Source organism: Salarias fasciatus, chromosome 12, assembly GCF_902148845.1.
Source record: "Salarias fasciatus chromosome 12, fSalaFa1.1, whole genome shotgun sequence".
NCBI classification, from domain to species: domain Eukaryota; kingdom Metazoa; phylum Chordata; class Actinopteri; order Blenniiformes; family Blenniidae; genus Salarias; species Salarias fasciatus.
In genome coordinates, this window is record NC_043756.1 from 28,064,541 (window position 1) to 28,203,907 (window position 139,367).

Below are 139,367 nucleotides of genomic sequence, written 5' to 3' on the forward strand. Positions count from 1 at the left end.
CTATTGAGGCACTCTGGATGTCTTCAAAGTACTTTAGAGTGACAATGCTTACGTATATTGCAATATACTAGAAAATATAAATACTAAATCTCACATATGAGTAATATACTGCCTAATATATTACATGACATTGTTTATACTGCAGTATATTTTAGTTTCTTAAGGGTAGCAGGCTGATCTTTGAGAAAAATGAGACTTTATTAGGATAAAGGGAGGCAGCACAACTTGGACATGTAATGTACAGAATATAACAAAAGTATTTATTCAGGTAGAAAGCTGACATGCCAGCAAAGCGCTGTGGCAGTGAAGCACTGTCGAATCGGGGAGACTTCTTTAGTCCGACACCGGCAGGTTGTGTCCTGCCACTACCAAAATCTGACTCAAACCTGTCCTTAAAAACTGTGCTGCTATGAAGTAGAGTTGCAAGCTTTGACACTTTGAAATGACTTGAGAAAGGCACTTCACCTGTTAATCCATCACTTATTACTGACTGAAGTCTGTGGGCGAATCGGGACGGCCGTTGCCTTGATCCTTGGGGAAAGTCCTCATCCAGTGGTTCACCAGCTGTGTCCCTCTCATCCTCACTTTCATCTGAGTATTCTGCCAGCACCACTTTAAAAGCACTTTTCATGTTAAAAGCATTATCTACGATAATAAATTCTATCTTATCATTTATATTGCATTCTTCTACTATTTTGTCAAAGGTAGTTAAAATGTTTTATTCCGTCTGACGACCTCTGAAACTTTTGCGGTCAACGAGGAAGGATTTTAGAGTGTATTTATTAGCTGTGGCGCTACACCTGTGTGGAGTCTGACCAGCTGTCAGCAGTTAATGAGATGGATTTCTGGTCTGCCAACCTGGACTTGATACACTTGTTGACTCTGGTCAGTAGCTGAGGTTTGACGATTGATAGGGGCAGGCAGCAGCCAGTGACAAGGTCGTGGAGGAAAGCATGGTTGATGACGGCTTGCCTTGATGAAGAAATACTGTACAAGTGAAGTTGTGGTGTGTTCTGTTGAAAGGAATCAATAATTGCCAGTGAACATATACTGTCATGTCCTCCGCCTCAGCCATCACATAGGAGCAGCACTGCTCTGTTTCTCCTCCTTCCCCCTCCCTTTCTGTTCCTCAGGTGGGCGTGTGTCTTGGTGTGTGTGGGCAGGAGCGGCTGGGCCAGTGCAATCAGCTGATGAGCCTCACCTGTGGCAGAGTGGCCTGATCACCTACACCTGGTCTTCCCCCTATTTAACCTGGCGGGTGGTGCCACTCGATGCCGGACTGTCTTTTCGCCACAGTTAGTCGCTGTCCAGAGAACACATTCAGCTCCTGGGTTTTTGATGCCTTTTTGCACTTTGCTAACTCCACTCTCCCCTTCTCCAGTCTCAGCCAGCCTCTCCAGACCGCTTCCAAGACCCACCCTGACCGCCCACCGCTCTGCTCGACGCCTTGTGGGGACCTTCCTCCCCTCTGCTGCTCCACTGCAAACTCTGAAGCTCTTCAGTTGGATTACTCCTGTTGGAGTGGAACTGCTACTCTCAAGATCTGTCAATAAACGTCATCCTAACCTGCCTCTGCTTGCTTTCCCGCACTTGAGCCTCAGATCCGTGCCCCGTAACATATACGTCATTGGCTTGTCCGGTATTCCTGCAGCCTGGAGAATGACATTCAGTATAATGGGATCAAACAATAGGCAAGGAATTACCGTAAATCCTCTAATAATGACCTGTATTCCATTAAAAGCCCGTCTCCTTTAATGACCGGGTGCATCTCTGAAGAAAGCTCATAAAAGTCACCTCCCAATATAAGCCTGTTTTTTTTTTTTTTCTCTCTGTGAAGCACTAAGGCACTGTACTGACAGTAGTCTGTGCTACAGCGCCATTCCTCCTGGTATGGCGATTGTGTGTATTACATGCATCCGGTAAAAATGGCGGAGGGACAGAAAACATTTAAAGTTAGGGTAGACGATGTTGTCCAAAAGCATTTTTTCTCATACTGAGTGAAATGCTCCTTGCCCCCTGGGAGAAGTCAATACATTATGTGTACGGAAAAAAGTGCGGAAAAAATTGACCACTGTAGCGGCCACAGGAGTTTAAAAACTCCGACCAATCGTATCGCGCGGACCGCTCTTAAGAAACCAATGCATCCTTCTCCAGACATCTACAATGCCCTGAGAGCGGACCAGCTGCTTCAAGACGTGCTTAGAGGCTGGATGAGGCTCTGCATGGCTGCGATCTAAACTCAAGTCTTCTGTGCTGTTAAAATCTCGACCCACAAACTAATAGTCCTCCAACCCTCACCCATTTACCACCTTGATTAACTTCTGCACCAGCTGCTGGGGTTGCTTTGATAGCAGCCTTCAGCTCATCTGCGCTGTTGGGACTGCACTGATGTCTCTCACCTTCCTCTTGACAGTGACCCATGGATTCTCTTTGGGGTTCAGGTCAGGCCAGTTTGCTGGCCAGTCAAGCACAGTAACACCACAGTCATTAAACCAGCTTTTGGTACATTTGGCAGTGTGGGCAGGTGCCAAGTTCTGCTGGAAAATGAAATTAGGTAAACACTTTACTTGAAGAACCCCTGTATAACACAGTATAAGTACATTGTAAAGCATTATAATGCCATTATACATCAGGATCTAACCCTAACCCTATGCTGTATCGTGGGTTATAAAGCATTGTGATCATTTATGAGTGTTTATAACGACTTATAATGTATATAAATACAGGGTGCTTCAAGTAAAGTGTTACCGAAATTAGCATTTCCACAAAGATTCTCAGCAGAAGAAAGCACTGAGTGCTCAAAAACTTCATTGAAGATGCAGCGTTGACTGTGGACTTCATAAAACACAATGGACCGACACCAGCAGATGACAGCCCAAATCATCACAGACTGCAGAAACTTCACATTGGATGAGCAACTATGATTCTGACCATCTCAACTCTTCCTCCAGACTCTGGCAACTTGATTTCCCAAATGTTATGCAAAATGCATCAATCAGAAAAAAGGACTTTGGACCACTGAGCACCAGTCCAGTTCTTATTATTCTCCAAGTAAGACACTCCTGACATTATCTCTTGTTCAGGACATAAGCAATGACATTTGTAACTCATGTCTACGATTCATCTGTGCATTGTGGCTCTTGATGCACTGTATTTTCTGAAGTTGACTCCAGACTCACTGAACTTGTGAAGCTTGAATGGATTTTGCTTGATGATGCTTGATCCTCTCAAGGCTGCTGTCATCTTTTTTGCTGGCGCACCTTTTCTTTCCACAATTTTTCCTTGCCAACTCAACTTTCTATGAACATGCTTGGTTACGGGACTTTTTGTGGCTTACCCTACTTGTAGAGGATGTCAACAACTGTCTTTTAGACTTGGTAAATGGACTACACACGTACACATAGCACTGCACTGACAGAGCCCACTGCTTTACACTGCATTATCACCCATTCACACACACATTCACTTGCAATTTAGGGTTCAGTGTCCTGCCCAAAGACACTTCAACATGTAGACAGGGGGAGACAGGAATCAAACTAACAACATACAGATTGTGAGACGCCTGCTCTCCCCACTGAACCACAGCCATCCCCATGACTGTGTAGCTTACCGCTGCTATTGAGGCGGATCGAATCCGCATCTCCAATTCTCTCGGAAAAGTTCGGGATAACAGAGGGATTTGGAGGAGACCAGGGAACCGAGCAGTTGAGCAAGGCGTGGGGGCCGGGGTTCAGATGAGACTGATACCAAAGTGGACAGCACAGGGGGCATTGAGGGGAGTCTTCGACTGAGAAGCAGCAGACAGTGCAGCAAGATTAGAATGCAATAGTGATAAGTGTGTTTTTAATAATGTGACTTTGATGAAGTAAGTTTGATTATGGTGTTGAAGACATTCATCATGTTGAATGTAACAAAAAATTCATCCTAAAAGTTAGGGAAATTGGGAAACATGCATACGTGGCCAGAATAGAGGAAGTGTATTGAAAAAAAAATAGGTGAAACTTACTGAAAATGATTGCAACACAGCCGGAGTGTGGGTGGTAGCCTAGGTAAAAGCAGAACATCAGCAGCCAAGTTGGCCTGACTAGCAGGGTAAAAATGCACGTACACCAGTGGAAATCAGAGCACAGAGTTAAGAAATATTTAACCAGTCATGACAGTTTTATGAGATGTAGAGAAATTATGATAACCATGTAGGGATAGAACTTTGTGGGGTTTTCTGGGGATATGCGGATTAGGTGTATAAAAAGAAGGGCTGAAACTGCTATTAGTTGGTATTCTGGTGGATTTCATAGTGAGAGGAGGCACAGTTACCCAGGTGGATTGCTGGACTGCACTTTTTGTATGATTACAGCCAGAAAGTGGACACTTGTGATTCAAAACTCTTCTCTGCAAAGCTCTGCAGATCTAATTTTGACTTTTGATCACATTCTCCGGACATGTACAACTGAAGATTTTCACCAAAAACTCTGAAGATTCAACAGACTATGGACAGTGGCCATGTATGTCAATCATCCCTTATTTGTCCATTAGTTAATTAAAATTTGTATAATTTGGTCAGTTAGCATCCCTCCTGCAGTTTTGATTGGTTTGATTTTTCTTCTTTGATTTTCTTGAACATTTTCTTCCTTTTCTTGGCCTGTCTTTTCATTTTCTTATTACAGTCTATCTTTTTCATTGTATTTTTGTCTCCAATTAATTTGGCAATTTTTATCTTTCAGTTAAAATTAATTTTATCTCCTGAATGGCTTGTCTGGATCCTAAAACAACTGGTTTTACAATTGGAAATTTCACTTCATTTTTTTTCCTTTTGTGATAATTTTTTCTACTCATGTCTGCTGTGTAGGCGGCAATCGCCTCCCTCTCTTAGCTTATTGCACCGACCTTGTTGCACCCCACACTTCTGGCGGGTGATGTTCTTAAGGGGGCAGAAGGCAGAGGGGGCCACCGTGCGACCGCTCTCTCCTGGATGTAGGCACTGTTTGTGCATTTTTTTTCTTCCGGCTTGTTGGTAACTAGCCTGGCCATTTAGCTACACGGATCGTGTTAGCTTTGGCTGCTGCTGATAGAGGCGCCATTCATGCGATCTTCTTCTGGCTTATTGGTACAGACCCGACCATGGGGTGGCACGGTTTGGTCCAGCTAGCTATTGCTGGTAAGATCACATTTGTGCTCTCCCCCCAGCTTATTGAAGCCAACTATGGCTGTTAGCTTTAGCGGCTGTTGGCGAAGGCAGCATTGCTGTTTCTTTCTTCAGGCTTATTGACACGGTTAACGTTGCTTGTGGCCTTGGCTTGTATGGACCTCATCCGCACACTCCTCCCCGAAATCATTGGTGCAAATCCAGTCTGTTAACGATACAACTAGTGCTGCGTCGTAGCCATTGCTGGTGACTACACCAATGTGGTCTTCCCCGGACTGTGGGTGCCGACTGTGCCTGTTGTCATACGGTTGGTGTTACCTTTAGCCGTCAGTGGTTGGAGGCCACATTGGTGCCCCTTCCTCCGGCTATTGGCACCAATCCGGTCTGGTGAATAACACTGTCGGTGTCAAAGTGGGACCCAGTGACCGGGGAAGGCTGCACTGCGCCTTGGCTTATTGGTGTCGGTCGCCATTAGCAGCAAGACTACTCTTGGTCTGCAGCCTTTGCAGGTGAAGGTCATGCTGTTGCTGGTGGCCACCTTTTCTGGCCAGCTCGGGCATAGTTTCCCATGCTGCGCAGGCTCTCTCGCAGTGAACCATGGGCCACGCCGAGCACCTTTTTATATGTTGTAAAGCAAGGAGGGTGCCAGTCCCCATCCAGTGGGTGTGGTCCTGGGCACTGCAGTGGCTCCTCGGTGAGGGTGATCTCTGGAATTCCTCATGACTATGCTGGGAGACATCAGTCAGTGATTTCAGTGCTGCCTTCTGGCTGTCAGTAGGGATGAAATAGAATGAAAGATACAAATGTAAAAATGAATCCCGGATGACCGCCAGAAAGTTTCGTCACTCAGAATCAAAAGAGAAGTTTCTGCAGGAACTGAACCTGGGATGAACTTAATACCTTTCTAGGGTCACCCAGGGGTCACAGGTGACACTGTTGGTATGCATACTCAAACTGCACAAGGGAACATTCAGTGCTTTCAGCATCTTCTTCTGGCGGTACATAACTTAGATACATAACTCTCAGTGTATCTCACATTCCAGATGTTTTAGTAGTGATCAGTAACAATTTCCTGTGTTGAGTATTCATTCATTCATTCATTCATTATGATAAGCTGTTCTTTTACTGTTGCTCTCTTACTGCAGATTCCCTGTGGGACAAGAAGCACATACATTGTTATATTACTGTTTAGTATTACAATTTATTTTGTATTTTTGCCTGTTTCCGAGTCACTGGTGGGGGTGATGAGCACGTATTGGTGGGTGAACAATCCAACGCTTGGTGGATTTTGCCTCACAATTATAGGAAGAGCCAACGCGGTATTACGGCCGCAGTGCCGCTGTGTCTGCTGCTCTTTCTACGGAAAGAGCAGCAGACACAGGCCCAACTTTCTCTGGCTTTTGCAGAGCTTGCAATCATCAAACTGGGTACACCTGAGAGGAGCACCAGCCTATTCAAACCAAGTTTCTGAGATTGTAATAATGTTAAAATGACATTTAAACTGGCCTTAAAAGAGTTATCTGTTTTCACAGTTGGTGTTAAGACTTCTGCTGTTGTGGTGAATTATTGATATACTGTTCAATGTCTTGATGGTGTTATTGATGATCCAGAGTATAATAGTTAGTTTTCTTTTATATGAGAAAAGAAGTTGCTATCTGGGTCAGCATCATTTCCTTTGGTGTGTGGATGGCATTCAGTGAATTGAAATGTTTGAAGCTGTAGATCATTATGTCTTACAAAATTATTTTGTTCAGTGATTTTAACTGGTGTCTCAGATGCCCTGAGAAGTGGAGAGTGTTTTCATACCTGATATATTAGGGAACTTTATTTTGGTGTGCTGCTGCAAGGATGAATAATGAGCTTGTCATGTCTGAGGTTGCAATGTCTTGTTTTGCTCTGGCCGCTCTGAGTTCAGGCATCAGTTCTTTCCTCCTCCTCCTCTCCCACCACATCTGTGAAATCCTCATTTATGAAGATTTTGGAACCTTTTCATCTCAATGGCATTTTGCAGAATAACACCTTTGTCCTATACCTAAAAAAAATTGCTACCATGGGTCTGGATCTGTGGCCTCCAGCCTTCCCTGTGGCCTCTCTCCATTTCAATGTCCTGCAGTAACTGAAGGTTTTCGGTTACAACCTTTTTAATTTTTTCTTTTGACTCTGCCCAGGTCTCACTTGCCGACTCCACTATCCCATCAAAGACCAAGTGGTTTCTCCTGGACTGGAGCTCCAGACAGTCCGCTTTTTCCGTTGCAATCATCAGACTGTTACACATAACATCTGATTGTATTGATTTGCTGAATTCAGAATGTTTGGAATAATGCCACAACAGCAAAAAGCCAACACAGAGCAGCAAAGGCAGCTCTGCACACAAACTTGATTTCAGCGATAACAGATGGGCTTTGTTGTGGAAATGTATCCCAGATTGATGATCTTCACAACCATAATTGCTTACTTCCCAATAATAACATCTAAAAATGTGAAGAAGAAAACCGCCTCTGTCTTTTGGTGCAATCCATTTGTAGATTCTTGCCTTGTTTGTTGTTCCATTAGAATGTTGAAATTTTATTGTCCAAAGTGTCAAAGAAAGATTTACTCAACAAAACAGGGAAGTGCTGAAAAAATATCAAACACTTGAGGAAGACAACCTCCTCACGAAGTTTATTAATTAATATTAAAGTTGACCAGTGATTAAAATCCCCTCCCACAGAGCTATAGAATGAGGACGCTGCTTGGTTTAGTCATTTATCAGGATTTGACTCATTTGCTAATTGAGTTTTGATCCAGAAACCCTGCTGCATTCGTCAAGAATGTGAAAAATTGCTGGGAATGAACCGACTGGAGGGACAGTATTTTCTGATGGCCTATTTGCTGATTTGTGACAACACAGACAATGATGCACAAAGCAGTATTTCATTTCTGTTTCATTAAACTCTCCCATATCGAGGATGGGCTTTATTAAGAAGAGACAGAGCCTGTTAATAAATAAGTGCATTGATGGGATCTGGTATTAATCAGAGGGAAAATATCTTATCTTATCTTATCTAACAGTTTGGCTGCCTGGGATTGGATGGAACTGCGCTGTAACCCCAGTGAACTGGATCCAGCAGCTGTTTGGTCCTGCTCCAGCCACCTCTGAGGCATTCCAGCTATTCAAGGTTAGCTAAATGGCTAGCTTTGTTTTGTTTGCACAGTGTTACCAGCTGTGACTTGACTCTGTCTACGGCCTGATGAGTGTCTCAACGTCACCGCTTCACTTCACTTCCAACTCTGTCAATCTGCAAGCAAGGTACCGACAGACTTGACAAACAAAACTCCAGTCAAGCGAAGCAAAGACGTGTGCAGTGAGAAAAGAGGGTTGCAGAACAAAGAATTTAATATCTAATCGACTTTTAATTATAGGTAGTCGTGACACTGACTGAACATTTAGGAATGTGCGGGAGTGCAAATGTGTGAGAGGAATCATGAGGAAAATAAGGAGGCTGTGTTTCAGCAGAGAATCTATTCTGTTTAATCCATCAGTTATGCTGGCGACACTGGCAAGTCTCACTGCCACTAAGGAAAATTGCATAAGACATCAATGATGTAAAAGCAGCGCGAGTCAAAAAATAAGCTTGAGGAAAAAAGAAGTAATTTGCCAAACAATTCCAGAAAGGGCTGGAACCACATGTTTAGAGTCAATTCTCACAGGATGCAGAGATAATCAAATGTAACACTGTCAAAGAAAGTATCGAAAGTTGATACGAGCGCATTGGGTCCAACACGACATGGCCGGACTCATAAATGATCCCAGATACAGCCCGACGAATACTACATGACCAGAGAGTTTCGTTCTTAGCAATAACACGTGGCTATCTGTGAGTTTCACCACAAGATGAATCGAGATAAAGACCTGCGAAAGCACTGATCCAAAATAGGAAAGCACTGCGTCAGTGGGAGAAACAGAGGGGTGGGCTGCTTTGTGCAGTGGCCAACAGTTATTCCAATGAATGTTGGTTTCAGATGCCGCCATAGTGCTGCGTCAGCGCTGCTGAATGTCTACAGTGACACCGCCCTGTGTGTGGATGCAGGGACTCCTGCTGTGCTGGTGCCGCTGGACCCTGCAGTCCGAGTGTCTGGCCTGGAGCAGAGTCCGTGGCACCGTCCTCAATGGTCCAGGTCTCACGTGGCAAATAGGAGCGTCTCTGCAATGATTGGTGACCTCTGCTGTTGCTGTGTTTCCCTCCCTCGAGGGGTGCCACAGGGTTCTATCCTCGGCCCTGTTCCATTTCCTTTGGATAAACAATTAGAAAAAAAACACAAACTGTCTTCTCAATTTTATGCTGATGATTTGGTTTCTTTGCCAATAAGACCAACTGAAAAAAACTGCACTGACTAAATTGTTGGATGAAGTTAATGATGTAGAGTCTCTGCCATGGAACTTTTTGCACTTAACGACAGCAAAACGGAATGAATTCTTTGGCATGCTACCTATGTCCAAAGTTTTTCCAGGCAACTCTGGTACTCTGGCCCCCGTTTTTAAATGTTCTATTATTGAACAAGCTTTTTTTTAGCTCCACCTCCTGCCCAAAGTGACGAGGTTTCTCAGTTGGCAGGATCTGAAAAAGGCAATTCCAGCTTTTATTGACTGAACTACAGTAATGCTCTCCACGTTGCTCTCATCCAGCGAGTAGAAAACACTGCTGCCTGATTGTTTTGTTAACAGGCATGCCCAGACGTGAACACAACACCCCATTTTAGAGCAGGGGTGTCAAACGCATCGCAGTTCAGGGGCTGCATACAGCTCAGTTTAGTCCGGAGTGTAAAATTGTGCCATGATAACCTTTAATTAGAAAACTTTCACATTTTTCTTTGAGGTGCATGGTATGTAGTGAAAATGTCTATATTTTTAAACAAACATTTAAGCAGACATTGTGCAGAAATTCAGACCAGATCTCAAGAGGAGGCATCGACACAGTCCCAACTTTTCCTTCACGGCAGAAGCGAAGCAGAAAACTCACCAGTCATGGTGACCCTGAGGAAAATGAGACTGCTTGCTGCTCTTCACGGTTCGATCCGAGGAATTTCACTGGCTTTAATTTCTGACCGCAGACGTTTCCATTCCCCAAAAGATGTAAAACATTCTCGGATGAATTCTTTCCACTGAGTTTTTATTAAATCAATTGTTTTCGTTCATTCAGCAGGGAACAGGCAACAACATAATCAGATAAAAACCATAATAATACCAATAATAATAACTTACACAATGAGGTAAAACAGACGCACAAAAACTGCAGTGAAAAACATTTTCAAGGGGAAAACAAAAATCTTAAATTTGTGAAATGAGCACAAATAAAAGCCTGTTGACAAATAATTGCATGACAGAAAAAAAAAAATCCTGGAAATTACTTGAAGATTTATTGCAAAAGTAGCTGAAGTTTTCTTCTTCACTTTTCTTTAACTGGCCTGAACATGCAGGCTTCCTTATTGCTGCGAGTGGGGATGATTCAAACGTTCTGACCAGATAATCAGGCACCATTCCATTTTTTTCTTGCGACAGGTGTATAAAATGTGCTCACTTCACAAACTCAACACATGCATGCACACACACACACACACACACTGGAGGTGAGAGCGAGCACGATAGTCTTTCTTCGTACAGACGTGATCTGATCTCACACGGACAGGCTGCTGCACCGTAAACAAACACACGGACAGAAAGACAAACAGGTCCAGCAGGACAAGCTGCTGGCCGGAGCTCATGCAGCACAGAGACTGAGGACACGTCTCCAACGGGGGGGGGTGGTTAAACCACGCGGTCAGTGGTGGGGGCAACGCATGCCGGCTGCTGTGAAAGGTCTGTGCGCGGCGTGTGAACAGCACATTCTCTGGTGTGAAGCAGATACTCTTAAGGCAGGTCGGGACGGGGCGGTCTGGAGTGTTAAAAAAGCAGTGCGGTGTTCAATTCAAACATTCACTTCAATGAGCTGTGTTAAGGCAGAATTTACCACAAAGATGGAAATCCATCCAAGATTATTTGCTTCTTTTGAAAATCCTCCTCTTGCGTATGCGAATGCATATATACATACTTTTTGAGGTGCGAAAAAGGAAATTAACAATTTGTGCAAATTTTAGCACACAAATCATTTCATCAGCTTTTGATTTCACTTCTCCACTCTCCATAAACTGTGGGACTGAAATGGTAGCAGAAGGATTTGAGTGTGTGTGAGTGTGGGATGACATTTAAGAGTGTGTAAACCAGGGGTGTCAAACACATTCAGCTCAATTTCCTCTCCAGAGGGGAAATCCTGTAAAACAGAGCTGTAATAACCTTTAACCTGAAACTTTTTCTTTGTTGTGATGAAAATGTCGACATTCCAAAACCAATTCCCAAAATGACTACAACCGCAACTTAAAGCCAATTCCAATAAAACCTCCTGGTGCAAAATACAGTTAAAACGTCAATAAACCTCCTCCTATAGCTGTTGCATTATGGGTGTTTTTACAAACTCACCCTGACAGCATTGCAGAAAGGTAGCCATAGCTTTCATGCTCTGTAAAATCAAATAAGTTCAATCAATTTTTGTAAGGAAACGAGTTCCCACGTTTTTTTTTTTTAAAGTTTAGTAAACTTACCAGGATGAGTTATGATAACTTTAAAATGATTACATCCAGGATAACTAATAGCATAAGCTCACACAAACTGAAATGAATGCTCTGTGGTAACTTCACGTTTAGTTTTCCCTGCAGAAACTGAATGATGGGAACGCCATTTAAGATTATCTAGTAGGCCGGTTTGGTCCACGGGCCACAGGTTTGACACCCCCGATGTACGCCGATTTTTCTGTGGGTAGGCAAACGTGTGCCTGTGTGATATCTTCTGAATGTGCGTGCTTAAATACGCATGGCATGTTTACAGACGGCAAGTCTGCGTTGCACATTTCAACAACATCAGACACATCACACATGCGCGCGTTGTGAGCTGAAGCCAAGGCTTGTTCACTTTTTATCTAATGTTTCAAGCTTGGGACCAAAAAAAAAGAAAAACGTGATCATGTTCATACAGTTCAGAAACTTAGTGGCTTTGGTGTTTTGTTTTTTTTCCCTCCCATTAATGATTACGTCAACGTTAGCTTTCGCTTCTTCTTCGGGGACATGAAGTCACCAGGTCGAAGGACACGTGAGTGTGTGTCTGTTGTGTCAGCACAGCTGCCTTGAAAATGTCTTCATTTGGAAACACATCCACACACTTCTTAATTCTTATTTCAGTTCTCTTTAAATAACCGCATTTCAGTGTTGAGCCGATGAACAAAGGGTTAAAAAGACACAAAAGACACTTAGACATAAGAAGAAATCAAGGAAGTCCTTGTGACTGAGGCAGGACAGCGTACCTTTGGGATGCACGGCAATAAATACAACAAAAACGTCAAAATAAAATGAGAGGAATGTCAGTCGTCCGTCTGGAGGGAGTTTCCTGGGCTTACTGTAACGTTTCCAGTTCAGCTGCTGTCAGCGCAGCGTGAAGATACACATCAGAGAAGCACTACCTAGGGTGTGTGTGTGTGTTACTGAAGTTTAGTGTCATACGTGCAAAATTAAAGCAAAAATTCTTCAGTAATGGCAGCTCAGACACACACACACACACACACACACACACACACACACACACGTACGTTTCGTTTGCGTGTGTGTTTAGTCTAGCTGAGGAGCTCCAGGTATGTGACAGGCACTTTTCCTTTCTGGTTTCCTCGCTCTCCAATCAGCCAGTCCGAGTCCATTCCCGGCACCGTGTAAACCGTGATGAGCTGCAAGACAAGAGACAAACGGGCTCCAGTCAGCCAGAGGACTGTCCCCACGGGCAGACGGACAACTTCACGTGATGCTGCGATTCATTTCACGCTGGAATTTTACACTTAACAAGAGTTCAGGATCTCCAGGGAAGAAAAAAGGTTGAAGCATCCAGTAATCAAAACATCACACGGCAGAATGAAAAACAAGAACGAGTCCAGTACAGTTTATTGTTAAATTGTATTGTTTTGCTTTTCTTCACCTCCAGCAGTCAATACAAGAGATCAGCATTAAAAATTCAAAAATTTATTTGTACTTGGAGAAAGGAGTGGAGAGAAGAAATAAACTCCTGTTTGAGGCTACATTTCATTCACAAGAATACTGTAACTCCGTACACACAGGCAATACTTGCTGTGTTACTAAGGACCATAAGTAATCTGATTAAATGCTCTCATGTAAACAATTTACTCCGATCAGGGGCCTGTTAAGGGCCCCGATTAGATATGGAGATTACACTTGGATGTCTTGTGTAGCAATATGATTTTCTGGAGGAGAACGGAGAATATTCAGCTTTTCTGTTATGTTTAAAAGATTTAATAATGAGGCACGTATGTGTTTTTTTGTTTCATTAAAGAAAGATAAGAATAATATTGTTTCATTAGTTGTGGTTAAAAAGCCAGTTTAAATATGAAGAAGTTGCTAATTTTGTTTGAGGCCTATTTAAGGGTGTAATGTTTGACGCTGCGGGAGATCCGACAGGAAGTGCGACGCTCCGTGAGAACTGGGTGGAGTGGGCGTTTCGGCAGCGTCTCAGGGAGCACTCGGAAGTGTGCAGGACCGCGACAGGCTAGCGTGAGCCGATGTTCCGACGGAAAACCATGCATTGCGGAATTCGCATACACCGTATGTTGGTTTGACCGCTATGCCTGACGGATCTGACACCGGGGCAGCCTCGTTAAGCCAGGGCGGGGCTGAGGGACGCGCTGCTGACTGATTGCCTGGACTCACCTGCGTAAGAGATCGCAAAGAAGAGGGATCCCCTGCACACCGTGGCTTCAATCCGAACGGGAGGAGGTTCTCCTAATCCACTGGTAGGATTACACAATCCACACAATCACTGGGTAAGAGCTCCAACGCGCGCCATTGAATAGTAACTCGCAAGCTTGCGTCAATTAACCCGCAGAGTGCACTGTAATAAAACTCCAGAACTGAACTTAGTGAACTTGATTAATATTTTGTTTGGATCTTTCTATTTTGTGTTTATCTGAATATTGCTTCAATACAAAGAATTATCTGCACTGCATAGTGGCATGGTTTTCATTTCATATTGACTCCTGGACATTTTTTTTTTAAGTTATTTTGCATTGAAATGTCTCTTTTGTCTAGCATTTATGTTGGGAAGGAAGTAACGCTCACTTCCCTATAGCGAGCCGGCTAGTAAAAGGGTTACACTTGGTTATCCTGGATGAACAAATCCGTGAACGAAAGTAGGATATGGCAACGCGAGATTTGTTTTGTCCTAAGTTACCACCCTGCTCCAGAGCAGGCTAAGTTCCAGGATTGATTCAATCTCCTCCCTTCCTTCAGTCAGAAGTCCCACAGATGGAAAACAATATTTGAATCCATGCGCTCTCATCCCAGATTGGTCTTCTGTGCAACCAAGTAAGCCTGAACCCTCTGGTTCTGGATTGGATGAGCCTGGATCAGTCATTGTTCCTGGATGTCTGAATCCTCCTTTTGTGCAACAGGCCCCTGGTCTGCAGAGGTTAGAGGGAGAGCAGTGACCCAGTGAAGACTTATCCACACTTCTACCAATGAGTCTTCTTTTAACTTACATGCTTTGAAAGATCTGCTGTCAACATTTTGGTGCAGGGGTCATTGAGTGCATACCTCAGGACTGATCGCTTCTTCCAGCTGCCATTAAAAAGATTCTCAAGTTCCTCCTCCTCTTACGGAAATCCTGTTGCTGTGGCTGTTGTAACATGTGTGTTATTGTGTGACACAGTTCTCAGTAAGACCACCACCCTTAATTACTGGGCATTTTCCCAGAGATGAAAGCTTCTGGAAACTCCTCTGACTCACTGACCCACAGGTTTTATGTCAACAACAGCTTCGATATTGCTCCCGACCGCAAAGATGAGTGATCCAATCTTTCACAAAGATGATCCCCTCTTTTGTGAATTTTAAATTTTAAATATAGCAGACTGAAAATGTCACAAAATGTTTTTGTAAAAAAAAAAAAAAAAACAATAATAATAATAATAATAAGACTGAAGGATTTCTTTCTTGCTTGCTGCATAATCTCCATATTTCTAGTTAGGATTGTAAACAACTCAACTAAAACTGAAGCTTGATCATGTGCTAGTTAAACCTCCTGTTGTCATCAGATCTGAATCATTCTGACGCCAGGCTTTCTTCGAAGTTTCTGCCTAAAAATAACAGGGATGATTCCTCAGACCGGTATTTCTAGGGATGGACTCATTTCAGTGTGTGTGAGAGCGGTTGGTTCAGTACTGTGTGTGAGAATGTTTCAGTTGTAAGTGTGTGATGTTTTTACTATAATGTGTGCAAATGTTTAGTTTAGTGTGTGTGTGTGTGTGTGTGTGTGTGTGTGTGTGTGTGTGTGTGGGGTAATCCTAAATAATGTCCCTGTCAGCCCCTCATAGTATTAGCACAGCCTTTGCGTCAACGTGCGACACATACAGATTGTTTTTTTTTTTTTTGGACATTTCTATGTATTTTGCACCAGAAAAAAATTGAAAAAAATTGTTTAAATTGAGTTGAGAATAAAGTTGAGATTGTAGTCATTTTCGTCTGCAGTTGTTCGGACATTTTCATCACATATACTGTGTCAGGAAAAGCTTCAAAATTGAAATTTCCAGGTTATTATGGCATACTTTCCCAGCTCGGCCAACTGTCAAAATGAAACTGGGCTAAAATGTGAACTTCTGCTAAAATAAAAATGAGTTTGACACTTCTGCTGTAAAATATTCTGTCAGAAGATTTACAAACTCTGTCATGTTCTCGGGTCGTCCATCTCAACCTGCATCCACAATTTCGTGGATATATCAGGAACACATCATCACACTGACGGTCTTAACTTGTTGTGACTGAGTTTTGGCATATTTTGATGTCTGGGAGATATTTTGTGAGAGCTCGCACCATGCCATCATTTCCTCATTTCCACCTAAAACTTCAGAGGAGAATGAATCATTTCCAGTATGTCCAGTAACAACTCTATCAGATTAACAGTGCGTACGTGTCGGAAGAAAAGCTAACCGCACTGCGGAAAAGGATAGAGAGGGGTTAAAGTGTTGATTCCTGAGCCTGGAGAGCCACTCTTCAGTGTCAGATGTCAGAACGAAGGAGACGGTGAAAGCACGCCTCAGTTCACTTCTTTCTCACACGTCGGTCCCTAAAAAAACCTCTGATACCAAAGGAACTAGAAATATTCTTATCTCAAATTTTCCCCAATATATTTAATTATCCGGTGATCCAGATGCCTTCCCACTCTGACACTGTCATTTTGTTTGTGCATCGACCTGCAAAGCTCTTCACAGGCTCTGCTGTTCAAGCTCTGGTGAGACACGTGTCTGAAATCTAAAGTGGAGACATCGGGCATAGCAACGATCCAAAAGATTTAAGTGTCAAGTGGTTATATAACTTTTCTTGTATCGTGCAGATTTTTACACAGAGCGAATAAAGCTCCCAATGAACACAACATACCAGCTGCTGTGGACATCTGTGTTTTCAAAAAAAAAAAACCCTCTCAGGCAGCAGGGGAGAATAGGCTACACCCTGGGATTCCTCTGTTGGCTACATTCTGGAAAGAAATCCTTCATTGTTTCTTTGGAAGAACATTTTATGACTTTTTAACTAGATTTAAAATTTCTAGTTCTTAGTACACACCACCCAGTTACAGAAATCACAGGTTCATTTCACAAAGAGGAAATCATCTCTATTTTAAGGAGGAGCAATATCGAGGCTTGTTGTTGACAAAAAACCTGTGAGTCAGAGGAGTTTCCAGAAGCATCCATCTTTGGGAAAATGCTTAGTAACCAAGACAGAACTGTGTCACACAATAACACACGTTACCACAACAACTACAGCAACAGGACTCCCCTAAGAGGAGGAGGAGCTTTAATATCTTATTGATGGCAGCTGGAAGAAGCGATCAGTCCTGAGGAAGACACACCTCGAGGTGGAAACCTCTTCATTTGATTTTCTGGTGAAATTGAAAAGTCAAAGAAAAATCCCTTTTGTCCCGACCCCATTCATCCCACAACCTCCGAACGAAAGTCACGACCGGCCGAAAAACACTAAAAATGGAGACTCATAGTCCAGAAAATAGAGCAACGATCGGTAGTATAACGCACTTGTTCTGTTTCGACAGTTATGGAAACAAGTGTTCCATATTCCAAGCTTGACCGAATAACTTTGTTTCCGTTGCCGTGATATATTTCTCATCATGAATATTAAACCAACAAAAGAAGGTGGAGAATGAAAGCCTGTTTGAAATGAGTTGCTTTATAATCCAAACTTCAACTGATCATTGCATCAGCTACCCCATTGTTCTTTTCCATTTGTTTTACTCAGCTGTATCCTGTATGTGGGCTGTAAGAAGAGAAGAAGAAGAGCTGCACCATCAGCAGAACAGCTGAGCACATCGGAAATGATGGAGAGGCCTCACCTCGTCTGCCAGCAGCGAGAGCTCGCTGGAGTCGGCAGCGTCGTAATCGTAGAGGACTTTGGCCTTGCGGGTTCCGGTAGCCGGAGCTTGAACTTCCTCGATCTTCAGCGTGTCGGCCTCGGTGGGGCTGCCGGCCCCTTCTGAGGCCGAGGCCGTGGACACGGCGGCGTTGGCGGCGTTCAGAGTGAAGGCATTGGGAAACCTGCGGGACGCGAGATAAACACGATGGTAACAACTTCCATACATGACACAGCAGCACATGTGTTCAAAGCATGTCAAACGTGATTTTGGGGGGGAGACACACAGTTCAGGCGAGGATATAAAACAGAAAGCATAACTACAGACCCCATAAAGGGTTAATATTCTGTTCTCTGCAAGTAAAAACACTGTAAGGTAATTCAAGGCATGGCAGGGAATGTGGATTTACTTGATACTCTGCCACTGAATTTAAGGTGGAAACATCATTTCTACTTAGTATCTGAAATCACCACAAGCTGCAAAGTTACACTGAGCGAGAATATGAATTGACAAAGCAACAAGGCAACACACTCAAGTGTTCACAAGTAGAAAGGAGGTTGTTGCCTCAGTAATTTCAGGTCTGTTCTCATCAAATTCATGCTTCAGTTTTTTTCTGACCACCTCAGTCTCACCCTGTTCCTGAAGACGGACAGAAACCTTCCACAGCACACAGCAAGGGGGGAATTAAACACACTTCTGATACTCACACATCCTCATCAGAACTGACAGCATGAAGCAATGGAAATCATTCGTCATGATTCGGACCACACAAATGCCACTTTCAAAATAAAACATCGCAGCTTTAAGATTGAACTGAATAAATGACATATCTAAGCCCTGTGCAGTAACGCTCTGCCAATTCAAAATGACAGAATATTCAGTCTCACAAAACAATGATCAGAAGCACAAAAGTGAAGGAAAATAGATGAGAGTTTGTGTGAGAATATGGACCAGGACCGGGACCGGGACCGGGACCGGGACCGGGACTGGGACCGGGACCAGGAGAATATGGACTGGGAGTCATGAAACTCTGGAGGAAGCCTTGTTCCTACTGTTCATCTACTGAACATGTGCAGAAGAAGTGTTTACTGGAGCGCAGCAGCAGCATGTTCGCTGTCTTCAAGGAGACGGAGCCCGAGCATTTTCAAAAAGTTGCACAGTCTTGTAAACACTCCCCCAAAACACAAGGAGAGTTCTCCGTTTTCCTGCACACCGTCTGCAGGCTGATAGTTAATCGCAGCTTTTTTGTTGTTGCTTTCTGGTGATCTGGATCATGACTCTTTCAACGTCATTCTATTTAGTTAAAAGCACTATTTAAGAACTTTTAATTATCTTTCTTTTACAATCTGCGTCTAGCTTCAAGGTATTGAACTGAACTGACTGTGTAAGGCTAGAGAGGCACGTCTCACTCATATCTGTACGCCCGAGGTTAAGTTTGCTTAAAGCAGAACTATGCAAGATTTGCTTTAGCGCTCCCCCTACTGGTCTCCTGCAAAAGCTCACTGTTGTAAAGCCCCCCCCCCCCCCCCCCCCCCCCCCGCGCCGCCGCCCCTGCGTGCAAAGAGCGTCCCACCCCCGTTTCCTTTTTTTCCGCTCGTTAGACAAAGTTTTTTTTTTTCTGTCGTTTTGGTTCTGCCATCCATGAGAACCTAAGGGTTTACGCGCTTTTGTTAAATCTTCTGCAGCGGCAGTTCTTCGCGCTGCCCGGGAACTTCCTCTGGTTGCTCCCTCTGTCGTAGACATGCCTGCCTCGCACGCTCAAACACAACAAAAAAACAAACACACTTCAGCTCAGTGCAGCGAACTCACTCGCGCTCATTTCTACGAATCAACGTGACATGTCTTTGTTTACCCCCACAGAGATTGTGAAACACATTTATTGAGGTAAAAATGTTGCAAAGTTCTGCTTTAAACGCCTCGAGGAGCGACATGGAGCCAATCCAAACACAGTAACCCTCCTCATGGAGTATCTAATCTGAAAAGTTAATGAAGCCAAACCAAACGGATGGTTTCTTCATTGTTTCACACCACATGACTTTCGCAGAGAAGAAAGGCTTTGCACACACACTCGATGCAGCGTCAGCTTGTGCAATGCTGAGTGACAACATTATCATTCATCAGTGTTGTCGGCGCTCTGCCAACGCACTCTTTCCAGATGTTTCCATGTGAATCAGGTGCGAGGAAGGAACACTGAGTGCCTGATTATTGTTGTGAAATAAGCAACTCAATCATGTTTCAAGATGAAACTTCGGTTGTCGGTGATGATATGATCAGTCGCAGTTAATTCATTATTTTTTTGACACTGATCCAGGTAGGTCTGGACAGCTCTTAAACTGCCTTTTGTGTTTACCGTTGTCTAATGTTGCCATTTTTTGACGGTAGTGGGGGAAATGAGGCTGAATGACTTGAGTTGAATGATGTGGCACCCTCTTTTTCTCACTTTTTATGAAGGGTTAGGTGCTTCGAGGAGGCCGTGTTACATCTGCTGCTGTAAAAACAAACTGAAAGCTCACCTTGACAGCTCCTTCTGTAGTTCCTGCATGTGGTGATGACAGTGCTTGTAAAAAGCCGCTTGTGCCTCCACAAACTCGTGCAGGCAGCGGAGGTGGTTCACCTGCAGAAAAAAAAGTGACAGCAACGATCAAGGAAGGGCATGGTGATTCTGTTAAGATGCCTGCAAATAAAATAAATCTAGTGCCAGCACGATGGAGTGATGTTGTGAACTATCAAACGTTTGATCCAGAGTGTTTCACAGGATCGCTTGGTGAATGAACAGCTCATTGGTGCAGAGGTGACCCCGGGGAGTGGCGTACATGTGTACTGCTGATGCCCTCCAGAAGCAGTCGTGTGACCTCTGCCTGCCGATCGAACTCCGTTTGGGCCACTCGGAGCTCGTGTTCAGCCTGCAAACAAACAGACAGTTTTACACACACCACCACACGACTCCCCTCAGATTCCAAGACAATTAAAATCTGGATTACTTAATATAAAAGGTGGAATAGAGGGTGACTGCCCTCATTCTGACTCTCAGGCTCAGTTTACATGAGAAGGACCCAAGTGAAAACGCATCGTATCTTGAGTTTTTGTTTTAAAAAAAGTTTCATGTTGAAATGTGAATGAGTTACTAATTTTGTAATAGCAATCACTTACTCAGTGTTCACAGGTTAAAAACAGCAGAGCGTTTTTTTAATCACACCCGGTTCCCAATTCTGATCAAAACACTGATGATCAGCTGACTGATGAATCATCATGTTGTCTCGATTGCTCCAACTAACACATCGATTGGGTAAAATACTTTTCTGCACTCAGAAAGTCACTTGAGGCGTGAAGCACCAATGAAGTAGTTGGTCTAAACCACTGTGCCGCGCCACACTAGTGCACCGTCACAGTGCGCCGTGTGACGTCAGATTTTTTCCAATTTCCCCTGATTGATCTAAAAACATTTTTGAAAGGCCTTAAAACACAGTAAATGAAACACATTATGGGAAAAAGAAAATCCCACTAGCTTAATGCTAACTGCTATGGGAAAACCCATTGACATGCTATCAGTTAGCACAAATACTAATAAGGAATAACAGGTATATATTTTTCTAATTCAGTAAAACAAAAATTAAACTTTGAATACTTTAAATTCAAACAGGGAGTAGCTACAGAAACTCAAGAGGCTCAAAACGCAAACGGAGAATTCCATCTTGGGCTTTTAAAATTTTGGGTTGGTGATGTGCCCTGTGATTCTTCCAATGAAAAAAATGTACCCTGGATCAAAAAAGGTTAAAAACACTGGTCTAAACTACTAACACGCAAACGGCTGTTCGAAAGGGAAGCTAACCAACAAATGAGGGTCGCTAATGCTAATCACAGCTACCGAGGATGCGGGCGAATGCTAAAGTTACTTACAGGGGAAGATGCCAGGAGGGCTGAGTTAGTTCAGAATCAACCAGTAAACAGGAGTTTAGTGAAATTAAATTAAGACAAAATGTTAAACTGACAGTTTTCCCATAAGGTGGGAACACACCGCATTTGCATAATTGAACGTATGTATTTTATTCAAACGCTTAAGTATATTTTAGATGATAACAGTATCAGTGTGTGCTGGTAAAACATCAATAAATACTCATTAGAAATATGCTGACACACACACACAACATATCACACAATAAAAAAAACTGATTTCACACAGTCTGATATACAAAAAGAGAAGAGAAAGAGGAAAGAAGAAGAGAAAGAAGCACACCATAATATGACACAACAAAAGCTCAAATAAAGGTCACAACTTTGAGGTACTTACTTTTTCCACTTCCTCAGTCCAGAGCTGCCAGAAAAAAAGAAAGAAAAAAAAAAGTTGACGTTAAAAAAAGAACAGTATAGCAGTCAGAATGAATGACATTAAGGCTCATTGGGATTATCAGCATGGAATAACAAGGTAAATGGAGGGGAAAATGCAAGTAGAACATCTGTTACTCATAAGTAAAAACACCTCATTTATTTCTTAAACGTAACAAACCTAATCAACTTTTCAAATTTTCATCAAATTTTAAACATTGAACAACATTTTAATGTAATCAGCTTGTTTTTTGTAATTGTGATTCAATAAAATTTCAGTGAGATGGGAAGAAAAAAATAAGAAATATGTATATTTTTTTCTAACAAATATTTGGGATTCAAATTGAGTGGTGCACATATGCAGCATTTCAGAAAAGTTAAGTTTTCCACTGTTTCAATGGACCCAGAGAATTTTCAAAAAGCTGTATTTTCAGCGGCTTCGAGCAATGTGGTCACAGACTGTTGTGAACCAGACCGGAGAGATAAAAACAGACCCTGACGTGTGTTGAATGAGGCAGCGAGCTGTCATGAGATGGTGTCAAACTAACCAGGAAAGCAGGTCGAGTGTGAGCTCACAGTGACTCAACCACACCAATTGATTCATCGGCTGCAAATTACACGGAATTACAGCTCTCTCCTTCAAGTACTTAATGTTTCACATCAATTCTGATAAGAGCCATACCAAATGTCCATGCTCAATCCAACAACATACAAAAAGAAAAACTATGTACGTGTACACACCGAAAAAATAGACTCTCGCACCCTTGCACCCAATTATGCTTGCTCTGAAATAGGAAAAGTGCTAAATACTATGACAATAAGATCATGATCAGATGTACTTTGACTGGTTGATGGAAAAACAATTGTCTGCTAAAGAGGTAATGACCATTAACCCCCGGCTGATTTCTGAAAATATGGACAGCATAAAAAAAAAACCCTGAATAAATCGACATTCAGCAAGTTTGTGTGCACAATCATGGCCATAAATATATGACAAAAACCATTTCAGAAATCAATAAGGATACTGTCTTTAAAGACTTATCTACGGGCCAGATTACGTCTTATTCTGTCTTATCATTATGTGAAATAAATGATGTTTGTCAAAGCCACATGTTGCTTTAAAAACAGAGCTACGCCCAAAGACAGCCAGCGAGGCAGAGCGCCCATTCCTACAACCTCCGTCTAGATATCCAGGCCATTCAGGAACTTAAATACAAAATATGCAAAATGCTAAGGGCTCCGGGACAGATGGGTTCCCAGTGGAATTTTTTAAGGCATTCTGCAATCAAATACAGTATTGTTTATCTTGAACCTCTGCATCTCTGCAGAGCTCTGCGTCTGTTAAACGGTGCTCCTCGTTATACACTGAAATGAAGACACGGCTACCATCTATCTGCCAGTGCTGAAAGGATATAAGATTAGGATATAAAATCATAGGTTTGAAGAGTGAATGTTATCCGTTCAGTACTCTCAAAATCAGTTATCCCCTTTATACTGAGTTCTTATGATCGCCAGGTCTTACAAATCTCTATTTCCTCCCCTACTGTCTGAGATTGAGGCTGATTACGGTCTCTGAGGAACAGGCTGTGTTTAAATGTTGTTCCAAAACCAGGTTGGCTCAAGTTTCTCCTAACACAGTCGGATTATGAGAAACATGCTCTGATTAACCCTGTAACCTCACTCACATGTTTTTATCAATAATAATACATTTTATTTCAAAGCATCTTTCTTCTGCCCGACTCCTGTGAATTTCTTATGGTCTTACTTTGACATCATGTCGAAGACACTTTCACAGCCAAATGGCATTCCTTCATGTAAGGACATCTTTGGGTTTCCTGAAAAACAAACTGGCTTGTTGTCTGTGCCGTTGCAGGTTTTGGAATTCACTTCTTTGACAGCAAGACGCCATCGCCTCCGGGGTCAAGTCTCCAAATGCTCTATCTAATGCACTACTGGTACAAATGTGATTCCATGTAAGTGCCATTATACATTTTTAAATTTAACAATAAAAAAATACATGAAGCACAACGAAAAAATTAACAGTGCATTAATAATATGCAAATACTCAGTATCATATTACTATGACCTTGTTGGCAGGTATTATGTTTCTGGTTTCTAGTTTATTGAAGGACTGCCCTCTGTTCAATGTGATTTCTGGTTACTCTCAGCAGTCTGGTATGTTGATGAACCTGAATTGGCGGCTATGGTCCGACACACCTGCAGTCAAACATTGACTACGTCGATTCCAGAGACTGCGGCGGCTCAGCAGATACCAGGTTGCATCATTAAGGGCTGAGGAAACTGGGACAGGTTTTCTGGCACTGAGCCTTCACGCATGTCAAGGCTCTCTGTACACGCTGCAGGATTTTTTTCAATCTTCCTCGATCCAGAGACCACACACTAGAAGACAACAGACCACACAAGATCTTCCTCTCCTGATCTTCTAGTGCGTGGTGTCGCGATGGAGTTCAACACACACTAGAAGATTCTTCATCAGAGAATCGGCTCCTCACTCTTCCAAATCTTGCGTAGTCCAACGTGACTTTGTGCGTTTCCCTTCATTCCCATGTTCATCATATTATCATATATCCTATGTTCAGCTCCACTATTAATAATTCCGGGAGTTCATTCCCTCAGGTCATTCATTCATATCGGCATCCCTCCTTCAATACACAGCCCCCCCCCCCCCGCCCACGCACGGAGCACCCTGTCAGAAAATTTAAATAGTACAGTACCGAAGAGGGAAACATAGTTTGAGGTAATTTAAATATCTTAAATTATTCTTTTTGTCCCCAGATTTAAACGTTTACACCAGAATACACGTTTAGCTTTGATGAGGAAAAGTTTCATTGTACGTCTGCTCTGTCCGCTCTGACGCAGTCCTCGGAAAGTTTTTTTTTCCCCCCCATTCTTCTGTGGTGGTTAGTAATGGAGATGAATTAAAACATTGGGATATCTGACAGTTCTTGTAGGACTGGCAGAGATGCAGATGAATCAGATCGGGCTTTGGGTCTGAATGGAGGAAATACGGTTCATCCAGGAGCGATACAGTTATTGAGGATTGACCTCTCACTTTCTGCACTGCTGGGTTTAGGAGCTCTGACTTTTCAGTTTCACTGTCATATAGTGAATATATTCCACAGACATATATTCATGTATCCAGCACTGACAGCTGGGAGGGGATTTTTTTTTTTTTTTTTTTTTTTTAAGCAGCGGCATCAACACCTTGGTGAGGCGGAGCTGTTCAGCCAATCAGGGAGCTTTATTCCAAGGGTGTGATCAGGTCGGCTCGGAGCTGATCGGCTTCTCTCGGAGTGCACCACACACCACAGGATTTGCGATTGGAAATATTAAACATGTTCATTATCTACGATCTCCCCTTCCGACGCCTCCTGAGCGGCTCTGACCGGAAAAAATCTCTCTGAACACACCGCACACGTCAGGAAGATCGGACCGGAACTCATTTGCATACTCCCGACAATCGCACCTTTGCCGGCTTCGATCGGCAGGAGGAGATCGATGCAAAACTCTGCCCGATCATCCTGTAGTGAGTACCAGCCTTGAGTTAGAAGACATTAAAGCTCGTGTCCGGAGTTTTGAAAGAGAGAGGTTTTTTTAATCTAACGTCTCGAGGTTCCGCCCTCCCTCTGCTTTCATGAGCGACCAAGCCACGCCCCTTTAATTGCGCACGCTATTATCTGTGGGGTGAAAATGAGAGCCTCCGAGTTCTACAACATCCTACATGTTTAGCTGTTTACGGTGGATGTTCAGCAGACAGTGGATATATCCGAGGTAAGCGCGGCGGCTGCTGCGTAGCTAACTCACCTCTGCCTGGGCGAGTGCACGTGCTCTCTGGCTGTGTGCACACTTGAGTGACAGAATGACAAGGCGGAAGCTCGAAATCTATTGGCTGAAGCTGACCGGCGCTTTTTTGGATAACACGGGGGTCTATGAGACGAAGGCGGGGCTCATGAATAAATTTTTATATTGCTTTATGCTAATATTATATCGTAGTGTCGAACCAGACTGACACATTTAAGCTCTGTTGAAAAATGATACACACTTTGGAAACGAACGGAAACTCCGGACACGAGCTTTAATATCATTGGTCATGTGGTTATCACAATACAAGATAGTTTACAAGGTATTTACCATGTGAGGAGTTCTTCCCTCCGGCTATGTCAACCCCAAGCCAGGTTTTTCAAACGTCTTTAAAGTGACGTTTCAAGTGAGAATGGAAAAACTTCTGAAGCATTTTGGGGCTTTCTACTCAACAACAGCACTTGGTGCCACTGAAAACACAGCGTTTCAAATACGGCTCCCAAAGCGGAACTTTTCGACGCTCTGACTCCGTGTAAATGTCAAACTTTCCCGAAATGAAAATGCCAGTTAAAAAAAAAGACAGTCCTCACTTGAAGCGTCATGTAAACGGTCTCAAACTCTTTGCAGTTAGGTAATAATGGCACATCAGAAGTCAATTCAGTCTGTTTCAATGAAAAAAAAGAGTCACTAATGTAATAATTGGTCTATTATTGTGAGAAGATTTTTCCAAAAGTGAAATGAGTTACTACTGAAGTTAGGTTTTCAAAAGATGTCCTACAGTTGCAGCAATTACAGTAGATGCTCTCTTCAACAATATTGTCAACTGTGGTTTTTGTCCTGTTCTGTCCTGCACTGGGCTATTTTAAAACAGTTTACTCACAAGTGGGCCAGCCAGATAAACAGTATCATGATAATCTATAAATCTGCAAAGGTATCCCAGGTAAACGCTCAGAAACACATGAAGTCATGGTGGCTGATTTTATCTTCTTACCGCAGAGGCGCTGGCAGACAGCACGTAGTTTCGGGGTCTGGTGTCCTGAAAATCCGGAGCCGCCTGCAGGAACAGAAACTCTCTTCACCGTTTGAGCTGTTGTGTGTTTAACATGGAGGAATCACACAGGAAGAGCAAACAAAACAAAAAAAACACAGCATATAGACACACAGTAGGATAGATTTCCCTCTACTCTTCTTTAGTTTCTTTTCCAAATAATTTCTACATTAATATGCTGAGGTTGTGCTATTTAATCTGTGTTAAACATACTTTATCATCCTGCTGAACCACTGTGTGAGTCACTTTTTATGACCGAAATATACTTTCACCCTGTTTTGACCCATCTGGTTTAATGTGCAAATGTTTTATGGATTGACCTGCTGTTGATAACAGGCATGAAGAGGATTATCAATCGGGGAAGACTCTGACAACCTGATCTGAAATTTAGTAGGATCAGAGTGATTCGGATCCACTCAGGTGTTCAAAGAAGACATTAACAATCCGCATGATTTTTAGATCCGTGTTAACAGGGCCACACTGATCTTTAGACATGTGTGTTGTGGGTGGGATCACTTCCTCAGGTGATGATGAAAGGAATGTGTGTGTCTGTATTGCGTGTGGGTGTGTGCACACTTTCACATGGTATGCCTGAACTGGAAGAAAGTGACGTAACTCAGCAGGATGTTAACAACCGTAAAAAAAAGTCCGCCTCCACTCATCTGACTAATCCGCCAGAGAGGTGACGCTCACGCTGCTTTATTGACATTAATATTATTATTACTATTATTTGGTTTAGAAGTTTGAGAAGGCCGCCTAGCCGCGTTTCGTCATGCAGGCGAGCTAATATTTGCATGATGAAACTCTTGTGCTCCGCAGCCAATCAAAAGCAGAAGATCTCCAGTTTCATTCATTCTTTCATTCATTCCAAGGCCGTGATGAAATGTGGAAGTAGAATCTGAACCTGACCTGCACTCTGAGAGACGACACAGTGTAAAAACGCACACTTTTGAGTTTGGAGGCGAAACACAGTTCAAAAACCTGAAATTTTTACCAATTTTAATTAATGACGTTTAGCCTAACAGATATTTTCAGGGTGTGAAACTTTCTTATGGATTATTAATCAGATTTAAAAATAAATAAACAATCAGGACATGAAATCATTGCCTAAAAGCATTTTTTTTTTTAAATGTAGTTTTGCAGGTTTGAGCTTTTATTATAGCATGAAACCAACAATTTAAACTCATTTTACTTCAGGGGTCACATGCAACACAATTTAATTTTAAAAGAATACTCCGAAGATTTTGGACCCACGCCCTATCCCTATCATTTACAAAGTGAGATAAGCTCATAAATACCTTTCTTCTGTCCGTTCATCCAGTGCCTGGCTAACAGCTGTTAGCATTGTAGTTAGCTTAGCTCAACTACGGCAGTTGACAAGGAGACAGAGCCAGACTGAGAAAGTGGACATAATCCTCCTTCCAGCGGTCCAGGGGACGGCGTATTAGCACGCAAAGTAAATCCGAATGGTTATAAAACATTTTAAAAGACGTGTTTTCTTTTCAATCCCTTAAAATAGTGTTTTTATACACACAGACCTGCACAAGCATAGTGCGCTGCGGAAGGATATACCAGGCGCACAGCGGCTGAGTCTATGCTTCTATTGCTGTGCTCCGGTATATCCTTCCGCGGAGCACTGCGCATGCGCAGGTTTGTGTGGATCAAAACGTTATTTTAACGGATTGAAAAGATAACACGTCTTTTAAAATGCTTTATAACCATTCGGATTTACTTCACGTGCTAATACGCCGTCCCCTGGACCACTGGAAGGAGTATTTTGTCCACTTTCTCAGTCTGGCTCTGCCTCCTCTTCACCTGCCGTAGTTGAGCTAAGCTAACTACGATGCTAAAAGCTGGGAGCCTGCGGCTGGACAAACGGACACAACAAAGGTATTTATGAGCTTATCTAACTCTGTAAATGATAGGGATAGGGCGTGGGTCCAAAATCTTCGGAGTATTCCTTTAAGTGGGCTGGACAGATAAATAATATTTAAAATCGATAAATTAGGCCACGTTTAGACAAGATTTCAAAGGGAAACGCATCTTCTTTTTTTATTTTTCAATTTAAAAAAAACTTAAGCATTTTACTGAAATGTTTTGAAAACATTCTTTAGCATGTTGGGCCTCTAGTGGGCGCTGTTGGCTGTTTTGTACTGAAACCACACACATGCCTGCAGAGAACAATACTATACACAATAATGAGAAAACACAGACATTCGCATGGACAGTTGGCCATGTTGGATTGTTATTACAGTGACAGTTAACTCTAAAAGTCCAGGAGAGTATGGACTGAGACCAGGACCAGGAGAGTATGGACTGGGAGTCTTGACACTCTGGAGGTTGTTATTGTCCATCTACTGAGCATGTGCAGCAGATCTATTGGCTCCGGCTGGGTTGCACATAGGAAGTAGCAGCGTCTCCTCCGTCTACAAGGAGAAAGGACCTGGGCGTTTCCAGAAAGTTGTGTTTTTAGTGCCTCTGAGCACCGCTGTGGCGTAAATGGACCCCCGAGATGCTGTGAAAGCTTTGTGATTTCATTTGAAAGCGTTGCGCAAACCTGGCCTAAATCTCAGCCTTTCTTTTAGAGCGATAAAGTATTAATATATCATCAGGAAGTTCACACTTCATGAACTATCTCAGGTCACCAGGTTCTTTACACCTTGCAGACCACAGTGGATTTTCATTACACTGTTGACATTTTCATTAAACATTTGGCCAAGTGGCAGAAACTCAAAAATAAAGCAGGTAAGTTCATATCATGATCACAGTAACTTGTCAAACTCTTGAAATTATCCTGATCAGCTGAACTGATTCACCTCATAATCCAGACTGAGGTGTGAAGGGTAATCAAAACCAACCAACTGCCAATAAATCAGGACTTTAAAGGGTGGGTCTGCATGAGTTCACTGTGTTATTGTGAATCACCGAGTAACCTTTTGACATGTGGGTTGTGGGCGTGGTCACTTCCTCAGGTGATGATGAAAGGGGTGTGTGTGCGTGTACACTTTCACACGAGGTGTGTCTGAACTCATAAAGGAAGTGATATAACTCGGCGGCATGTAAACAACCGCTGAGAAAAACTGTCCGCCTCCACTCATCTGAGTAATCCACCGGAGAAGTGATGCTCACGCTGCTTAACTGTCATTAGGATTACTATCAATAGGCCCGGCGGCCACGCCTCGCCGTGCACATGCAGACATGCAGGCATATGTCTCATTCAGCTCAAATGTGGAATCACAACTTAAATTTTTCTTTCTACTGTTCTGCAGCCAAGCAAAAAACAGTTCCAGAGTAAAGGAGAAGCTCTCCAGTTTCATTCATTCATTCATTCCAAGGCCGTGATGTAATGCAGAAGCAGGAATCTGCTCCGGGTGTGCATTCTGAACGGCATGACACTGTATGTAAAACTATAAACTTCTCATCGAGTACAAATCCGTGAAATTTAGAGTTTTAACGTGACAAATATTTCCAGGGCATGAATCTTGAACAGCTCTTATAGCTTTACATTTGAATTTAAAAAACAATCAGGACAGGAAAACACTGCCTTAAAGTGACTCAGTCTGACAACAGTAAAGAGAATCTGGGCTGGGAGTAACTCAGCGAAAATATATTATTTTAAAGGAAGCGATTTCAATTTGAATTTGTGAAATTTCTTTTTCTTCTTTATTTAGTATGAAACCATTTTTTTTTCCAATTGAAATACTAATCTTTTAAAATTCATATTTCATTAAGTTAAACTGTTGATTTTCACAAAATATTAAGAAAACTAAACATTCTAACCATAAAACTAGATATTAACAGTTAACAAGATTTATGCTGGGGAAAAAAGCGATTTAATGAACATGTGTCAAAAAAAAACTTGGCAGAATTACAAACTCTGTGTTGTGGCGCCCCCTGCTGGTCAAACAACATTCCAATTGAAATTGAAACGTTTCTTGGGGAAAAGACCAAAATTGCTTTTTAAAAGCCGTTTATTGCATGTGAGTAAGATCTTTTTCTCTTTCCCTGATCTTTAACCCCAGCATACATCATTGATGATTTGCGTATTTGCAATTGTTTTTTGTTTTTTTTGCACGTCATTACTACAAAACAAACCTCAAAGTCGTTCCGCCAGGGTGAGTTAATAAAAACATGCATAATGCAAGGAATTGCACCAGAAGGTTTTAACAAAATTGGCTTTATTTTGAGATTGGAGTCATGTTTGGTTGTAATTTTTGGCTTTATAGTCATTTTTAATCAGGAATACACTGCACCACACCAAAGAAAACTTTGGTCTGTAAATTTAAATGTGACTGCGGCACTATTTCACCGGTCCAGCCGGCATGCGCAGTACCGGGGTTTTCAGATTACTTGTGTTGTCCGGTTTCCGCAGATATGGAGTCAAAGTGTTATTGAAAAGTTGCTCTTTTCAAAAACAATCAGAATAACTATTGCAACAACACATCATCAGTAGGGTAAAACTAACCTGTCTCACGATGGTCTAATCTTTAAGACGGAGCGCCGTAATTGGCTGCCTGGGCGTCTTTAAAACCCAAGCAATTTCGTTGTAACTTGTAACTTCAGCAACTTGTTGCGATGAAAATAAGGACTATTCTGATTCTTTCGAAAATACCATTTCCTCGGAGACCAAGTAAGAATTTTCAAAATGTTGTATTTTTTTTTTCCAAAAACACCATAAAAGTTCTCCATTTTCACTTGACGATGTTGTTGAGTTGTTGAGCCTCAAATGAGTCTGTTTTTATTAGATATTAAAATGAAAGCACATGAAGGAATTGTTTTTCTGAATTACTTCAATGCGCTTTATGAATTAAAAGTATTTGTGAACAAAACAATGACTGAATATATCTGACTCCATTTTAAGTCTGCTGTATATTGGAATATGTATTAAAGTACTGGAGATGATCGGTTTGGACAAAGAGATTTATCAAAGCAAGAGAAGCTCTGAACATTGTCCTTTTTTTAAAAAGAAATCTTATAAACTCACCTTTATCATTGTTCAGTTTTTTGATTCAATAAAATTATGAAATAATATAAACGAATAAATGAATGAGATGGTTAAAACTGAGATCATACTGATGCTAAACTCACTTATGTTGAGGAGATAAGTGTCAGAGTAAAGTAGATTAAAGTCAATATGCTGCCGAAGTTCCTGTCAAACTGTAAGAATCAAGCTTTTTCCACACAGGTGAAAGTCATTGTTTTCTGCTCACTGCTTTGCCAGACTGAATCATTTCCTCATTATGAGCGGCTTTCCTGAGAAATTCACGAAATCGAGGTGAGTGACGCAGAAAAGAAGGACCTGCAGTGTGTGTGAGGATGAAAGTCTGGAAGGATACTCACTTCGCCATCGCACTGCAAAGGTTCAGACATACACACACAATTAGTCATGTTTCTTTTTAGCTGAAGTTAATCAGAACGGGATGGAATGGTCAGACGTGTGGGCAGAAATGGGGGGCGGAGGTGGATCCGGAGGTAGGGCCACTCACCGCAGCTTTGGCCTCGGCCGCCTTCGCCTTCTTCACGCGAGCTTTACAGGCGTCCAGGTCCAGACGCAGATTCTCGAGCAGGCGCCGCTCTTTCTGCACGTAGACACAGAAATCGATGAGGACGACTCCTCGGATGTGACTCAGACTGTTGTGAATTTATCAGCCGACACTGTGGTCAGCTGTCCCCTCATTCCTAATCTCTGTCCATGACGGGAAACACGCTGAACCACATGAGTGTCCGGGAAAAATGTCCTCCCGAAACCAATGGGGTCAGAAGAACACAGGACTTTAGTCTCAGTTACTTCTGCTCTCACACCTTAACAATGTAAACGGTTAACGGCGAGCTGCTTGGTCTACAGTCTGTGGCGCACACACAGCAGTGTGTGGACAGATGCTACGCATTGCTCTGTCTGGACTGTATCCTGGAAGGATACTGAAGCTGAATGCAGCTGTAACCTGGTTTGGATTTTAGTTCATGTTATCCAAAATGTACATTAAATAATTTAAAAATGTAGTTAAAAGTGTATGGGTTGAAAGAGTTAAAATTTATTGATGTGATGAAGTGATGAAGTTAATTTGTTTAAAAAAAAAAAAATAAGAGCAAGAGAGATGATTTTGGTTATTGTTTTCAATGAAAAATGTCATTTAAAATGTTCATGTGTTTGTGTAAAAATATATTTAAAACTGTTTGTAAAAATGACCACTGAATGTCCATGATTATGTTTTGTTTTTATTATTTTATTGATTAATTTAACGAGTTGAGAGGTGAGATGGGTGGAGTCAGGAAGTGAAACAGGAAGAGAAGGGCGAGGAGGACACGAGGCGAGGACGGGCCTGGAGATGCGTGGCCGTGGAAGGGGAAGAAAAGTCGGTAAAACACCGAACTTGTGAGCTTTCTGTAGATGTCCGCCGAGAAACAACAAGTTACTCGCACACGGATGTTTATGGTGAATAAGACTGGTTGTTCCTGAGTCGGGAGGACCGTGTGAAGACTCTTCGTGCTGGCAGCTACGGGCCAGTCAGAATGAGGGGCTCGGCGCGACTGGTTGGACTCATGGAGGTTCGCCTGCTCGGCGGATCGTTAAGTGTGTTGTCCTGCCTTTCCAGCTGTGAACCGTGAGTCTACGGGCGACGAGGACTGCCATTAGCTTCTGCACACAGTATCACACCGAGGACGTTCCTCCCTCGTTGTTTTTGGAGCCGCGCTGCAGCGTGGAAGGCCGCCATCTTGACTGTAAATCGATCTTTTTTCTTTTTTTCTGCATCGCGCTGAAGCGCAATCCAGCCGTGTTTTTTTTTTCTCTCGGCTGCAACGAACTCAAGTTTTTTTCTTCAGGCCTGCAACGTGAGTTAATTTACTGGGTACCCACATTTCAGAGTGGTTGGTTTTGATTTCAATATAAAGGACAGTAGATTTATTTTTTTCTTTGATTTGGAAACTGAAAGTGATTTCTTTGTGTGGTCATTGAACTCTGTTTGGTTGGAGTGATTCCTTCAGGGAAAAAACTGAGAAAAGAGACATTTAAGTGTTTGAAAACATTTAATTTGGGGCTGATTGTATTTTGTTTGACTTTTATTTTTCTAATGCTTTTCATTATTTGAGTAAATAGTTGAAAGTTCAACCATTGTGTGGTGATTGTGTGTGAAAAGGTGTTATTTGGCTGTACATTCATAATTTGGGGAAATTTAAGTGTATCTGAAAGAGTATTAATTAACCATAGGATACAAGAAGATTCATTATTTTAAAGAACTCGGGAGCGCACTCCACTATCAGGTCAGATCACCTAGGGGGCGCTACACAGCGTTGACATACAGGCGGTGTGGAAGCGATTTACAGCAACGTATAATGTCGGCGTATCATTAGCATACGGGGTATGAATCAGGCTTAATAAATACCGACAAGGAGCTAAAGTTTACTTGACACGCTGCCAGGTAAATGTGGTCTCTGAAAAGTCCAGTAGTCACTCGGGCACCTTGAGACACACACACACACACACACACTCTCACTGTGTGTCAGACTTACAGAAATGGTCCTCCAGTCTCCTTCCAGAAAGTTCCTGAGGGGGGCGAGGAAGCTGATGGCCGACGTCTGGAGGAACTCCCTCTCTGCCGCCCCCAACCTGCTCTCACACTCACCCACGATCATCAGCGTGTTTCCTGCGGGAAGGAGCAGGGGTCGTGCCGTGAGTCAGGGTGAGTCGATCACCAGCACATCTGGTGAATCAGGCGTGCAAAACACTGAGGCACGTAGGCCCGTGACACACAAGGCTCAAAACATAGGGGGCCCAGAGTGGCAACAAAAACAGCAGTGGGTGTAGAGGGTCAGTAGTGGGTGTAGATCCATGCAGACTGAATCGAATCATTTTCAAAACCGAGCCGTTTTCTAACAGTTGTATCTTCAGTGGCTTCAAGCAGCAGCGTTCTGTAAACTGACCCTGAAAACCCAGTGAAAGTTTCCCACTTTCACTGGAAAACACTGTGAAGGGAAGGCGCAAACTGCCCTGCTGCAGTCAGATCATTAAGCTCCCTTAAACCTATTAGATTCTGGGAAATGCAGTGTTTTTGATGTTTGACGTGTTCACTGGGAGAAACATCCAGATATCATCTGTAGAACAACAGTATGTTTTACTGTACTGAAAAATGTGTGTTTTCAACTACTTCATACACTTTTATGCTTTTTTTCCTTTTTTTTTAAGTCACAACCCAGAACAGAGTCTTTATAGTCATTGTCCTAAAACAGTGAAGTTGTGTGCAAAAGAAAAAAGACATAATAAAGACATAAATACATAGAATTGATTGGAATAAATACTACATAAAGACGAGCACTAAACCAGAAAAGAGGTGATTTTCTATAAAAAGATAAACACAAAGCACATCTGATAAAAGCATGTGCTCCAGCAGAAATCCAGTGTGGGTTTGGCAACTGACTGTAGAATGAGTCCAAGGAAGCGTAGGGTAAATCACTGCATGCTGGATAGAGACAGTCCTGGGACATGTGTTGTTCCTCATTCTTCCCGTTTTGGCTCTTATTGTCCGGCAGCGCCTCCCTGAGGCTAACAGCTGGAAGGAGGGATGTGCTGGCTGGCAGGAGAGATTCAGGACGCTGCAGGCTTCAACGTGGCGGCGGGACCCGTGGAGCTCCTCCACGGGCCAGCAGATGATCTTCTGAGCGCCGCTGACCTCTGGAGGGGGGGATGTCATTCCCGGCACGATGACGAAGGCCCAGTTCAGATATGCTGTGCTCTTTATTAAAAGGAGTGAACACACTATGAGAGCTCATGCTTTGGCCCAAACACTGCTGAATAAAGATGTGCAAGACTTTTGGAAAGAAGTTCAGGAAATGAAGACTCGTAAAATATCTCTTCCCTCCAACATTGAAGGAGTTATTGGATCTCAGCTTTGGAAAAACCATTACAGCCATTTATGCAGCCGTGTTAAAAGTAAAGAGTTTAATATGAAAAGTGTTATCCGTGACAGCGTGGCGGTGAGCGTGGAGGAGGGAACTGCTGCAATAAAGAAACTGTCTTTGAATAAACGTTGTGGCCCAGATAAGATCACAGCAGGAACATCTGTCAGTTTCTGTGCTGCTTGGCCGATGCTTCACTGGAATGTTGACGCAATGCTGCCTGTCCTGCTGGCACCTGTAATTAAAGTTAAAACAGGGAAACTGTCCAGCACTGACAACTAGAGGCCTATGGCTTTTACAAATGTTCCATCAAAAGGGACGGAAATGATTCTTGTAGACAGATTCCAGCCGCGTGCCGACACCACTGATGAACAGTTTGGTTTCACAAGTCATCATGAGACTGACGTGTATCTAAGCTCTGAAACGGACTGGGAGTTCAGAAGGCAGAACTCTGTGCTCGTTTTTTTGTGTTCACTGTTTTCTTTTCTTTCCTTTATTCTCTGTTGTTCTTTTATGTGGACCTAAGAGTCTGATCGATTGATTGATTAATTGATTGATAAACCGTGGTAAAATTTCCCACGGTTAGTATTATAGTTTCAAATGTCAATTATCATTAAAACCATGTTTGATTGCTGCACTTAAAATAACTGGAGTGCAATAATACTGCAAGCACGCATGCTCGGTTTACGATGCTCCTGAAAACATGGCGGACCACTCCTGCCCGGTACAGTTCATTTTTATTTATGAAAAGGTTCACTCGTTTACTGAAAAAGAGGCTGACAGACAGAAACTGCAATGATTAAAACTGCAACAGTTTCTGTAAAGTCTGCTCAGTAAAGTTGTCAAACTGCATTTTTGAGCTGGGTATTGATGTGAGGTCAGAGCTGCTGATGCTGAGCAGTTGATTCAGGGCAGGATCGATGCTCACAGAGGAAATAGGATATTTCTGTCTGAGAGGAGCGAGAGAGAGCAAACACACACAAAGGATTTCAATTCCAATACATTTCTTTCATTAAACTGAGTGAAAAAGAAACCTCCACTGGGAGTATAAGTCTGTGGATGCTTTTCAACTAAAAAGACGACAAACAGGTAAAATGTTATGTTTTCGGACCCTTTTTTTAAGTAACTGGAATTTTAAAAAGACTCTTTTTGTTTCTTTCTACTTTTGATTTGATTGATTTGTTTTGGAATTCAGGTTAAACACCAATAGGGCAAGGGGGCTGTGGGATGTTGACTTTTAATTTCTTTTCAGCTGTTCTCTCTGTGTGAATGATCCATTTGTCCCAGTTTCTTGTAAACATGCATCTTCTATTTTCTTCTGGCATGTTGAGTTCCTCCATAATGAAACCCTGCTCTTTCACCGACACCTAGGCTGCCTCCGTCTTGAGCCACTTCTTTGTGATGGCCTCCTCGCTGCAGGCATCGGTCCTCTGTTTCAACAGTCCCTTTCAAGCCTCCCAGCAGGCCTGGGGTGTCTCATGGCATTTAAGAGAAACGATGTATAAAAGAATGTCATCTTTAGTTCGTTTTTTTTTTTTTCAATCAGCTGTGGATCATGGACGCTGCGTCACTTTGACGCCACTGCATCCGTCACGGTAAAGCGTTCTCATTCTGAGCAGTGGAGAGAAGACGGCGGGTGTCACTCACCGTACGGCGTCCCGGCTCCCAGCTCCTTCCCCGCGTCCTGCATGTACTGACCCAGCAGCTCCCCGTTGGTCGCCCTGGACGGAGCCTTCATGTCCAGCTTCTCGTACAGGAACTCCTCGATTCTGGCGCCTGCAGAGACGACCACAGGCCCTTCGCTGATCCACTCCATTTTCAACACGAGAGAGCAGATCTGGCTACCCGCTGACGGTTCCAGTGAAAACGCATCATTTCAGAAATGTTTTGCGTGCACACGGCAACGTTTGGAAACAATGTCCGTGTGCTCGGAAACGGGGGACATGATGCAGTTTTCAAGTAGAGCCACTACTTAATGATGTTTTTGTCGTCTGTTACTGTGCTGGTCATACCGGTTTTGTTCTATTGTGTCTAAACACGAATTGAGTTTTGCCACAAAGGTTAAGTTCATTTGCCTCCAGCATTACAGGGACCTGCGATGTGACTATCGTGCACGCGAACACTGCGATGGCGATGCTCAAACGCTATGCTGTGCAGCTCTACTACACACACACACACACATACACACACACGCAGAGAACAACACGCTCTGTCACTGTGCGACGGGCTTATCCTGCAGACAGCGCTGTGCAAGTAATGGATCCGATTGAATGGAAAATGTTGTTGTCCATCTACTGAGCATGTGCAACAGGACTCCCGACTCCGGCCGTGGTGCTCGGAAGCAGCGGCAGCGTTTCCATCGTCTACACGCAGATGGAGCCGAGGCATTTTCAGAAAGTTACATTTTCCTGTTTCCGAGTCATCAGAGCATTTTCGGAAAAGCTGCATTTCCAAAGGTTCCGAGCACCGTTGTCATGGAAACAGAGCCCCAAAAACAAAGAAGCTAGCGACGTCTCGGTGACATGAACCGAAGTCTAACGTGAGACTCGTCGTGACTCAAGCAGGTGATCAGAACCACAGCAAACACACACGTTTGGAACGATTCTTCAGGACCACATTAACCTGTGTCACTGAATTGTTTCGAGATCTACAATCATTTAAATAAAAATATATTCATTTTTGCAAACTGATGATAACTGAATTATCAGGACTGTGTTTGAGTGTTTCATTTCTGTCTTCTGTAAAACCAGGTCAATACATTGTTAAGGATGAAGCATTAATCTACAAAACATCCCGACTGTCCCAGGACACTAATGCTAAACATTTTAACAGCATGTTCTCCGTATGAACTCTAGAATTTAACCAGAACATCAGAGGCTTTTACACACCAAGCCCAGAGTAACACAGGCCTTCATTCATATTAGTCCAGTCAGTCAATAACTCACATAATGTCGCAGATGTGAAGACATTTTAACACAGCTTTAAAACCACGAGCTCAACTGAAGCTGACTGCTCAACGATGGCGTTTCACACTGTCACTGACTTCACCTCATGTTATGCAACTCGCTCTTTTCTCCTCAAGCAATATAAACCAAGACAGCCCGAATAAAAACACCATCCAACTTGAACGCTGATTAAATGGAAACAGTTCATCCTGATGAATTAGAAAAACTTAAAGCGACACTAAGGAAGTTTTCAACCTTAATAAAACATTTTAATATCTTTTGTGATGATACATCGACTTACCACAAGTTGAATGACCCCTCTGTCACGGCCTGAGGGCGTCAGTATTGCTTTCACTTGGACTGAGCAGCTGTGAGGAGGGTGGTAGGAACCCTGCACACTAAAAACTCCAAATGTGCGGACTGCTTCACGGCATGCGTCACATCATGATATAACATTGTTTAGCCACCATTAGATTCATTACCTCGTCGCTATCCGTCCTTCACACAGCCACTGGAAACAAATGAAGGCGAGTTCAGTCCGACAGCACGCCACCGGGAGCAGCATTTTACGACGCCACGCGCTAGTCCTCATTGGAACTGTAGTATTCCTTCAGGCAAAACACTACCGCTTTTGTCCACCGGCGCCGCCAAAATCAACGAAAACTGAAAGTTCCTTAGTGTCGCTTTAAATGAAATGAAATGTTTTCCACAAGTACACTTTACTGAGAGGATGTGTTTCATAAATACACTGAATTAGAAAAAGATCAGTACATTCTTTTTTTGGGAGGGCAAATTTGAGTTATTTTATTCCTTTTAGACTCAAAACAGACTGGATATTTTGCTGAAAACACCATACTGATGCTAAAATGAAGTGAAAGCTTTACAATCACATCTGGTGTAGCTTACACTTGTGGAAAACTCAGTGTGAGGTAGAAGTCTACAGGAAAACGTCACAGCAACACACCTCAACATGAAGCTGGAGGACAAACAGGTTAACCATGACGAGGCGATGAGGGTGAACTGCGTGTAGATGGTAATGACGTGAGGCTGAAATCTTATTTTCACTGTTAATCTCATCTGAGATTTTCCACACATGTTCAGTCTCACTCAGAATTCTTTTAGGAGATATTATTTTTAACGTCTGTTTAAATCCATAGATCATAAAAAAGCCAGACTTGTCTGCTTTTTAGAACCATCTCTGGTTTTTCAACACACCACCAGGGTATGAGAGGATTTCCTCATCAAGAAAGAGCAGGATGGGGAGGAGTAAAAAATCACTTAGTGAGACAAACCATGTGCAGCGCGGGGGTGTAGACTCTCAGATGAGTCCAACTTTGGTTAGAGCGAGAGATCGTCCTTCTACACTTTGGAAAAAAACAAGTCTCAGCATTTAGATTTGAATTGAAAAAGAACTCAGCGGCAATCATGAGACACGGGGCACTGTCTCACCAAACTGACCCAGCCGGGGTGGAATCTGGCACGAATAAATCTACTTTAAAGCCTCTTTTGCTCTCAGTGCCAGCAGAGCAATGTGCTGATTTGATCTCTGCGAGGAAAACTCAAAGGTAATGGAAAGGTTCCCGCAGCAGGGGCTGCAGAGGAGGGACGACACAGGATACTCACCAGTGTGGTCAACTGTGGCATGGAGAATCAAAAAGTACAAGTTAGAGGCCCCTAATGGTGCACAAGTCATCCTGTATACAGAGGAGTGTGAGTGGTGGGCGTCCAGTATCAGGATCAGTCTAAACTATTCCCACATCAGCTACAGGAAGCTCAACACAGGATCTGCTCTTTTGAATGATACAACTATCACTGTTGAAACCTTTTACATCTCGAAATAGTTACCCTTTGTGTGCAAATGATGCCCAAGATTTATAAAGTTGTATACATTTACAAATAATTTCATGATATTACAGTCAAACTGGTTTGGATATTTTTCTAAAAATTAAAAAAATGCAGCCAAGAGAATGATATAAAAATGGGTCTGATTTTATCTCTGTCATTAAGAAGTCCCTAATGGGCACATATGTCATTCTATAACATGATAAACCTGTAAATATCATATACAAATGCCTTTATCTGCTCTGCACCAATATACTGGTTCCGATATGCAGCATACAGTCTGAATATGAAGAACATAAAAACCACATCCGAGCGTTTTCTTGAGATTATGTGAAATAAAGTTGAAGATTTTCTCCAGAAAATGAACGATATCTTCATATTAGGCTTCTTATCACTGACTTCCTGTGATGAGACGATACGGCTTTGTACTCTAATCTTCTGTAAAAGGCCTTTTTAAGTGTGTAAATGTTGCAACATTCTAAAATAAAGTGCACGGGAGTCATAGTTTATGTTTAGCTGGTATAGGAGTCGAAAGTGTCGGAGTATAACTACTTATTTTCAAAATCAAACCACATTACAACTATAAAACATTATGAAATCAGAGAAACTGTGGAGTGTGTACATTTCTAAGCTAAAATTGTGTATCATATTTGACGTAAATTACAACTGAATTGTGAAGTAAGCGTTTTCTGATGACAGTGTGAGTGTGTGTGCGCCTCCTCCCTGTCATCTCCGGATTACTGAGCTCACGTCTTACTTGGGTTGGGCTGCAGCAGGACTTCAGTCTGTCTGAAGATTTTCTCCGTCCACAGCTTGGTGCAGTCTGCACGGCTCATCAGGTTCTCGAAGTGAGCGTCCAGCTCCGTCTTCTCCGCCTGGCCCAGCTTCTCCTCTGTGAACTGAGAGGCGTCACACACTCAACGGCAGATACATGGCTCTGAGAATATCATGTTCACACGTCAGAAAGGCCAAACCGAATTCATATGGAACACAATCAGGTTAGAAACCATCTCAGCTCACTGTGGTTAATCCTCAATCCACATGTCGGAAAGAAGAGGTTACAAACTGCTCAGTTTCAAATAGAACAACACAACAACTTTATTTTGAGGTCAAGCAGTATGTTCAGTCAATTGTTTATGGGATGCGACTTTTTCTAAACAGCTCTCAAGGTGGAACTTTTCAGAAATGCTCTATCTTCATGCAAACACAGGAAAGTGTAACTTTTTTAAAACACCCGGACTCCGAATTCATGTAGACGCCAGAAACTGCTCATGTGCACCGCGGCCACAGAAAATAATTCTGCACAATTAGCAAGGTTTTCCTCCAGAGTGTCATGATTCCCAGTCCAGATTCTCCTGGTCCTGTCACCATAACAACAATCTCACTTGGTGTTCTGTCCATATGAATGTCCGTGTTCTCTCATTGTTATTATCACGGGTTGTTCTGTGTGTGTGTGTGTGTGTGTGTGTGTGTGTGTGTGTGTGTGTGTGTGTGTGTGTGTGTGTGTGTGTGTGTGTGTGTGTGTGGCTCCATTACAAAAACAAAGAACAATAAATGGACATTGTTTCCAGAATGTTGCCATGTTACGGTTAAACTTTTCTAAAACAAAAAATTGAAAAATGATGAGTTTTCACTTGAAATGTTGTGTAAACGGGGCCTTCACTAGAATGTGGGTTGGTTGTAACTGATAACTTATGACTAGATTCTAGCATATACACAGATACATGTGCATATAAATGGTCTTATAATTATGATGGATGAGTTTGGGCGAGCCGGAGGAGATGGGACGGTGCGGAGGACGGGGATGAGGGGATGCATGACTTGAAAATGTTATTTTGAGCATTAGCATTTTGTGTGTTTTTCACTCTAATTGCAGGGAAGTTGTGTATTTAAAGAAACATGTGACCCAGGCTTATAGAATGTCTTTTTTTTTTTTTTGAAGAAATATTTAGAAAGGCTTAGAATGAATAAAGATGCAGAATGTACAAAATTAAAGAAATTATGCTATTTATCCTAATGGGAAACCTTGTCAAGGTCAAGTTTATTGTCATATACACATCAGAAAATGTGTTTCTCCCACACAAAGTATTTCTTTCTCTGTTGTCCACAGAGAATATCAACGTTAAAATATCAGATAAAGAAAGCATGTAAAAGAAAACCAATGCAATTTTAACAAACTGTACACCAAATATAAACAGAGAAATAAGTCATTTAAAAACGGAACATCATGGAATATTCGGAAACATCATGGAATACCGAAAGTAATGACAAGTTTTATAAACAGACGGTTGCTCTGGATGAATGCAGTGTTGTTTTAAAATCACTGTAATCAGTGTGAGAGCTGCTTGTGGCTCTTATATGGATAAAGAACACTTTACTTGAAAATAGATTTAACAACAATAATAATAGAGGGCGGAGGTGAGGTCATGACGTCACGAGGGGGTCGTGCGCCCCGCGTGACCACTTGTCGTCCTCCGCACCGTCCCATCTCCTCCGGCTCGCCCAAACTCATCCAAATCCACACATATTTCCACACATTTGAGCTTTTTATGGAGTAAAACACAAACTGAGCGCTGCATGAGCCCCGCTGTGGAGAACATCTGTCTTCGCTGTCAGGATGGAGGAAGCGGAGCCGCAGCCACCGCTCCCCCCCCGGGCGCCTACCTGCACGGCCCGGGTGAAGAACAGCCCCGCTCCGGAGGCCAGCTTCTTCACGTTGAAGTCCATGGTGGCGGCTCTCGGTGTGCGTGGCGGCCGGTTCGCGGTGACACTTCGCCGGAGGACGCAACGACGACGGTGGCCCGGTGCGGCTGTCACGCCAGGAGTCACGTGACTGCGTCCAGGGCCAAGCGTGCTGACGTCAGACGCGTCATCGCTGCAGAGACACGAGCCTCGGTTCCTGATGACTTTCTATTGAGCTTTTTTTTTGCTATTATTTATTTAGTTTGTTTACAATTAATTTTATTTTTAGCCTCATGAAATAAAGTAATAAACACATTTTTTCATGCTTTATATGTTTAATTTTATGTTTGCTACTCTTGTGGCACAAACAAAAAGATGATTTTAACTATGAGTGTGAACACAAGCTAGTGCAAGATGACATTTTGTCTTTGTTTACTTTCGTGTACATGAATGGTTCAACACTCCTCAAAGCATTACAATGATTTGGGTCACATTTATTAATCCATTGAGCTCTGTGTGTAGACTGTTGTGGTAACACACATTTAAAACTGCAAGGTTAACAGGGGATTATTGTCAATGATCCCCAAGCCCCTCATAAAAATGTTAAACCTTTGTATTACAACAATGATCATGACCAAATACATAGACAATGTATGAAGGGGGATTTCACACGTAAGTAGCTCTGTATGTCTTTTCCAGGATGTTAGATGTCTCATTATAATTGTACTATGGCTCATTTTGTCACATCCGCACTTTTTTACCATTTCTGTTTTCTTCACATTTTATTGAAATTACTTTGTCACTCTTAAATTAGGTTTAGTCATAGTCACTGTTGATCTCAATTTGAAGATATTCTGCACAGATTTTTTTATCATAATATGTTATTGTCCCTTAGGGTATTTTTACTACCTAGATGGGTCATTTTTGAATGTTCCTGCAGTCAAAGGAAAGATTTGTACAGCACATTTCAGCAGTAATGCAGTTCAAACTGCATAATTTGAACAATCACGTACATTTGGAAAGAGAAAAAGCAATGAAAAGGGTGAATATAAAGAGAGATTGCAACAAAGTAATTCAAATAAAAAAAACAGTAAACAGGCAATTTAAAGAATTGAAAAGTAAGTGTTGAACATAGTTAGACATAGCGTAACAATAACTCCTCTCAAAGTGCAGTTTTCAATTTTCCTCTGTTAATATTGTTCTTTGCTCGTTCAAAAATCTTTTTTCAGTATAAATGTGTCAAATGTCAATAAAACTAAATTGCACCGAAGGAATCAACTTTTTTTTTTATTACACCTTCATAATTTTCACATCAGCACAATTTTCACATTGCACAAACATGCAAAGACAAAATGATAGAGATTCATCAGAAACAATGACTATTTAATGTGAACGTACGTTCATTGTGGTATTTCTGCTCAATATAAACCGAAAATGTTGTATTTTCTGGGCTTATTGCTTGTCAAAACGAAATGTTTGATTTGTTAATCAGACTAGAACCCACAAAAACGATTCATTGACAGTAATGTAAACAAACCCTTTATTCCTATTGTTTCACTTGGTTCCTGAACGCACCATTTCCACGCCACATGGTGACGTAATCACGCACGCAGTCTCCAGTCAGTGCTGGCACATGTGAGTTTTATTGATCATGCATTGTTTCGCGGATGTTTGGAGTTTAATGAAACTTTACTTGACTTTGACACTTTATCATTTAATTTTGAGCGTCTGCGGACCTCTTGCAAGGACTAACTTGTAATATTATAGCGCTACGGAAGTTAATTATAGCCTACTAGCTAACATCCTGACAATATTTTGCTAGCTGCTGTTTGTTTACATAATCTGAAGTTTGCTTGTCATGATTTAGAATAATCCGCTTGTTTTCACGACGCAGTTCCAGTTCGGTCACGTTATGCGGAGCAGGCAGCGGCCATGGCTTGGAAGTCGCGGACCCGCAGTCTACAGGTGTTCGACACGGAGCTGAGTGCGGATACGGTGGAGTGGTGTCCTGTTTCATCCGACCACGACGTGCTGGCCTGCGGCACCTATCAGCTGCACAAAGGGGTGAGCTTTCAGTGTAGTGTTGACTTCACCCATCTCCCATCCCCACAATCCTCTGTGGAGCTGCAGCATGCAGGCATCATCTGCGTCTCATGGAAAACTGTCTGGTTGCTCTGTTGCTTTTCAGTCTTTGATTTTGCAGCCATCTGTGCAAGTTTGCATTAAATTGATTACTTTTCTGGTCAGAATCTAATCACTTTGCATGCATTAATTTGTTTTCTGTGTCTACTGTGGTTGTTTTACAACTAATATCCAACTTTTTATTGTTTATACAACTGTTACTAGCTACTGTTTGCCTTAATGTCTTTCTTTGCAATTCATCTGAAGGGATTGTGTTTTATTTTGTTCGGATTGAGTCATTTCTGATCAGTTCATGCCACTTTGTATCTATGCTGCGTTTGTTTTGCAGTTGTTTTCTTCCTAATAATGCTCTTTAGAACATGATTTTATGATTGTTGGGTTAGTTTTATGCTGTAATGTGTTCTTTAGTTTATGCCTCGTCTTTCTTGCTTTACAACTCTGCAGACTGTCTTACATTTCTGTAATTTTTGTATCTATTTGTGATACTTTTATAAGTTCTGATGCTTTTTTTTTTTTCAAGCACAATCTGCTTATTTGCATGCTTTTGTTGTCTTTGTTCCTTTAGGTTCTATGTAAGAGTCTCATTGTAAATATTTTTGGTGTTTTGGAATTTCTTTGTTGTTCTGTTTCATTTTGTTCTTTATTTTGGAATATCTTTGTGATTTTTTTTCTCAGTCTGCCAGTATTATTATTAGTAGTAGTCTTATTTTCACCTATTTGCAATTTTTTGTTTGAGTTTGTAACTGTCATTGATCGATACGATATTTTACGATTTTTTTTGTGACTTTGTTTGCAAAAATGTTGAGGCTCATGTTTTTCTTCTCATCGTGCTTCAGGTGGGGGAGGATGACGCCACCCCGAGCCGGACTGGCCGTTTGTACCTTTTTGAATTCCGTCGGGAGGGTCCGATGATCCCTCCGCTGACTGAGCTGCAGCGCATCGACACAGCGGCTATTTTGGACTTGAAATGGTGAGAAATCCGCTTTGTAGCTATGGTTACTTGGACCACGAGTGATGTGATTACACAGCACCGCAGAATCAGAGGAATAAAAAGATGTTTGCATCCCTCTCCTTCTGCTGGGTGTCGTTCAGGTGTCACGTCCCCGTGTCCGAGAGGCCCGTGCTAGGAATGGCTGCTGCTACAGGGGAGCTGCAGCTGTTCACGCTGTCTGGAAGTCAGGTGAGAAATGAGGGATCAGAGGAATCGCAGTGGATGGAGGAGTGAATCCGCAACTTATTGTTTAAAACATAAAGTCACACAGTCAAAAGAAGAATGAAATCATCAGAACTCACCCTGTGTGCCGGTTGCCTGAAGGAAACACCTCATGAGTGTGTGTCTCCAGTAGGACGGCGGCCGCAGCCTGCAGCCTCTGAGCAGTTTGGAGGTGGGAGCTGAGCGGCTGGCTCTGTCTCTGGACTGGTCCACTGGGAGGCTGGACAGGTAGGATCTGCTGCCAGGTGTCGGTCTGGACCCAGTGTGAGGGTGTAAACCTGTGTGTGTGTGTGTGTGTGTGTGTGTGTGTGTTTAAGCAGCAGTGACATCCGGGTGGTCTGCAGTGACTCGGCGGGATGCGTCAGCGTGCTCTCTCTGGCCGAAGGAGCCCTGACGGCTCTGTCACAGTGGAAAGCTCACGACTTCGAGGCCTGGATCTCAGCCTTCTCCTATTGGGACACACAGCTGCTTTACTCTGGTAACAACTCCCAGTGAAACACACACACACACACACACACACACACACTGATTCACACACCGCATCACACTACTGTGTGTGTACATGCAGACGTCGTGACTGCATGTCTGTGTGATTGCATGCATATGTTACTGTCGTACATGTATGCAGTCCCTGAGAAAAGTCTTGTCGCTTATCCACTGTGGTGCCGTCTGCACCATCCTGCTGCAAAATCTGACCCCTTTGATGGTTGGAAATCTCGAAGGGAGCCATGTAATATGGATCTCACTTTTGTCAGGGACTGTATGCATGATTATGCGCACGTGTTACTATGTGCATGCATGTGTGCACATTGCTGTCTGTATGCACGTATGCTCATGTTGTTGAGAGTGTTTGTACACGCCTGCACACAGGTGCACGTTTTACTGTGTGTGTGCTTGTGTTTTTATGTGTGTGTGTGTCCTCTCAGGTGGTGATGACTGCAAACTGAAGGGTTGGGATCTCAGAGTCGGTCCTTCCAGTCCGACGTTCACCAGTAAAAGGTAAAGCTGATGTGTGTGTGTGTGTTGGGTGTTTGTGTGTTGTTGTTTCTGAAGCTCCCTCCCCTGTGAAGGCACTCGATGGGCGTCTGCAGCGTCCACAGCTCGCCTCACCGGGAGCACATCGTGGCCACCGGCAGGTGAGTGGACGCTCCTCCTCTTCCTCCTCCTCCTCCTCCTCCTCCTCCTCCGGTCTGCTTCCCGGTTTCAGCCCGTTGACCGGTCGGTTTGCTCCGTCCGCAGCTACGACGAGCAGGTGCTGCTGTGGGACGGCCGGAGCATGAAGCGGCCGCTCAGCGAGACGCCGCTGGGCGGCGGCGTGTGGAGGCTGAAGTGGCATCCCACCAATCAACACCTGCTGCTGGCGGCGTGCATGCACAACGACTTCCACGTGCTGCACTGCCAGCAGGCTCTGGGTGGGCTGCTCGTTTTTGTCTTATTGCTCTGTGAGGCGACAGCTGCTCCCCGTGATGGAGGTAAACTCTGAATTCTCCTCCTCAGAGGGCGGTGAGGGAGCGTGCCCCGTCGTGGCCTCCTACATCCTCCACAACTCGCTGGCGTACGGCGCCGACTGGTCCCGGCTGTCCCTGGAGGACCCGGCCCCCCGCTCCCCTCCCCCGGCCGCCGCCGCAGCAGAGGAACCTTTGGCTGAGAGCGTGGGACACTTGAGGATACAGTACGAGTCTCCCACCGCCAGCTTCGACACCTCCCTGGAGGACGACGCCGGGCGCTACATCCCCGAAGTGGCGGCGGCGGCGCCACCTCCCCCCGCCGCCGGACCCCCCCTACACCCGGACACGGACGCCGCCTCCGTGTCTTGTCTGCTGGCGAGCTGCTCCTTCTACGACCACATGCTGCACGTGTGGCGCTGGGACTGGACGCCAGAGGAGGCGGAGCCGTGCTGAGGAGGGGGCGGTCCTTCGACCTTCAGCTTCTAGCGCCTCTGTTCCTCTTGGGGCAATAAAATCTAAATCTTTTTATAAAATATGAAGCTGGCGACATTTTTTAAAACCCAAAAATTTCATTTTTGTCAACAGTCTGGGACAAAACGCCTGTAGCTGACTGAAAATCCTATTTCAGCTGTAATTTGGGCATTCTGTTTTCACACATTAGAAATAATAAATCAATCATTTTATAATGATTGGTTGTGATTTTTTTTTACGGCGGTGTGTTCTGTTTGTTTTTTTGGAAAGGGGCATCGAACACATTTCAGTTCAGGAGCCACAAACAGCACAACTCCCATCTTTGTGTCCAGTAAAATAATTCATAGCTCCCCCTGACAGCACGGCTTTGAGGCTAATGCTAGTTCACTAGCCTTTATGGCTTCACCAATATCTCAGCTCAGGTCTCAGTGTTTTTGTGTCCACTACACTAAAGATATGTAATAAAAAATGTTCTCTTTAAAATATTTAGTTTTATTGGTGGGTTGGCCAGATTGGGCCCATGGGCCAGATGTTTGACACCCCTGGTGAAGGCGTTTTCCATATGGATGGGATTTATCTGAGAACGTTGGCTTCATGGGAGAAATTCAGGCATCACCGCGCTCACCATTACTAGAAGCTGCAGTTCGCTTCATTACCATCTAAAATGATTTCTCAGTCTATGCCGGATGTGCCCTCTCTGAACAATTGGCTGATTTGGGACTTATTTTATATCTCCTTATTGTGGGCCCTATCATTACCTTCTAAACACAACAGATGTGTTCATGTGTGATTAACTCAATAACACACGGCTGTTCAGCAACAATCACATCCACCAGGTTTTATTATCTCAGCTGATAAAAATAACAACACAGTCTTTTATTCTCTTCACTTTCTGTAGCTTTCCAATAATCCGTGAGTCCGTGCACGTGCGTCTCTATCGCACAAAGTTCTTGGGGTAGAGTTTGAAGAGCTTCCCCTCCTGCGTGGGCTCGAAGCCGTACTTTTCCAGACTGTCCTTGCTGAACTTTCCCTCCTCGAAGTCTTTCCTGATCTGAGGCGCCACCACTTCCTCGAACAGGCTCTGCGCGGTGAGCGGGGGCTCGGTTCCCTCCGTGCAGCGGTACGACACGTAGGGCTTGAGTTTGAATCCCTCCAGCGGCGGCACCACGAACTCGGGGATCATGGCCCTGATGGACAGGAACTTGCGGCTGGAGAGCCGCAGGCCGGTGGGCTTGGCTCCGCGCCCTTTGTAGTGAGTCTTTGATCCGCGCTTGCTGGTGAACTCCGACATTCGGTCGGCGCCCCGCACCAGACCCCTCAGCAGCCTGGATAACACGCCCATGCTGCCACGGTCAAGGGATACAGAGAGGAGCAAGGACACAAGTTAAAACAACAACAAAATTCCTCCTCTTTTGATTCAAATCTTGCAGTTTCAGTGACCTCATGTTAGCGTTGTGTTCATTTAAAGCCACTGTGTGTATCTGTGCAATCAATTTGCATCGATTTACATTCACTCTGTTTCATTTAAGATATTTTACATTTATTTCTGTGTACCTTGACAGCTTTCTTTGGATGGTTTTCCATCTGAATTTGTCTGGCTTCACATTTAATTCTACTGAACCATTTAATTTTCTTCAGTCATATTGTGATCATTTGACACCGCATTAAAGTTGTTTTAAACGATTTCTGCCCATTCAGTAAGGTTGTTTTGGGCTATGTACATTTGAAATTTTTGTCATATTCTAAAACCGTCCCACACTCTAAAACTATTACATTGGCAATCTGGTGATTTTTTTATATTCGAGTGTAAGTCTGCTGCAGGTTGTATGTTTGACAATCTGGACTGAATATTTTGTTGTGTCTTTCTTGTATATCTGTATATGTGGAGAGTTTGGGATTATTTTAATTTAGAATATTCTTACAAATTTGGTGATTTACTGTCATTAAAGTAAGTTTAAATACATGCATCGTCAATTTGAGACTTAATTATGGTTCTTGCTGTCTGGATTTGTGAAATCCTCTTTAATATGTGGCTTTTAAATGAGATTCTTAACCTCTCTGCAGTCACATTTTGATCAAGCTCATTTGAATTTATGTTGCTTTACATCTAACATCTTATTGTTTCAGGACGAATTTAGTCTGATCTCTTTGCATTTCTTTATAATCGTGGTGTTTTCCTCAACTATGTTTGCACTGAGTCCTGTTTAATGTGTCTTTGAGTTTCCTTCATTTGTACTGTGAAGGGTTTTACTGTGGACCATTCTTCTGTATGTGTGCTTTTTCTTTAGACTTTACACGAGGACCTGCTGTAACATCAGCTCGACCAGGAATCCGCTAAACTTTAATTAAATGTTTGACTCTATGAAAGGAGAGACTTTAATCAATGCTCTGTCATAAACTGGTTGGAGCTGGTTAGCTTTCCAGCTAGCCACGTTTCGCTTAGCATCGTCTGACAAGCAGCTATTTCCGGCTTTACGCTCAAATGCTTCAAGTGTTTTCGAGTTTTGTTAAGATTCAATCATCTGTATGATTATAATAAGCTGGAACTAATGCAAAATAATATACTTTTTGACATAAATTCGTCTCCACTCACCTTGAACTGTTTGGTCCGCTGCACGTAACGTGGCTCGCGCTTCAGTAACGTGCTCTCCTATTGGCTGGAATCGAGCAAAGCGTCAGCCAATGAGAAGGCAGGACTGACTGAGCGTCAAATTACGTAATTTTCACGGAAATGGGTCAAACTTCACTTTCAAAATAAAACATCGTTATTTCGTGTTCTTTTCTTGTTATTTCTTGTAATTTTGTGTTTATGGAGTTGAATTTTCTCATATATGATAATTTTCACACTATGAGTTGGAATTAGTCTTTTACTCTTTGCTTTTCATCTTCGTGCTGGAGTTTTGTGAGTTTTGTGGTAGTTGCTTGGAGTTTACTAACATTTTGTGGTCGTTTTATGCCATTTATCAGTATGAATATGCCTTTTGTGGCAGATTAATCCTTCTTTTTGGTCGCTTTCCAAGCATCATTCGTCTTTTTGGCACCACTTTCTGCTACACATTAAAGCCTCTGCATCTTTTTGTGTAGATGGATTTTAATGTGATGTGTGTTCCCGGAACCTCAAATCTGGCCCACGCACTTGTTGTTACACCGTTCTAACATGTTCACACGCGCACACGCACTCACATGCACAGAAAACTTTGTTTGGAGTAAGGCAGGAGTGTGTAAAGTGTGTGCAGAGTCTAACTGCTTTTCTGTTGTCGGGCTTCAGTCTGCAGTGTCTCGTGCGTTTTGTGTGTGTGCACTGTGTGTGTTTGCAGACTACTTTCACTCTGCACTTTGGACTGCGTGTGTCCTCTTGTTTTTGTTGTCTTGAGGGATTCGCTCCAACTTTAACTCGTCTGGACTGAAGCTGCAGGTGAATATTGATTATTTTATCCTCACTTCCTCCTCAGTCCTGTTAAATGTGTAATTTTATTTGTGAATTTGTTCTTATTTGATCTCTTTTGTGTTACTGCTCTCATTTATAAAGGGGAATAACTTGCAGACTTTACAACTCCGCTGTTGATTTAACACTGAACTCTGAAAAAGAAATCTCTCTCTGAATGAAGTTTGGCACAAAAAAGCAGAATAAATCTCAACAAGCGTCAGAAACGACCTTTGAGGCTCATTTTACAGACAAAGTGTGAACATTTCCCCTGGAATGGCTTGAATTGTGTACTTCTGCTCAGTTGTGTGTCTGTTTTTAGAGGACTCGTGTGCGCGTGTCCGTGTCCGGTTACAAACACTGACCCCATGAGGGGCAGGTGATCTTTACCCCACTTTGCTAACTGCCCCCTTCCCTCTGTTTCTGCCCCGGGACCCTGTGAAAGGCACCGGGCCCGAGCTTTAAAACCCCTCCGGGCGGTAAATATCGTGATTAACGGACAATAAACTGGTGTTACGCGTTAATAGCGACCACCGCGAATCGCGTGCCCTACGCGGGAGCGCGCATGGCCTGTTAAGCTGCACCGCTGCTAAAAGATTGGTTTTAACTCACAGTGGCTTGAATTTATTCTAGAAATGCTTGACTCTATTTATTGTTTGGAGTTATTGAAATGCAGGTCAAATGCTGATAAATCATCTACCTCAGGGGGGTCAAACATAAGGCCCGGGGGCCAACAGGGGCTCAGATGTGGCCGGCCAAGCTGTGGATTTATTCAGCCGTATAATAACTTATTATTAATACACACCAAAGTGGATTAGATGGTGTGAACTGCAGACAGTCAATCCATAACATGCGTGTAAACATGGCATATTGTGAAATAAAAACAAACAAATGCTCTTTGTCTGTAAATAACAGGAACCAGTATTTTTAAGTTAAGTTTTAATCCATGTTTTCAAGACTATTGTTGTCAGAGAAATACATTGCAAGGTTTTTTCCTCCGTTCATTAGTACCAGTACCTCCTGGATATTGTAGAAAATATGTTTTGATTTACAGGCACTCCAGCTGTTAGCTTGAGGAAGATGCTCTGTAAAATCTGTTGTTGTGTTTATTTGTTTGATGTTGCAGACATGGAGGAGGATGAGGAGGAGAGCTGCAGCGTTTACCCGGTAAGGTTCGAGTTGTGGCGTTGTGATGACGGCGGACTGCTTCAGCACCTCCAGCTGGATCAGTCGGGACGGGAGACGTTTGCTCTCTGATTGTTTCACGCCGTCGTCTGTGTTTCAGACGGTCGTCCATCTGGGCAGTGAGCTGCGAGCTCAGATGCAGCGTTTCGTGGAGGAACGAACAGAAGCTAATCTGGTAACTGAAGAACCGCTTTCAAGTCTAAACATCAGGATGTTATTCTTAAAACATACTCAGAAAGGGTTGGGACTCCATGAATGATTGTAAATGCACTGGAGAGTCTGATGGACGTGGTTTAAAGCCGTTTCCTGAACCCCTCTGACGTGCAGGGTTGGATTAATGTTCAATGCTTTAACTCTGAATAAAAAAACATGATCTTTTTTGGTTTGTGCAGTGGACGGCCGTGCTGATCGTAGCCGGGGTGGCTGTTTCTGTCGTCGGCGTTTTCGTCTTTTTCCTATACAGAAGATACAAAGTGTCCAGTGAGTGTCCTTCAGCGCTGCTTCAGAGCACATTTCAGTCAACTTATTGTTTCTCTCTGTAAAAGTATGTATCATGAAATCTTGGGCTCAATAAGTAATTTGTACGCGTGGACAGTTTCTTACTTTGAGTTATTGAGGCTTTTTTTCTTTTTTTAATGAAACTTGTAAGTAAGATGACTGTGATTGGACAGCTCAGTGTCTCACAGTGTTTGTGGTGGTTTGCAGAGGAGGAGGCCGGCGGCCCCCACTACCGCTTCAGGAAGAGGGACAAAGTGATGTTCTACGGCCGCAAGATCATGAGGAAGGTGATCTGACTGGCTGTGCTGGGTGATTGCGGTAATCGAACAGAAGCTAAGCACTGCTCACTCCTCTCTCCCAGCATGCCTCTGGGTCAGGGCTTTTATTCTTAGATGAGTTTTAATTGTCCAGATGAAAGGAGGCACTGGAATAACAATGGATTGGTGCTGTCTCCCGCCTTTCTTTCTCCTGAAACAAACGGAGCTGCTTCCTCCCGTCAGGTTTCCACCTTGTCCTCCGGCCCTCCCAACAACTCAAACTCGGCGTCCCGGCAGAGGGTGAGGAAGAGGACCAAAGTCCTGTCCATCGCTCGCAAGTGAGCACGTCTCTGATCCGGCGGTCGGAAATAAATCAGGCTGAGTAATCTGCCTTCAGGGGTCCGCCCTGCGGACCCTTATCTCAGCAGATAAGCTGTTATCAGCGGGCAGGTTTGCAGCTTCAGTGGTATTCCTGTGTGTGTGTGTGTGTGTGTGTGTGTGTGTGTGTGTGTGTGTGTGTGTGTTAGGATCCTGCGTATCCGGAGGGAGCCCCCCACCCTGCAGCCCAAAGAGCCCCCGCCCTGCCTGCTGGAGGCCGACCTGACGGAGTTCGACGTGCAGAACTCGCACCTGCCGTCCGAGGTGCTGTACATGCTGAAGAACGTCAGGTCAGCAGCTCCAAGCAAAGTCCACAGCCGGAACACAAACTTTATCGATCCATCGCTCAGACACTGTCTGGATCACTCCAAGCTCACGTTTGTTGTTGGAATCCAGACAAGTCGTCTTATCTGCCTGCTGGTTTTTTTTTTCTCTTTTCTTTTTACTGCTTTTCATTTCAATTGATTGACTGTAGAGTGTTTGTATTGAAGCCAGGATGGTGTGTGTCCCGTGGTCCTGCAGGGTGCTGGGCCACTTCGAGAAGCCCCTCTTCCTGGAGCTGTGCCGTCACATGGTGGTCATCCAGCTGCACCAGGGGGAGGCGCTCTTCCGACCCGGAGACACCGACGACAGCATCTACGTGGTCCAGGACGGCCGGCTGGAGCTGTGCATCCGCGAGAGCGTGAGGCCCCGTCGACACCGCCACGCTTTCAGTGGACACGAGAACTCTCCCTGTGCTTTGGGTGTCAGCTGTGCTCGGAGCAACTTTTTGAAGAAGGAGGGGATTTTTAGAAAGGAAATTAGGGAGGAAAATTGCTTAAATGACAAAAAAATAAGGAAAGAAACATGTAAAACTGCTTTAAAAGAGCCAACACTGTTTAAACTGCAAAAATGTTCAAATAAATGCTGAAAATAAGGAGTGAAACAGCAAAAATCGGATAAAAGAAAAAACATAACAGGTCAATTTTAACTGAAACTTCATTTATGCAACATAAGATCTTTGCAACATCTGTCTTTTCCACTGTGTGTGTGTGTGTGTGTGTGTGTGTGTGTGTGTGTGTGTGTGTGTGTGTGTGTGTGTCCTCCCTGCAGGACGGGACGGACGCCGTGGTGAAGGAGGTGCTGACGGGAGACAGCGTCCACAGTCTGCTCAGCATCCTGGACAACATCACCGTACGTCTGCAGCCTGAAGGACTCTTACTGGGATTTGCTGTTTAAAGATGAACAAAAAAGGCTGAAATGTCTTGTGGGAAATGTGGAGGAACAGCTCTACAAGAGCCGATCACATCCATTTGCAAAGACATTTCTCATAGTTTATCGTTTCCATCACCTCTCTGTCTTTAATAAAGATCTTTCTCCATATTTCAGGGTTATACGGCTCCCTATAAGACCGTGTCTGCGAGGGCGGCGGCGCCGTCCACCGTCCTGCGTCTTCCAGCAGCAGCCTTTGAGTCCGTCTTTGAAAAATATCCAGAGACTCTGATCCGAGTCATCCAGGTAACGTCCAGGGAGAACTGGAGAGCATCTCACTGGTCATCCAGTTCATCGTCACTCACATCTAACAAGGAACAGAAAATATATCAATATGTCAACTTTTATTTTAAATGAGCAAATATGAACATTTTATTTCATTTGAATTCAATTAGATATGTTTTGTCATGTTTTTTTAAATGTTAGAAAATTTCAATACATCATTTTGATAAATAGTTCTAATTTTTTTTACATTATTTAGTTTTATATTTGGGAATTTTGAAATAATAAAAACAGAGTTTCATGTATTTTTCTTGGGTGGTTGTCATTGCTGCTTTTTCTTGTCACGACACTTTGTTTTAATGGTGCCTTCTATAAAGATAAATCATTACTATTGTTTAAATTCCTCCCTGTGCTGCAGATCATAATGGTGCGTTTGCAGAGAGTCACCTTCCTCGCCCTGCACAACTACCTGGGCCTCACCACTGAGCTCTTCAACCCGGTACTGTGCATGTTTACACTGTAAATATTGACTTTTTTTAGAGATGCAACTCAGCTCAACTCAACTTTATTTATAAAGCACTTTAAAAAACTACAGAAGCTGTGACACAGTGCTGGGCGTAGATATAAAAACCTTAAAGCATTAAAACAATAAAAATACAATACAGACAATAAAACAGAAGCAATAAAAACAGGAGCAGAGTCTCAAACTATGTTAGAAGCCAAAGGTGTAAAAATGGATGTTAAGATGAGTTTTAAAAATGTGCAGTGAGCGCCGGTCTGCTGCAGAGTGTCAGCTCCTGCCACAGCGTTCAGAGCCGTCTGGACCTCCGTCTGGACCGCCGTCTGGACCACGGTTCTGTTTAGTCCAGCTATCAGTGCAACACAGTGCCGAACAACAAATATGCAGTGAACACGAAGTCCTATTCAGGGTCCACCTACTGTCCACTTTCACCTCCAGGTGGCTGAACTGGTGGAATAATGCCAGAATAACCTTCAAATTTCAACTCTAAAGTTTTTCTTTCATGACACAAGTGATGAAATTGTCAACAATTCCCATAGAAAATGACTACAATCTCAACATGAAGCCAATTTTAATGAAACCTTCTGCTGTAAAACACACAGAGATGTCAAAAAACAAAGTAACTTCTATGGCTGTTGCATTCGACATGTTTTTAAAAATTCAACCAGACAGTGTGACTTTGAGGCTGGTTCGATAGCAACCAGGTCGCTGTCTGTCATGGCAGCATCGCCGATATCAGGTGTTGGGCAAGTTACTTTTAAAAACAATTAGCTAATAGTTTCTTCTTCAAAAAAGGTAACCCAGTTAGTAACTGAGTTATATTTTAAAAGTAACTAATTACTAGACAAAGTTAAGATTGCATTACTTATAAAAAATGTTCAATATGAAAGAAATATGAAGGAATTTGGATCCTCTCTTATTGGGACTTTAAGATGCATGCTCAGTTATTTATTATAAAACTGAATATATTAATGAAATAAATAAACACTTGACAGAATAAATTACAAACAGGATTAATTAATTTAAATAATTCAAATGTTGCTGTGTGATAATGTGAGACAAGACACCAATCAAATTTCATTGGTAGCTGTAGACAGCATCTCTACATTTGTAAAAGGATAATAAAACACTACAGATGTATGTTAATAGATGTGTGTACTTCCATTTAAAAGGTGCCTCTGAACCATCAGGGCTCTATGGCTGTACCTCTGTCATGTCATGTGATGCACTTTGCACCAATACGGTTCCTTCTTTCTGCATGATTTTGTCATTTAGAACTTTCCTGATGGGGAGTTGGCAACAATGTATCAGTTTCTATGACATCACCATCTAATCTGACCTAGATATGCAAATGAGCAGCTATGCAAATTAGATGACATCAGTTAGGATTATTGTTTATTAGTTTTTTTTTTTACAAAACATCTATTGACATATATTGACATAATGACATTGACAAAGATGTATGTCAGTAGTTGTCTGTACTTCCATTTAAAAGCTGCCTTTGAATAATCAGATCTTCTTGATCTCTTTTAAACGGAAACATGTCACACTCCAGCCGCCTTTCAGATTTGTTTATGGTTCCTGATGATCTTATTTTCCTACATAACCCATATAAATAAACCTGTTAAACTGCTGGAACACCTGGACCCTTTTAAGACTTCACAGTCCCTCACCTGTCGCAGGTAGACTATTCAAGGAAATGCATTAAATCAGGGTGAAATGGTGTCTTTTCAATGGTTTGGATTGATCGGAGTACCTCACAGTGATGCGTTCGTGTGTCGCAGGAGAGTCAGGCCATCTCGTTGGTGTCCCTGGCGAACGTCCTGGGTGAGACTCACCCTCATAAAAACCTCCGCCGGCAGCAGTCGCACTCGGATGAACCGGGCTCTGAGAAATCAGACACAGGTCAGAAATCCTCCTTTCTGTAGACTTTCACCGTGATGCCTTTACTGTCCTGATGTTTTTCTCACCCATGATCATCTTCTTCTTCCCGGGATGTTGCAGCAGAAAAGTCCAGCCCGTCCGAGATGTCCTCCATGAAATGCAAGAAGTCTCGCTCGCTGTCCAACCCCATGGCTGTTACAAGTAAACACACCCGTGATGCAGTTCTTACACACTGTGGCCGCAGTTAAAGGTTTAACACACTCCTTTATGCTGTTATTGTTCATGATGGGATTAAAAGTGATTTTCTCTCAGGTGAAATGTCGCTGGACCTGAACAGAGTTTACGAACGAGCTCGAGTTTCCAAAGAAGAGGCGGCGCCTCCGAGTCCCGTGAAGGTCTCCACTGACAGATCCTCTCGAGCGTCTTGTTGAAGAGCGACTGAACTTTGTCCTCATGCAGACATCTGTCTGTCCTCAGTCCATCCTGAAGAAGACGGTGACCATGCAGCACGCCCCGTCCGCCGTTTACCACTACAGCGAGACCGGAGCTCAGAACGTCCATTACAACAAGGTCAACGCCATTTTCGAGGCCGCTAAAAAGGATTTGCTGCAGATCATCCAGATAGAGGTATCCCACAATGCAACACCCCTCCTGCGCTCTCAGTGGGGATACAGGCGGTCGTGAAGACAGTTGTTCTTTGTCCAGAATCCCAGCCTTCTGGAGGGGAGGGTGACTCTTCGTCAGGTCAAAGCCGGGACGGTCGTGGCTCATCAGGGAGATCAGGTCGGTTCGGGGGGGTCAAGAGGTCAACAGTGAAACCTGAACTGAGTCTTCGTACACCACAAAAGTGAATGCCCTGACGGTCTTGGTTTAACCGGCAGGACACGCACGTGGAGTTTGTCATCTCGGGTTTGCTGCACGTCTACCAGCGAATGATCGACCGCGAGGAGGAGAGCCTGCTGTTCGTGGCCCACCCCGGCGAGATGGTGGGTCACCTGGCCGTCCTGACGGGGGAGCCGCTCATCTTCACCGTGCGGGCGCAGAGAGACTGCACCTTCCTCTCCATCTCCAAGGCCCACTTCTACGAGTAGGACGGCGCCGGCGGCACGCCCCCCTCCGGGAGGCTCTCTCCTCCCCGCTGACTCCGGTCCTCCGTTCGCCCTGCAGGATGATGCGGGAGGAGCCGCGCGTGGTCCTGAACGTGGCGCACACCGTGGTCAGGAGGGTCTCGCCTTTCGTCCGACAGATCGACTTCGCTCTGGACTGGATGGCCGTGGAGGCCGGACGGGCCGTTTACAGGTAATCCCGCCAAAACCGCCGCGTAATTGATCAATCAGTGTGAATGAGTCATGAAGAAACATGCTCATAGCTGACGTGACGTTAGGCTCACATCCAGGTTATAGAGCATCTTCCTCGATGTCAATAAACTTCTCTTCTGTTTGTTTTGCGTTTTCAGGCAGGGCGACAAGTCGGACAGCACGTTCATCGTCCTCAGCGGCCGGCTGCGCTCCGTCATCGCGAAAGATGACGGGAAGAAGGAGCTGGTGGGGGAGTACGGTCGGGGGGATCTGATCGGCGTGGTGAGTCTCCGCGGCGCGGCGAGTCCGCCCGGCGCCACGCCAGCACGTCCCGACGGAGACTCTCTCCCTCCGGGCAGGTGGAAGCTCTGACGCACATGAACCGGGCCACCACCGTGCACGCCGTACGAGACTCCGAGCTGGCCAAACTGCCTGAAGGAGCGCTCAACTCCATCAAGAGGCGCTACCCGCAGGTGGTCACCCGCCTCATCCACCTGCTGGGCCAGAAGATCCTGGGCAACATGCAGCAGGTCAGCGGGCCGCTGGCAGGTAAACACGCTTCAGTCGCTCTCAGAGAGTTGAAACACGATGGGGGGGGAGGGCGTAGTGATAACTGGAGCGGTGCTCCTCCCTCCAGACCGAGGCCTGGGTCTGCACACGCCCAGCAGTAAGTGGGATTCTGGGAATCCGGCGTCCAACCTCTCCACCGTGGCCATCCTGCCCGTGTCCGACGACGTGCCGCTGACGGCCTTCACTCTGGAGCTGCAGCACGCCCTGAGCGGCATCGGTACACACACACACACACACACACACACACACACACACACACACACCCTGGTGTCACCTCCTGAACTCCTCATTGGTTGGATTTCTTTACCAAAACTTTCCATTGTCGAAACATGTTTTGTTTTTAGGCCCGCCTCTCCTCCTGACCAGTGACATCATCAAACAGCGCCTGGGCTCTGCGGCTCTGGACAGGTATGAAAACACAGCCGGGGTGTCAAACAAAAGGCCCGTGGGCCAAAACCAGGCCACTAGAGGCTCCGATCCGGCCTAAATTTACGTTTTGTCCTCGAATTTGCCAGAGTTGAATTTGTTGTGTCTTCTGCATTCGTCAGTATACGTCCATGGCTGGCCTTCTCTCTCACAGTGTCCACGAGTACCGTCTGTCCAGCTGGCTGGGCCAGCAGGAGGACATCCACCGGATCGTCCTGTACCAGTCGGACCCCAGCCTCACGCCGTGGACGCAGCGCTGCATCCGTCAGGCCGACTGCATCATCATCGTGGGCGTGGGCGAGCAGGAGCCCGCGGTGGGCGAGGTCGGTGAGGACACACCCCGGCGGGGCGCTGAACACCGGCCGGTCCCGCGTCCAGCTAACGGCCCCGCCCCCTGCAGCTGGAGCGCATGCTGGAGGGCAGCTCGGTCCGGGCCCAGAAGCAGCTGGTGCTGCTGCACCGGGAGGACGGCCCCCCGCCCAGAGGGACCGCCGAGTGGCTCAACATGCGGACCTGGATCTCCAGACACCACCACCTGTCCTGCCCCCGCAGAGTCTTCTCCAGGAGGAGTTTACCCAAGCTGGTGCGTCAGAGGAGGCCGAGAGCGGGTCCGTCCACCGGGTCCAGAGAGGGCTTCACGCCCAGTGTGTGTGTGGTGTGTGTGTTTACAGAGGGAGCTGTACCAGCGTGTGTTTGAAAAGTGTCCGGACCGCCACTCGGATTTCTCCCGGCTGGCCAGGATCCTGACAGGAAACAGCATCGCTCTGGTGCTGGGAGGAGGCGGAGCCAGGTAGAGCCGGGAACTTCAACACACAGTTAGGAACCAACACAGACAAGACACAGTGTGTGAGAACGTTCCTCTTCATCCTCATAAAGCTCAAGTTTCCTTCCTGGACGCCGAACTATGCATTGATTTTAGTGGCTATATGAAGCAGGGGCATCAAATATCTGACATGTGGACAAAACTGATCAAACAGATATCAATCCTGGCTTCGTGATATCGTAAAGACCTAAAATAAGAAAGAAAATAGACATTCACAAAATAACAAGCAGCTCCCTCTGCTGCGTCGATATTAAACCAGAGTTAATGTACTGCATAGAAACGCTGAGGTGCTGTTAGTAGGAACACTGTTTACACTCGAGTGCAGCTGCAATCTATCGTAATGTCAACATGCAGAATGCGAAATGAGCAGAAGGCCGGCTGAACTCCACACGTCAGCACATTCAGCCAATCAGACGGAGCCTGAGGTCACAAAGCAGGTGAAGAAACGTAACAGGCCCAGAGCAGCGCTGGAGTCTCCTTTGATGACAAACTGCCACCAGAGGTCGCTGTTTGAACTGAGGGCAAAACCTTAAACCTGAGAGGAGAGATTAATCCTTTGCTGTAAAAATTTTCTGTGACGTTTGATCAGCCAGCTGGGTGCTTTGGGGGCCGTGGTGAGCTCTGCGTCTGATCCTCCCTCTGTCCAGGGGCTGCTCTCAGGTGGGCATCCTGCGGGCGCTGAACGAGGCGGGGATCCCCGTCGACCTGGTGGGCGGCACCTCCATCGGCTCCTTCATGGGGGCGCTGTACGCCGAGGAGAAGAGCAACAGCCGCATGAGGGTCCGGGCTCGAGAGTGGGCCATGGTGGGTGGAGGCGGCGGCGGCGGCTCCGGGCCAAACGCTCTTCTTCTCTCTAAACGCTCCAAACTGTCCTCCAGGACATGACCTCCTTCTTCAAGAAGATCCTGGACCTGACCTACCCCGTCACCTCCATGTTCTCCGGCGCCTCCTTCAACTCCACCATCAGCTCCGTCTTCAAGGACCGGCAGATCGAGGTGCGTTCAGGGCCATCGGGAAAACAGCCTCTCTGCAGCGGGATGGAAATAAGCTGCATTCCATGACAGTTTCTAGATACTTTACTTAAACATGTTGGGTTAAAAGATTCACTGAAAACATAACAGTGTTTATTTACTGTGTGTTCATTCTAGGGTGTTTATTATCTGGTCTAATAATGTTTTGTTTGTTTGTTTCAGGACTTGTGGCTGCCCTACTTCAACATTACCACAGACATCACGGCGTTCTCCATGAGGGTTCACACGTACGGTGCGTCTTGATCAGTGTCTTTCTTCCTTTCTGATCCAGACTCACCTTCAGTGGGAACAGTGAACGACCTGTTCCCCCTCAGGCTTCACACCTGAAAGCAGGTTTTGCTTCATTGGTGTTTCCTCCCAGAATGTAGGGAGCTGATCCCTCTTGGATTGTTTCTTTCTCGTTGGTGTTTTGGTTTTGTCTTTTGCGCTGCTCTGAGCCAGTACCTCCCAGTGTTCACGTCTTCTGGGATGAACTCCTCAGGCTCGCTGTGGCGCTACGTCCGGGCCAGCATGTCTCTGTCCGGCTACCTGCCGCCGCTCTGTGACCCCAAAGACGGACATTTACTGATGGACGGCGGATACATCAACAACCTGCCAGGTGAGGAAGGAAAACACCGGTCACTGACCGGAAGCGGCTGGAGTCATGATACGTTTCCTCCCCAGCGGACGTGGCTCGCTCCATGGGCGCCAAAGTCGTGATCGCCATCGACGTCGGAAGCCGGGATGAGACCAATCTGACCAACTATGGAGACCATCTGAACGGCTGGTGGCTGCTGTGGAAGAGGCTCAATCCCCTGGCGGAGAAAGTGAAGGTGCTCCCAGTTCAGGGCGGTGGGGAGACGCCTCCCGGCGGCAGTGTGTGACAGAAACCCGTCCTGGGCGGTGTGTGAAGCTCTGCATCTCGGCCCCCCCCCCCCCCCCCCAGGTCCTGAACATGGCCGAGATCCAGAACCGGCTGGCCTACGTGTGCTGCGTGCGCCAGCTGGAGCTGGTCCGGGACAGCGAGTACTGCGAGTACATCCGGCCGCCCATCGACCGCTACGGCACGCTGGAGTTCGGCAAGTTCGACGAGATCGCTGTGAGACCTCCCCCCTCCCCCGCCGCCGCCGCCCCGCTGTGCCCCGGCTCTGATCTGTGTGTGAGTTTGATGAGTGTGTGGCTGTCCGGGCTGCAGGAGGTGGGATACCAGCACGGGAAGACGCTGTTCGACGTGTGGCAGCGCAGCGGCGTGGTGGACAGCATGCTGAAGGACCGCCACCAGGAGGAGTTCCACAAGACCAGGGCCGGCCACGTGAGTGCCCCCCCCCCCCACCCCCACTGCACAATCAGCTTTAAAACGGACAGTAGTTGGCGCTGTTGTGGGGAGAGGTGGGGTCACAGAGACGCCTCCTCCTCCCCCTCCTCCCCCTCCTCCTCCCATCCATCTGTTGGTCTTTCAGGTGGTCACGTGTCCGAACGCCTCCTTCACCGACCTGGCCGAGATCGTGTCGAGAATCGAACCGGTCAAGACGGCGCTAGTGGACGGTCAGTTCTCCCCTCATCGGTCAGACTGGAAAACTGGAATGTATAGAACAGCTGCAAGAACCCGAACCTGAGCTTTTAATCAGGAAGAACATCTCCCCCCCCCCCCCAGACGGCCTCTCCGATGAGTACCAGACGGATTACGACGAGGAGGCGGTGGAGAGCGCGCTGTCGGATTTCGAAGCCTTCACGCAGGGCAGCGAGCACACGGAGGGCGAGGAGACGGCGGACACGGCGGAAACGGTGTGTAGTTTATTCACGACCCAACATTGCCCCCCACCCCCCCCCCACCCCACGCAAAAAAAAAGGTTCTGAAGGCTCTGTTTCCATGACAACAGTGCTTGGAGTCACTGAAAACACATTTCCCTTCAGACTCACTGCCGTTGTGATCGAGGAGCTGATGAACAGCAGTTTAAAACACCAGACTCCATTAATAACAGGTTCATTTAGGACACAGGAGCGACTGGTCTGTCTGTCTGCACAGCCGGTCCGGTTGTTTTACTGCCTGACTCTCCCTACGCTGAATATTCACAACGTCACCACGTGAATCAATCAATCAAACTTTATTTATAGAGCACTTTTCACATTAAAAATCAACTCAAAGTGCATTACAGTAATATAAACAAAAAATCAATATATATAAAAATATCGTGTATAACTACACCCTCTTCGTAATCACACAGTCACTCACACACAGATGTACTCACATACAAACACTCAAATTCCCACATTCGTCACTTATTTAGGAGACACGGCAGGGCACTGAGCGTCATGGGAAACGCCGCCAGCGGGGCCGTCCACCCCGGGATGAGTCCGTTTCAGGTGGTAACACATCAGAAACTCGGCTAAAACTCTCTCTTTCCTTTAAAGAAGTGTGGCTTTTACCAAAAATAGAATCTTGAGGTGGTAAGAGTTTCACTTCCTGACAGATGTCCAACAGAAGCAGAAGTGGCTCAGAAAATATTCAAAACCTGGCATTAACTTTCAGTTATCCTGATCTTTAATGAACTCTCCTTTTTTTTATAAGGTTGAATTAAAAAACAAACATGTTTACCTTCTCTTCTCCTTTCAGTAAGTCCCTCATGCAGTTTCACCCAAAAGAAAAACAAGCTGATGGAAGCAAACAGAAAGTTATTTTTATCTTTTCTTGATGAACTATCGTGAAGTTTTTGTGTCAGAAAATGAGCAGACATAAAGGTGAAACGTCGTGTCTTTGGGCATTTCTCCGGACAGGATGAAGACGTCCGCGGCCGGCCGAGGAGGCGTTCCGTTGACCTCTGACCCCCGGCTCAGCGTGCTACGATCAGATACCTCAGCAGGACGATTCAGACTGCCTTCATCTCCTCGCTGTGTTTGACGTACAGACGCACAGGAGAGGATTTCAAAGCCCTACTTGAGTATTTATTTAGCTTCTCTTCTCTTCTAAAAACTGTCTCCTGCCTTGTTTCAACCTGCCAAGATTCAGAGTTACAGTGACGGGATCGAAGTGCCAGAAAGAATCACACTGGTTTTCATTTCAGGAAACTTGGCTGTGTAACCGGGGGTCAAAGGTTAGCTCCACACCTTTATTTTTTTATATTACAAAAAGGTCAAGTGTAATAAAATATTGTTCATTTTTCCATTGTCATTATGATTATAATGGATCATGCTGGGAAAAAGAACCCCCCCCCCCAACCTCACCTCTCCACCCTGAAGCTCACTGACGCCCCCCAGTGGAGGCCTGCCTCTTATTTTGAAAAGCCCTGCCGCAGATGTTGTGTTTCTCTTTCCTGCCTCACTGGAAACTCTCTGCGGCTTTGCTGGTATTTTGCGCCTCGTTCTGGGAACTTTCAACACTTCATCTCCTCTGGTTTCTGCCTGATCTGCTCTTTATCATATCGTATCAATGAGACGAGCCTTTAATTTGTAAGATTTCCCTCTTTGTATTGAACTCCATCTAAACTGATCTAGTTCTTCGTCGTGCCGCTGAGGTGTTTTTGCAGAGCCGCATGCTCGCCCTGTTTCACACAAACTCAGAAGGAAACTAACTCACATTCTGGGAAATTGGATGTTTCCTCATCCCGAGGTGAGGTTTAGAATATACTGAAGCGTTTGGAAGTGTCGAACACACTGTTCATATTTAATGCCGTCACCTTTGACTTGAATAAATTCATGACTGATCCTTTAATGACGCTTCTAGACCGCTTTTTTATTTTATTTTTACAATGCTTTTCTGTTCTGAAAAGCTTCTGTCATCACAAAGTGAAAGCTCTACGTAGAAATACTGGTTTGAATGAGGCTGAACGGCTTGTTTTCTGTGCACACGTGAGGATGTAGCAGATAAAAAAAAAAAAAAACAGAACCAACTGTCACTAATAATATTGCACTTTTTTCAGCTTTGTTCTCTTCGGGGAACGTAGGTGAGGTTTGAAGGTACTGGAATTACACTGACGGTATTTTTACTGCTGTCAAACGTCAAAATGAGTCACCTGTGATCTAAACAGTGTGTGGAGGTCAACACACCTGCTTCCTGTTGATTTCTCTGACCACTCTTCTGTCAGTTCTGAGATATTTATAATCGACCATAAAGCGCTAAACTCTCTCTGTGCTTCCGTCTCAAACTATCGGAAGACGAAGGGAAAGTTATTTTACAAGCTGAAATATTTCAAAACCTTTCTGCTTCTTTTTTCTTTTTAATCATTTTATCTTCTGAATATTAGAAATTAAAACTACAGCATTTTGAAATAAGAGGATTTCATTTTTTGGAGCAGGAGGCCATAATGATTAGAATGTGAACTCTTTCCATTTGAGCTGCAGAGAAAACTGACTGAAAGGGAAAACAGTTGTAGTGTTGGTTAAGTATGATTTGTTTTCAGAGGACAGTCACCACGACCTGTGAATTCCTTTGTGTGTTTTCATTTCTTTGACATGTCTTTGATATCAAACCCTGGAGTGATGTGGGAATCATTTATTCGAGCCGTTAATGAATCGATGAGAAGCTGCACGAAACCGAAACTGTTGATTTCTGTGCTTAAAATAAAAAGGCGAAACTCAAAACCTCCGTGTGTATTTTGACTCTGAGGTTTTATTTCTGGTTTGAGACTTGTTGAGCTCCTCGCCGCTTCACAGGAGACAATTTAAATTTGCAAAATGAACATAAGAGGAGGTTTCATGATAGTCCTTCCATCTTATTTTAATGTTTTTAACGTCTCTTGTCACTTTGCAACAAAATGAACTGAAAGCAGAGACGAGCCAGCGTTTCTCTCACTGAACTGTGTGTGTGTGTGTGTGTGTGTGTTTGTGTGTGGCAGCTGTGATCCACCCACAGAGGGCGTGGCTCAGTTTCACTCAGAGGTTAAAGGTCTCATCTGGTTCAAGGAGACGATCAAACCTGATGAACACAACTTTACAGCCAGGATTATTTCCACTGCTGCTACAGTGAATCAAACAACAGACTTTGTTATAGTTCCCTTAACCTGAGCGTCTTCCTCCTCTAACATCCAGATTACAGAGCGTCTTCCTCCTCTAACATCCAGATTACAGAGCGTCTTCCTCCTCTAACATCCAGATTACAGAGTGTCTTCCTCCTCTAACATCCAGAGCATCTGAACTCAGCTGAACTGAGTTAAGCTGTCAGCTCAGCAGCGTTAGAGGACTCGGCTCTCAGCTCCTCACTGAACGGTGTCGTGAAGTAACTTTCCATTAGATTTGATGAGACTACATTAGATTAGAATGGCTGCTCCTCTGTGACTCGGAGCTGCTCGTCACAGCTCGGCAGCTTCAGTTCCTGGACGTCTCGTCTAAATTTAAGCAGTGTGTGTCACAGACGTGTGCCTTCGCTCCCCGGCTGCTGAATCCCCCCACCCCCAACCTCGCTGAAGTGTCAAAAGAGGAAGTGTGCAGGGCCTCTGCAGCCCCGCCAAGCCTCCTCATCACGCTCAGCACCACGAGAAGGGGAAGTGTGATGAGCTGAGAGCTTCACTGAACACCAGCCTCCAAACGCAGCGCCGCAGCGGATCTCTAACTGTCAGCCGTCAGGTAAGAGCCAGGACTTTGACAAGCTTTTAAAAGACTGAGGAAGATCGATCTCATCGACACTGTACACAAATAGGATCAATCGATCACTCCAGGAACCAGAAAAGGTTTAAAAAAGAAAATTAACTCAAACAGGAAGTCTCAAATATGTCAAGCAACTAGAGAGTTCAGCAATCATCCAAAACCTTTAAATGATTAGAGGATTAAAAAATGTAAAGGTGTAAGAAAATGTGCTTTGATGAATAATCCGGAATAGATAATAATGTCTATAATCTACAGATACCTGAAAAATTAAAACGTACTTAAAAAAAAAAAAATCATATACATTTTAAAATACAGATAAAGAGAAAAGAGAATATTCAAGTATAATTACTAAATATCCTTTAAGTGTTGATGATCATCTCAAAAATAATCATGAAGAAGAAATATGGTCAATTAAGTATGCTGAAAACTGAAAAAAATATGAACTTTTAAGACTTTTTTGCTGTAATAACAATCTATCAAATATAGGTTATTTAAGAAAATATTTACAGAAATCCATCAGATGTGATCAAACATAGAATTTGATTAAAAGCAGAAAAACATTCAAGGAACTCTGAGGGATTGCTAAACTATAAAACATACCTGTAACCTTAACAAATATACAACGAGACATATAAAGACATATAAAATATATAAAGTCAGACATTACCTATAATCCATAATAAATAGAAAAGTTGTCACAAAATATAATAGATTTAAATATATTTTTGATATGATACAGAAATATGTATGAAATGAAATTACTTCAAGCATCTGCTTTAAATAATCCTTCTGACACCCAAAAGAATGGATGATTTTGAAAATATTCTTAAAAATATAGAAAATAATTGAAGAAAACATCAACAGCAGATCATCTTTCAAATAGATAAAACAAATGAATTCATGATCAAGTACATTCAAATTTAATTTTGATTTTGCAAGTAAAATGGATGCCTTGAATTTCTTATCTGGTGACTTTTTAAAAGATTACAATGAGATTTTATTTGTACAGAAAGCAAGCTGTAGTGTGTACACGGTGGAAATCTTCAATGAAATCAATGAAACGTCAGAATTCTACCAAATGTGTTCAGTACATGTTTCCTTCTTTTCGTCAACTGAAAAGAAAGTCAGGAAGTGAGCCGTGGCCTTTTTTCCCCTTCTGGTAAACAGAAGCAGCAGAACCGGTGAACTGCAGTAGCCCGGCTGAGTGGCGCCGCCCTTCTGGTCACACGGGGTCAAACACAACTCATGGGTGTTTGTTTGTTTGTTTCAGGCCTGGTCTGAAGAGCAGCAGCAGCAGCAGCAGCAGCAACATGGCTCAAGGCTGCCTCAAGTGTCTCAAGTACACCATGTGTGTCGCCAACTTCCTCTGTTTTGTACGTATGGCCACAGCTCCCTGTGTGTGTGTGTGTGTGTGTGTGTGTGTGTGTGTGTGTGTGTGTGTGTGTGTGTGTGTGTGTTTTTGTTTCATCCCATCTGTGCTGTTTCTGTTCTCTATTGTATTTACTGTATATATTCTATATCTGTTCAATCTATTGGTGAACTGGTCTGGTCCAGTGTTCCAGTGTTTTCAACTCAAGTCTTCTTTTCTCATCTTTTTCCTCGTGTTCTTTTCTAATCCATTCACTTCTGTTCCACTGTTTCTCTGATATTCTACCTACTCTGATCTAATCTACTCCATCTTTATATGCTCTTCTGGACTCGACCATTTTGTTCCCATCTACCCTCTTCTGTTGTAGTCTACTTTGTTCTTGATTACACTAGTCTAGTTTATTCTTTTCTACTTTACATTAGTCTGCTTCTTTTCTTTAGTCCATTCTATTGTTTTTACATATTGTTCTTATTGTGCAGTCCACTGAATTCTATTCTAGTCTTCTAGTTTCCTCCAGTCCATTCTAGTGATGCACCAGTATCGATACTAATATCGAGTTACAGGACCGATAATGCACGGAGGACTCGTGCTTGAAGGTACCCAAGAGAGAACGTGCGACGTCCAGTTAGGAGATTCTCTCATACTGAGATGATTATTAAAAGAAAAGTGCCCAGGTCTTCCAGAAATATTTGATTTTCCTGAGCATTTGATTGACTTCCTCTAGTTTCAGAGGGAACGTAGTGTCTCTTGTCCACCTGGTCAATCTGGGAGCAGATGGGTTCTCCCAGCAGAGTGGAATAATCCTCCCGTCAATCAAAGCACTACAGGAATGGACCTCACGGGCCTGGCTAGTAATAAATCTGACAGAGCTAGGTGATGGGCACGCATGATCTGAACCTGAATTAAACCACTGGCCTGTCCCAGGCAGTTTATGAAGGAGCTCAGGGAAAACTGACTGTAGGATTGGAACAGAGTTCGCCGGACGTCTCACTGGGTCCAGTGGCCTCATTCTGGTGTTCGACGTGAGAAATGCTGAGTTGCTGCCGGGAGCGGCTGCTCATTGTCCCCTGGTGTCTTCCCTCCCGGCAGATCTGTGGCGTGGCCGTGCTCGGCTTCGGCATCTTCATCACCGTCAAGTTCAAGATGACCGCCCTCATGCCCAACGTGTCCGTCTTCACCATCGCCAACATGCTGCTCATCAGCGGCATCGTCATCACCTGCGTGGCCTTCCTGGGCTTCCTGGGAGCTCTGAAGGAGAACCGCTGCCTCCTGCTCACGGTAAAGCAGAACAGACGCTCACCCCCACCGCTGGGGTCCGGGACCCCTCCGAAGAGAGGCGTTCAGGGACACCTCAGAGTCTTAGGCGTTTTGGTGACCATGACACAGATACTCCAGTTATGCAAGTGAAGTTATTTAAAGAAAAAAGAAAAGCTTCAAGTTTTGATTCAAGTGACGAAATAGAAGTCAGCTGGAATAAACAAAAGTAGTTCTTACTCTGAAAGATAAGAGTCTCACTATTTTTTATATTGGAAAAGTATTTCCTGGATGTTAAAACCGCTAAGGCAGACTCTCAAAACAGCTGGAAAAACCAAGGGAAAACGAGTCAAGGACCTTTTATTCACTGACCAACCCGTTTCTCTCTACAAGTTAGCTCAATGGTGTGTTGATTTGCTGCTTTTAAATCGCGGGCACAGTAAAGATGAGACCTGTTCCGTTGATGTGTCCAGTTTTTCCTGCTGCTCTTCCTCCTGATGCTGGTGGAGCTGGCGGCTGCCTGTCTGCTGCTGGTGCGGGAGAAAGAGGTGACGACCATCGGAACTCTCATTTCAGGGATTCTCTCAGTTCGCTGGTAGGAACAGTGATTTGTATTTATGTTAGCAAGAAAAGACAGAGCTGGAACGGAAACAGTGGGTCCAAATCCCCGAGTCATCAAGGTATTGATCTGAGATCTTTCCATAGGGTAAACCACATCCCACATGAAGTTAGCTCCTTCAGTCAAGCTCAGAACGACATTAGCTTCCAGCCAGCTCATCCTATGATTAAAATCTCTGCTAAAACTGTACCGACTGACTAAAGTAACCTTCCCGTCTTCCCCGCAGATCACCGACCAGGCGGAGAAAGACCTTGTAAATGGTTTGTTGAAAGCCAAGACGTCGAGTTTCAACAACACAGAGCTGATGAGCGACTGGGACTTGGTCCAGGGAATGGTGAGACCATCGGTTTTGGGGGTCGCGGGGTCAGATTGGATGGATGGACGGACGATCAGTCCACTGACGCTACGCTCCCTGCTTTCAGTTGGACTGCTGCGGAGTCAAGAACGTGTCCGACTGGGGGAGCCAGGTGCCCAAATCCTGCTGCAAGGACCAGTGCAACACGTCCCAGCCTGTCTACAGGGAGAAGGTACGTGGAGCATGTGTCATCCAGGTCAAAGGTCACCATTGCATGGCAATATTTTCCTCACATTGACCTGCTCGTAGGGCTGTTGGAGCAGCCTGAAGGACTGGTTCAATGAAAACTTTCTGACCATTGGAATTTCCATCATCATCATCTGTGTTATCGAGGTGAGCCTGTTCGTCTGTTCCTGGTTTAATTCCCTTTTAGCTGCTCCTCATTCCTTCACAGGAGCCATTCTGGTGAGGTTGATGGGTAAACGTTCGTCCTCCGGTGTGTCCGCAGGTGTTGGGGATGTGCTTCTCCATGACGCTCTTCTGCCACATCAGCAGATCCGGACTTGGCTACAAACTCTGAAGACGTCATTCTGAAGATATTGAACATTTCTGTCCTTACCCGAGAAATCACACGATCAGAGGAAACCAGTTTCAACCCTTAACCCCGGTCTGCATGTTCTTCCTGTGGCTATTTCCAAAACCGTGATTGAGGCCGTCGATGGCTTCCAACTTCAAGTATTTGTTCTTCAGTTCAAATCAGCACAATAGGGAGGTAGCCATGTTCCGTTTCCCCCGTTTCCACGGAGATTGAGCCTTTCTAAAAAATTGCGTTTTCAGTGGCTCCTAGCCGTTTTCGTGTAAACGGACACTCAAAATGTGTGGAAGAAAAGCACTGCGCTGTGTGAAGACATGAAACATGAACATTCATTTGTGATTTATTTCTGTTTGTAAACTCTGTAAGTTATCTCATTTTCTGTCACTTTTGCTGTAAAAAAAAAAAAAAAAGAACTTTGTTTTTAGTCTTTACTTTGACAATAATATTGATTATTCCATCAATAAAGTGTGACTTAGTGTTGACGGTCTAAATTCTGAAGGCGTCAGATGATCCACTTCCTGTCTCTGTTCTGTGGTGGAGCTTTTAAAAATACCCACTTCCTCTTAAGACGCCCTTCAAACACTCACTTCCCCTAAAAATTCAGTTTGACACACGTAAAAAGCGAGCCGGGGCGGATTCAAAGCAGACAAGGCAAGCCAATACACTTTAACACAGACAAATTTATTTAAAGAATAACTCCTGCATCAATATTTTAAGACAAAACAACCTAAAAAAATACTAAGATTTCCTTAAAACTTTAAAATAATTTTGTTCTTTTTGAAACCGTCACACAAAAAATAGAAACAAGTACAATTTTTTTTTCGTAATTAAAAAACAAAATGTAACTGTACACAGCAGAATATACCATTTATTGCAAACTGAACACCCCTGACACCTCAGAAACTAGAGACACAAGTATTGCAATTCACCTACAGATATGAAAAGAGGAAACACATGACCTACTCTGATACAGCTCTCTCTCTCTCTCTTCTTCTTCCCATTTTCAGCCCTCTGGCGCCCCCGAGAGGCTCCCCAGTGAGCCTGCGTGAGGGATTTTATTTTATTTCTTACAGTGCGGCACTTGTTTGATAGGTGAGATAATCTTCAGTGAACGAGAGAGGAAAAAAATAAACAGAAAGCGTGAGAAGTGCTTTCTGATTGAGAAGTTTCTGAAGAATAGAGACGCAGAAAACAGAATTAACAGTTTAAACTGCAGACTTCAGATGAAAGATGGACAACACCGCCGACACACGAAGCCAAAATGTCTACAATCACATCAAGTTAACAGGAACACTAAAAACTAAAGATCAAGGTTATAAAGGCAGTTTTTTCGGGCAATTCGAAACCAAACCAGTTAATTTGATGGGAATTTTAATTATAATTACTTACAATGTATCATATATTGAAAAATATGCTTTGTTATATGTTTTTTTTTTTGGGGGGGGGGTGGGGGGGGGGGGGGGGGGGGGGGGTTGAATTTTCACAGAAAAATGGAAAACAAATGAATCACAGTATCTTCTAAAAGGCTGAGCTGCAGCCTGAAAAGATAAAACATGAATGAGAAAATCTTCATTCTCTCATCTTGTAAAAGTCAAACTGGGAGAGAACAAAAATGAAAAGAAAATGTTTTTCTTGGCTTTGAACAATAAAACCCCTCCTGATTCAGTAATTTAGCTTAATTTCATTTTAGCGATTCAACGTCGTTCCCTGAAGCTACACTGTGAGCGACACACGGCTAAGCTGAAGATGGCTGCGATCCGAGATATTTTGGCTTCAATGTGACACATCTGAAGAGAACAGAGACGCTTCGTCCATCTTCATACCAACAGTCTGCGTTTAAACACACTTTCAGTTTATCGCCAACAGATTCGGTTGTAGTGAACTGCTGTGAACAAGGTTTGTTGACGAGTTGGTGCTCACAGATTCCTCCAGAGTTTGAGAGAAGAAGCTGCTGGTGGGGCGCAGACAGTACCGTGCTGATAGAAACATTGGCGTTGGATGAGGAGAGAGCGTCACGCCGGGCGAGAAGGGACCCAGACGTTCTGGGGAACCGCGTGAAGAGCCGCGGTCGCAGACCAGAGCGTCCGCCGAAGACATCAAATAAATAAACGAAAGACGGAAAGTCAAGTCTTTCTTAAACCCCACCCGCCGCTGGTTAAACCCACATCACGACACCCGACCCTTGTCCCACAGAGAGATCTGGAATGAGTCAGAACTGTTAGGGTACCCAGCCCCTAAAGATTCACAACTAAAAACAAAACAAAAAAACTGCCGTCAAACGTCGGCGGCGGTAAAGTTTCAGTCACATGGTGTTCACCAAACCCCCCACCCCACCCACCCTCCCACACCACCGCAGTGAGGCCAAACACTGACTCAACACCCAGTCAACAGCAGACGAAAGCAGGAGCCCTTGAAATGGCAGCGATGGGCAGGCTCCACCGCCCGATCCCAGTCTTGTTCTGGTTCTCGGACAGTGTCAGAGCAGAGGTCTGCTGGGAATTATTGACGTATTAACACCAAACGGAATGCCTCACCGGTTCGTTTACACAGAGAACTGTGAAAACGGTCACTACTGCGCTGCCGGAAGCTTACCGAACACACCGGAGAGAGCTGAGGGCCGAGGGGAGGGGAACTGACCCCCACCTGTCCAGGCCAGCCTCTTTCAAACTCCAATAACTGACCACCGGCCTGGAGACATGAAGTATGACCGGAGACATTCAGGTGTTTGAACCTGGAGCTGATGTTTGAGATCTGGACCACAGAGCTCCACCATGAAAATCAATCTAATCCCAGCTATGCAGGGAAATGTCGTCATGTATTTACCGCAGGATTCTTTGGAAAGTCCGAAGTTTTTGTACCAAAAAAATTTTGTTTTTTCTCTGTAAGGTGAGGAAACCCGGAACTTGCCCGATTAATGTTAATGATTGGGGAGATGAAAACCTTCATCGGATGGCTTCTTATTAAAGACTTCAAACTGAAGGCTCATATCCCAACAGTCCGTTGACTTACAGCATGTCGGCTTAAACAAAAACGAACGTGAAACAAAAAGTTGAGAACGAGACGGAGCTGAGAAACCAGCTGACGTCAGACCGACGTCTCTCAGAGAGGAAGCGGTGCGGGGTGTCTCCACTCCGTGACGTTCAGCGGTTCTACATGTGATCACACCTACGGTCGGTCCAATCCACGTGGTGAAAGGTGCTAGAAATGAAGCACGGGGGATATTTCAGCAGCAGCAGCAGCGGCGTTAAGGCAGCTGGATTCAACAGAGGGGGATGCCGGGGCTTCGTTTCCTACGAATGTCGGGAATAAAAACCAGAGGGAGAACATGTGGTGCGGCATCAAGAGGAAACCGGACAGGGAAAGACTGCCGAAGGCATCACGACGCCGGTGCGTCGGTCTGAGACCCTGTTATCACAACACGGTCTCACCGTTCCAGAAAAGTCTCAAAAAGTTGCATTTTCAGTGACTCCGAGCTCCGTTGTCGTGTAAACAGACCCCCAAAACTCCAAACGTTCACATTTTCACTTGAAAAGGTGTAAACAGAGCCTAGAGTCCGCACCTGGCCGAGCAGAGGAAACAGGAAATGACATCACTGCCCCCCGCTGTGGTCTGAAGTGACATTTCTGGGTAACTGATCACAGAACGGAGACTCAAGAGGTGTGGAGAGACGTTTGTGGCCACGGAGAGTTTCCCTGAACACTCGATTCTGCTGCTCCAACAAGTAAACGCAGCACAGAAACTGAGGAAAGTGTGTGTGTTTGTGTGCGAGTTGGATTCTTCTTGGCAATAAATATGACATTGTTGGAAAGTTCATTCCCTTTTTTTTAAGTGTCTCCACATTAATTAGAGGCATAGAGAGAAGAGAAAGTACATCTGTAGGATGAGCAGCAGAGCTGAGAATGTGGATCTCTACGGGATTATTGCCAAGAAGCTGCATTATGCTGCAAATCCACCCAAAACACACCTTCCCTCTCTTTTCGTGCTTCGTTTACTCGCTGGTTTTGCACAGGATCACAGACATCGAGCCCTTCATGCAACCCTGATAGTTTAAAAAAGAGTTTTTACACACAAGCGCACCTACAAAAACTTAGAATACCGTGGAAAAGTTCACTGTTTTGTCAGTTATTTTTTTAAATTTCGATTGTGACAGCTGGAAAAACAGACAAAACAAAACTCTGTTAAATATTCAAATATAATTTATATTATTTCCACCATTTTAATTTGATTACAGTGAATCGTTTCCACTGTACTCTGGCTTTCTGATGCGCCTGCACGTTGCTGGTGTTCAGTGTAGTGTGATGGAAGCCTGCATTTCAAATTAAAAAAGCTCAGAAAACAAAGGGCTTGTGCCCACAGAGGAACCAGCATCTGGCAGTCAAAACACAATATGAAGCTTTTTTCTGTTTTCCTGACCCTTCCTGATGTTTAACAGTTTTGAGCACTCTGCAGCGTCCTGTCAGGAAAAACAAAACAAAAAAAACCCTCACATGAAGCGGACACAAGCCCGTGCTGGGTTTATAAATCTGAAAGTCTGCATATAAAAAACTATCAATCCTGATTAAAGAATCACAGTGGAGTCTAGAAAAGGAACGGCGAAATGCTTTCAACCGGCGTTTCGTTGACATTTCCTATTTTCAGTACAGACTGCTGTGTTTAAGACGAACGGGAGGATTGAACGGCCTCTCTGCAGACGACTGTCGGAACACAGGGGCCTCTCTGGAAAAGCTGGCTGCAGATCCAAACATCTCGCCGAAACAACAACCTGCAAAACCTGATTAATGTGGCGATTTGCGAGAGAAGGGATTCTACCAGAGGGGGGGTGGATGAAATGAAGCTCCATTTGTTTCCAGATCCCCCCTCACATAAAGAGGGCGCTTTACTTTCGCTCATCGCTGAGGTGATCTGGGCCTGTCGCTGAATGCAGCATCCACAGCAGCGTTTCCTCCTTTTTGCTCACGTTCTGGACCAATGTGAACGTTCCTTTTATTGGCTGTATGAATTCCACCTTCAAATCACCACATTTACCCGGTTTGCCTCCCTCTGCTGCGCTCTGATCTGCCCCAGCGGCCTCGGCTGTGTAAGCGGACAGAAAGGCCCGGCGGTCCGAGTAAGACTGTTTGACTGATAAAAAACCAACAAAACAAGACGGAGTCCCCCAGAAGAGCTGAACATACCTCCCGGCAGGTGACGAGTGCAAGTCGAGCGGTGCCTGGATTTACTCGGATGTTCCGACATGTTTGTGCTTTCATTCTCTCACCCGACGGGCAGGCGCGTGTGTAAAAAGAGCAGAAGATTCACTATGAAACCAAACAGAGTCTTTAGGTGATCTCTACAGTTTGTTTCCTGAAGGGTGAGCCGGGGGTGGGGCGGGTGGGGCTCAGAGGGGCATCAGCCTGGTGGTGTGGAACAGGAGGGGGTTCAGGTCCTCGGCGTGGACGGCCCGATGCAGCGACGGCTCCGAGCGGCTCCGCTCGATTTTTGGCAGCAGGTCTTGAACCTGCTCGATGGCTACCAGGATCTGAGGATGGAGGAGATGACAGAACACTGAAGACATGGCCTGCATGCTTGTTTCTAGTGGGGAAACTGAGTGAAGTCTGCTGTTTTTAGACGATGCACTGCTATAACCCTACGGGGAGTGAACAGAACGTCCGCTTGTTCCTGTGTCACTGCCTGTTTGGGTGCAGTGGGAAGCTCTGCTGCACTGACCTGCGGGAACAGGGGCCTCTCATCACGTTTGAACTTCAGGCAGTCAACGATGAGCCTCTTCATTGACTTGGGTGAGGTACTATACAGCTTACTGAGGTCTGGAGACAAGTAACCGCGGCCCACCATGAAGAGTATCTGAGAGAAAGCGCAGAAACAAAAAGGTCAGTGATTCAGGTTTACAGTTTCACGACATGCATGCGGCCATCGCTCATTCACTGCACGGACAAAAACAGTGAGCAGTGCAAAGAAAATATCAACTCAGTGAGAGAAGGGTGAAAAAAAAAACATACAAAACATAAAAAACAAAATAACTGAAAAAATAGGCACCATTACAAGAACAATAGCTAAAATCTTCATTCTGGACCTTGTTTCAAACATGTTATGTCTAATATGTGTCCAACAGCAGTGAGGCTGTAGTTGATGTGCAGCGTCAGGAGAGGGCGCTAGAGCACAGAGCAGTCCACTTCACAGCAGCGTGTAGACACCTGGTCTCTGTTGTTGATATTGGAGTAAGGCAGGGTCCCTGACATCAGCTCAAACAGCACCACTCCGTAGCCGTAGACGTCCGACTGGAAGGTGTAAGGGTTGGCGTCCTGCATCCGGATCACCTCGGGAGCCTGACAGGAGGCAGACAGACGGCTTTAAACTCAAGACGGAGCCGACCGAACAGCTGCCGATAGACACGCGGCGTTTCAGAAATAATGAGGCTGGAACCAGATCTTTACCATCCAGAGGATGGAGCCACTGGGCTGCTCCACCTGCTGGGAGCCGCTCCACCGAGACTTCACCGTGGCCAAACCGAAGTCGCCGATCTTCACGGTCCAGCCCTCGTGGAGAAAAATATCTGACCGCAGAGCTCAGGAGACAGCACATCTGGTACACCGAAAACTAGGCAAACCCAACAGATTCAGCGGCTGCCTCAGACCTCTTCTCATTAGTGACCAGGCTCGTTTAACTGCTACATGAAGTCGTGGAGGACAGAGTGACATCCACACTTCAGAGGGGTGAAAGGAGCTCCAATGTCATTAAACTCCAAACAATATCTGCTCTGTTTCAGTCTGAGAATACAAACGTCTGGTTTGTGGTTGAAGCTCAGACTGAAACAGAAGACGATGTTCAGATTAGCCTTTGTGGTGACGGCCGGACCGCACGTCTCTCACTTCTCATGCTGTCTGTTAGCGAGGTTCACACGGCACGACTGGAGGATACTGTTGGATTTCAGATCTCGATGAATTATGTTCTTGGCGTGAAGATAACTGGAGGAGAGAGAAGAGGAAACACCAGTCAGAGACCACAACAACACAGACACGCCAGCTCTTCATGGCTTCAGGAGATTCACAGAAGAGGAAACAATCACATTTTGACAGTGACTGAGGAAACATCCAGCAGAACGTTGATATCATTGATCGTTATCAGTTGTATGACTGAATGACGGGGAGGAGGAAACTGGACAGAGCTCTAGGAATGTTGTGATCCTGGATATATTTCACTAAAAATGACACATTAAACAGGATCTTAACTAATCTGAGTTAAACTAAAAACAATGATCTGGACGAGGTGTGACTGGATGCCAGATCTCAGGTTGTGAGTTCGGGGTGCGGCGTGCCGTCTTACTCCATGCCCTGCGCCGTCTGCCGGGCCACGTCGATGCGGCGCATGGTGTCGAACTTGGTCTCGGTGACGTGCAGGTGGCGGTACAGGCTGCTGCCTTCACACCACTGCGTGATGATGGCGAAGTTGGGCTTGGTCATGTAGCCCATGAAGAGCAGGATGTTGACGTGGCGGGTCTTCCTGCAGACACACGGTGCAGCCGTCGGACCGCGCTCAGGTTACACTCCAGCTTTAGGTTACGCCGACAAGGCGTCGCTCGTATTTCGATACTCACCGTAGGACCTGCATTTCGTTTTTGAAGGCCTGGAGCTGCTCAGGCGTGGGCTCTTTCACTTTGAGGATCTTGATTGCTACGTCTCCGTGCCACTTGCCCTTGAAGACCGTCCCGAAGGAGCCGGTGCCTATCCTCTTCTGGATGTTGACCTCTCGAGAGTGGACCTCCCAGTAGTAACTGGAGTCTCTGTATCCGCCTCGGTGCTGGAACACATTCAACCGTTTGAAGCATTCAAACTAATGTTGCACCGGCCTCATGTTTGACACCCTGGTCTAAAGACACATCAGGAAGGCTGAGAGCTGCTCACCACTTTCTTCTTGTCGTCGGACGAGGACGGCTTGCGCTCCTTGTGCTCCGAGGGCGATTTGGGCGGTCTCCGTCCCGGAGAGTCGATAGAGGAGGGCGGGCTGGTGGAGGGCTTCGGCGACGGCTCTGGACCTGTAAAACCAGTCACACTGTCATCAAACGAGAGAAAATATAAAGTGAGAGAATCTGACAGGAGAAGAGTGGAAAGGAAAGGATACCCATTGTGTTGTGGAACTTCAGCGCTTCCTGAAAAGAAGAGAGACGTGGTGAGGGAGATGTGGCGACTCTGCTTCAGCTCACAGCCGAGAAGGTTTCTCCGGCACTCACCTCGATGATGCCGACACTCGCCGGGCCCACGGTGCTGACCATGTGCACGTTGGGAGTGGAGGTGGAGCGATGCCTCTGCAGAGACTGACCGTCTCCACTCGACATGGGGAAGTGGAAGGTGGAGGTGGGCGACAGGAGGTCCATCCTGCAGGGGAAACAGTCACACCCCACAGTCTCAGTGGCACGTTCAGCTTCGAGCTCGGTGGTGTGTGTGTGTGTGTGTGTGTGTGTGTGTGTGTGTGTGTGTGTGTAGTGTGGAGGGATTACCCAGCAGGCTCCGGGGTTAAGGCGAGGTTGCTCTGTGACGGGGAATTTTCTGGCGGGAGTATCTGTGTGTAATCGTCTGGGCAGGGATTGGAGTCGCCTCTGGACAGAACAAGGAGAGAGGAAGAGCGGCGGAGTGAGTCCGGCTTCGATCTGCCTCGTCACTTCCCCGTTTCAGACAAGAGCCGGAACAGATAACAGAGACGGAGCGGTGCCAGGTTTTCTCATGCAAGGAAGGCTTCCGTCCATTCTGAAACGAACGTCGCCGCTTTGCTTCGAGCAGAACTCAGAATGTTACCAGTTGGGAAATTCCCCTTTCCTGTCTGAAACCATTCACAAAAAGACAAGATGTAAATACCTTTAGCATATCGCTCCACTGGGCAGCAGCCCAGGTCGTTTCCGTGGCAACATTTCAAAAGACAACGCATCGTTTCTGCGTTTTCATCTTAGAAACGTTTCGTGTTTCAGCCGCAACATTTTGAAAACGATGTTCGTTTCCACAGAAACACGGAAAACAATGTAGTTTTCATCTCAGGACACGAGGAGGCGATTTTGGTTGTAATTAAACCGTGCAGAGAGAACAACACGCGATAAACGTATGAAACGTTTTATGGAATGCTGCTGCCTGTGGCGCCAACTATTGGTGGACAGTTAGACGACAGTTCAGCATCAATAGAAAAAAAAAAAAAAAAACACCGGCTGATTTCAATCAATCCGGACATTAACAGACTAAACCCTGAGCGTGTGGTCATCTCACGGTCACGTCCAGCTGACGCACTGCAGCCGGGCCTCACCGTTTGCTCACGGTGTCCATGTCCACGCACACCGTCGGCACCTTGCTGCTGCAGTGCTGGTGAAACTTGTAGCCGCACGTCTGACATCTGAAGCCGTTGAAAAGAAACTTGTGGCAGAAATCACAGTACGCCAGCTTGAAGAAGGTTTTCCGTACCTGCACATAAAACAGTAAATCAACACATGACAGGCTGTGCAGGTCAATTCAAAGCATCAGAATAACAGTGTGTGTGTGTGTGTGTGTGGTTGTTCTTACAAAGTTGTGCATGGTGAGAGGAATGTCATCCAAGACCTCCACCAACAGCTCCTCTCCAACCAGAGGGGTGATGTCTGTGTCCCAGTCCGTCAGTCTCTTCCGCCTGCAGAGAAGATTCAACCAAAACACCGTCAACACATCTTTTGATACAAACTGTTTTCTCAATAAATGAAACTATATTTCTGTTTATTTTCAAATCCACTAAAAATAATAATATGAGAGTAGAAATACTGAACGACTCACTAAAATAATTCCATCTTTAATTGTAGTTTTGTGAAATGCACCGGTACACATGAACATTACATGGAGAAAACATGAGGAATGTGTATTTTTAAAAGTACGGTACAATGAAAGCCGGAATAAATCGGGTTATCAAACTGAGACTGACATTTTCAAAGGAAATTCTTTAAAATTATATTTGTGATACTGTGAAAAATCAATGAGGACAAAGTATACGGAGGGTGGATGTAATTCCTGAGTTTCACTAATCACATTTTAAGGTACACGTGACACGTTGGCTTCAAGTCATAAAATAAGGCTAATAAAACCATAAACACTAAACTGAAACCATCAGAACCGTGCGGCACATGGAGATTCCCATGAGTTTTTGTTGGAGCCCATGTGTTTATATAAAAAAAGGTGTCAGTCTTTGCAAACTATGCACTGGAATATGAAAATGCAGAGCTTGTTCAGCACTGTGTAAAACACTGATGTTTATCTGACAAAAAACTGAGAAATGTCTGGTCGTCTACCAAGAAATCACATTGTAGTGATGCATCAAACGGATAAGGAGGCGCACAGAATCAGGAAAACACTTGCTCTCAGCACCAATCTGTAATATTCAGTTTATCTGTAGATCAGTGGTGTCAAACACATTTTAGTTCAGGAGCCAGAAACAGTCCGATTTCATCTTCAATGGGTCATTCTGACCAAACAGCGCTAAAATAACCTTTAACACTGAACTTTAAGTTTTTCTCTGCTGTGATGCAGAGCAAGCCTGATTGAAAAGGTCTAAAAAGTACTACAAGCTCAACATGAACTGAACGTTAATGAAACCTTCTGGTGCAAAATACGGTGAAAACTGCTGCATCATGAGTAGTTTTACAAACTCACCCTGACAGTGTGGCTTTGAGGAACACGCTAGCTTGATAGCGGGTGTCAGTGTTGTGCCGAGTCCGCTGTGCTTCAGAAATGTAACATTAAATTTAACTTTTCATTAAAATTTAGAGATCTGGCCAAACTGGAGTCTCTTGTGGCCCAGTTTGGACCCACAGGCCTCGTATTTGACACCCCTGCTATAGATCATTAAAACCCATGTATTTTTTTTTTTTTTTTTTTTTAACAGTAACACCTCCTACTGCGCTGTAATATCCTGCAACATGCAGACGAGCCTCCTGATAATCGCTTGCTGTCTCCGCTCAGTCGCTCCCGTAGGCGACGAGGAATGCAATCCATCAAATGAGTCGGCGGTGGGAGGACGGCCGGCGGAGTCTCACCCTTCCAGGAGCCGGAACACGGCGCAGCAGTCCTGGCTCAGGCCTCTCACTTTCAGCGCTTTGTCCAGGCTCTCGTGCACCGTCTGCCCCTGGCGGACGTTCACCTGGGAACACAAAGCACGCTTTGCAGTGACGCTCGCTTGGCCGGGACACACACATCGAGCATGGAGAAACAAAAAAGTTACATCACATAAAGACAGAAAATAAATAAAACGACAACAAGAAAAACAGGGAAAAGGCCTTTAAAAGACGGATTGACAGTGACTAAAATCCCCTTTCAGAATCAGCTGAATAAAATGAGACATCAATATAAAGGAAAACCAGAAAAAGATGATTAAATATGTATTTGACTGCAATTTCTCCAGTTGTACTGTGGAGGAGAGGAATAACCAGCAGGTCCATCAACACTTTCCCAATACTAATTCATACTTTTTATTAATTCTTTTAATGTCTCTCTTAAACATAAACTCAATGGGCCGTATTTGATGGGCTTCTTTTGTAAATACACATATTGTATGACAGAGTGTATGTGATGTTATGAGGCATAGTCTAGCCCGTACGGGTATTGGGTTTTTTATTTAGAATGTGTAATTTTGGTGAGTTTTAAAGAATTTTTACAAGACAATTGTCTGAATAAATGAAATGCAACTATGGATCTTTTACTACAAGTAACACACAAATATAAATGTGAAGTTTTGCCTGATTAAAATTGGACCTATAAACAGAAAAGACGCTTATTTAAATGGCGTCAAGTACAAATCTTAAAGCACAGAGACATCATTAACATACACCAAGTGTCTGTTTCATGCCAATTATCCTGCACGACTGTGAAAAAACCCACTGTCCATCTGTGATCAGATCTTACTGGAATAAACACACAAAAAGCCTGGAAGGAGATCCACAACCAGTACAAGCACTACTGTGACACAATGATCCAGTAACGCAACACACTGCCAACAACTTGAAGAAAACACTGCATGGTGGACAGGAAGACGATCAAGAGAGCGACAGGTGCCATCTGTGAGGCTTGACACCAACCGTTAACAAGTTGAGAAACCCGTCAGTGTCTGTGTGAGGAGTCACACTTACAGCGAGCGGCGATGCCACGGCTCGATCACAGAGGTGACGGTTCGTTACTGTCAACCACCAAACTGCCCCACATGTTATCGTTTTCTGATTTGCTAGACGCCGCGGACGGTCTTACCACAGTCCTCTGCTTGTTGGGGAGGTAGACTCGGATGGTGCCCCCACCTCGGGGTACGTCCTCCGGGCTGGTCTCCCCCGAGGAGGAGTAGGAGGAGGAGGTGGAGGACATGATGGGAGGCAGGAGGAGCTGGACGATGCAGCACGAAGAGACCACCACCACCACCTCAGGAGAGCTTCATGCAGATCCAGAATAGTGAGCCCTTTACTCAGAACCTGCAGCACGGCGAACAGTCAATTCAATCTTCATATCAGAAACTATTCTGAGAGCAAGTTAATGCAGGTTTATCTTGATAGCAACTATTTGAATTTGCAATATGCACATTTCAGAATACTGAAGTGGAAGGAATGAAGACTTTCATTGTACTGAGCAGTTGAACTCTGAAAGTCAACATATCTGACTCATCAGATGAAACTCAACTACATTTCTCATCATTATTTCAACATTATATCATAAACGGGACAGCAATTGAGGAAAAATTACTTAAAACAAGGAGAACAACTGCTCCAAATCCGAAATGAAAAAAAAACTTTCAGGTATTTACCACAAGTTACATCACAACACATGGCAAAGTTATCACACATTTAATAATTTATTAAATAATAAAGAAATATTAAAGCAAGAGAAGCAAAAAGAGCTCAAATTAAATGCAGATGAACACAAAAACTGACTAAATGATGAAAGTCTATCAAATCTATCCAGAGGTAAATACAAATTATACCTGGAAAATCACAAATGAACAAAATCTAACATTAAAAAGCCTTGTCCAGGGGCATGATGCTTCTGTCCAGTCTTAGATGCGATTGGTGTTTGGACCCTGAACTGGATAAAGGCGTAAAGAACATAGATGAATGGAGCACAGAAAGATGCAAAACCACTACAACTGGGCTAAATTGACCAAAAGTAAACATAAGTGATCCTGTTTAAGATGAGGAGAAACAACAAGCAAGTATCCATGAAAAGCTGCAAGATGATTCATAAGAGGTCAAACTGGTCAAAGGTAAAAGCTAATGATCACTTCGATCAAAAATTGCAGAAATCCAATGTTAATAAGATGCAAAACAGCTCAACACACATGCAAATCACCACAAATACATGCAAAACAGTCAATAACAAACATAAGCAACCTGAACAAGACCTCAAAAACACCACAACTGTAACAATGAACTGTTCACCGTATGCCCGTATTCAAGAAAAAGCCCAGCTCTTCAAAGAAACTACAGTATAAAGGAGCATAGCAGACAGTTAGATGAAGGAGTTATGACTGAAAACTGTTCTCATCAGATAACCTGAAGAGATCATTTCCAGTCAAGTCTGTTTGCATCCTGTGATTTATTTTCAACCAATCACATACTCAAACTTTTCCAAAACCTAAAACCAAGCAGAGGAAGCAAGAAGCAAGTAAATAAACATAACGTATAACATTAAAACACCTGCTGCTTTTATTCCATCTTGTTCCTCCCTGTATTCAGTGAAAGCCACTGGTCTGTTCTGCGTCATGGTAGGGCACCGTCTTGAGCTTCATAAACTTCACCCCACAGTTTCCCTCTTATTTTCCATCAACCAGTTTCTGGATGTATTCCTGGGACTGAGTATTAGATGTTTTTGAACATGACTTGTGCCATCTGAAAGTGGATCTGTTCAGTGAATTTTGACATTCTATACTACAAGAATAAAGGATTTGTGTGATCTGTTGAACGGGTGAATGATCCTTATGGCCATTAAGGTACATTTATCAGTATTACCCAAAGTCTCTGCACAGTCATTTAAAAATCTTAATGAGAGACAAGAATAGAGAATTTGGAGAGAATTTTGGCCCAACTGCACTTTGTCTGAGTACCGTATTATTCTTCATGGCAGTTTTCAAATCTCACGTTAACCATGGACATAAATTTTATTTTTTCATCCAGTATTGCACTGAGAAATAGCTTCAATTCTCACAATGTCAATCATATACCTATTCCTTTAACAATTCCCAAATAGCATGAATCTAGTTTGACTGTTGGTCAGTGAAAGTTTATCCCAGTCAAAGCAGTCCTTTAACCTCTACACATTTCTGAATTTATCGTCCTGAGCAGCTCTTCTAAATCTCCCTGAACTAATAATACTCGACTCGTCTGCAAGTAACTTGTCATCTCTAAATAGTCGGTTTATATCACAAACAAGTCACAGCACAGCTGAAATGTCTTGTCCAAAAATGCCAGAAAGGAGCTTTAAGTCTTATAAAGGCGTTCTGAGCAGAGAGGAGTGTGTTCAATGAGCGCTGGCGTTCAAACGGAGCTCACGTCTGGAAGCTAATGCTAGCTGACGTTAGCTCGGGATTTGCATGACACTTTCGGGGAGGCCATGTTTCTCCCGGAGCCGCCACTTCAGCTCACTTCAGGAGACTCGCCTGATACTTGTTAGGACAGTCATCAGGAGCGGGGGACGCGGGCCGAAAAGGCAGCGGCGCAAGCGGTGACCGGAGTGAGAGAAGCTGGAGTAAGAAGCCATTAGCTGGCAGTGCTAACAGGCTAGCTGCAGTGGGAGAGGAGATTATGCGGCTAACTCACTTTAGCTGACTTGACAGTCAGAAGCTACTTCTGCGGTCTTCACACGCGTTAAACCGGGGCTCTCTGCGCAGAGCCGTCCGGAAACCCGCCGCTGAAGCACCGCGAGCCCCGCGCAGGACAATTTTAAAGCAGTTTTCGGATAAAAGTTAAACTCTTACCTGTAGCAGCCATCTTGAATTCTCTCAATCTGAAGTCGGATCTGTCAAGAAGTTTGAGGAAGGCGGAAAAACCTGTCTAATGCTTTCAGCTGATTGGATGAGGCGATCAGAGGCGGGCTCTGATTGGACGGTTTTGTGGAGAGGGCGGGGCGTGTGAGCGGTCAGAATCCCACAGGGGCGGTGAGAACAGAGATGGGGCCGAGAAGCCCCCTCATGCATTTATTACTCTTTAAATGAGACAGGTGGCTCCGAGAAGAAGGGGTCCATTATTGGCAGAGTGCAACTGGTAAATCATGCAAATGCATTTAATATACCCTGATAGTGTGGATTGACATACACACTAACAAACAAGTTAGCGTCTAGATTTTGTCTGTATCTGTTGACATGTTTGGACTGAATTAACAATGTAAAGAATTCAGTTCCTCACAAATTTGCCACAATCCTGAAACAGCTGTTCTCAGATATTAAACAATCTAACTCCAGTCACTAAAAGCAGGTCCAACGTGGAATTATGAAAGCAAAAAGTTCATTTTGTAATCAAATATTTTTCAAAATCCATAATCTTTCCACTTTCACTAAAGGAAAAAAGTCATCAATTTTAGATAAGAACTGTTCAGTTTATGAGGATCTCTGCAGGCTGCTGATTGAACATTGAACCAATGGTAGAATATAATAAAACTCCATTAGACGTCAGTACAAACACTTTTATTAAGAAATACAAGAATAGTTGTTACACACTGAGTATGATGTGAGCAGTGTGTGTGTGTGCGTGTGTGTGCGTGTGTGTGCGTGTGTGTGTGTGTGTGTGTGTGGTCTAATTCTGGGCCTGCTGGTCACCACACAGAGGGACTTCAAGGTTTCTACCCGAGCTGTACAGAAACGTACGGCTGTTTGCATCTCGATGTTCATCATTCCAGATGTTCAGAAGCTGTGGCGCGGTGTGTTTTAGTTGGGTTTGGTCTCTCACTGCACGCTGAGGAACCTCCTCTTCTTGGACGTGCGCGTGTACGAGTGGAGACGCCACTCCACGTCCGCCGCGCTCTCGTTCTCCAGCGTGCCCAGTTTGATCATGTACACTGAAAACGAAGAGGCAGAGAAGTCTCAAAGAAACCGAAGAGGACAGTCTGTCAGGGTGACTGAGACCCCTGTTCACATAGCACATCGGTGAGTTTTCATTTCACAAGTTTCGTTTTTACAACATTTTGAAAACTGTCTAGTTACATGAAAACTGCAGAAATGCTGAAAACGATGGAGTGAGCATCAGGAAGAAACAGATCTGAGTCTGGACTTACACTTCATCTCAAACCGAGGCCCCACTTCTGTCAGCTCAACATTTTTATGGTCGGTTTTCTTGTAGGTGTGATGTCTGAAAGAAAGAAAATAACTGAGTCTCACACTCACACTGACATAAATTCACACGTACACACACACACTCACACACCTGAAGGAGATGAAGTCGTCCTGGTTGGCGAATGTGATGACCCTCCGACTGTCGTCCTTCGGGACGGGAAACAGATACTTGAGGATATTCGATACCTGTGCCAGAAGGATTCATTAGCTGGATGCACACACACCGATGAGCGGTGAAAGACAAGATGGCCGCCCCGCGGACGGCGTGCCGGCTCACCCTCTGTCCGAGCCGGGAGGAGAAGTTGTGGAAGATGAGGTGCGGGAAGGCCTCGGACATGGTGCCGATGTCGGGAACGTCGTGCCTCATCACCACGTTGTAGAGCGTGAAATAAGCCGTGGGGCCGAACGGCAGGTGGCAGACCACCAGGCCGTCTGTGACGCGCACACACAGACACACACACAGGCACACACACACACAGGAGTAAATCACCAAACTTCACAACCAAATCTCCTGGATTAATTTGAACTTCATGTCTGTTCAAATAGTTTAGTTCTTCTGTAAATAATACAATCTGAAGAATCGTTAATGCATCAATGTTAGAAAAAAGATGGAGAACAACATTAGTCATATTTTAATCTGCTTCTCTGACATGATGAATTTAAAATTTTTTAATGATTCAATGCATAATTAAGAAGAACACGCTGACGAGTGAATCACTGAACGCCGTTCAACCCAGAAGCAGATGCGTACCGGGCTGCCCTCGCGTCTCGTGCACGATGACCAGGTCTGTGACGTTGTTGGCTTTGCAGGCTCGGACCAGCGCGTTGATCTCGTGGTTTCCTCTGTTCATGCGCTGAGCGCCAGGAAACATCAGCTTCACCTCCTGGAGGTGACAGGTTACTCTCTACTGACTGAAGATTGGTTTATTCTAAACAGGAAACCCTGGCTGCCCTGACAGGTGGGAATTATTAATCAACAACTGTCATCTTACGAAAAAGATGTTTACTCTGTTCCTTACATCAGATCCTGAGTCTTTGCAGCCCCGTGGAGGAACTTATGGTTTATTCACACATATATCTGATCAATGTCTCCATTGATAATATGTATCTGGTGAATTTTCAAGACAACAAGGTTGAAGATTTAGGCCCTGTTCACGCATCAACATCTACAAACACTGAAACACTGAAAACACTGTAGTTAGCATGACGGGCCGCTAGCAGGTGCTGTTATCTGTAAGGAACCCGAAACCACCCACCAACAAACACACAGTTGTGTTTTCAGGGCCTCTGATCACCATCGTCGTGTAAAAAGACAACCAAAACACACCAAAGGTTTGTTTTTTCACACATAAAAGTTGTTGTTTGAACACGGCCTCAGTTTCCCTCCACAGAGCTGAAAGCGAGAACTTTAACTAACAAACTGAAATCATTTTCTGTTCCTCAGATACAGAGGAAGCAGGCTGACCTTGGCGAACATCTTCAGCCTGGAGCTGGGGTCTCTGGACGTCGTGACCATCACTTTAGGATCCTCCACTCCGGCCCATTTGTACTCGTCGTCCATGTGCGAGCTGACGCCTACAGAGCCACAAACACAACACTAAGTAACCGGCGATGGACACTGCGCAGGAGCTGCAGGCAGCAGGGATCGAAGATACATGCCTTCTGCTCCTTCATCGTCATATTCCAGGAGTTTCTGGAGCTGCAGGGCATCTTTACGTATCTCAGTGGGGAGAAGGCGATTCTCTAAAAAGGGAAAGGAAACAGGTGTTCTTATTTGCAGTACATTGTTTGTTGTGTTGAAGTGGGATGAAATGATGGGAGCTTCACCATCAAGCGCTCCTTTTAGCTTCTGCTTCTTCTCCTCGATGGTCCGGAGCCGGTCCTCCTGCGCCTTCCTGTACAGGTACTCCCGCCTCAGCCTCACCTCGCGACGCAGCTGGAAAACGCAGCACGTTAAATATAACAATTAAACACTTGTAGCAACGACATGCAGGCTTCAACTAGAACACCTTGATAAAAACACAGAGGAATGATGAAGACTTAACAGTGTGTGCCTGACTGAACACAGCAGGATATCCTGAAGGATCAGTGAACATGTATGGAAAACATGAAGGCCTACAGGTAAAAGAGCAAGGCAATGCAGGGCCAAAAACAAAACAAAACAAACTAAGAATGAATCAAAAATTACTTGAAACGATTACAAAATGATTCAAAATTCAGACTTTATTTACACTGTCAGTGCAACCTGACTCAATCCTGACTTTTTTGCTCAAGTGTGGCACAGATTGAATCTGCTTTTGAACAGTTAAAGCAGGAAAAAAACATGCATTCAGATGCCGTGAGATCAGATGCAGGCCTCGTTCAAATGTGGAAATAAATCAGATTTGTAAGGGATACGTGTTGATGCGATTGCCATGTAACCAGGCTGAACAGACCAAATCCACCACAACATAACTTGTTTTGCTGCATAGTGAACACACGGTAAATGAATGAAAACACAGGAGCACAATCCAGCGCAGTGGTCAGCTGAAGAGGTCACAAGACCTCTGGGTCTTTGAGGAGAGCAGAAAGTAACTGCAGCATGTGAAAAGTGCAAAATTCAACTCAACAGCGACAACACAAACTAAAATAAATTCAATAATTTGAGAGTACTAAGAGGTCTAACGCGGTTCAGCGACCACATTCAGTGTAAAACAACACATCACTGCGAACAATGTGGAAGCCTGTACATGTACAATTAGACTGTTTCAAAGGGCAGAATGTTATTTCTTTAATATCGTTAACACATTATCAGCTTCGGAAAGTGGTTCCAGAAGTACTTTAACTGCGATGCACAACACTTACTTCGAAAAACACACATTCAGTAGCGGTAACAGGCGATTAAATATACCTATAAACAATGTTAGTAATCACAGTTGGAAAAAAGACATTTCATATCTTGGAGGATTAGCAACTAGCTCCTTGAAAAGTAACACGAGGAGGGAGAAACAACAGCAGTAACATTAAAAACATCAACCATTAGCTTGAATGGTCAGTAACCTGTTTTCATATGTGATTAATCCAACCAAGCAGACACTAAACGCCTTTCAAAATGCTGTCGTTGATCTTTTAACTCACCATGTTTTCCTGTTAGCTCCCGGTAGCTAGTGGCTAACACACATGGGCACAAACCAGCCGGCCTACAAGAGCGTCTCTGATTGGCTGAGGGAACAGACCAATCAGAGCGCCCTGTGCGTGGAGCTTTATGACCAATCAGAGCGCTACATACTGACGGAAAAGGTTCCCGACATTCAAAATAAAAGCTCGAAGCGATCCAGCATTGCACAAACAAACCAACAAACAAAAAAACAAACAAAGCTAAGGCAGAGTTTATTTATAAAGCATTTATTGAGTTTATTTATGAAGCAACAAATAATTCAAAGTGCTTTAAAGATTAAAAACAATCCCCAGAGCCCATCTGACCCGCCCATACCCTACAAAAAACTCTTCATTCTCCCTACACTCACACACAAATAAAAATAAACAAAATGTAAATGATAAACAGGAACATAAGGCTGACTACAAGTGAACCATTCGAGAGAAAACCATCAGACCACAATAAACTAGATAAATTGTCTAAAAGCAAGACTTAATACAAAACAATGAAGAAAGGCATAATAAAGTAAAGGCTTTATTGAGGTAAAGGTAATAAAATAAGCAAAATCTAATGTTTAATGGAAAGTCTGGGAAAATAATCATGTTTGAAGTCCTGATTTAAAAGAAGTAAGAGTGTCAGCAGGCGGGTTGTTCCACAGGTGAGCAGCAGATGAACTAAAAGCTGCTTCGCCTTGTTTCTTCTGACTCTGGGAACATAAAGCTAAAAGCTCCAAGTTTCATCATCTAGTAAATCTGAGATGCTTTCAAAGCTTGATGATCAAGAGGTCTCATTTAATGATTCAAATAACATTTAGACGTAAGTGAAAAGGAATATAACATGACTCAAGATTAATACGAAATATTTTTTGTGTGTAAAGACAGAGGATTCTAATAAATCAGCTTTTGTTAAATTCTTTGTTCTCAATGGAAAAAAACTGTGATGTTTCATAAAGTAGCTTTATTAGGAGAAACATCTACCTGATCAGTCACATGAGCATTGATAAAATCTAAAGTGGGGAGAGTCTTACTTTCCTTCTGTGGTTTCGAGAGCGTTCATCACATTCAACCTCAGAGAACATCGCGAATCATCTCAGAAACACAACCACAGATTGTCACACTCTTTTCTACGCTTTTCATCAATCATAATTTGTACACGCTGTTCTTTCCATTTTGATTTATATGATAAAAATCCCCCCGTCCTGTGTCGTTTAATCTTGATCAATTAAAAAATGTAGAATGAATCATCTGCTTTTAGTCTCCAACAGAAGAGATTGATCCTATTAAAACTAAAATAAATCCATGAGCTTTTAAGCATTGTTTTGGTATATTTTGATTAAAACTTGAAACATTTTGTAACCAATGCAGGTTTCTTCTGGTTTAGATTTGAAGATAAAATCGTCCTGACACCAGATCTCCGTGTGGGCAGACATTTCCGGAGGCTCACCACCCATAAACACCCCACCATTCTCTCCACTTCGCAACATTGCAGAAACATCGAACACTTTGGATTATGCTTCTGATCATCGCAGTGTTTCTTCTTGCTGTGGGTAAGTGTGTGCACCATGAAAGTAAATGTTCAGAACTGTGTCCAGGAAATGTGGTCATTTTATAAGACAAAGGTGAAAAGTTTGTATTTCAACAAAGTCAGTATGTTTAGCGGATGGAGGATGTTTTAGTGACGACCCTGAATTTTGTAAAAGAAGCTATTTTGCAATGACAGCAACAAGAAGATACAAAGAAAAATGTAGAAACAAATACAAATGTGAATATCTAGAAATATTGTAAATAAAGGGTTTTGTTAATGACAGGAAAGCAAGAGTTAGTCTGTCTGTCCAGTTAATCAGGAAATACAGGCTGCAGTGGTGGTGTGGTTAAAGTGTGGTTAAAGAAAAAAAAATAAACACTCAGCTTGTGAGGAAGAATTTTTGAGGGCGATTTGTAGATTACACCATCATAATTTAGAAGTGAAGGAAGACTTGTTACAGTAAAGAAAACCAATACTGGATTTCAGTGGCGGACCGTGCATTTCACACTAAGGCCTTCAGAACAGATCCGCCTGAACCAATCCACCTCTCAATAACTATTTTGTCTACAAAAAAAAATCTTATTATGCAGATATGCATATAAAGAGTTGTTGCACAGCAGATAGATACTTGTGCAGCCAGAATAAATGCCTTTGCTGAAGTGCACAATTCTCCTACTACATCTGTGCACATACAATGAGCATCAACAACTTAATAAAACAGCAATATTATTTAGGAAAAGAGGAACATTTTACTCACCAAAATCCCGATTATTTGAAAACAAAATACATCCTCCTTTCCTTCCTCAAAAAGAGTTCAATTGCTCTGTCATATAGATTATCCGTGTGTTTCAGTTCCATAAAGCCAGGGCTGAAAGTCCAGCTGCCCTGTGGTATTTCTGGCATAAGTTTTATTTCTCTTCAGGGCTTCTTCTTCTTCTTCTTTGGAATAATTGCGGTAGGCGACCAACAACTTAGGTGCATACCGCCCCCTACTGTATCTCTTGGTGAATGTAAATCAGAGGGCCTGGATATGCTGTTGTTAGAAGCTAGAAGGCGCTGAGTCACCAACTCGAAATCTGATTGGTTGAAGCAACTGTCTGATTGGTTGAAGCAGCTGTCTGTTTGACGCTTCACTTTACTTCACTGCGCCATCGGGAACGGAAAGCGAAGGCCTCGGGCAGATTTCTTTGACCCTAGCAACAGATGATGCCTGAAATCTGATTGGTTAAATTATTTAATATGAAAAAAAACATGTCTGGAAGCAGCGCAACCACGGGAAAACTATGAAAGGAACTGGAGCATACCGTTTGGAATCATTAATTATTTATGGACAAAATATAATTTACATCAGTCTGTAATTCAGATAATTTTTAGGCCAGCAGAGAAGGCTTTGCAGGCCCTGACGGCCCACCACTGCTGGATTTCACTGCAGTGGGTTTCGATTACAGAGAGCGAGATATTTTTTTAAAGTCTCTTTTTTGCATATATCTGTTAAAAAAATGCATTCAGTTTTATTAGTGGATAGGAGATATCAGGTAGCTAAAGATGTTGTCATCAGCATACAGACGCACACGAGGGTCACCTGCACCAAGCGCTTTCTTTTAGTTGAGTATTTTATGCTGAAGCTGGGGCAATTCAGTGTTGTGGATGTCGAGGTAAAAAGCCGGCCTGCTGGGTCTCCCTGTGGTGGTCGGATGTTTCCCAGGACAGGCGGGGGCTGAGGCCTGGCAGAAGCTGAACTGTCCCCTGGAGGAGCAGCACCGCGGCCTCCCGATGGTCTGGTGCCGCCGGACCTCCTGGGACTGCTGCAGCGGCCTCTCCTTCAGCCCCGCGGAGGCCCTGCTGGACCGCGGCCGGCTGAAGGTGACCCTCAGCCCCGACTCCCTCTCCGTGGAGGTGCTGGAGCCGGACCTGGACCTCGGAGAGGGGATGTACTGGTGCGGCCGCCTGGGAGGAAATGGAACCATCATCAAGCTGGCAGAAGTCCACATCTACAGCTGTGAGTGGAAGGAGAGCGGGAAGTTTCTACGCTTCCAAAGGCAACGCTCTGCTCCGGGTACCGTAGACTGTTAAGGGGGGGGGGGGGGGGGGGGGGGGGGGGGGGGGGGCAGCAAGGTGCTGAAGGTCAGTACTGGTCATGAAAAGAAATGGTATTCATGAATTCCTACTAACAACCAAAAAAAATTTTTTGGCCAATTTGAACGTAATAAAGCCAATAAAATGATAGCTCACACACATAATGAAATAGTAGAACATTTTGTTACAGTTGAAAAAGTGCTAGTATGTATCCTGAATGAATGGCAAACCATGTCCATTCTACCTATTTTTTTCATAAAGAAGTGAACAAAATCGGCAAAAAAATCTTTATTTTCCAAGAAACAGTTAAATTTTTACAGAATGTTTTTTTTTTTACGACCGATTATCGTTGTAAAAACTATTGCTTACCTTCTTACATTACTGGTGTGAAGCTATATTCTGAATGTTTTCTCATCATGTGACTTACAACTAATACTTAATGGAAGACATGATCCTTCACCGAGTGGTTTGTAGCGGTGACGTCTGGTGATCTCAGCGGGGAGGAAGGACCTGTGGCGTCTCTCCTTCAGCTGCTCACAGCATCCTGCGTGGCGCCAGCTCTCCAGCGCCAATGACGCTGCTTAAAACAACCCACCTGCATCGTCACCGTTTGTTCTCACCTGCAGCCTTTGCATCCTACCTGTGGAGCATGGCCCGCTGGACTCTGGTGCCTCTGCTGCCCTCGTGGTCATCCTCATCAACTGCATCCTCTGCAGGAGTGAGTTCAGCTTTTTGACCTTGTAGCTTCGAACGTCGTTCTTTTGGACTGAAAACTGACAGCTCAGTGGAACATCGCAGCCTTTTGATCGCTTTAATTCAAACAATTTAAACATTCATTTAAGATATTTTACCTCTGGATCAAAGTCTAAGTAATTTGACATTTCAAAGGATTAAGAACAGCTCAGATGTGAATTTTAACCTGAAATCTCATTTGTCTTCCCAAAATGAGTGAAAAGCTAAAAATTGGAATATTTACACGAAAATACAAAAGTGCTTCAGTAATATAGTTTCCCAAGTTATTGTCTGAATTGTTTCATGTTTATTCTTGCATTCAAAATGTTACTGTTTTGGTGATTTATTCTTATTTAGAGGATTCTTTGGTGAAAGGATTTATTGGTAAAATGTCATGTTGTAATTTAAAGACTGGTGTGAAACATCAGGCCCAGGATGCCACATGAAGGGAGGCTCATCAAGAAACTTGATTTTTCACACAAGTAATTTCTTTTTTTGTTGTTGTTTCACAGCTGCACCTAAAGCCATTCGCAAGGTAAAAAAGTCATCCATGTTTCTACTCGGATTTCTGTCCTTATTTGTTCCTAGAGTTAATTCTGTGATTTTCCTCCAGCGAGCCGTGGATTTTCAGGATGAAGCGGCGGAGAGCAGAAATACACGACAGCGCTAAGACATGCAGACGTCCTCAGAGATTAAAACAACAAAAACAAGAAAACAAGCCTCTTTTTATGAAGAAATAAGTTTGCATTTATTGGGCAGACCAAACGTCAGCAAACTCACACACAGTGTAAAGATGGAGCATGTCATGGGGTGAAAAATAAAAGAAGCCGCTCCGTTCCAGAAGGTTTCCACGCGGCGCCATGCTGGAGCGGAGGGCTTCACTTCTATAGATCTATTTCTGTTCTCTATACATTCTGTTCCTGCTGTACATTGAAGTCTCGTGCTTGGCTTGAAACTGTGCTGTCAGCATTCATCCTCAATGTACGACGACGTGTTCAAGGCCACAAAAACAAAAAAACATTTAGCTCAATTTACAGTCTGAGAACAAAGTCAAAAAATTAAGTCGACAGCCGAAATGTGGAGGAGAGAGGCGAAAGATGAAAAGTTATATACAAAACCATGAAAAATAATCCACCTTACAGTTGACAGGTTGAGAACAAGCTCAAGGTAAAGTTGAGATATGCCTGAAAAATATGGGTATTGGGAGACTGAAGTCCACATGTTGTGAACTCAGGTTGAAAATTGAGATGTTACAAAAACAAAAAAAAAAACCAGTCTAAAAATCAGGAATAAAGTTAAGAAAAGAAACAAAGTCCATCATTATGTTGGAATATTTTTGATATATCAAAAAAGAAGAGGCGAGCAGCTGAGAACCCTACTAAGTGAAAAATGAATAAAATTTCAATCTCAATGTATCGAGAATAAAGTGGGAAGATTGAAAATATGAAGGGCAGAGCGGGGACGGTGAGTTGAAAAGCCATCAACGACGTCAAAATAAACCGATACCTGGCCAGTTATGACAAAAAGCGCTGAGAAGATAGAAATGTGATGGATACATCAGGAAAAAGAAAAATGCAGCTGAAATATAAAAAACAAACTGGAACTAACGCTGAAATATTGAGGATAAATAGAGGATAAAAGTACGATGCGAAGAATTGAAGAGAAAGTCAAGAAGAGCTTCAATGAAAAGTAAAGTTTTTTTCCTCAAAGAAAGCTGAATCAAAATCAAGATTGAAGAGTTTTTGCCATTATTGCATCACGTCGACTTCAAACTCAGAATGTAAAAATAAAAATCTTTATTTCTCTATTTTTTTAGCGTGGCTCTGACACGTCGTCATGACGATACAGAAAGAAAGAAACAACGGGAGGAAACAGTATTCAGGATCAATGCTGCATAGTTTCAACTTTGGAATATCAAACAGTGTTTTCTTTGTAAACCGAGTGTGTTCATGTGTGAGTCTCTCTGAGATGTATGAAAACTAAACATTAAAAATCAAAGCAGTGAAGATTTTTCATATTTTTTTTTTTTTTTAAAAGGTACAGTACGTAAGATTTCAGTAATACCACGTTTGTGCACCGGGTGGCAGCACAGTCACTTTTTCTTCTTTTTTTGCAGTTTGTTGTTCGTTGTTTGCGAGAGATAAAATCTGCCGTTTCTTTTTTATGGGAAGAGTCAAACTGACTCAATGCACCACCTTGTGGTAGAACACGGTATTGCAAGACTGGCCATGCTTCAACTGGCTTGTGTCTGTAAAACTCCAGACAGAAAGCAGTGACGGTCTAAAGGTACGATACTTCCGATTTAAGCTGCTTGGGGTCTTTAGGGGAGGTGCAGTCTGTTTGTCTGAATGACAGTTAGCATGAACCATAAACTCCCAATTTAAAACGACTCGCAGCAGCCTCAAGTGTGGTAAACGGGTATTATAAGGCAGACTGCGGAGGGATTCACTGAACCATCTAACAGGCTAGCCATAGTCCAACACTTTGATGACAGAGTCTAAGCTGCTTCAGACAGATTTTACATTGTGACTTTTAAAGATAGAACACGGAAGATTTGGTAACCATTGGCGTCTTCTGTTGGCTGCAGCATCTAGTCTGTTCATCATCCAACTGCTGGTGAAGCCTTGACTTCTGAACTAACTCAGTGGGAATCTGCGCCGACGTGACTCACTGCACCCTCTTGTGGTACAAAGCGGTATTACAAGCCCAAATACTTGGTTAGGTTACAAAAACAAAAGTGTTGAAGTTCTCGAACAAACGTCCTTAAAGTTCTCACACATTCAGACATTAAAAAGGATCCATCGCGTAGCTTTAGCTTTCAAGGGAGACGGAGTAAAAATTCAGAGATATGAGATGACCCTTTTGGATGGAGGTTGGATGGAGGGGGGGAAAAAAAAACACACACACACACACACACACACACACACAAAGACAAAACAAGACAGACACTTTGCAATGGAAGAAGCAATAAATAACTCAATGAGGAAAAGTTACAGAGGATCAAACAAACAAATACACCGATTCACTGCAATCTTACGTCAGGTTTTAAGAGCGACTCGGACCCCCGCTGGAGGGCCGAGACCACAGTGAGAGCCCACCGAGCGGCGCCACAGGTTCCAGTGAGAACAGGTTCTGTCCCTCCCGGTGGCCTCCGTTGAGGCCGAGCAGCAGGAAACGCAGGGAGGAGTTTGAACGCAGCCCCGGGGGGTGGAGCACGCCAACGGTGCACGGCGCGGTCGCAAGCGAGCGTTAGTTCCAGCGACTTCAGAATGACACGAAAGCGACTATGGAACACATGGCCGCAGCCGCAGAGTTTGGCTAACGAGAGGACGTCCACGCTAAGCTAGCTCCTTTCTAGAGTTAGTTCCCAACCTGCCGCACAGCGTGGGAAATGCTCAATTCCATCACTTTTTGTACTTCTCTCTTTATTTTGATAATTTAAATCCTTTTCAGGTTCATTGGAAAGTAACTTCAATATAAATTTATTCTCATGATTAAAAGCAAATATCTCCCATCAGGTCGTTATCTTAAAAGTACTCCGTCAGATGGTGTAGCCAATACCAGCTACAAGCTAACGCTATGGTTCCATCTTTTATGTTCCTGGGAGTTACTTCATGATTAAAAAGATAAGCAGGAGTTTCTTGAAATAATGAAAAGAAAAAGAACTTTTTCAAATAGTGGAAGAAGAAAGATTAAAAACAAGAAGCTGGCGTTTCACTGGCTGCAATGCTAAAGGTAACTAATGCTAATGTTACTCTGACTGGTGAAGAGAAGTGTAGCGAAGTAGCAACCATAGCACAGGGAGAGGCAGCAGCTCTAAAACCGTTTGACAGCACTGGTAACAAACCTTGATGTGATCAATTTCATGAAAACAATGAATTATTAGGAGATTATGACCCAAAGCGGTGGCGTCTCCGTAAACAATTCCTCACGGATATTGAGATTTAGCTGACTTAGCGTGGACGTAAACTTCTGAAGACCTTCTTTGAATCAGAGTTCGTTATGAGTCACGAGACAGAATCTGCCATCGACAAGTAGAAAAGAAATAAAGTAAGGAGTGAGTGGTCACTGTGAGCATGCTCTCCGTTATCACACCGACCACACGGACACACGACAGCAGAACCGTATTTACAGTTTGGATGGGACCGTTCAGTCTGGAGTCTCGGCTCGGTAGAGTACGTGCGGCGGGCGGCATCCTCGTGCGCTCCGGCCGGGTTGGAATGGAAGTGACAGCAGTAGTGCAGATGAGGGGTGGGGCGTACGTACCGGGGTCCTGGGGTAGGTCTGACCGGGGCGTATGGCTTGGAGACGCTGCTTTACGCACACAGAGTCAACACGGCGGTGCTCTTAGAGCTCCTCGTAGTCGCCGTCGTCTCTCTTGACCGCCGCCGCCCCGCCGCCGCCCAGAAAGTCCTCCAGCTCGTCCACGTCGGTCTTCTTGCTCCGGGACGACTTCTTCTTCTTCTTCTCTTTGTCGTCCCCGGCCGCGGCCTCGTCCTTCTCCTTCTTCTTGTGTTTGTGTTTCTTCTTGTTCTTGTCGTCCTCCTGCAGACGGACGGACACGAGTTAAAGACGCCGATCACCCTCAGGAAAACAGCAGCACGAACAACACCTTCACCTCTTTGCTCTTCTTCTTCTTCTTCTTCTTGTCCTTAGACGGATGCTTGCCTTCTTTCTCTAAAGAACAAGAAATCAGATTCAAAGAGCTTTTTTTTTTAAAAAAAAAAAAAAAAGATTCTAATCATTTTAAAAAAGTGTTGAAATAACTTTCAGTGACTTCAACGTTGCAAAAAACTTATTTGGAAGTTGTACAACTTGCTAAAATGTGAATGAAATCATGCTAAAAAAAATTAAAAATGCTGTACTTGAGTGTGTTTATGTGTTTCAGTCGAACTCATGACCTTATTTGTTTCAATTATAGTTTAAGTCCCTAAAATGGGAAAAACTGGGTGGTAAGGGTAAGGTAAGGTAGAAGCCTATATTTTATATTTTATTTACATTGCATTTTAGGAGAGACATTCTTGAAAATGTGGAGATAACTCAAAGAATCTGAGATAACTTGGTGAAATCAGTGTTTTTGGTCAGTTTTGCACTTTTTAACAGATTTGAAGATAAAAAGAAATTTTCATCAGGAAGTCTGCCTTTCACCAAAAATGACCGCGGAGGAGAGTCTGAGTAACGTGGTTCAAACTCTGAGAAACGGGATCGGGTGTGAGTTTATGGGGGAGCTTGCCTTCCTGGTCCTCGCTGCTGTCCTTGGTGGGCGGAGCCTCCTCCTGGAATCCCAGGCCGAACAGGTCGGCGTCGTCCTTGGGCTTGAAGGAGATGACGGTGGGCTTCAGCGGCTCGGGCACCTTGGCCAGCTGCACGTCATCGTCGGAGAGGTCGGACAGAAGCTCGTCTCTGACCGGGAACGCTTCCTGAAAGGCAGCAGATTCAGCACTCCAGTCACTGTCTCCTCATAACTGGACCAGAGCATCATAAACTCCTGAACGCCGCATGAAGGAGGGTAATGTTCTTTAGTTTGAGAAGTCCGCTGGCTGCGGTCAGTCTCTTCCTCCTCACCTTTGCTATTTTTGGAGTGTCTGAAGCTTCAGACTCGAAGTCCGGGTCGTCCATGACGAACGAGAGCATCTGCTGAGCCACGGGGGCCTCGGGGTCCGTGTCCGAGTCCTCGGCTCTGGGCGTGCCCGCCTTCTTCTTGGTCTGGTGTCGAGCCGGCTGCTCAGTCGTAGGGGTCAAAGTGAGGGAGATGGGGGCCGCGTTGGGACCCCGGGGCTCCACCGGTTTAGACGGACCCTTTGGTTTAGTGATGTGGATCACAGGCCTAAAACAGGGCGATGAGGGAAAGAGTCAATATTGCCACATAATGTGCATTTCCCCTCAATTTACACCAATAGCAGGTTTTTACAAAGCTGTGACATTAAAGCTATCTGCTTCAAATCTCCTATCTGTACAGGGCTTGTTTTGCTGCAGCTAAGATTCGCATTTGTTATCTGAAAATGGAAGAAACCAGAGGAAATCACACTGTCAGGGTTCCAAGCAGAGGAAACCGCAGAGCTTGGTCTCAGCTCGGCTCGTTTATCTCAGCGCGTCACTGACAAACTACTTCTTCAAACTAAACTTGAATGGAAATGTTATTTACCCTGAGAATTCAGGGCTAAAGAGGCACTGTATCATACACATTGCTGACTGATGGGAATCTATAGCAGCCGAGTCTGTGTGAAGAGAGGCGTGCAGCAGGCGGCTGCGTCTGCTCCCCCATCTCAGACAAAAATCAGTGAATTTAGTTTTTTTGCCAGTAGAGTTTGTTTGTGTATTTCAGCGGGTTTCCTTTGCCCTCAGTCTAAACTTGCAGGCTCAGTTTCTTTGCAGCCTGATAGTTTACACTGAGGATAAAGAAAAAAAAAACTTGAAGTATATGAAAAAAAAACAAAGGGGGTCACTACAGGCACACACAGATAGTACACACAGACACACACACACAGACACACACGTGGACATATTGCGAAATGGAACTGAAACTAGATAAAATCACTGGATTATACTTATCTGAGGTGTGTGTGTAGTTCTATGTATGTACAATGTGTGTGCATATATAACCATGTAAAAACACATACAGCATTTCAAATATATACCTAATTAATAACACGTTCAGTATGAAATGAGGTAAAGCATTTCATGATGACACTTGAACCCCTGGAAAGATAGACGTACGCTTTCAGGTCAGGCTCACTGTCCAGGTCCTGGTCCTGTGTGACCAGCGGAGGCGCTGGGACCCCCTCCTCCTCGTCACTGGTCAGGGTGATGTCTTTGCTGGGGGGCAGGGTCTTGGGCTGGGGCAGGCCGGGCTCGGTGTCGTCGGGGTCGAGCTCGTCCTGGAAGCCGGACACCATGGGGTTCCCTCTGCCCTCCCCATCGCTGCGTCGCAGACAGACGGGAGGAGAGCAGACACTCGGTGAGGAGCGGCGGGGTCACGTGATCAAAATAAATCAGGTCAAAACTGAAAAACCGAGCCGAGTCCAGGAGAGGAAAATGGCTGAACTCATAAAAGATCTCCGACTAAGTTTCAGTTTTTGGTCAGTAATACATTAAAGCATCTGAATACAAGAACCGATGGTAAAAACAGCTTAAGGTAGGTGAGGCACCTGTCGCTGTCCACAGCTGGAGTCGGGGCCGGGGCCGGCTGGGCCGTCTTGTTTTTGGAGGGGAGGCTGTCCTCCAGGAAACTTCTGTCCAGTCGCTCGTCCGGCACGAAGTCGTCCACGCTCTGCACCTTGGCGGGACACGCCGGGGCGGCCGGCTCCTCTGAGGAGAACATGGAGACAAGGGTAATCAGACGGTGTGTGTCTGGCCGAGGCGCAGAGACCTGCAGGAGGAAGGAGACGGGTCACATGGCGTCCTCACACCAGCTCTCTTTGATCCCCCCCCCCGCCCGCCCCAACGATAGGGGCTGCAAATCTCAGCCGCTCAGGCCACAATCTTGTGACTGCTTACTACAGACCTGCTTATATAATCCATTTCCAGGCTGGTCCGGAAAACACCATCCGCTACTTCCACACATATCAGAAAGTTGCAGTTGCATATTTGTGTGTGTTTTTTTTTTTTAAGACTCTCGAACCGCATTCTGAGTACATTTGTGGAAAAAAATAAAATTTTCGCTGTCAGGAACCCAAAACAAGGCTTCAGCATTGATCTATGAGACAATAACAGTTCCTAAAAGGCAGTTACATCAGGCTGGAGTCTGGAAAAATGAGAATTATCAATGAGACGGTGTCGTCAAAACATGTTCTTGTCTGATCTGCAGAGAAACAAAACAGACATACAACAAGGAAATCTTCTAATGGTTTGGATTAAAAACAAGAAAAAAGTTTATTGTGAGATGATTTTCTAAAATTGAAGTGTTCATGCAGATTTTGTAAATGATCTACGTTTCAAACATCACTCACAAAAAGCAGGAACTGTTTGAAACAGATACTTTCTTACACCCGGGGACTATTTCTTGACTTACTGTCATGATCAGAAACACCCCTCACCATGTTTTCACATGTTAAACACTATTAAATATTAGATTTAATTTTTTTTTTTTTGAAAAACACAGAATTCCTCATGCCAGTGACAATCATGACTTTTGAAGTCTGTGGGAGGTACCGACAGACTCACCTGGCCCGGCAGCCGCAGCCTCGGCAGCGGGAGACGATCCGAACCAGCGAGATATGAAGCCGCGTTTCTGCGACGCCGCCGCGGCCGACTGGAGGTGTTCTGGTGACTGAACCGCCGAGGGTTTCATTTCAGCCGTGGGCGACGGTGCGCCGCCACCCGCCAAAGCCGCCACTGCCGGCTGAGGTGCGGGAGAGGCCGTCGACGCCGGCGACTGAGGGAGCGCCTGGGGGGGGACGGGAGGCTGCGGGGTGCTGGGGCTGGAGCTGCCCGTCGAGGCGCCGCTGGGGGGGACGACCGGCGACTGAGAGCCCGAGGACGGGCTCTGACCGTTGGCCGGACCGGGAGAGCCGAAGCCTTTACTGCGAGACTCCAGGTTCTCCAGGAAGCTGTGAAGGTCAAACCAAGAGCGTGAGAGAGACCCGAGATACAGCAGCCTGAATGTCAGAGGTCAGCAGCGCCGTGCAGGACTGGAGAGAAGCTCAAAACGTCTCAACAGGCTCAAAATGGCACAGTCAAGCTGGTCCGCTTCAGTCTGGGAGGTTTTCCGAGTCGTGCCGCTTTAGGATTGGGTTCTGTCTTCAAAATCAATAACATGCTTCTGATAGACATCTGTAGTTCACATCTGGCTGCTTCATTAGTGTGACACTACGACACACAACTATGCTTCGAGTGAAAATGTATTATTTTAAGTTTTGTGCTGCCACGACAATGTTTTGAAAAGGACATGTATTTATGCAGAAATGGCAGAAATGCTGAAGCTGTGATAATAATGAACTCTCAGGAGAAAACGGACTGGGAGCCACGACACTCTGCAGAGAGTCATTATTGTTCCATCTACTGGAACATGTCCTGAAAGACTATTTACTGAGACAGCGTTCCAGAAAAAAATGGGTTTTTTTTCCCCATTTCCATGGAGATGGAGTCGAAACATTTTCAAATTGTTTCTTTTTCAGTGGCCATAAGCGCCGCTGTCACGTCAACAGAACCACTGTTGCAGAAAGGGTGCACGTTCCTCTTTATCTTTCATCTAAGAGCAGCCAAAAAATAACTTGGGAAACATTTGTACATTAAAATTCTGTAGGAGAAAGAAACCTTTGTTGAAGGAAATCTCATGAATCTGTGTAAAATGTAACATGTGGCTGATGGGGGCGGAGCTGCCTCCGTACAGTCGCGGATCGAGAGAAATGAAAGTGGACGTTACATGTCGTAGTTCTGATCCTCCGTCTCCTGCTGCACACACAGCTCCTCCAGCGTGGCGTCCATGTCCAGCTGGTTGGTCTCCAGCTGCCTCAGCAGCGTCTCCCTCTGCACGGACACATGCAGGACGTGAGCTCGACGCCGCACACGCTTCAGCGTGCACAGATCAAGTCTCCGAACACACACACACACACACACACACACACACACAGAAGATGGCAGTAAATACCAACCTGCAGCTGGAGGAAGGGGATGTTGAAGAACCGGTGCAGGTACTTCAAGCCGAAGCCGTTCTTCATGGACGACTCGGCGTAGTGGATGTAAGACGAGCCCATCGGTCTGACGGGAGACAGAAAGAAAACAGTCGACACTCTGAACTGCGGCGATTCCAAACCAACAAGGTTCAACGGATCGACGATGAAGGAAACCAGTTTTCTAATCCTGGGCGTTCCCCGGTCCGTCTACCTGTTGAGTCCGGCGATCAGGTCCCGGATGTCGTCGGGCAGGATGACCCGGTGCTCGCCCATGTCTCTGTGGTTCCCCAGCACGCACACGGGAACGTGCGTGGGCACTTTGGGCAGCTCCCGCAGGATGTAGTTAAACGTCCTGCAAACAGGAGCACAGCGGTTCATCTGCAGGCAGGTTCAACAGCACAACTCAAAGAAACCATGAAGCGGCTAAAAAAAAACCGCTGCGTTCACTCATCAGCACAGTTCACAGAGACGCAAAGAAGTGATAATAATGTATATTTGCATGGAAATAAACTTTTAAATAGCTATTGTAGAGATATTCTAATACCTAAAACCTTCGAGATAAATGGTATCAGTGAAGCACGTTCACAAAACGTGTTGAAGAAGAGAGAAAGTGTGATGATCAGTTTGAACCTGACTTCAATGACACTGCATGATGTTTTTATGCTAATAAGCTTTCAAAGTCCCATTTATTCCCGCCGGACGCTGGAAATAGATATGCTGGGATTTATTTGGAGGGCTTCTCCACTTTGAAGCTCTCAGCGTTTCTGTCGCATGCAGACGATCGCAGACTCTTACCACTGCTTGGTAATGTCAAACATCATGATGACTCCATTGCAGTTCTTGTAGACGTCCAGGAACTCGGCATCCAGAGCCACCTCGTCCGACTACACACACACACACACACAAACACAGACAGACACGATAGTCGAAGCGAAAGAGAAATGCATGACCTACATTCTACAAGTCAGCTTTTTCAGTCCAGAACACATGACAGCCATGTGATACTCACCTCTTGGGGCTCGTTCTCCAGTTTTAAGTTGTCCCCGCGCCGTTTCCCTTTGCCTGAGAGAACAGTCAAGCACACGGGTTAAAGCTGGAGACAAAGGGAACAGAAAGTCTCCTTCTGAAGTTAGTCCCTTGCTTTAGTTCACGGTCAGTGAAGCAAGCAGAGCAGCAAAAACCCGCTTTTCATAAGGAAAAAGCATCACTTTGAAGACACACGCTGCCCTTTGAACACACACTGCTGGCACTGAGGTGACAGTTTGGGTTATTTGAAGTGAGGTTCTTAATGATAGGGAGTATGGTGTACAGTCGATGAGGGGAGGGGGGGCACCAATTCTCACTTCTTTAATATATGCATGTTCTCCAAACTTGTTTCCCCAAACTCCACCCACTGCACACGTTACCTCGAGCGACCCCACCTTCAAAAAATCCAAACCATCCCTTGAAGTGACGGCTGGCACGGCGCAGATGAACAGGCCCGAGCAGAAAACAAACCGGCCATTCTCTGCCACAAAGCCGACGTTATTTACATTCAGATAAGCGTGGGAGGGAGGCGGAGGGAGAAACCCACGGCACACACGCTTCTACACACTATAGCAGCGCTCACCTACACCTTCGGGAAGAGGATATTTTTGGCCTGAGATGAGTGCGAGAAGGTGCAGAACAGACAGACAAGAAGACAGCATCAACGCCGAGGACAGGAGAACCAATGAGCATCTGCCTGGTGTGTCGGCGGAACGGCAGCAGCAGGAGGACTTCTCACGGACTTTTGACTGACACACGTGTGTGTGTGTGTGTGTGTGTGTGTGTGTGTGTCAACACTCACCTTTGTCTACCACGTCCCACACCTCCACCTTCACCACATCATCAGTAGCTGAGACAAACAAGAGGGCGGATTCATTACTCAGGCAGAGAAAAGAAAGACAAACAAGCTGATCTCAAAACTAAAGACACTGAACAGATACTGAACGGTGCCTTCTGGTCGTCTGAACTCGGAATAACGTCAAATCTGCAAACACAAAGCTTGAGACGGGGTTAAAAAAAACCTTGAATTCAGGGGGGAAAAACACTTTATTGTACAGGGATCAGGTAAAATGGTGCCATTCTTAACTTTCCCTTTCAACTTTAAATTACTGACACACAGCGGACGTAATGAAGATTAGTTTTTTTCTCAAAACGAAACAACTATGGAGAATACATAAAACCTTAAATGATACTTTCTGGTGCCAAATACAGTGAAACTCGAGTTCTGACCTCGAGCAGTCCGTGTTTTCACAACCTCCACCAAGCTCAAACTCCTCACTGCAACAAAAATGTGTCAAGGTTTCCACAACTTCTGCTGAACTCTGGAAGTCAGAGTTCAAAGTTGGTTTTATGATCAAGACGTTCAGAGGAGTGGTGTCAAACATGAGGCCTGTGGACCAAAACTGGTCAAAAAGAGGCTTCAATAGGGCCAAACCAGAAACAAAATGGTTAAAAAAAAAAAAAAAAAAAGATGAGGAAACACTGACTTAGAGCCAGACTTCTTCAGAGTAGCGGAAACGACAACACTGAGGCTCGGAGACATCGGTGACGCTGCCATCAAAGCTAGCTACCGCACTGCTTACTAGCTTTAGCTTTAAAGACATGCAGCTTGTAACAACACCCATAATGCTACAGCTATGGGATTTTTGGGAGGAGACATTTCACTGTATTTCATACCAAAAAAATCTCATTAAAATTGGCTTTGAGATTGGAGTCATATTCCATCTACATTGTTTGGTTTTGCGAAAAACTACACATTTTCAGCACGTGTACCCGAGTTCAAACTGTGAATTCAAACCATGAAGGCAAAACTTCAAAGAGTTTCATTTTAAAAAAATCTAGAATTAAGACTCCACACGTATTCCAACCTCAAGGGGGCGAAAGGAAACTTTACTGGTGTGTGGCTTCTAGAACATATGGCAATTTCAAACATGCCATAAACATGGCAAGTTCATACATATGGCATTTCGCATCGGGTATTCTGACCTCCACCCATCGAAGAGGCAAAGCTCTTAGAACTTCCGAATTCAGACGACAACTCGATCGCACATTAAGAGCCGCTGGAGGGAGGAGCTTCACTTGGTACGGGGTTGCTAATGCAAATCTAAAAAACTAACTAAGCTACACCTAAATGTTTTTTTTTCTTTTAATTACCTTGGTATGGCGCCACTAGAATAAATCGTGAGGCAAAAAACAGCAGATGTCATTCTTGTTTTCCAAAATAACAACATCACCATAACTACAAAGCATCAATGGATTCGAGGGATGTGAAATTTAGTTAACTAATAAAAAAACTGAGAACCTATTTTTAATGCATTGGTGAAGAATATTTGATGAAGTTTTAGACTTAAAAGTCTGTATAAAAAAAATCAACTGAATTCCAATACAATAGAATAAAACTGATCAAAGGTGTTAAAATGAATACAATCAAATGTTTTAATATTTCTATGATGCTAAAAATACATAACTGGATTTCATTAAAAAAACAAAATTGGGGTTTTTTCCACAATGCAATACAAGTAGAAGTTACTCATTAAAAAAATAACCTGTCGCACTAGTTCTAGTTGCATGTCGCCTACTTATAATTATAGAATTACAACATGAACATGTGATTTTTCTTTGGAACTTTAGAACAAACCAAACATGACGAGCACTTTTTATGGTCTCGTGACCTGATTTCTTCAAGCCGTCACGTCCACTGATGTTCAGAGAAACAGGAAGTGACTCACTCTTGTAGTTCCAGTGGATGCTCGTGGCCTGGATCTCCTGAGTGGGAATATACTCCTCCACAAACTTCTTGCCCTGCAGTCGGTGCCATAAAGTGCTCTTCCCGGTGTTCCTGTCGCCCCGGATGACGATTTTCACTGCAGTGGAGGAAAGACACGGCCGGGCGGTCAAGAAATGGTCTCGACTAAATCTAAATGAGCTCGGTTCAGGTAGAATGTTCGGTTCTATGTAAGCAGACTTCTGAGGGCCCGTTTACACAAGAACATTTTAAACCGTTGTTGCATTTTGGTTTCAGAATATGGAGGCCACCATTGTTGTTCTTGTCTATCTACTCGATCAGAAGGATGACTTTCTATGGCCGTGATGTGTGTGTGCAGGAGCAGTGCTTTCAGATAAGTGCAGTTTTCCCCCATTTTCACGGAGACCAAGCATTTTCAAATCGAAAACAACTTTTTGAAGGAAAATACAACAGTGCCTCTGAGCACTGAGGGCTAATACACATAAAGCCAGAAAGCTACAAAATGTTTTTTTGCACTTGAAAATTTAGAGTATCAGTATCCAGCACGTCAGAGATTATGTCCCACAATAAAAAAAGAAAAAAGAAACCTATGCTAACGAGAGCAATTAATAATTATTGGGAATAACAGAAAGTGATGACTTTCTCTTAAACCTTGGGGGCTATGATGGCGAGATGAGCGATAAATTTGGACTCAGTTTGGGTTGATTTGTTTTCTGCACAGCTTCAGTCAGTCCTGTGCTCATATTGTCTGATGATGATTTATGGACCAACTACATTTACTGGTAGAATTACAGCAAAATAACAAGAAGTTGCTCCTCACTGTTGTACTGGACCCCTTTAGCGAAGCGCCGCTGCAGGCTTTGGTTCATGGACTGCAGCCCAGCTGGGATGTTCTTGTCTCGGAGCTGGCCCGGCTCAGAGCCCACCAGCTTCTTCAGGGCAGAAAACATCTTGACGGATCTTCAGGAGTTGGTAGAGCGACACAGGGAAAAGCGGAGCGGGAGTCCGTCTGATGGCTCGGAGTGCAACACTGAGTCCTGGCGGCTGGTGGGGGGAGTTAAGGGGCCATGCTGAGGAGCCAACGACAAGATGAGCGGAAGTCTGGCTTCTCCTTAACGTGGTGAGTAGATCAGTGTTGGCCGTCCACGCTCAAGAGGTCTACCATGTTGTTTCGAGAAACATCTGGAAAGACAAAGAAACTGGGTAAACAAACTGATCTTTCAATTCATAATCACACACAATCACATATTAAGTGTTTCGCAGCAGAAATCACAGGGAAATCTATCACACATCATGACAACTGATGGATCGCCTCTTAAATTCAGGAGGAAAAACCACTTTTTGATCCACAAACACCCCAATACCCTGAGCTTCACATATTTCAGCAGGACATAATTATATTTTCATTTCATTTAGGAGTCTTGTGTATGTTTCTTTTCCAGGTTTTTCCATTCCATTTCCAAGCTAAAAAGATACATTTCTCTGAGCAAGCCAGTCTGCTGGGATTGTTCTTTTAATATTATTTACAGTTAGTTCATCAGCTTCCACCTGCTGAGATTCAATGAAAAACCTCATTGGTGTGTGAATTGGTGATAATTTAGAAAAGTAAAACACATAAATTAAAATACATTAGTGGTTCCAGAGCATTTGTGAGCTTACGTTCACTGGACTCCAGTGTCCTCAACAAACAGAATCCAGTCCAACAGAGATCCTGTGGGTTATGGTGGAATTATGGACTTTCACATCACAATGACTCTGCAACAACTGATTGATTTTTTTCATGTTAATATAAATCAAGAGCTCTGAAGAATGTTTCCATCAAAAAGTTGAGCCAAGAATTGAAGAGAAAATTGAAGAGGAGGTTCAGCGCTGTTGGTGATGGGCAGAATCTACCGATTGTGCTGTGAAAATCAGGAATCCTTAAATAGAGAGCACACTGGCTGATCACGTGTTTGGACGTTTCCTCCTCCTCAGGAGCTGTGTGCCTCTGAAGTGTGGGAGTGTTTCCTTCTGGTCTTCTCTCATTGTGCTAAGCTCTGTCAATTTACTAAGGCCATGGCATGCATATGTGTAGTAGTAGCGTTTCAGAAAAGCATTGAGACTAATTTTTAAAAAGCTGCCTTTTCGGTTGCTTCGAGCACCGCTGTGGTGTAACTGGACACCCAAAACTAAATAAAAGTTTTCAGGCATAGGAGCATATTCTCAAAAATGTTACTTCAGGTCGATAGAAAGTCTGTTCAGTAGAAAACAAACATGCAAATACACCTAAACCCATGTGGACACTGCTTCATTTTCATTGTGGTTTTTGCTGACATTGCAAATGTGATTCTGGCAAATTCAAGATCTTGAGAAATCTTGCATCCTCCTGAGCTCTCTGGCACGCCCCCACGTGGATCCCGAGCCTCATGTTAGGAACCAGTAATATTTTCATGTGAAGATGGGGGCACATGAGAGGAGATGCAGGGAGGGGTGAGAGCTGACGACGATGAGGAGGAGGTGGTAAAAGTAAATGAACAGAGCCAGATGTGCACCCGAGCATGACTGCACGTCTCGAACTGGATCTGTCACCGTGTCCCTGGAGGCATTACATTATTCACCATCGGGATCAGCTTCACTTATCAATCCACCAAGAGTAGCTCACGTATCAATAACACTGACCATCACTTCTTCCCTTTAAACCTCAGCTAGCATTAGCTGCTCTCTGCGTCCGCTCACTAACACAAATTTAACGTCTATTCAAAGCACAATGAACAGAAATGTTGAAGGTAGTGATTGTTACGGGTGTGTGGGTGTTATTAGAGGGAGGGGGTGGGACAGTCCCGGTGTGTTATCCAGCGTTACCCGAGCTGAAATGTAACGTTATCCCCCCGGGCTGTGTTTGCAGCTAGCCGTCATTAGCCTAGCGGTTCTGCTCAGTCACATCCCGCCGCAGCGGCAGAGTGAAATGGTGATACCGGGGGTATATAGACGGTGCGGGGCGGCCAGCGGCTCGTACTCACGGTCCTTGTTAAAGACGAGCGGCTGCAGTCCCAGGGACACATCTGACAGAGCTCCGCGTCCCGACGCGGCAGATGTAGCAGGGGCATTCCTCCGCTACAAGAGGCAGCGGGCGACGTAGACCGAACGTCAAGTGTGACGCAAACACGTACGACGTTCGGTCCGAATACCTTCAGAGTTACAGCTGAAAATTCTTTAAATAAATTAAAAAATTAAATAAATAAATAAATAAATAAATAAATAAATAAATAAATATTGTGAAAACATTCACTTAATAATTATTCTTTAGGTGTTCTATCTATCTATCTATGTATCTATCTATCTATCTATCTATCTATGTATCTATCTATCTATCTATCTATCTATCTATCTATCTATCTATCTATTTTGCAAGGATTGTTGTGAATAGCATTTAATTGTCCAAATTACTGACAGAAACAATAATGGATTAGTTGGGAGGGGAAAAAAATTAGTTTCCTGAATCTGAATTATTAATGTTATTTTGTTGAAAACTCAGATTTTCAGGATTAGTTGAATTTCCAAACTAAAAAGATGCCTCACAGTCACAAGCCCTCACTTTAGCAGGCCTCTGTCACTGTGTTAGTCAGACTGAAATCTGAACTCTGAAAGGGGATTAATTTAAAAGTAAATCATAAGATTTTGAGGCAAATTATGATGATTTCGTGTAGTTTGTCTCAGTTTTTTCAGAAAAAATGTGGGATATTTGTGAAAAGATTTCATTTAATCCAGAAAAGACAGATATTTCTTTTCTTCTAAGAATGCATCCTGTAAAATGATCAAAAGTTTTTACCCATTTGAAATGGTTGCAATTTTCTGTAGTGTCCCTACAGGAGACTCATGTGTGGTGTCTTCACGGCAATCGGGTGCTGCAGGCATGGCTCGCTCAGCAGAAAGTATCCAGCTGGATTACTTGTTGGAACATGGGGGATCTGTGCAGGACCAGAACGTCATGCACAAATCCCAGGTTGCTAATATACACATCAATAAACCTCCCTTTAGAAACTGTTCTTCTTAATCATCTTGGAGGATGATTGAGGAGAACAGTTTTCTGTTGATGTAACACACTTTTTGTGATTCTGCATGTGGAAGGATCCTGATGTGGCATCCATCAATGGCTCCTGCAGCCCGGCCAAACACCTGATGGCCAGCCAGGAGGGCAAAGCCGGCTCCAATATCCTCCATCTCCTCCTGTCTGGGGAAGTGGATAACGTTGTGAATGATCTCCATCATTTCATCCACAACACTGATCCACAACGTGGATGTTCCTGCAGACCGTTACTTGTGGCACGAGAAAGATGTCCGCCATCACTCTGTAGGACTCACCACAAGACAAGCCAGTAAATGGTGACCAGCACCTCCAGCTCGTGACTCCAGCCATGGGCTTTTTCCCACGGCAGCAGCAGTGCTCTCTCTGGAAACCCTGCAGGCTGGAGTCAAGTCACCTGTGGAAAAGAGAGTGTCCAGTATTGACACATTGTAACTGACCTGTGGATAATGCTGCAAGAGGCCTCTGTTCCGGGTGAAAGAAACAATGTTTGAAGATGTAATTTTTTTTTTTCAAATTTCGTAACACTTCTACCTTATTTGTGCTTTTACAGTGTTTTGCAGGTTCTGTTAAAGTTTTTCAATAACATTTTCTTTAACTCCGGGGTTTCTTTGTTAGACACCAGCTTATGCTTGATATCTTTTTTTGCTCAACAGTGTAAGTCATGTTGTATTCATGTATGTAGTGAAGACAGACATGAATAGTGCTAAGGATTAATGTGTTTAACTAATTAACATAATACCGTGTATAATAATAGATGATCTGATCAGATGGGTGACTAAAGGCAGGTGTGTGGAATACTGGTAAAATCATTTAATATACGTCAAGGATCTTAACTAATATATAGTATATAATTGCAGATATTACAGTGGTGAGAAATTTCTGAGCTCCTGTTGTTATTCTTAACTGTGCTCCAAGGAGATGAATAAGGACTTTACTGAAACCAGGAAATGAATTGGACTATGGATTAGTTTCCATACTTACACTGATGATACTCAGCTGTACATCGCCGTGTCCCCTGATGACTCAGGGCCAATAGAAACCCTTTTTAATTGTATCTCAGACATCAAGTCATGGATGGCAGTGAATTTCCTTCAGCTCAACTGGGAAAAAAACTGAGGTTTTAGTTATTGGTCCTGAAGGCCAGAGAGAGAAACTTTGACCAAAACTACAATATTTAAAACCAGAACCATCAGTTAAAAACCTGAGCAAGATTTTTGACACTGAGCTGAATTTTACTCCACAAATTAAATACATAACAAAGATTGTTTTTCATCATCTTAAAGATCCAGCCAGAGTCGCCCGATACTCTCTCAGGCAGGCACAACGGTGCTAATGCAGCATTTATGTCTGTCGGCTAGACTACTGTAATGCCTTGCTCTCTGGCCTTCCCAAAAAGAGTATTTCAAACCTCCAATTATAGCAAAATTCATCCACACGTGTTCTGACGAGAACCAGGGGGTGGGCCCACATTACACCAGTTTTAAAGTCGCTGCATTGGCTCTCTGTCCGCTTCAGGATGAATTTTAAGGTTCTTTTTTTTTTATTATTAGATTTTAAATGTCTTAGAATTCTCACTCCTTCTTATTTAGCTAATCTGTTTTTACCGTACGGACCCTTACGAGCCCTGAGGTCCTTTAGCAGTGGTCTACTGTGTGTCCCAAAAGCCAGAATCAAGACCAACGGTGAGGCGGCCTTTAGCAACTATGACCCCTGCCTGTGAAACAGCCTGCCGGAGAACCTCAGGACCGCAGAGACTGTTGATATTTATAAAGGACTGCTAAAAACACCCCCGTTTAATCAGACTTTTAACTGTCTCCGTTTTCTTACGTGCTTATTTATTTTATTATGTAGGCGTTATTCTTTTAAGCTTATAAAATTAATTTTATTTATCCTACTTCAAGTATTTTATTCAGTCTTAAATTTCTGTCTTAAAGTTTGTTTTTTTAACCCCAGTGTTTCTTTAGACAGGCTGCTTGATTGTGGACTGTTCATGCCACGATGTTTATTGGTCTGATGTCAACGTTCTCACTCTGTTCTGTCTGTGGACTGTTTATATAGACACTACACTGTGATTCCTTCTTATTATCAAAGTCATTATCAATCTTTGAAATTTTTACCAATCAGTGTAACATCTTGAAGCCCTCTGAGGCAACTGTTGTTGTGATACTGGGCTATACAAAAATAAATTAATTGATTGATTGATTGATTGATTGATTGATTGCTTCTGGTTTGCTGCTGGTGGTGCTGTGCATGGGTCGCTTTGGCCCCGGCTAGTTGAGGGGATGCCCCTCTTAGATATGGGCTGACCCTTGTCTGTCGGGGTAGGGGGGCCAGGTGCCAGCACTCTCAGTGTTCCTGGCCTGTGACATTCCTCCCAGTGTGAATGGCCCAATGGTGGCATTGTCCCTGATCCATAGTGCCATGCTGTCTCTCTCTTATGTATGTCCTGTGTATGTATGTGTGCATGTATGTATGGTGTGACTATAATGTATATTGTGGGTGGGAGGAACGAGTTTATTTTGTAATGTTTTCTTCTTTTTAAATGATGTAAAGCACTTTGTGTTGCTTTTATGTATGAAAGGTGCTTTATAAATAAATACTGAATGTAAAATTTACTCTGATCTGAACAGAGGACTTTTGGAACACTGAGCACCAGTCCAGGAATGTCTCAGCGTGGAGCCCGGATCGTGGATGTGTCTCTTTGGAGTCAGTCCCTGAAGCATTAACTCCGGTTGCAGTAAACTTCTTGTCATTTAATTTCAGTTCAGTTCATATTATTCACGCAGCGGTGCCTCATGACCACAAAGAAACGGAAACACAAAGCGCCACCGCTGTTCTTGGACTATCCTGTAGGGGGCGATGGAGGCCGAAGCCACCAAATTTCCCTCTGCAGTCTTGCCGGAAGGTGCCCACGAAGAAGAAAGTGAGCAACATGGCGCCTCTCGACCTGGATAAATACGCAGAAATTGCCAAACAGTGTAAATATCTACCCGAAAATGACCTGAAGGTAAACCCAGCTTCCTCTGACTGTGTTTAATGAAGGGTTAATTTGTGTTCAGACTGCCGGCGTTTATCTTCACGCTGATTTATCATGTGACGACATAGTTAGCATCCATTAGCCTGTCATGCTAACTTCATATTGTTATCAACAAGTGCAAAACGCTGATCTAAGGTTTTATTCCATCCGTTTAAGCTTAGAGAAAGCCAGCAGTTTATTGAGTAATGTGTTACAAACATGCTCCGACGTGTTGCCTTAAGCTGACAAGACCACTTTTAGCCCCCAGCAGTGATTTGATGAAGCGAGTTATGATGTAATTCATCCTGTTAAACTGTAATTCTATTTAAAGTCATTAATGAATTGAGTTTTATGTTGATATATGTGGCATAACATAAAAATGCTTCATACATATGGTGTCAAACACGTTTTAGACCCCGTTTAGTTATTTTCAAGCCAAAACAGAAAACCTGTGCAGCGTTTTGGGGGTCTGTCACGCCAACTGTGCTCGTAGCCATGAGATGAAAATGTTAATATTTTCACAAAACAAACAATTACTAAAGAAAATGATGACAGTGTAAATTTAAAGCCATTTTTAATAAAACATTTCATTGCAGGATACAGTGAAATGTCTAAAATCTTCTCCTATAGCTGCTGCATAATGTGTGTTTTTACAAACAGAATGGTTTTGATGCCAGTGCTGGTTTGCTATCTTTCATGCCCATATCCCAGCACAGGCCTCTGTGCTGTTGTTTTCATTTAGTCATTTTGTTAAGAGTTTGGACTGAAGTAATTAGTAAATTGTTCAAGTAATTCGAGAAGACTGACTGTAAATCCAACATCTACCATTATAATTAATCAGTCATTCTTGTTTTTATATATGTCATCTGTTACCTCATGTGGGTAGCGATTGTGTGATTACGTCTGTGACCTCCTGCTGGAGGAGTCCAACGTCCAGCCGGTTTCGACCCCGGTGACAGTGTGTGGGGACATCCATGGACAGGTAAAGATGTCAAAACACATCAACATGTCACACAAACATCCAAACTTGAGTGTTCACATTGAGTCTTCATGTCTGTAGTTTTATGATCTCTGTGAGCTCTTCCGAACCGGTGGCCAGGTCCCAGACACCAACTACATCTTCATGGTTTGTTAATATCCGTATTTTCTTGATGTATTCTTTCCAATGTGTGTTTGTGTCGGGATTTCTGTGGCTTACCTCTCCATCATCACCTCCAGGGCGACTTTGTCGACCGAGGGTATTACAGCTTGGAAACATTCACCTACCTGTTGGTGCTAAAGGCCAAGTGGCCCGACCGCATCACGCTGCTGCGGGGAAACCACGAGAGCAGACAGATCACGCAGGTTTATGGCTTTTACGGTGAGGAGTGCTCCATGGAGGCTCACGATCAGCCACTGTGAACGGCCTCATCCACTGACACCACGGTTCTCTGTGTTGCAGACGAGTGCCAGACAAAGTATGGGAATGCCAATGCTTGGCGCTACTGCACCAAAGTGTTTGATATGTTAACAGTTGCCGCTGTAAGTTCTATTTGTTTTTCCTGTGTGGTTGTGATGAGTGTGTGTTGTCAGTCGAGTGTGTCAAGGCTGCTGTTGTTGTGTTAATGTTTTAAAGTACCAAACAGTGTTTGTTCTGGAAAATGTCCTGGATTTTGACCCCGGGGCTTCCTCACTATGACCCGACAGTGGTAACGGACTTTCCAGTTCATTACCCCGAAGGAGGGCATTTAGGTCAAAGGTTGATGTTTGCTGTCCAGAGAGAAGTGCAAAGAAAATTGCTGAGTGCGTCTTTCTGTTTCATCGTGTTTCTTATTCCGACAGCTGATGGACGAGCAGATCCTGTGTGTCCACGGAGGCCTGTCTCCAGACATCAAGACATTAGACCAGATCCGAACCATCGAGCGGAACCAGGAGATCCCCCACAAAGGAGCGTTCTGTGACCTGGTGTGGTCGGACCCCGAGGATGTGGACACCTGGGCCATCAGTCCCCGAGGAGCCGGCTGGCTCTTCGGCGCAAAGGTCACAAATGAGGTACGTTTCTGAGGACGCATTTCAGTTCAGACCACACATACCCCAGTTTCATCATGAAGGACTGGACTGGTAATGTAGTGCCATGATAACCTTTAAATTTAAATATGTAACTTGTAAACTTATATGTCAGTATAAAAAATAAACTGCCTTCATCTTTTTTTTTTAATGGAAAATATCTCCACATTGATAATAAAACTGAAGTGGGGAGGTTTATCAAAACCTGAAAAGGCGACGTGTGCCTTTTTCACGTCTTATTTTCTTGTCGTTCCTCTCACAGTTCGTTCACATCAACAACCTGAAGCTGATCTGCAGGGCGCATCAGCTCGTCCACGAAGGCTACAAGTTCATGTTCGACGACAAGCTGGTGACGGTATGGTCGGCACCCAACTACTGCTACCGCTGCGGCAACATCGCTTCCATCATGGTGTTCAAAGACGCCAACACGCGAGAGCCCAAGTTGTTCCGAGCTGTGCCGGACTCGGAGAGGGTCATCCCGCCCCGGACCACCACCCCGTACTTCCTGTAGAGAGCGGCACGGACACAGACCGGGACTGTGGTGATCCCGCACATTCTGTATTATACATTTAGAGTATCTACGAGCATCTGTTGGTGCCAACTGCTTTCCCTGCTCTGTGCATTTAATGCCATTAATCTGCTGCTCCAATCATCACATGACAGCAAGTTTGCTGAACGGTGCCGCTCTGCTGTCGTCTTAGAGCAGTGGCTTCCAACCTGAGGTCTGGGGCCTCCTCGGCGGGATGCTAGAGATCAAAGGGGGGCTCCCATGAATTAGATTTGCACAGATTAAGACCCTTTCCACAATCCAGTAAAGTGCAGATTGCTATAATTCTGGTGTGCTGGTGGTGGGGGGCCTCACTGAAGCGTTCTCACAATTGGTTCACAGAACTTGCCGTAGCCAATCCAAAATGTTGGGAACCACTGACTCAGAGGAAGAACTGTAATTCACACTTGTGTAAAATGTTCATATTTATTGAAAGAAACTCCCCTTCACGTGAAATGAAGAATCAGAGAATGTTTCACTTTATTTTGTTATGGTAAAATTCATCCTCAGTGGAGTTCTGCACTTCGTGGATTTATGTGATTGTATAAATAAACATGTAAACCTGAGAGTTGGTGCGTCAATATGTCTTCTTTTTTTTTAAGCCTGTGCTATAATGGAGCTCTTGTAATTGTTTTTTCTGTGTTGCAATGCTGTTTTTAAATAAAACCGTTTGACAATGGTTGAAAACTATGAAATGGTGAATCTCCTTTCTTTACAACCAAAAAGTGAAATTCATAGATTTAGTACAGTACTAGTTTCAAAGCTATGCAAAAGAGAAAACTAATTCTGTAATTCTTTTGTAAAATTTTTATGAAACTATTTAGCCATTATTTGACTCCTGGAACTGCAGGTGACTTTTCCTGGGGTATAAACTGCTTGGGTCTATTTCTCCTGGTCAGTTATTAGGATGAATGGAAGATTAATAGCCTCTAATATCATCATCCATTCCTCTGTATTCTCATTTGTTTCTCATATTAAATTTCTCTATTTACTGTTGCTACACGCGATTTCCTGCCTGCAGAGGGCGCTGCCGTTTAGCTCCGCCCCTTTGTAATTGTGTCCAATCAGGAGCGGCCTCTCCGTGACGTCGCCAGTCACCTGCGTCGGGGTGATGACGTGTAACACGGGCGAGCAGCAGCTGAGCTGCGGCGCTTAGCTTGTCAGACGAGACCGAAGCGGAGAGTTCACGTTTCACCGCGGACTGATACGACTATTACCGTTCCCCGAGGTCCTGAAGCGCTCACATACTGTCAGAGAAGCAAACCGGAGGGGATAATTATCCGAGGGGAATACGGTAAGAGAGAAGAGCGAGCGAGCTAGCTGACAGCTAACTCTCATTGTTGTGGCTGGCGGAGCTAGCTGGCTAGCTGGCTAGCTGTCAGTCAAAACAGTCTGTGTAATTCCAAATTCATAATTGGATTATCGAAGCCAGTTTACAGCTGGACTCATCCACATTTCAGCTGGAAGGTTGAGTTATGGTAGACAAATATTAAGTTACCAACTCTGGAGAGTCTCTCTGAAGATCTATATTATTAATTCTGATAAACTTGCATGTCATTGAGGTTGAGCGATGGCTTTCAGAGACATTTAAAGGTCTGCTTGAGTTTACTGTGAACGGAAGGCATTGAGGAAGCAACGTTTATTAAACAGCTGTTGACACGACTCAGTTCCACTGTCTGTTTCGTTATTGAAGTCTTCAAAGTGTCGAGAAAACTATGTTATCTCCTGTTTCCTTTTGAGAAATGCGATGCAATGTGAAACTGATACTTCGATCTGCACATTGCAATCTGCTACAGTCATGCAGACATGGCATGTCGTCAAAACTTTTTTTTTTTAAGAGTGTTCCTCTTGCGATCGGAAGGAGCAGGTTCGATTCATCATCTCTCCCTGATGAAGTGTCTTTGAGCAAGACTGCTCACATTGGATGGATGGTGCACCCTATATGTGGCAGCAACAGTCATTAGTTTATAGAACTATAGCGACCAAGAGGTCAGAGAAGTAGACTTGGGATTGAAAGGTCACAGGTTTCTGCAGCAATACAAGTCACCACTGTGGATCGGTGAGCAAGACCTTTGACCTCCATCGCCTTAATGTGGCTGTCCACTGCATCCTCGAAACAGGATGGGTCAACGGGGGTGAAAGAATATCCTCATGGGAAACTGATAAAGCATGATTAGTTTACGTCTGTATTTGACGACTGCCAACTCCGCATGTGTGTTGAATTCATGTCAGCTGTGTCAGATGTCCTCATTAAACACTGGCAAACAACACTCTCACCAACGGACTATGGAAAGCGCAGCTTTAAATGCAGTTGTACATAGCCTTCTGAAGGGCTTAAATCAGTGATGGCAAACATGAGGCCTGTGGCCCAAAACCAGCCAACAAGAAGCTTCAATCTGGCCTGCTGCCAAACCAACAAGCAAATTATAAAAAAATTCAAAGAAAACATTTTTTTTTTTGCAAACTACTGAAGTAATTGAAATAATTAACTGAAATTAATGAATTAACTGAACTGCTGTTGAACTGAGAAGTGTTTGACACCCCTGGTCTAATGCCTTTTTTGTCACACTGTAAATGAAAACATAAAACTAAGTGCCATGTTTATTTTTTTTTTTTCACACAGCAACCTTGATATCCTTTTGTAGTTGAAATTACTTATAAATTGCACTTGTATTGTGAGAGGACATCTGTTTCAAAACTAGTCTCCTCAAGAACTGCCACAGGTACAGGCACTAATATCTGAAAGCTCCGTAGCTTTGACCAGTGGTGGGCCGCTGCACAGCTGCCGAGCAGACTCAGACACAAATAAAACACTAATTGATTCCCGAGCATTTACCCCTCATAAAATTTTATAGAATGAAAGTGTAGCAACAAACGCTGCGGAATGATTATCACTCGAGGTAGTTAGATGAAAAGCAAACGTAAAACATTTTCTTGTTGTTTCTCCAGGCCCATGAAATTTGAGGAATGCCTTAAAATGCCTGTAAATAAAATAAACATTTGTTTGGGAAATGCAATCAAGAATTACTCCACGTTCCTATTAATTTTCTTTTCTTGTAAAAGAAAGTGGTGATGGTCACACACTAGTAATGAACTTTTCATGTAGATCCTCCTCTTCGATGGTTAAATAAATCATTGGCATGTGACATGTTGAAGTGTGTTTCACAACATCTGTTTGTAACTCATGTTTACAAGGTAGCCAGATAGATAGTTAGGATTATTTGTGACACTATTAGTGGAAAAAAAGCCAAATAGAGAAAGAACAGAGTCAGCTGCACTTTTAAGCATGTGTAAGTGTTTCTGAGCTGCACTGAAGCAAATCACTGATCAATCCCGGCCTCTGTCCTCTCCTCCTAGATGTAGCAGAATGGAAACACGAGCACCAACCTGTGGCCAGCGGCACTGCGTCAGGACACGGCTTCTCTCCAGCCCTCGGAGCAAGTAGCCGTGAACGCCAATGCGTCCCGTGAAGCCGCCTGCTCTCCACCCATCGCCAATCGCACCTGAGAAGAGACGCTGAGAGGAACAACATGTTTGCTAAGCTGAAGAAGAAGATTGCAGAGGAGGCTGCCACGGCACCGCGGAGCGGCGTCCGGATACCTCGCACCATCAGCAAGGAGTCCATCACCTCGATGGGGGCAGACTCGGGGGACGACTTCGTAAGTCAGCGTTCCTCGCTTCTCTCTGGACCTGCTTCTGTTACTCACGCAGACGAGCTCTCTCTGCTTTTGGCTTATAAATGGTCTCCTCTTTTGTGACAAATGAAACATTTCTTCACTTTTAATGTCTGAATTCATTCACCTTCAGGTGCATGTTATAGATTATTAGTCGAAAGTTCTCACACCAATACATTTTCAGGAATTTGTTGAGCCAATGATCAGTGATAAATTTAACAGAGCCTTTATAAGAAAATGTCTAATCTTATAATTCATCCAATTTATTCATAATGCAACCATCTGGATGTTCTAGATCTCTGATTCTAATTCCTTTTTTTAATTTGGAAGTTGAAGAAAAGTCTTTCGTTAGTTTTTGTGGATTCATTGTCATCTTAAAGTCTGATAATCCCAAACACATCGTCTGGATGATGTTCTCACACTTTAAGAGCTCAAAGAAAAGCATTAATAGAGTTTAAAGAGCAAACTGAACTCTGTATGTGAGACAAATGGAGTGATCCAGATTGAATTTACTTTAACATTTTGTGTCGAACAGGCCGCTAACAGGCGCTGGCCTTTGTTGTCCACATGCAGTGTTTTAAGGTAAAATAAAGCTCTCGTCTCTGAACAGGATACAGAAACACAGACAGCAGGACTTGTTGGCTCCTTCATGCAGAACAGCAGATTCTAATAACAGGAACAGCCAGCTGGTTACACACACTGCCTCTGTGCTGCAGAACAAAATTACCTGCACGGTATTCCCAGTTCTACAAGTTCCTAATATCACTTGATCACAGTTACCGCTGACTAATTACTTGGCAAAATAGCCTGTCGAGTTTGAGGAAGATGCTCTATAGTCTGGAGGAAAGAAACCAGAAGAAGCAGCAATGGAACAGCTGAGATGAAATGCTAACCGCTAACTATTTAACCTCTAATCACAGCTACAGTATCATTGAAGACACCAGTGCAGGGAATAGACACAGGGGCATTGTGGGTCTCTGCAGCTCTGTTTTCATGGTGTGTTGTTCGGTTGGTGATTTGTTTGCAGTGTGAACAGACTGAACCGGTATCTGGGGCCTGACTTCATCCATCATGAACCAAAGGCTGTTGGCATCCTGTGTGTGTTCCTCCTCCGGGGCAGTGCTGTGAATTTAGGCCACTCGTCGTCACGTCGGGGATCCTCTGGCAGCTCCTGTCGATGGCGATGGCCACGGGCCGCTGCCCTAGTAATCCCCACTCTGGACGGATAAGAGCCTTTTATGGCCTCCGCCCAGAGCTGCCGCAGCAGGAACGCTGTAGACGTGACCTCTTGTTTAATATTTTTTAAGAATTTTTTATTTTGCTTGACCGGGTGTGAATTTACACACCAGTAGATTGAGATCCGTGCTGTGACAGGAGCTCAGAGCTGCCATTCAGGCAGTTCTGGATAACCCGGGTTGGGCGTGACAGGCATGGCATTAGAACAAAGATAACTTACTGGATGGCCTCTTCTGTGCTGTGTGTATTCCCTCAGGCTGCTGGTGTCAAACCACACGCGGTCACACGAAGCTCACTTTGGTATTTTCCAACACTTGATTGTATCTCTGTCCCTGCAGAAGACAGAGTTTTTATCTGAACGTGAAATGTAAATGTAAATAAACAAATCAGCATTTTCTTTCTTAGCGGTGTGGTGGGTCAGATTAGAGCCACCCGTCGTCAGGTTTTGGCCAAAGGAAAAGAAACGTCCCTGAGCGAGGCAGCATTCAATGAAAATGAAGGAAGGAAAATGTGCAGATTGGTTTCTGACTCCTGGGATCATCTCACTGTGAATATTTTGATTTGTTTCTCCTGTTTCTTGGATTCGCTTTAAATTCTGCGCTGCTATTTCTTCCTGGACGAATGTTGCAGTTGTAGTTTGTGAAAGCTGTGTTTCCTGTGAGCTGACCGGGTGGTTTCAGACTCCGAGGCTGTGGCGTCGTCTCGGTTACACTCTGCTAAATAATTTAACGTCAGCAGCTCTGCCGGCCGTTTGCTACAGTCAGTTTCTGACACAATGAAAACACGGCGGCTGCTCAGAGCTGCCTTTAATCATTCACTCCTCTCCAGTCTCGTGATCACATACCAGTGACACCAGATCGGGTTGAGGTCATGTGACCACATAGCTTTCATTAAAACCTTACGTGTGTGTGTGTGTCTCTCTCTCTCTCTCTCCAGGCGTCTGATGGCAGCAGCTCCAGGGACGATCTGCCCGCCCAGCTCCTCAGGAGAAATGATCAGATCCGGAAACTGGAGGCTAAATTGTCAGGTAAGGATGGAGGTCAGAGGTCACACACCCACAGGCATCAGTACACGTGATCGCCAGTGCAAAGCAGTGATTCCTCGAGCGGTTACATTGAAAAACACGCAACAAATCACTCCGAGGTGCATCTTGGAAAATTAGAATAGAACGGAAGCTTTCATCTTTCTGACACCAGCACCTGAAATATTTAAATTTCAGTGAAAATATTACTGTTGTGACTGTAAAATTTACTTCTTTAAACACTCAGGCGACATTATCAACTAATTTTGTCCATTTAAGTGAATTTTATTCCTTTTCATTTGGTCATTATTTTTGCATTATTTTGGTAATTAAGTCTCTCTCTTGACATTTTTGAGGGTTTTTTTTTAATTGAAATGACCTCCTATATTAAATGATCAAGGACAAAAATGTCCACATGATAAAACAGCTTTAACGATGTTTTTAAATGAACTCCTTTAAAAAAAAATTAATCCAACCCTGCTCAACAACTATCAAATATTTAAATATCTTATCGCAATTAATCGTGATTAATTCATGGAGAACTGTCAACAATTAACTTTTTTAAAGTTGAGATTCATTGCAATGAAGAATCTAATCCTCATAAATCAGTCCCAATGTCAGGAAAAAAACCACTATTATCCTCTAGTTCTTTTCTTTGACCCAATTGGCAGACCTCAATGGAAAATTGACAGCACTAGATGATGGAGTTGCTGATTGCCGAAAAAGAGGAATTTAAGTGATATTCTTATAATCAAAACTTCAAACATAAAAGATTGTTAAATAAATAATCTGATATATCAAGAGTTCAAGTTAGTGCTGCAGAACAAATATATCCTGACTGTATTATACAGACTGACTGGACTGTATTAAATGTTTCTATGTGTATTCATACTCTACACAAAGAAAACTTTAATTAATCCAGATTGATTTCAAAACACTTAATAACTTCAACATATTCTGCATCAATTATTTGCATTTAAAGTGATATTTAACATAGATTTTATGTTCACCGTTTATCGTAAATCCATGGTTAACATCCTGATAAATTATTCAATTTGTGGAACCTGTGTTCATATTCAGGGATGATTTTAGTTTAGATTGTAAATTAAAATGATGCATGAAGGTCGAAATGTTTTCTCAGACATAAAACGTGTTGAAACATGAGTTCGGTTCCGTTTACGCGGCAGCGTTTTCAAGTGAAAACCAAAAACTTTCATGACATTTTGAGTGACGTTCACATGACAGCGCTGCTCGGAGAAACTGAAAACGCAAATGATTGAAAGCACTCAGACTGTGTGAAGCAGAAACGCTGCTGCGGCTCGTGCTCAGAGTCGGCGGTTCCTCTGTTCTCGCTCAAGACGGTCACTGAGCTTTCATGACAAACAGCCTCAGCCGCGCCGTTTTCAGTGTTTCCGCCACTCAAGATGCGTTTTCACTTGAAACGTGTAAACGCGGAGTGTTTTCCTGGCGTCCCGTCCTCCTGGGGGGCTTCAGGGACTCGACACCCTGAGAAACGGTCGATCCCTTTTGGTTTTTATCGGATCAGAAACTCATTAGTAGATTCCATTATTTCTCATGTTTTCCCTTTTGTTTTCTCCCTCTCCTTCTTTGGTCGCCTCCCCTCCTCCTCCTCCTCCTCCTCCTCCTCTTCCTCCTCCTCCTCCTCGTGTGTTTTGTGTGATGATATGTGTGTGTGTGTGTGTGTGTGTGTGACTGCCCCATCCCATCATCCCCTGCCTCCCCACACACTAGACTACGCTGAGCAGCTACGCATTATGCAGAAGACCAAGGAGAAGCTTGAAATTGCGTTAGAAAAGCATCAGGATTGTACGTACCTCGACTCTCGCCCCCCTCCCTCCCTCACCCGTCCGTCCCTCACCTCCACCTCCACCTCCGCCTCCGCCTCTCCCCGGGATGCCACACACACGCCTTTAATCCGCCCGCTGTGCCGATACTTCTGCTTTCCTCGGCTGCTTGATGCTGATCTGACGAGCGGAGCTTCCATGAAGGTTGGGACGGTGTGTGAAATGGGTCCAAGCTTTTCACATTATTCAAACCGTTTGGAGAAGACACACATTTGTCCCAGCCTTTAAGCAGATGTGGGATTTTAGAAATGTTTTAATGTCCATGATTCTAGTTCCAGGTGTTTATATCAAATCCGTGTTTTGGCTGTGCTGTGTCGATCGAGCTAATGGAATCGTCATTAATGAGAGTTTCCTTGGGTGTGTGTGTGGATGTTTCCTGCTGGCGGAGTGTTTCCTGCTGCTCGCTCTGACCTCTGCCCTTCCCGAAGACTCTGAGCTGACCTCTAACCTGATATCTCCTCGCTGTGCTCGGCGTTTCTCCTCACGCAGCAGAAAGCTGAAGCGTGAAATTAGAGCGGCCATAAATCCTCCGCTGAATAATTAGCTGAACCACGGACATAATTCTCCAGTTGATTGGATAATGACTTTCCTCTGTCACTGTGTGACAGTGTGCCTCTTTTTTAATTTTTTTACATGTCGTTATGGGAGTCAGGCTTAATAACCTGCAGGTTTTTGTGAAGCTGTTAGAATTCCAAGTCCTTGTTATTGACTTGATTTGAGAGCAGTGAGACTGGAGGAATCTGTGCTTGTTGTTGACGCTGCAGCTTCTCTGGGCTTTCAGTCTGGTCTGATTCCCTCCCAGTGGGCTTCCCGTCTTTCCACACTCGCTCCAGCTTCACTCTGCTTCACTCGTCCTCAGTTTCCATCCATCGCCCGTCTCTGCCTGAACGAACACCCCTCCTAATCCGAGGCTCGCTCTTCACGGCTACTAACGGCGCCGCTCCCCGTGCTCTCTGCAGCGCGTCGGCTCGCTTTGGTCGCATACAAACCTCTTTTCTCTGTCTGGTCTCCATCTTCCCTCCTCCTCTCTGTCTCCCTCTGCTCAGCATCCATCAAGAAGCTGCAGGAGCAGAATGATTCTCATCAGGCCAGCAGAGCCAAACTGGCGGAGGGGATGGCTCTGGCTCTGGAGAAGAAGGACCAGGTAGAGACGCCTCGCTTTCTGTTCACCAGCAGATCCGATTTTAAACTCGTGTTTTAAACTCTGTCTTTGCTTTCCCTGCAGGAGTGGATGGAGAAGATGGCCAGTGTAGAAAAGGCAAGTCTAAATCTGTTTTCATGGCGAAAGTCAAAAAATGCAGCTTTTTGAAAAGACTCTGACTTGTAGGTTGGTGAAGTACTGCTGCCCCGCATGCTCAGTTTAAACAGTTCTACTCAGTGGATGGACTGTAAGGAGAATGATTTCATCCACAGTGTTCGGACTTCCAGTCCAGACTCTCCTGGATTTGCTAGTTTTAGAGTTTGACGGTCATCGTGACGATAATCCTAATTTGTTGTCTGACCTCATGAATATTCATTTTCTCCCATTGTTAATGTTTATAGTGTGTAGTTCTGGCCCAGCATGAAAGCTACAGTGTTTTCAGTTTCTTCCGTCACCTTGTAAATGGACTTTGCTTTCAAAATTATCAATCTGATAATTTTCAAAATATCAATCTGAAAGCCTTTATTGTGAAGGGAGAAGGTTCAGCCGAGCGTGATGTCCAGCTGGTAAAGTTGTGTTGTGGAGTTTTGGTTTCATTGTGAGCATGGAGAGTGAAGTGCGTCGAGTCTGATTCTTCCTTTACTGCCTGCTGGTGGCTGGGAAACACGTGCCAACAGTGATGAGAAGCTGAAAATGTGTAAAACTGTGAAAATCGGCAAGTTTGACAGTAGACCTTCAGCCCCTGTGGGGTTTTCCTGTTCTTCAGTTCTCCTAAGACCAAAAAAATAAGGTCTGAATGTCAACTGCAAACTGTAGTCTTTATAAAGGTTAAGAATATTGAATGCTCGTTCTCTAGAGAGCAGGTGATTGAAATGTTAGTTTGGATAAACGTTGGAGAAAGTTTGGATCTGATTCTGAACTAGTTTTCTATTCCAACAAATTTGCAAAGATGATTTTAGAATAATTATAAATGAAGCATTGTTTGTGCTGAAGTCTGGAAAGGGGAAAAGGCGGCACGTTTCACCAGGTTTCTTATGTGAAACTGGTCGCTGCTCCTAAGACCCTGTTTCAGTGAAAACTCATCGATTTCACATTCACTCAGCAACATTTTGAAAATAAGTTCTGTTTCTTCAGAAAAGCTGAAAACGGAGTGGTTTTCATGTCTGCAGCTGACGGAGGGTTTAACGTAGCTGTCGTCTGTTTAGGAGAAGGCCGCCCTGTCGGGCCGGATAGAGGAGATGATGGAGCAAAGCTTAGCGCTCTTCCAGAAAAGAGACGACCTGGATGAGCTGGAGGGCTTTCAGCAGCAGGAGCTGGCTAAAGTTAAGCACATGGTGCGTACAGACCGCAGCTGCTCCAACACTCTGAACAGAGAGCTTCTTCCAGAGCCTGACTGTGGCTCGGTTGAGTTGAAGGCAGCGCTTTCCTTCATGCGACTCTCCTGGATTGTGATTTCTGTCCTCGCTGGTGTCCGTCAGCTGCTGAGGAAGGAGGAGCTGCTGAGCCAGCGGGAGCAGGAGCTGCAGCAGAAGGAGGCCGAGGTCCAGTCGGCGAAACGCAGCCTGTCCGAGGCTCGGGGGAGACTCCAGGCTCTGGAGCGGCAGCACGAGGACAGCCAGAGACTCAACTCCGAGTTTGAGATAGAGAGGTAACAGAAGAACCACCTGTCTTAGAACTGCATTGTTAAAAAAAAAAAAGTCCCTCTTATGCATTTTTTTTAGAATTGTGTATCAGTCCATATAATTACATAAAGCTGTGTGTCATTAAGCCTGTTTCTCTGTGCAGAGAGGAGCTGCTGCTGCTCCGAGAGGAGGCCGACAAGAAGATCAGCGAGCTGGAGGCACGATGCCAAGACCTGCAGTCCGTCATCCAGCAGGTCTCTGAAGACTTCCAGAAGGTCTGTCCCAAGCACCAGCTGAACCCTGCCCCCCCCCAGACTCACTCCCACCCTGCTCTCATCGATGAAATGTTGCTGTTTCAGTCCCAGAGCATGGTGTCGGCTCTGGAGAAGTCCCTCCACGATCTGCAGAGTGAGCACGACGCCCTGAAGCTGCAGCAGCAGAAGGTGAGACTCGTGGACCTGCGTTATGTTGACAGGAGAAACATGACGTGGTCAAAGTGGACCATGAGAAGCATTTTGAATTTAATGGGACATTTAATTGGACGTTCGAGAGGATGACTGCTTCTCTGACACCTGTCTCTGGTCAGGCTGCCGTGACGGAGGAGGAGAAGGAGCGCTCGTTGGCCGACCTCCAGAAGAAAGTAACCTCGTTAGAACGGCGACTGCAGGGGAACCTGAGCCAGGACGAGCACCTGCAGGAGCTTCTGCAGGAGGTGAGGAGCAGGAGCCGGAGCTGAGGCACCCATCAGCAGAATCCCAGGACAAACACAGGCTTTAAATCCCCGTCTGAGTCAGGAATGATCTTTTATCAATGTCTTCTCGTTCTGTAGCTTCTAGAATGGTCCTGCAGGCCAGACGGTCCAGGCTGAGCTTTGAACCGTGTGTTTGACACGGCTGAGAGGTGGTGGAATGCTGAGCATTTTATCGCTGAACCTTATCTCTGAACATGGAGTTTTTTTACTTCTCGGTCCAAAAACATGTTTGTGCCTCAGTTGATTCTAACGTTGACGCTTTTTTTGAAACACTCATGAATCTTGGTTGTCTTCATCTTTACAGAAGTCCAGCCTGGAGCAGAGTCTGGAAGAATCCAGAGCGGAGCTTCTGGCTGTTCGGACCAACCACGCTGACACGGTCAGCTCTCTGGAAGCTCAGGTGAACCAGGAAACTCTGAACCATCAGATTTCTTTGTGAATTAACTGCGAAACACTTTAATCTACACTGACCTGTTAGGCTTTGAACAACATCATCATTTCTGTTGTAAAAAAGCAGATGGAGACAATTTCAGAATAACATAAAATGTAAAAATGACAAACAATAGTTTATGAGAGAGAATACTAAATAGTATCAATTCTCAATGAAAAAAAAAATCGATTTTTGGACAAAAAAAATTGTAAAAACAAAATATCCAAATACCATTGTGAGTCACTGTTTTTCCCACTCATATTTTTATGTATTATTAAATTATTTCCTGAAGTTTTTAACTTTTTTTTTTGGTGGCTCGTCATAAATCCGGCATCGTTTTCATTGTTTCCATGTAAACACTGAAATGTAAAACCGATGTGTTTTCACTCCAAACGTCTGTCATGTGAAGTTGGTGTGAACGGCATCCGTCTCGTCTGTCCTCAGGTTTCCAGGATGAGCTGCAGCATCACGGAGCTGCAGACTCTCCTCAGACACAAAGACGACTCGTCTCGGGCCTACAGAGAGAGAACAGACACACAGGTTGCTCTCTCACACAGCTCGACCCGGTTCCAGAGGCCGACGTCTCCCTCCAATCATTTATCATGGTTTCTGCTTCAGATCGCGGACCTGGAGCGGCAGGTGTCGGAGAGCGGCGAGAGGCTGAAGAGCGCCGAGCAGCAGCTCACAGAGAAACAGCAGCAGCTGGAAAAACTGGTGGGGAACGGATTCAGTGAATGAAAGAAGCAAGATTCTCAGAGTTTAAACTGTTTCTCTGACTGCGTGTGTGTGTGTGTGTGTTTGGTGCAGCAGGGAGAGTGGAGCGCAGAAAAAGCCTTCCTGGATCAGCAGCTGTGTTTGTTGGAGCAGCAGAGTCAGGAAAAGGCCGGCCGGCTGGAGGACAGCATCGGCTCTTTAGAGACAGAGAAACGGACGCTGGCGGACAGAGTGGTGCGTTCAAAACCTCATCATGATTTATCAGTTTGAGTTCAGTCCCGCCAGCTCCAGACTGTTTTTACATGAAAAAAAGCGAGGTTTTCAGGTTTAGTGTAGCTTCCACTGGTTTAATCTTTATCGGGAGGAAGTCTAGAATAACATGGATTGAGCGGATCGTTGACTGAGTTGTGCTTTTGTGCGTCAGGCTGATCTGGAGAAGCAGGCGGTGGAGACGAACCGCAGCCTGCAGCAGCGAACCGAGGAGCTGGAGCAGTGCAGGGTGAGAGGCACCACAACACAACACCACATTTAAAATGAACCCTTTAACTGCTTTAGGTTTCATCTGAACCAAGAAGCCGGAGTGTAAATATTTACTTGTTTATGGAAAGAAGCAAGTAATCCAGTCCAGTTAAACTACATCATGTAAACACTTGGATCAGATTGGATTAGATGGTCTCAAATACAGACATGAATGACTAAAAAAGTAGTTTTGAATTGTAACATTAAAACACATTGATTTACATCAAGACAGAAGATGAAAACAGATGAATAATGAATACAGGTCAGAACTTATATTTATTTTAATTAAACTAACATTTTTCTGTAATGTAAATTTAATTTATATATTTATATAGTACTTTCCAATTACTTGAGGTGTCTGGATCGTGTTGGGATGTCACTCTGTATGTGTGTGTGTGTGTGTGTGTGTATGTGTGTCCTCACTCTGTCTGGGTGTGTGTGTTTGCTCAGGCGGAGCTGAGCAGCCGGCAGACGGTGAGCACGGAGATCGCCAAAGCTCTCGAGGAGAGCCGGCGACAGAAGGAGGAGCTGCAAATGCAGGTCTGTGCACAAACGCCAAACACACACCATCAAGTGTTGAGTGGCTGACATCTGGCCGCTGACGCCCTCTGGGTTGGAGTCGTGTGTGTGTGCGTGTGTGTGTGTCAGTGGACCGGAACGTCCTCTGATCTGCTTGAGGCGCCGTTTCCACCACAGCGTTTCAGTGTGAATGTAAAGCAAGAATAGAGACTGAGAGTCGGGACTGTCTGGACGCCGCCATGTTTCTACTGTGTGTTTCTACTCACACACGTGCAGAACAACTCAGTGCAGCGGCGGCGGCGTTCAGTCGCGTTCAGTCTCCCCACAGATTCCTCGAGCTTTTTCATGATGTCTCACCTCTTGAGATGGAACTTTTGGAAAAAGCTCAGGTTTAGTCCCCATTTCCAAAAAGTTGTTTTGAGATTAGTATTTGGAAAATCATTGTTGTGTAAACAGACACTAAGAGTGTGTGTGTGTGTGTGTGTGTGTGTGTGTGTGTCTGTGTGTGTCTGTGTGTGTCTGTGTGTGTCTGTGTGTGTCTGTGTGTCTGTGTGTGTGTCTGTGTGTCTCTCTCAGATGGGAGAGATGACCACGTCTCTGCAGGCATCATATCTCGATCTGTCCACCACCAGAGAGACGCTAACGCAGAGGGAGGAGGACGTCAGAACACTGCAAGATGGTACACACACACACACACACACACCTTTTTTTTTATTCCCCAGTAAAACATGTCAGGTTTGTTGATACTGAGATATTGACTTTGACTGAATCATCCAGTCAGTTTCTTCTCCCTCTTCTCTCTGTTTTGTCGCCTTAAACTTCTTCTTTTTCTGGCCTTTTCCTAGCATTTTGACAGAAATGAAAGAAATCTTTAATATTTTCAATGAGATCCACATTTTAATGTCTGAATTTTTATCAAGTGTAACAGAAATTAATAATGAATACATTGATGTTGAGTTCAAAATCACAACGATCCAAGACGGAGCAGACAGTTCAAACCCAATCTTCCAACGATTGATCTTTCAGTCAGATTCCAGACGTGGATGTATTTTTGAATTTGCAGCTAACGCATGGTGTATTTCTGGAAGCTGATGTGTGTGTGTGTGTGTGTTGCAGAGGTGCAGACTCGGCAGGCGTCCCTGCTGCAGCTGCAGGAGGAGGCCGAGCGGCTGCGAGCGCAGCTGGAGCAGACGGAGCAGGACAAAGAGACGCAGCTGCGCCAGCTGCAGGAGGAGCTGCTCAGCCAGACGCAGCAGCTGGACGGCTACCAGGCCCGGGTGAGCACGCACACACACACACACACACACACACACACACACACACACACACACACACACACACACACACACACGCACGCACACGCTCTGGATTCCACCCCCCTGGACCCTGACTCACCAGAACCCAGACCTGATCCTTTACCTTCCTGTGCTTGCTGCAGATCTCCTACCTGGAGGTGGAGGTGGAGACGCTGACGGAGCAGCTGCACAGTCCTGAAGTGTGTGAGGAGGATCAGAACGGCAGCGTGACGGTGGACGACCTGGATCACATCCAGAAGGTCAACCGAGAGCTGGAGCAGCAGCTGAGCGACAAGAACAGGGTCAGTCTGTTATTTTGAAATGTCACTTAAAGAATGAAGTTTCAGTCGAAGATTCTGCTCATAGACTGAGATGCTGTCTTGCAGACCATCAAACAGCTGCAGCAGAGACTGGCGGAGCTGAAGAGGACTCTGCAGAAGGAGCTGGTAAGACCCTGATGATGAAGATGATGAAGAGGAGTCCCTCCGTCTCTCCCCTGACGTTCCCTCCTCTCTCTCTGCAGAAACTGAAGCCCGAGCCAGAGGCTGAAGGGAAGGAGAAGCTCCAGGAGAGCCGAGCAGAGAAGGCAGAGCGGGTTTGTCCGGAGCCCCCGGCGCCGCTGCCGCCGCCGCCGCCGGCGTCCAGCCCGAGTCCCCCGACCTCCAACACCACCGTCACCAACACCTCCGACCTCAACGACTCGCGGGAGATCAACTTCGAGTACCTGAAACACGTGGTGCTGAAGTTCATGTCCTGCAGGGAGGCGGAGGTGAGGCTGTGGTGGCCTGAACACACACACACACACACACACACACACACACACACACACACACACACACACCCTGACTAAACCCGAGCTGTGTCGTCCTCCAGGCGTTCCAGCTCATCCGAGCCGTTTCCGTCCTGCTGAACTTCACTCGAGAGGAGGAGGACATGCTGAAGCAGACTCTGGAGTACAAGGTCAGCGCTTCACTTCCCGCTCACCAAGCCTTATTCTGAAGGTTTCTAATGGAGTTTCTTATTGTTATTTTCTCATTTTGTCTCATACAGTCAGGTTTGACTTTTAGTCGCCATAAATGAAGCCAAAAATGAGGGAATAACGTAATAAATCAAGAGAAAGAGAAAACTGCAGTCGTATTGATGCTTTAATACTTTTTCTCTGCATTTGTGATATTCAGCCTGGTTTATTGATGAAATGAGAGATGCTTGTTTTTGGACTTGTGGGAATGAAACTGGAATGAAACCTATGTACGCACAGGAAGATCATGCAAACTCCTAGAGAGTGTGGAGTTAAATTTCTTGCCTCTAAAAGTGACTGACCGGTGGTAAAACACCCAGCTGGGCTCATTTAGTTGTGTTTGAGTTTGTCTTGCTTCTCTGTGTTCAGATGTCCTGGTTTGGATCCAAACCTTCTCCGAAGGGCATCATCCGGCCTTCCATCTCAGGCACGCCGTCTCACTGGAGCTGATGAGCAGCAGACGAGGAAACGCCCACCACTGACTCTAAACACACACACACACACACACACACACACTAGTGTGGCTGCAAATCGACCGAACGCTCTCGTCTCGCTGAGGCACATCACCTTTTATCAATCGTCTTGTTTTTCTTGTTTTCTACTGGAAAAAAAAAAAAAACAAAGGAAAGGAGTTAGCATGTGAGTGTGGGAGACAACATATCTGTTATTTACGAGCCTCCTCCACGGAAAGTACAAGCCTTCAAATAACTGATCTAACTGAAGACTCTCGGGGCTCCTCTAGTGAGAACTCGTCCCGACACACGATGGTGATCAGTTTATTTACAATGAACATTAAAGGTTCACACCTGTGTTAAAGGACCTGAGCTGTCAGCTTGGAGTCGGTGTTTTCCATTGAGTTCTGAGAGACTGTGGTGGCTGCAGCTCCCTTTGGGTCTCTGGGTGTCTCAGCATGAAAAAAAAGGCTTCATTCAGAAACTGGTGCCACACATTAAATCAGAGGTTTTCAACTTGTTTCCCTTCTGAGAGCCAAGATTGCCTGTAAGATGGACTTTGACATGTTCAGGATCCTTCTGATCATTTTCCACAGTCTCCTTAGTGAATGAGAAACACTGTCTAGGCTTAGGACCATTTTTAATATAACTTACTGTTTATATCGTTCAGGGTAGCTCTTACAGGGAATCCCAGTCTCTGCTTCTTACCTTAAAAGGAGTTCTTCATCGAAATGAGCATTTAAAACAGCTTTGTTTATTTACTTTAACTTCACCGGATTTGACCTTACAGTAGCAGTGGAGAAACTGTTTACTCGTAGTTTAGTGCAATATGTTGCTACCAGACTGTTTGGAATGACAGATTTATGCAAAAAGCCTGAGAACACTGGCACAAAGTGAAGCAGGAGGCTGTTTTCATTCACACATGCTGAAAACCTGTTTGTTGGATTTAATTTGGGATTCCACCGCTGTAGTTTCATACAGCCAGTTTCATTGAATGATCTTCCTGGAAACCAGCTTTCTTCTGACTGGCTGGCTCCTATGAAGCCGCCACCTTCTTTTTTTAATCTCCAGGCTGTAATTTGACACCAGCCTCGTGGTCCTGTCAGCCCCTGTTGAGCCATAGAGACATGACCATATAAGGAAATCTGGCTAGATTTCCTCTTTAATCTCAAACTCACTTGAACTATCAAAGTTTTTTCACTACCGTCTCTTTACATCCTCTCATCAAGCCTCTGTTTTAGGAGCGCTTATCCTGACCATCTTTAGAAATGAAGTTCTTGTAATTTGACACCAGCCTCATGGTCTTTGCGTGAAGGACATCTGTCACATCAGCTTGTCTCACATTTAAGGTAAACTCTAATCGCTTTAACTTTAATATGACAGCATTATAAATCAGCCTGTTTGGGACTATTATGGGATGTTTGCCTTTCCTAGGGAGCTGTGCGGCTCCGCCTATCGTGGGTCGATCTCCCTGTGTTGCAGGCTTGCTCCAGGTCCTTTAGCACCGGTGTGAATGGGGATGAAACAATGTGAACGCTCTACCTTTACTTGCCTTTGCTGATGTAAATGAAAGTACATTCCACTCGTCTATTTATATGGAGATCTGTACATACTGTATGCATTGAGAACTTTATAAGCCTGGATGTAAATGGATTGATGTGACCAGTTTGCAGTATTTATCATCATCTTGTCTCTGCCTCTGCTCGTCTATCACTCCTCTCTCTGTCTCCTGATCTGTTTGTCTCCTGGAAGTTTGAATTCAGGAGCGCGTTCATCACTTTGCGTTGTTTATCGACTGACGTGGTCGCCGAGACTCCGTCAGGTTTAAATACTGTCTCCATGAGAATCAGAAGAAATGGTTGAAATTCCTTTTTAACCTGTTTAAAGTCTTCGAACTCGACTGTACAATCACTACAGCTCCTCTTTTTATGATTTAACCACAGCAAGGTTTGTTTTTCCTTTTCCCACGTTTAATAAAGAGAAATCCAAAAACTACAAAGCTGAGTTTGTTCATTATTGTCATTGGGGCGACAGTAGCTCAGTTGGTAAAGCGGGTCGTCTTATAACTGGAATATTGGCGGTTCGATCCCCGCCTAAGTATGAAAGTCGTGAGAGTGAATGGTTGGTGGTGGTCGGAGGAGCCGATTGGCAGCCTCACTTCCGTCAGTCTGCCCCAGGGCAGCTTTGGCTATAATAGTAGCTTACCACCTCCCAGTATGGAGAGAATGAATAATGCAATGTCAAGCATCTTGAGTGTCCAGAAAAGCGCAATATAAAACCAATGCATTTTTTGCTTTTTTAGGAGTTGGCGTATTGTCTATCTTCTCAAGTCGTTATATCTGCGTGGTCAACTTGTGACGTGTTTTTTTTTTTTTCGTTGTGTTTTTTGTTTCTGTTGTGTCAATTTGTTGCATTTGAGTGTTTTTTGTATGCTTTTGTCATTTTTTGTGCCACTTTCATGTTTTTCCGATCTTCAGTAATTTTCTTTCTCTTTTCCTTCATGTGTTTGTGTGTTTTTCAGTTTTTCTCCCAGTCATTTGTGTTATCTATTTGCAGTTGTTTTCCTCATCCTTGTGAATCTCTAACTCTCAAGTTTTTAAAATTAATGGACTCCCTCTTTATAGTTGTTTTGTGTCACTTTGTATCTATTTTCATTCATTATTTGTGTTTGTGTCATTGTGAACATTTTTCATAGGAGTCTCATGTTTCTTTCTTTTTTGTAATCTTGTCCCCACACTGACTTCTCTTACAATTTAATATTTTATCTATTTTCAGTGATGGTATATTGATGTTTAATTGAGTGATTTATTTATTTATTTTTTTTTTGCATTTTGTGGCTCACTAGGCAACTTCAGATCTCTAAGTCATAACTTTTAGTTCCTTTAGCCGTGTTGGCAATGTGTTTATAATTCCGTTTTTGTACATGTTTTGTCACTATTTAGTGGTGATCTAAAGTTGAATTGAACACTTTACTGCCTTGGTTGTCAGTGTTGAATTTTGTGTCTTTTTATTTGATTGTGGCTCTGTTGGTTTAATATCTTTTCCTGGTGAATGCATTTTATTCCAGTTCTAGTTTTGTGTCTTCATTGTGGATGTGAGTTTTTTCTTCATTTTGCATGTGTTTGTGATCGTTGAGATTTTTTCTTTTTTGATTAGTTTTGTCTTTCTGACGCCTTGTCTATATTTAGTGTTTCAGGCATTTTGATATTGGGTGCATTTAATTTTTGTGGGTTTTTTTTTTTTTTTTTTTGCAGTTTTATGGCTTTTTGTTGTAGACTTTGTGGTCCTGTCTGTGAGAAATACCTCATGTGATGAAGTTAATTTTTTATTGGTCATCTTGGCAGTATTTCTTAATACTGTGTGTTATTTTGTGGAGACTTCTCCGTCCTGTGTGTTGCAGTACCGCTTCTGTCCGTGTGTTGTTGCAGTACCCCTCCACACCGGGAGGTGGCGCTGCTGTCAGTATAACAGTGACTCCGAAGAAGAGCAGATCTTTTTCCTGTCTTTGACTCGTAAACCTTGATTTAAAGCGACACTAAGGAAGTTTTCAACCTTAATAAAACATTTTAATATCTTTTGTGATGATACATCGACTTATAGCTAGTTGAATGACCCCTCTGTCACGGCCTGAGGGCGTCAGTGTTGCTTTCACTTGGACTGAGCAGCTGTGAGGAGGGTGGTAGGAACCCTGCACACTAAAAAAACTCCAAATGTGCGGACTGCTTTACGGCATGCGTCACATCATGATATAACATTGTTTAGCCACCATTAGATTCATTACCTCGTCCTATCCATCCTTCACACAGCCACTGGAAACAAATGAAGGCGAGTTCAGTCCGACAGCATGCCACCGGGAGCAGCGTTTTACCACGCCACGTGCTAGTCCTCATGGGAACTGTAGTATTCCTTCAGGCAAAACACTACTGCTTTTGTCCACTGGCGCCGCCAAAATCAACGAAAAATGAAAGTTCCTTAGTGTTGCTTTAACATTTAAACATATTGAATTTGGATCTGAATTTGATTGATCATTGAGAAACTTGTTGGGCTTTTCTGGTTCTAAACAGGAAAAAAACAGTTTCTGGATTATAATCCGCTGTAAGCTGCTGCAAACCAACTTTCCCCGCCAACTTCAGGTCCGCGTGCTAATGCTGGTTAGCCGGTTAGCTTCGAGTTGACATGGACAAACTAAAGGCGGAGTTCTGGATGGTTTGAGGCTCTCCGGCGGAGTGTGTCGCTGCTGTGAGCAGGTTCAGGGTGTTCCCAGGCCGTGTGTGGACCTGTGAGCCGGGCAGGCCCGCTGGAGGCGCCTGTGAGCCAGGAAGCTCGGTCCTCCAGCCCGCGGTCAAACTCACACGATGTCCTCAAATACTTTAACCCACTG

At 44.3% G+C, this 139,367-nt stretch overlaps 10 protein-coding genes across 17 annotated transcripts; 5 read left to right on the forward strand and 5 right to left on the reverse strand.

Moving 5' to 3' along the window:
• Positions 1–10,286: 10,286 nt before the first annotated feature.
• On the reverse strand, positions 10,287–43,313 carry LOC115398508 (endophilin-B2-like). Of its 4 annotated transcripts, XM_030105313.1 has the most exons (13): positions 43,155–43,313; positions 41,248–41,389; positions 40,272–40,283; positions 37,351–37,479; positions 34,321–34,454; positions 32,298–32,390; positions 32,152–32,163; positions 26,755–26,817; positions 21,907–21,930; positions 20,432–20,521; positions 20,132–20,232; positions 17,601–17,802; positions 10,287–12,927 (listed from the first exon to the last, which is right to left on the reverse strand). In XM_030105313.1, the coding sequence occupies exons 1-13, from the start codon at positions 43,215–43,217 to the stop codon at positions 12,820–12,822; spliced, it is 1,173 nt and encodes a 390-aa protein (XP_029961173.1). In that variant the 5' UTR covers positions 43,218–43,313; the 3' UTR covers positions 10,287–12,819. The 4 variants fall into 4 exon arrangements, with proteins under 4 accessions (XP_029961173.1, XP_029961175.1, XP_029961174.1 ...); XM_030105315.1 differs by lacking the exon at positions 40,272–40,283; XM_030105314.1 differs by lacking the exon at positions 32,152–32,163.
• Positions 43,314–44,763: 1,450 nt separating this feature from the next.
• dph7 (diphthamide biosynthesis 7) lies at positions 44,764–48,687 on the forward strand. The gene is made up of 10 exons (XM_030105428.1): positions 44,764–44,807; positions 45,067–45,236; positions 46,151–46,284; positions 46,407–46,494; positions 46,661–46,755; positions 46,848–47,005; positions 47,454–47,526; positions 47,598–47,663; positions 47,767–47,939; positions 48,025–48,687. Exons 2-10 carry the CDS (start codon positions 45,105–45,107, stop codon positions 48,426–48,428), a joined length of 1,323 nt encoding a protein of 440 aa, XP_029961288.1. The 5' UTR covers positions 44,764–44,807; positions 45,067–45,104; the 3' UTR covers positions 48,429–48,687.
• A 571-nt stretch (positions 48,688–49,258) lies between these two features.
• mrpl41 (mitochondrial ribosomal protein L41) lies at positions 49,259–51,097 on the reverse strand. The gene is made up of 2 exons (XM_030105429.1): positions 51,040–51,097; positions 49,259–49,789 (listed from the first exon to the last, which is right to left on the reverse strand). The coding sequence occupies exon 2, from the start codon at positions 49,786–49,788 to the stop codon at positions 49,381–49,383; it is 408 nt and encodes a 135-aa protein (XP_029961289.1). The 5' UTR covers position 49,789; positions 51,040–51,097; the 3' UTR covers positions 49,259–49,380.
• Positions 51,098–51,635: 538 nt separating this feature from the next.
• Positions 51,636–66,189, forward strand: pnpla7b (patatin-like phospholipase domain containing 7b). 2 transcript variants are annotated; one of them, XM_030105400.1, is made up of 35 exons: positions 51,636–51,861; positions 52,997–53,037; positions 53,156–53,230; positions 53,448–53,535; positions 53,761–53,840; positions 54,054–54,148; positions 54,338–54,478; positions 54,711–54,870; positions 55,281–55,361; positions 55,557–55,685; positions 56,080–56,160; positions 57,966–58,086; positions 58,186–58,266; positions 58,378–58,460; positions 58,543–58,692; positions 58,771–58,848; positions 58,947–59,152; positions 59,233–59,364; positions 59,522–59,645; positions 59,723–59,912; positions 60,001–60,150; positions 60,278–60,341; positions 60,514–60,682; positions 60,760–60,942; positions 61,031–61,149; positions 61,830–61,986; positions 62,061–62,177; positions 62,376–62,445; positions 62,695–62,811; positions 62,877–63,025; positions 63,139–63,291; positions 63,388–63,504; positions 63,653–63,737; positions 63,847–63,977; positions 64,968–66,189. In XM_030105400.1, the coding sequence occupies exons 2-35, from the start codon at positions 52,999–53,001 to the stop codon at positions 65,013–65,015; spliced, it is 3,963 nt and encodes a 1,320-aa protein (XP_029961260.1). In that variant the 5' UTR covers positions 51,636–51,861; positions 52,997–52,998; the 3' UTR covers positions 65,016–66,189. The 2 variants fall into 2 exon arrangements, with proteins under 2 accessions (XP_029961260.1, XP_029961261.1); XM_030105401.1 differs by lacking the exon at positions 51,636–51,861 and adding an exon at positions 52,315–52,349.
• A 1,429-nt stretch (positions 66,190–67,618) lies between these two features.
• On the forward strand, positions 67,619–72,418 carry LOC115398088 (leukocyte surface antigen CD53-like). Its single transcript, XM_030104730.1, has 8 exons — positions 67,619–67,751; positions 69,043–69,145; positions 70,231–70,419; positions 70,869–70,943; positions 71,241–71,348; positions 71,437–71,541; positions 71,619–71,702; positions 71,818–72,418. Exons 2-8 carry the CDS (start codon positions 69,083–69,085, stop codon positions 71,887–71,889), a joined length of 696 nt encoding a protein of 231 aa, XP_029960590.1. The 5' UTR covers positions 67,619–67,751; positions 69,043–69,082; the 3' UTR covers positions 71,890–72,418.
• A 151-nt stretch (positions 72,419–72,569) lies between these two features.
• araf (A-Raf proto-oncogene, serine/threonine kinase) lies at positions 72,570–86,889 on the reverse strand. Its single transcript, XM_030104729.1, has 16 exons — positions 86,851–86,889; positions 84,141–84,355; positions 82,937–83,040; positions 81,441–81,543; positions 81,187–81,341; positions 80,396–80,494; positions 80,129–80,273; positions 80,020–80,047; positions 79,803–79,933; positions 79,496–79,698; positions 79,225–79,401; positions 78,820–78,866; positions 78,336–78,454; positions 78,096–78,227; positions 77,611–77,745; positions 72,570–77,422 (listed from the first exon to the last, which is right to left on the reverse strand). Exons 2-16 carry the CDS (start codon positions 84,249–84,251, stop codon positions 77,282–77,284), a joined length of 1,830 nt encoding a protein of 609 aa, XP_029960589.1. The 5' UTR covers positions 84,252–84,355; positions 86,851–86,889; the 3' UTR covers positions 72,570–77,281.
• A 651-nt stretch (positions 86,890–87,540) lies between these two features.
• imp4 (IMP U3 small nucleolar ribonucleoprotein 4) lies at positions 87,541–91,429 on the reverse strand. Its single transcript, XM_030104010.1, has 9 exons — positions 91,318–91,429; positions 90,028–90,136; positions 89,860–89,943; positions 89,666–89,775; positions 88,952–89,084; positions 88,478–88,632; positions 88,292–88,386; positions 88,143–88,216; positions 87,541–87,926 (listed from the first exon to the last, which is right to left on the reverse strand). The coding sequence occupies exons 1-9, from the start codon at positions 91,318–91,320 to the stop codon at positions 87,814–87,816; spliced, it is 876 nt and encodes a 291-aa protein (XP_029959870.1). The 5' UTR covers positions 91,321–91,429; the 3' UTR covers positions 87,541–87,813.
• Positions 91,430–96,568: 5,139 nt separating this feature from the next.
• Positions 96,569–112,163, reverse strand: rabl6b (RAB, member RAS oncogene family-like 6b). 2 transcript variants are annotated; one of them, XM_030104007.1, is made up of 17 exons: positions 112,054–112,163; positions 109,875–110,236; positions 109,038–109,172; positions 107,111–107,158; positions 106,892–106,921; positions 106,292–106,344; positions 106,078–106,166; positions 105,494–105,634; positions 105,262–105,367; positions 105,033–105,136; positions 103,832–104,217; positions 102,817–102,976; positions 102,386–102,589; positions 101,234–101,495; positions 100,902–101,088; positions 100,287–100,345; positions 96,569–100,213 (listed from the first exon to the last, which is right to left on the reverse strand). In XM_030104007.1, exons 2-17 carry the CDS (start codon positions 110,002–110,004, stop codon positions 100,016–100,018), a joined length of 2,292 nt encoding a protein of 763 aa, XP_029959867.1. In that variant the 5' UTR covers positions 110,005–110,236; positions 112,054–112,163; the 3' UTR covers positions 96,569–100,015. The 2 variants fall into 2 exon arrangements, with proteins under 2 accessions (XP_029959867.1, XP_029959868.1); XM_030104008.1 differs by lacking the exon at positions 106,892–106,921.
• A 3,860-nt stretch (positions 112,164–116,023) lies between these two features.
• Positions 116,024–119,419, forward strand: LOC115397608 (serine/threonine-protein phosphatase 6 catalytic subunit). The gene is made up of 7 exons (XM_030104009.1): positions 116,024–116,127; positions 117,023–117,118; positions 117,197–117,262; positions 117,355–117,496; positions 117,578–117,657; positions 117,958–118,167; positions 118,445–119,419. Exons 1-7 carry the CDS (start codon positions 116,053–116,055, stop codon positions 118,691–118,693), a joined length of 918 nt encoding a protein of 305 aa, XP_029959869.1. The 5' UTR covers positions 116,024–116,052; the 3' UTR covers positions 118,694–119,419.
• A 433-nt stretch (positions 119,420–119,852) lies between these two features.
• On the forward strand, positions 119,853–135,218 carry golga1 (golgin A1). Of its 3 annotated transcripts, XM_030104004.1 has the most exons (24): positions 119,853–120,023; positions 122,087–122,388; positions 124,576–124,666; positions 126,413–126,487; positions 127,572–127,669; positions 127,751–127,783; positions 128,872–129,000; positions 129,145–129,314; positions 129,452–129,563; positions 129,648–129,731; positions 129,875–130,000; positions 130,344–130,439; positions 130,914–131,009; positions 131,088–131,183; positions 131,277–131,417; positions 131,608–131,682; positions 132,153–132,242; positions 132,798–132,900; positions 133,338–133,498; positions 133,660–133,818; positions 133,903–133,962; positions 134,040–134,285; positions 134,390–134,476; positions 134,904–135,218. In XM_030104004.1, exons 2-24 carry the CDS (start codon positions 122,260–122,262, stop codon positions 134,982–134,984), a joined length of 2,538 nt encoding a protein of 845 aa, XP_029959864.1. In that variant the 5' UTR covers positions 119,853–120,023; positions 122,087–122,259; the 3' UTR covers positions 134,985–135,218. The 3 variants fall into 3 exon arrangements, with proteins under 3 accessions (XP_029959864.1, XP_029959866.1, XP_029959865.1); XM_030104006.1 differs by lacking the exon at positions 128,872–129,000; XM_030104005.1 differs by lacking the exon at positions 126,413–126,487.
• Positions 135,219–139,367: the final 4,149 nt, after the last annotated feature.

Bases quoted from the DNA above. Each gene is read 5' to 3' on its own strand.
- LOC115397608 (XM_030104009.1), top strand. From the start codon at position 116,053: ATGGCGCCTCTCGACCTGGATAAATACGCAGAAATTGCCAAACAGTGT. The intron at 117,119-117,196 runs GTAAAGATGTCA...TCATGTCTGTAG, and splicing joins GTGGGGACATCCATGGACAG to TTTTATGATCTCTGTGAGCT. The intron at 117,497-117,577 runs GTGAGGAGTGCT...TCTGTGTTGCAG, and splicing joins GCAGGTTTATGGCTTTTACG to ACGAGTGCCAGACAAAGTAT.
- LOC115398088 (XM_030104730.1), top strand. From the start codon at position 69,083: ATGGCTCAAGGCTGCCTCAAGTGTCTCAAGTACACCATGTGTGTCGCC. The intron at 69,146-70,230 runs GTACGTATGGCC...CCCTCCCGGCAG, and splicing joins TCGCCAACTTCCTCTGTTTT to ATCTGTGGCGTGGCCGTGCT. The intron at 70,944-71,240 runs GTGACGACCATC...TCTTCCCCGCAG, and splicing joins TGCTGGTGCGGGAGAAAGAG to ATCACCGACCAGGCGGAGAA.
- araf (XM_030104729.1), bottom strand. From the start codon at position 84,251: ATGTCCTCCACCTCCTCCTCCTACTCCTCCTCGGGGGAGACCAGCCCG. The intron at 79,402-79,495 runs GTGAGTATCGAA...GTGTGTCTGCAG, and splicing joins AACGAAATGCAGGTCCTACG to GAAGACCCGCCACGTCAACA. The intron at 77,746-78,095 runs GTGTCTACACGC...GCTTTCTCTCAG, and splicing joins ATATCAACAACAGAGACCAG to ATACTCTTCATGGTGGGCCG.
- rabl6b (XM_030104007.1), bottom strand. From the start codon at position 110,004: ATGTTTTCTGCCCTGAAGAAGCTGGTGGGCTCTGAGCCGGGCCAGCTC. The intron at 106,922-107,110 runs GTGAGTGTTGAC...CACTCATCTCAG, and splicing joins GTGGGACGTGGTAGACAAAG to GCCAAAAATATCCTCTTCCC. The intron at 102,590-102,816 runs GTGCCTCACCTA...TCTGCGACGCAG, and splicing joins CCAGCTGTGGACAGCGACAG to CGATGGGGAGGGCAGAGGGA.
- golga1 (XM_030104004.1), top strand. From the start codon at position 122,260: ATGTTTGCTAAGCTGAAGAAGAAGATTGCAGAGGAGGCTGCCACGGCA. The intron at 122,389-124,575 runs GTAAGTCAGCGT...CTCTCTCTCCAG, and splicing joins CAGACTCGGGGGACGACTTC to GCGTCTGATGGCAGCAGCTC. The intron at 130,440-130,913 runs GTGAACCAGGAA...GTCTGTCCTCAG, and splicing joins TCAGCTCTCTGGAAGCTCAG to GTTTCCAGGATGAGCTGCAG.
- imp4 (XM_030104010.1), bottom strand. The intron at 89,944-90,027 runs GTGAAGCTCCCA...TTCCCTTTTTAG, and splicing joins GCTAAAAGGAGCGCTTGATG to AGAATCGCCTTCTCCCCACT. The intron at 88,387-88,477 runs GTGAGCCGGCAC...CTTCTGGCACAG, and splicing joins CCTCCCGGCTCGGACAGAGG to GTATCGAATATCCTCAAGTA.
- dph7 (XM_030105428.1), top strand. From the start codon at position 45,105: ATGGCTTGGAAGTCGCGGACCCGCAGTCTACAGGTGTTCGACACGGAG. The intron at 46,285-46,406 runs GTGAGAAATCCG...GGTGTCGTTCAG, and splicing joins GCTATTTTGGACTTGAAATG to GTGTCACGTCCCCGTGTCCG. The intron at 47,006-47,453 runs GTAACAACTCCC...GTGTCCTCTCAG, and splicing joins CACACAGCTGCTTTACTCTG to GTGGTGATGACTGCAAACTG.
- mrpl41 (XM_030105429.1), bottom strand. From the start codon at position 49,788: ATGGGCGTGTTATCCAGGCTGCTGAGGGGTCTGGTGCGGGGCGCCGAC.
- LOC115398508 (XM_030105313.1), bottom strand. From the start codon at position 43,217: ATGGACTTCAACGTGAAGAAGCTGGCCTCCGGAGCGGGGCTGTTCTTC. The intron at 41,390-43,154 runs GTAGGCGCCCGG...GACGCCTCTCAG, and splicing joins TCTTCACCCGGGCCGTGCAG to TTCACAGAGGAGAAGCTGGG. The intron at 20,522-21,906 runs GTAAGTACCTCA...GTTTGTTTGCAG, and splicing joins GGACTGAGGAAGTGGAAAAA to GCTGAACACGAGCTCCGAGT.
- pnpla7b (XM_030105400.1), top strand. From the start codon at position 52,999: ATGGAGGAGGATGAGGAGGAGAGCTGCAGCGTTTACCCG. The intron at 58,461-58,542 runs GTCTCCACTGAC...GTCTGTCCTCAG, and splicing joins CGCCTCCGAGTCCCGTGAAG to TCCATCCTGAAGAAGACGGT. The intron at 60,683-60,759 runs GTCGGTGAGGAC...CGCCCCCTGCAG, and splicing joins AGGAGCCCGCGGTGGGCGAG to CTGGAGCGCATGCTGGAGGG.